Genomic DNA, 144,179 nt, shown 5'->3' with positions numbered 1-144,179 from the left:
GAGATCTTTGGTTCCAACCGCCGTGTCTGTGAGACGCAGAGTAGGTGGACGGATGATCTCCGCATGTATGGTTCCCACCATGAAGCATGGAGGAGGAGGTGTGGGGGTGCTTTGCTGGTTACACTGTCAGTGATTTATTTAGATTTCAAGGTACACTTAACCAGCATGGCTACCATAGCACTCTGCAGGGAATAGGCCATACCAACTGGCTTGCGCTTTGTGGGACTATCATTTGTTTTTCGACAGGACAATGATTCAACACACCTCCAGGCTGTGTAAGGGCTATTTGACCAAGAAGGAGAGTGATGAGGTGCTGCATCAGATGACCTGGCCTCCACAATCACCCGACCTCAACCCAATTGAGATGGTTTGGGATGTGCTCAGCATATGTAGGAACTCCTTCAAGACTGTTGGAAAAGCATTCCAGGTGAAACTGGTTGAAAGAATGCCAAGAGTGTGCAAAGCTGTCATCAAGGCAAAGGGTGGCTACTTTGAAGAATCTAAAATATATATTAGATTTGTTGAACACTTTTTTGGTTACTACATGATTCCATATGTGTTATTTCATTGTTTTGATGTCCTCACCAATATTCTACAATGTAGAAAATAGCAACAATAAAGAAAACCCCTTGAATGAGTAGGTGAGTCCAAACATTTGACGGGTACTGTATATTATATCTGTAATTTAAATGGACATTTATTTGGATTACATGTAATGGACATACACAAAATAGTCCAAATTGGTGAAGTGAAATGAAAAAAATGACTTGTTTCAAAATATTCTTAAAAATAAAAAACAGAAAAGTGGTGCGTGCACATGTATTCACCCCCTTTGCTATGAATCCCCTAAATAAGATCTGGTGCAACCAATTACCTTCAGAAGTCACATAATTAGTTAAATAAAGTCCACCTGTGTGCAATCTAAGTGTCACATGATCTGTCATATGATCTCAGTATATATACACATATTCTGAAAGGCCCCAGAGTCTGCAACACCACTAAGCAAGCGGCACCATGAAGACCAAGGAGCTCTCCAAACAGGTTGGGAACAAAGTTGTGGCGAAGTCCAGATCAGGGTTGGGTTATAAAAAATATCTGGAACTTTGAACATCCCACGGAGCACCATTAAACCCATTATTTAAAAAATGAAAGAATATGGCACCACAACGAACCTGCCAAGAGAGGGCCGCCCACCAAAATTCACGGACCAGGCAAAGATAACCCTGAAGGAGCTGCAAAGCTCCACAGCAGAAATTGGAGTAAATGTCCATAGGACCACTTTGCTGTACACTCCACAGAGTTGGGCTTTACGGAAGAGTGGTCAGAAAAAAAGCCAATGCTTAAAGAAAAAAGTCAAAGCCCAGACCTCAATCCAATTGAGAATCTGTGGCATGACTTAAAGATTGCTGTACACCAGCGGAACCCATCCGACTTCAAGGAGCTGAAACAGTTTTGCCTTGAAGAATGGGCAAAAATCCCAATGGCTAGATGTGCCAAGCTTATAGAGACATGCAGCTGTAATTCAAATCAAATCAAATGTATTTATATAGCCCTTCGTACATCAGCTGATATCTCAAAGTGCTGTACAGAAACCCAGCCTAAAACCCCAAACAGCAAGCAATGCAGGTGAAGAAGCACGTAATTGCTGCAAAAGGTGGCTGGCTCTATGAAGTATTGGCTTTGGGGGGTGCATAGTTATGCATGCTCAAGTTTAAAGTATTTTTTTGTCTTATTGTTTGTTAAACTAAAAATATTTTGCATCTTCAAAGTGGTAGGCATGTTGTGTAAATGAAATGATACAAACCCCCCCAAAATCTATTTTAATTCCAGGTTGTAAGGCCTCAAAATAGGAAAAATGTGAAGGGAGGTGAATACTTTCGCAAGCCACTGTAGATAACAAGCTAGCTTACAACACTATGTAGCTAACTAGCTAGCTCACATGCCTAGCCAAGTTAGCTGCATTGTTCGTTGCATGCGATAGGCAGTGGTCTTGGGGGCTGAATGACGTCTGGGAGACAGCGCTGACTGTCCGGCATCGTTCAGGGCTTAAATGCCCAGCATTTCGATCAAAGCAGTCACAGGACTCCTTGATGATGTGATCGTGCATCCGAACAAATTCATGGATTATACTTTGAATTTTTTTAAATCTCGTATCTCGACAAAACAACTTTTGTTATGTAGTGCTCATGAGAGAAATAAGTCATGATCTCGACATAACGTGGGATGTTTTTTTTTATTGTTCAACTCTTCAACTCTACAGATATATCAGCAACCTGTAGCTTAATCTATCCACATTAAGACTTCCGGTTTACTGATTTGGCCTTCAATATAAAAGTCTGCAGTAAAACGCTATGTGCATGATACAAAATCAATCTTTTTTGCAGCTTTGCATAGTACATAGTTAAAATTGTTACAAAATTATAACTACATTGGGGAAAAATCTAAACTAAAAAGAGTTTCTACTTTATAGAAGAAAAATATAAATTGCAGCTCATTAAGAAATGGTTGGCGCTTAAGTAATTAATGTAAGGAACATAAGTCTACTGGTTAAAAAACCTTATATAAAATAAAGATAAATCATTTTTATTATATAAATCCTGTTAATTTACTGGTGCTATTGTTCAAGGATGCCATTTTGAAATGTAGTGTTTAAGCAAAGTCTTACTGTATTTTTGTTGTATTGCACAAACAAATTGCACTGTACAGGGAAAAATTATTGAATGTGTGTCCATAAAACCAGGGTCCAGTCTACTCACTAGAGTCCCTAGAATACAAAAGGTGAGTGAACAAAAATATAGGTAAAGGGAAGTGTTGTTGGAATTTTACTGTGGTCAAAAGGCTTGAAATGGGATGCCTGGATACTATACGGTACAAATCAAATCAAATGTATTAGTCACATACACATGGTTAGCAGATGTTAATGCAAGTGTAGCGAAATGCTTGTGCTTCTAGTTCCGACAATGCAGTAATAACCAACGAGTAATCTAACTAACAATTCCAAAACTACTACCTTATACACACAAGTGTAAAGGGATAAAGAATATGTACATAAAGATATATGAATGAGTGATGGTACAGAGCGGCATAGGCAAGATGCAGTAGATGGTATCGAGTACAGTATATACATTTGAGATGAGTATGTAAACAAAGTGGCATAGTTTAAAGTGGCTAGTGATACAGGTATTACATAAAGATGCGGTAGATGATATAGAGTACAGTATATACGTAGACATATGAGATTAATAATGTAGGGTATGTAAACAATATATTAAGTAGCATTGTTTAAAGTGGCTAGTGATATATTTTACATCAATTCCCATTATTAAAGTGGCTGGAGTTGAGTCAGTGTGTTGGCAGCAGCCACTCAATGTTAGTGGTGGCTGTTTAACAGTCTGATGGCCTTGAGATAGAAGCTGTTTTTCAGTCTCTCGGTCCCAGCTTTGATGCACCTGTACTGACCTCGCCTTTTGGATGATAGGGAACGACATCTTCAACGCACATTCTAATGAAATCGTTCACCGAATCAGCGTATTCGCCAATGTTGTTGTTTGACGCAATACGAAACATATCCCAGTCCACGTGATGGAAGCAGTCTTGGAGTGTGGAATCAGATTGGTCGGACCAGCGTTGAACAGACCTCAGCGCGGGAGCTTCTTGTTTTAGCTTCTGTCTGTATGTAGGGAGCAACAAAATGGAGTCGTGGTCAGCTTTTCTGAAAGGAGAGCGGGGTAGGGCCTTATATGCGTCGCAGAAGTTAGAATAGCAATGATCCAAGATTTTGCCAGCCCTGGTTGCGCAATCGATATGCTGATAAAATTTAGGGAGTCTTGTTTTCAGATTAGCCTTGTTAAAATCCCCAGCTACAATGAATGCAGCCTCCGGATAAATGGTTTCCAGTTTGCAAAGAGTTAAATAAAGTTCGTTCAGAGCCATCGATGTGTCTGCTTGGGGGGGATATATACGGCTGTGATTATAATCGAAGAGAATTCTCTTGGTAGATAATGCGGTCGACATTTGATTGTGAGGAATTCTAAATCAGGTGAACAGAACGATTTGAGTTCCTGTATGTTGTTGTGACCACACCACGTCTCGTTAACCATAAAGCATACGCCCCCGCCCCTCTTCTTACCAGAAAGATGTTTGTTTCTGTCGGCACGATGTGTGGAGAAACCAGCTGGCTGCACCGACTCCGATAGCGTCTCTCCAGTGAGCCATGTTTCCGTGAAGCAAAGAACGTTACAGTCTCTGATGTCCCTCTGGAATGCTACCCTTGCTCGGATTTCATCAACCTTGTTGTCAAGAGACTGGACATTGGCGAGAAGTATGCTAGGGAGTGGTGCGCGATGTGCCTGTCTCCGGAGTCTGACCAGAAGCCCGCTTCGTTTCCCTCTTTTACGAAGTCGTTTTTTTGGGTCGCCGGCTGGGATCCATTCCGTTGTCCTGGGTGAAAGGCAGAACACAGGATCCGCTTCGCGAAAGTCATATTCTTGGTCGTACTGATGGTGAGTTGACGCTGCTCTTATATTCAGTAGTTCTTCTCGACTGTATGTAATGAAACCTAAGATGACCTGGGGTACCAATGTAAGAAATAACACGTAAAAAAACAAAAAACTGCATAGTTTCCTAGGAACGCGAAGCGAGGCGGCCATCTCTGTCGGCGCCGGAAGTCCAAATATTAGACTAGAACCAAAAAAATGTATCTTATTACTCCAGTGCTAGCCTCCCTACACTGTCTTCCTGTCAAGGCAAGGGCTGATTTCAAGGTTGTCACAAGACGCAGGCCTGTCACAAGACGCAGGCCTCCTAATTGTCCGTAGAATTTCTAAGCAAACAGCTGGAGGCAGGGCTTTCTCTATAGAGCTCCATTTTTATGGAATGGTCTGCCTACCCATGTCAGAGACGCAAACTTGGTCTCAACCTTTAAGTCTTTACTGAAGACTCTTCAGTGGGTCATGATTGAGTGTAGTCTGGCCCAGGAGTGTGAAGGTGAACGGAAAGGCCCTGGAGCAACGAACCGCCCTTGCTGTCTCTGCCTGGCCGGCTCCCCTCTTTCCACTGGGATTCTCTGCCTCTAACCCTATTACAGGGGCTGAGTCACTGGCTTACTAGGGCTCTTTCATACCGTCCCTGGGAGGGGTGCGTCACTTGAGTGGGTTGAGTCACTGATGTGATCTCCCTGTCTGGGTTGGCGCCCCCCCTTGGGTCGCGCCGTGGCAGAGATTTTTGTGGGCTATATTCGGCCTTTTCTCAGGATGTTAAGTTGGTGGTTGAAGATATCCCTCTAGTGGTGTGGGGGCTGTGCTTTGGCAAAGTGGGTGGGGTTATATCCTTCCTGTTTGGCCCTGTCCGGGGGTGTCATCGGATGGGGCCAGTACCTCCTGACCCCTCCTGTCTCAGCCTCCAGTATTTATGCTGCAGTAGTTTGTGTCGGGGGGCTAGGGTCAGTTTGTTATATCTGGAGTACCTCTCCTGTCCTATCCGGTGTCCTGTGTGAATTTAAGTATGCTCTCTCTAATTCTCTCTCGGAGGACCTGAGCCCTAGGACCATGCCTCAGGACTACCTGACATGATGACTCCTTGCTGTCCCCAGTCCACCTGGCCGTGCTGCTGCTCCAGTTTCAACTGTTCTGCCTGTGATTATTATTATTATTTGACCATGCTGGTCATTTATGAACATTTGAACATCTTGGTTCTGTTATAATCTCCACCCGGCACAGCCAGAAGAGGACTGGCCACCCCACATAGCCTGGTTCCTCTCTAGGTTTCGGCCTTTCTAGGGAGTTTTTCCTAGCCACCGTGCTTCTACACCTGCATTGCTTGCTGTTTGGGTTTTAGGCTGGGTTTCTGTACAGCACATTGAGATATCAGCTGATGTACGAAGGGCTATATAAATTTGATTTGATATTACACTGTACAGAGAACTATTGATTGTGTGTCCATGAAACCAGGGTCCAGTCTTCTCACTAGAGTCCCTAGAATACAAAACAAATGTGTTTGAACAAAAGCATAGCAAGTGTTGCTGGACTTTTACTGTGATCAAACAGCTTAATGTGGGGTGCCTGGACATTATACAGTACAAATGTATCAATGTGTGGGGAAAACAATCGATTGTGTGTCCATAAAATCAGGGTCCAGACTATCATATTTGGTTATCATATTTGGTTAACTCATCTATATTGTATTCTCGGGACTATTGAGTAGACTGGACCCTGGTTTCAACATTTTTTCCTGTACAGTGCAATATTTGTATGTGCTGTATGCAGAAATGTTATTCTTTATTTGACCTTAGAAAACAATTTAAAATCCACTTTAATGCAATGTTACTTAAATATTAACAAATATAAATCATTGTTAATGTTTAGAAAATTTATTTTCATATCCTGAATAAATACAGGTTATTGACACTTTCCACTTTTATATTGAAAATGTCAGAAATTCCAACCGCTTGGTGTGATTAACTGTTGCTGACGAGACACTGGTTCTGCATCCTATTGGATGAGAGCCTGGAAAGTCAGAAATGTGGTGGCATTTCTTAAATTGTTCAAAAATGTGATATGTGAGCCTTTGTGGGATATCATTTTACTCGAGTGATTGGCTTGGACGAGTGTTTTTCCTAAAGAGATGTAGTAATTTTTAAAAATATTACTAATAGTTGTAACAATCGCTTTTTGTATTGCACCTTTCATATATTGCTTACAGCACTTTTGAAATATGAATAATAAAAGGTGCAATCACTCTGTCATTTCCTGGTTGCAAAAACTAGAATATTTCGATTAATTTCAGATTGTGACAAAACAAGCAATGCATAGTGGAAAGAATTATTGTACCATCTAAACCGATGTGAAATATATTTTCAATAACAAAAAATATATTTTCAGCTGGTTGACGCTGGTGTATAAAACCGAAAGTAAAAAACTTAAGGACAGGAAGCATAGAAATGGCGGACATAGAACAGATCTACAATGTCTTACTTGCTTTCAATGAGAATGACAAATCGGTTTCTATGTGAATTTGGTTGTGTCGCTCAAAAAGTTACATATTGCTGCTTTAATGAAGGCACACACAATTTTTAAAATTATTATTTCCATTAATTTGGTTTACAAGACCAGTCATCAACTGTAAATGACAAATAGCCTAAAGACAAGTGTTAAGTCAAATTGTTAAGTTGAATTATTCCGGACTAATTGTGTCCATGGTATACTCAGTGACAATAGAATCTCCAGCATTTGAGCAACCTGAAGTGTGTCTCTCTCTGTGAATTATAAGGTTGTGCTTCGCAGCAAACCTCTCCCCAGACTGTATTCAGATGAAGGGTCTTTCTCCTGTATGAACACTCTTGTGTCTGATGAGATTACTTGCATCTGCAAACTGCTTCCCACACAGTGGGCAAACAAATGGTTTCTCTCCCGTGTGGACGTTCTGATGTTTCTTCAGATAAACAGCTTGGCCGAACCTCTTCCCACACTGAGAGCAGCTGAAGGGTTTTTCTCCCGTGTGAACCCGCTGGTGAGACTGAAGATACTTTGGACAAGTGAAACTTTTTCTGCAGAAGCCACAAACAAACCGTTTTTCTCGCTTGCCAACCCCATGTTGCATTTTATGTCCTGCCATATAGCGTTGAACTATGCCCACCTTGGGCCTAGCTGTGTTCCCTCTAATATTTCCTTGACTGTTAGAGAAACACCTCCCAGCAAGATTTCCAACGTTTTCACTAGTCTCATAAGAGATGCTGTTTTGCGGATGCAAATTATTACTGCTAGATTTATATTTTTCTTCATAGGGTTCAGAATCAAGCATTGCAGACACTGGTTTCACATTGTGAGATTCAACAGCGAACAGCTTGCTTTCCTCAGCTACGGAAGTCTGTTGTTGCTTTGTGTGAGCTTTGACATGAGTGGGGCTAATTTCCTCAGAATAAGAGCAAGTTGGATCCTCAGAATCTGTTTCAGTGCTTCTTGGTGTCCACAAGCCTGAGTATCCCTGCCTCCATACGCGGTGTGCAACGTTCGTATGCTGAAACCTCTGGATCGTGTTTTCCCTCTCTTGGTCTGCGTTGATGTGCGGATCATAGTCCTCAAAGAGACCGTCGGTCTGAGTGTGTCCAATCACACCCCTGTGGTCTTCATCAGCACCTGATTCAACACTGCCTATAGAGAGGAAATAATTGATGAAATACAATAAATTGTGGATAATTGCCTTTCCTTAACTTTTGGAGAAATCATTCTAAGATGGGGTGGTATTTTTTAGTATACATAAATCATCCATTCCATACGACTGGCATTTTACATTTTATTATAGGCCTGCATTGCACTTACTCTCCCTGAGCCGACAAAGTGAAAAATCTGTCGATCTGCCCTTGAGCAAGGCACTTAATCCTAATTACTCCACGGTCGACGTTGAATGGCAGACCATGGCCTTGACCCCACTTGCCGAGGGTGTTTCAGGGAGTGGAATATGCAAAAAAAACACATTTTCAATTCACACATGCGTAGTAACACACACATGTGCATGTGTGAAATAGGACAAATATAAGCACCCACCTTTAATCCTTGAGTCATTCTGTAGGCTTATGGTGTCCTCCTGTCTTTCCTCTTTGAAATCGATGCACTCAGGCTTACTCATCTCCTTCACCATATACTGTAAGGGAACCAGATTCATCCTTTCTTAAAAGCTTTCAATAATATGACGTCTCATAGATAATTATGTTAGTATGGTCTGTATTGTTATAGAGGACGGCCCGCAAGATACCTGACAAGACTACGTCGGTGAGTGGATGAACCGCCTCTACCCTCCGTTCTATTGTCGAACGTTCAAGCACTGGAGAATAAACTGGACGAGCTCAGTACGAGACTATCTTATCAACGTGATCTGAAGAACTGTTTCCCCGAGCCATAGCTGACCAAGGACAAAATATATACAGTGCATTCAGAAAATATTCAGACCCCTGGACTTTTTCCACATTGTTACATTACAGCCTTATTCTAAAAACGGATTAAATTGTTTATTTCCCCCCATCAATCTACACACAATACCCCATAATGACAAAGCAAACATTGTTTTTTAGGCATTTTTGCAAATGTATTAAAAATACAAAACTGAAATATCACATTTACATAAGTATTCAGACCCTTTACTCAGTACTTTTTTGAAGGACCTTTGGCAGTGATTACAGCCTCGAGTCTTCTTGGGTGTGACGCCACAAGCTTGGCACACCTGTATTTGGGGAGTTTCTCCCAATGCAAATCCTCTCAAGCTCGGTCAGGTTGGATGGGGAGCGTCACTGCACAGCTATTTTCAGGTCTCTCCAGAGATGTTTGATCGTGTTCAAGTCCGGGCACTGGCTGGGCCACTCAAGGACATTCAGACTTGTCCCGAAGTCACTGCTGCGTTGTGTTGGCTTTGTGCTTAGGGTCATTGTCCTGTTGGAATGTGAACCTTCACCCCTGTCTGAGGTCCTGAGCGCTCTGGAGCAGGTTTTCATCAAGGAGCTCTCTGTACTTTGCTCCATTCATCTTTCCCTTGATCCTGACTAGTCTCCTAGTCCCTGCCACTGAAAAACACCCCCACAGCATAATGCTGCCACCACCATGATTCACCATAGGGATGGTGCCAGGTTTCCTCCAGACGTGACACTTGACAGTCAGGCCAAAGAGTTCAATCTTGGTTTCATCAGACCAGAGAATCCTGTTTCTCATTGTCTGAGAGTCCTTCAGGTGCCTTTTGGCAAACTCCAAGCGGGCTGTCATGTGCCTTTTACTGAGGAGTGGTTCCGTCTGGCCACTCTACTATAAAGGCCTGGTTGGTGGAGTGCTGCAGAAATGGTTTAACTTCTGGAAGGTTCTCCCATCTCCACAGAGGAACTGTGGAGCTCTGTCAGAGTGACTATCAGGTTCTTGGTCACCTCCCTGACCACGGTCCTTCTCCGCCGATTGCTCAGTTTGGCCGGTCGGCCAGCTCTAGGAAGAGTCTTGGCGCTTCCAAACTTCATCCATTTAAGAATGATGGAGGCCACTGCGTTCTTGGGGACCTTCAATGCTTCAGACATTTTTTGGCACCCTTCCCCAAATCTGTGCCTCGACAGAATCCTGTCTCGGAGCTCTATGAACAATTCCTTCGACCCTCATGGCTTGGTTTATGCTCCGACATGCATTGTCAACTGTGGGACCTTATATAGACAGGTGTGTACCTTTCCAAGTAATGTCCAATCAATTGAATTTACCACAGGTGGACTCCAAACAAGACATCTCAAGGATGATCAATGGAAACAGGATGCACCTGAGCTCAATTTCGAGTCTGATAGCGAAGGATCTTGGTATTTTTATTTTATTAGGATCCCCCATTAGCTGTTGCAAAAGCAGCAACTACATTTCCCGAAGTCCACACAAAACATGACATAATACATAAAATTAATAGACAAGAACTACATCAATTTAAAAAATGTATTAAAAGGCACATGTTGCCTACATATCAATACATACAAACTATCTAGGTGAAATATGGGAGAGACTCTGAATACTTATGTAAATAAGATATCTGTTTCTTATTTTGAATAAATTAGCAAAAATGTCTAAGACCTGTTCTTGCTTTGTCATTATGGGGTATTGTGTGTAGGTTGAGAAAAAAAAATAATGAATCCATTTTAGAATAAGGTTGTAACGTACTGCATTTTAACTAGGGTGCCTGAAACCGTAGAAAACATTTCCCAGGTAAGAGATATTATACATTTGTCACATTTAGTCATCTACCTACATAACAGCACAATGCAGTTTTACAGAATCTTCATCTTCTATGCTTGAATGCTCCCCATCCCTGCAAAATTGTTCAACTCTTTGCCCACAGGACTTTCATTTTATCAGCTACATGTAGCTGCATCTATCCCACTGGCGGCAATGGTGGTGGAGTGAAAGCCAGCAACAATCTGTACGACAAAGTCCCCCTCCAAAACGGATTATGTTTGGTTAGTACTACTGAGTATTTTCCACCCCAGTTTATCTGAAACAGGCAGTAAAATTATTCTCTACAGTAAAACATACTCATATATAGTACAACCCTTATTTTACCAGGTAAGTTGACTGAGAACACATTCTTATTTAAAGCAACGACCTGGGAAATAGTTACACGGGAGAGGAGATGGAGGAAAGTAGGAAGGAATGCCTCCTACTGGCCCTCCAACACCACCTCCAGCAGCATCTGGTCACCCATCAGGGACCAACCCTGCTTAGCTTCTGTGGCAAGCCAGCAGTTGGATGCAGGGTGGTATGCTGCTGGCTGGCCATATACAGTGTGTTGCATTGTGGGCAATGGAAGGGGCAGACTAAAAAGACAGCAACACTTCCTATGACCTAGCTTTTTGTTCAAATTCATCTGTTTTGTATTCTAGGGGCTATAGTAGTTTTATGGACATACAATCAATATTTTTTCCTGAACAGTGCAATATTTGTATGTGCTATATATAGAAATGTGTTATTCTTTATTTGATCCTGGAACATGTTTTAAAAACCCAACTTTAATGCAAATGTCACTTAAATATGATTCATTGTTAATGTTTAGACAATTTTCATATATCATGAATAAATACAGGTTATTGACACTTCTATTACGTGGGAGCCTTTTGAAGATTTCAGAAATTGCATGATCCAGAAGTGCTTCTTTAGGGTTGCTGACGAGAAGCTGGTTCTGCATCCTACTGGATGAGAGTCAAGAAAATCAGGAATGTGGTGGCCTTTTTCTTAAAATAGTTTATTTCACAAAAACATCCATTTTCAAGGGTAATTCTAAAAAAAATCATGTGTGCAACAGAATACTTATAACAAAAATGTCATAAATGAGCCTTTGCGAGATAGCATTTGACTAGAGTGATTAGAGGAGTGTTTTTCCTAAAGAGGTAGCATTTCTTACATTAACAATAGTTGTAACTGTTTGTACTGCACATTTCATATATTGCTTGCAGCACTTGAAATATTAATATTAATGGACGTACACAAATTATTTTTTGATTCCATTGTTTTTGTTTCGTTATAAGACTACTCCTAAACTGTGAATGACAAATAGTGTACAGACAAAAATGTGTTCAGTCAAAATGTTAAAGTAGAATTATTCATGATCGTGTTCCTGGTACACTCAGTGACAATACATCACCAGCACTTGAGCAACCAGAATGGTTTCTCTATAGGTGAAGTGTAAGGTTGTGTTTCACAGTAAGCTCCTCACCCAGACTGTATGCAGATGGTGGGTCTTTCTCCTGTGTGAACAGTTTTGTCTGATGAGACACCTTGAGTCCGCAAACCGATTTTCACACAGTGGGCTGAGGATGAGTGATAAACAACTTCAATGATAAGAGTTACAAAAACACTCATTCAAAAGTGTATGGAATACTTTTTGGATGATCAACTCCTTCAGTCGAGCCCCCCAATTCATGTTTTTGTTCAAACTGGGCTGGAGCACGTTTGGGTATGCTTTCACTCACTGAAAAGTGGTTGGTAAAATACTTTCTTCTCCATCGTGGACACTGATGTGTCTCTTGAGGTGATTGGCCGATATGAAAGTCTTTTCACACTGTGGGCATCGGAACTGCTTGCATCCTGTGTGTACGCTAAGGTGCACTTTGAGGTGCCCCGACTGGGCGAAGCGCTTGCCGCAGTGGCTGCAGCCGTAGCGTCTCTCCCCCGTGTGTACGCTCTGGTGTCGCTTGAGGTTGCTGGAGTCGGAGAAGCGCTTCCCGCACTGCATGCAGCTGAACGGCTTCTCCCCGGTGTGAACCCTAAGGTGTGTCTTGAGGTTCTTCAGACACGCCAAAGTCTTACCACAGAAACTACAAATGAACCGGTTACCTGCTGTGCCGTCTTGGTTGTAATTCACAGCATCGTTATTATGACTGTCATGGGAGATCCAACCATCAGTCATTACCAAGGCATTGGATCCAGTCTCCATGCCTTTTCGCACAGTCATGTGAGGCTCATCTGAGGGCAACGGCACCCTCTGTCTATTGTCTCTGTAAGTTACAGGTTGTTTGTGCTCAGTTATGGAGCGACTCACCTTGTTCATCGAAAAGGGAAAACTATTCTCTGAATCAGAATTAAGAGGTACAACATCCACATGAGAGTAAGAGCACTCAGGAAGATCAGCCCCAGGACCCTGGGTGCTAAGGGTCCCAAGTTGTCTGGGGGGCTCAAACATCATACAATCAAAGCCTGCATGGTCAAGTATTCCATCACCATCTTCCAATGCTGGGGTTTGAGATCTTTTGTTCACACTCAGGTTTTCATTGTTGTCGGTTTCGCCACTCACCCATTTACAAGAGCTGGCATTCTCCTGTTTGCTGATTGGTTGTGTGGCCTCTGTGACGATGTTGGAATGCCTTTCTCCTCCATCAACACTGTGATTTAAAGCTCCTACAAAATCAACAACAGTATGTGAATCACTATGAACTGGATGCTCATGAAGGTTATCAAATATCACAAATTAGTCAAAGGATGAGCCATGTATAGTCAATATGAAAGCCCAAAATATTTGCATGAAATCAGTTGTACTTATAATTAAATCAATTTATGAATTGTATGCAGTCTAACATTATTGCAATCATTTTATGTGACAATATCCATTTATCATGTTTTTTCCCCAATATAACATTTAGATGTATTCATATTTATGAGAAAGGGATAAATGGTACAGTCCAGAACCTAAGTGGAGTGAGATGTGTGTAATACAACATTTTCCCCCCCAAAAGGCATAATGAAAACACTTGATTAAGCCCGTTTCCCATTTAATTACCGGTACTCAATTTCTCTCGTTGGTCATGATTGTCCCAGGCTTCTTCCCGCCTCTCCTCTTTGATGGTAGGTGATTTGGGCTTTATCTCATCCAACGCAGCAGGCTGTTGGACACAAGGTTGGGTAAAATCAATTGGGATACAAAATATAATTAAGCAATAAGGCACGAGGGTGTGGTATATGACCAATATACCACGGCTAAGTGCTGTTCTTACGCACAACGCAACGTGGAGTGTCTGGACACAACACTTAGCCGTGGTATATTAGCCATATATCACAACCCCCCTAAGTGCCTTATTTATATTATGAACTGGTTACCAACGTAAAACAAAAATAAATGTTTTGTCATACCCACGGTATATAGTCTGATATACCATGGCTGTCAGCCAATCAGCTTTCATTTACATTTAAGTCATTTAGCAGACGCTCTTATCCAGAGCGACTTACAAATTGGTGCTTTCACCTTATGACATCCAGTGGAACAGCCACTTTACAATAGCTTTCAGGGCTGGAACCACACAGTTTATAACTGGGAATAATCCACTAACGGTGAGAAAATTTACTCTGTACAGTCAGCTGGAAAAATATGTAACACAAGAACACTAACAGAACAGTAAACAGGTAAAACAGGATCACTTGATAGCAAAATTACCACTAGCATGGGTGGGCTATACGTCATATTTACATTCAGACCTAGGTTGTGTTGATAACCACTGAAGTATTAGGCTGCCCTTTCTGAAACAAGTGTGGACAAATGCTTACCTTTCTCTGTGTGGTAGTCTGTCCAGTGTCACCTGGGGACTTTCCGTCACTAAACAGGCTGGTGACCAACTGGGAATCAACTCCTCTCCGACAATGTACCTCGCCTAAAATTAGCAGACAAGGGAAATTGTTTACATACCATTTTATCAATGGTGTCTTGATAAGTTCATTTCTAAAATGATATAACCAATAAATGTAGCTACTATATGTTCTATAGCACTCGCCAGCTTGTAGTCCTAAAAAAACCAGAAATGAGTTCCCTCTGGTTCTTCAGCCTTTCCCATTGGGGAATGGGATTTTGGGATAAACAACTCAAATAAAGGTCTGAGGTTAACACAGGCTTAGGAGATCTTATATGTTTTGTTCTATGGGATAATAGACAGTTAATATGAACTTTAGGAATTGTGAAGCCTTTATATGTTGGTTTTGATTACAAAAGTGAGTTCGCTGATGAAGATTCTCAGAACAAAACGTATCAAATCTCCTAAGCCTGTTTCCCATATACCTAATTTTCTGTGTTTATCCCCCCAAAAATATATACACTAATTGCAACAAAATAAATCAAATTGATTACCCCGTAGGGTTTGGCCAATGAGCAGGGTTGCCATGTCTGCGGTTGTCTTGCAAAATTGGGCTACTTTGAAAACGATGTGGGTGAAAATGTATTGGTCGCGGGTTGCAGGTTTTTGGGCTACTTCTAAATTGCATTTCTCTTTAATTATTATTATTTTTTAAATTTCACTGTTACCTGCTACTGCTGACAATCAGGTAGTGAGGCAGGCTGTTGTTGAGTGCGTGAGTAGAGTGGTCGAGAGGGAAGGGTGAGCCGGAGTTGAGAGAGAGCTGCAGCAGGTAGTCATGACAAGTGATGTGAGAAAAACATACTTCTCCCTCATAATTCATATTTGCCTCGTTTGTTGTATCCTGACCACCCCAAGACCTACCAATCATTACTAGAGACAACACAGGAAAGGTGAGAAACTGAGATAAAATCATCCAACAGTTTCAGAGAGAGGATCGAACAATGTACTTTCTCTCTGGGTATGTAGCAAGGGCTCGAAATTTAGGTTGTCCCGTCGACGATAATAAAAAGAAAAATGTAGTTCTGAGGCGATAGATCCAAAACGCATACAACTACTGTACAATTTTAAAAGCAATGAGGCAAATGCGCAACATATCAGAAGGTTTAGTTTAAAATGTTGATAAACTATTATTTTGTTCACATACGCACAGAAATGCACACGCAGAAGTAGCCTTGAGTACATGTGAATGTTCCAAAATGCAATTAGCAGGAACGCAGTTCTACAAAAATAAAGATATAAAAAAGAAATGCACTGCACATGTGAGCAGATTTGATGTGACAAAGATGAAAAAAGCAGTTAGAAATTTAGAACGAGGTGAAATCTAAAGATGCAACAACTAGCTTGGGTTACTAATATGACTAGGATTTTGTCTTCTGGAAAATAGAGAAAGTTGATTTGAAAACCAATAGAACATAGAAATGCTGGTTTCTATGGCATAAGGGTGTTTTTATAAACAATTCCCTCAACATTTCTATGATCTGATTTTGGATATAGGGTACTTTGAAACAAGCTAAGATATGCCTAAAAAAGGACAACTTCCAGGTTTCAAACAATTACCTTCATGGTTAAATAGTTTCAAAATGCTGACTGCCTCCATTCAGATTTCAAGGTGTGTGCAGTGCGTAACAGGCACTGTCCTTCACTCTCCGCTCGTGACCATTTGATCTAAACTAACTGTGCCTCGAGAAAGCTATGTCAACAGAATCAAACATTTAAACGTTAATGTGTTAAATATCCTACTTGATAAATGTCAAACATGACTGGCGTTCAGCCTATATATAAGTCTCATTAAAGTTTGCCTACATTTTCTAGTGTCCCTCATGTCAGCGTCAGTGTGGACGTGAGACTGTAGCCAATATGCATATAACCTAGGCGACATTTTTACGAGGGCTAATTATGTATCTACATTTATGTAAAATAGATGGAAATACTATTCCAATTACCTTTTTAGAGGCCATTTTTGTTACGTGAATTTCTGGCTCAGTTGACAGCCCCATTGATCTATTTCGGGAGTAGTCTACTCTTATTAGCCTTTTAAATCACTGTGACCTAGGTGAATGACCTAGGTCCTAGAGTAGGCCCATGTTGGCATATCAATGTTTATTTTTTACAAGTATTTTATTATGAGACGATCATCTTCAGTTTGGGACAGTTTAAAATTGCACTTCCGGATGATTCTGGGACAGTGATGAAAAAGGTTAGTCGAGCCTAGCCGACTCAATTCGACAATTAACGATGGAGTTGAGCAGCAACTAGTGTGGGTGGACTAGAGCTCCGACGTCACATAAAATGAAGTTGTATGAAAAACGACTGATTTCAGCATCCAAAGAATAGCCCACCCGCAATTAACGGCGCTCCAGTCCCCTCCCACTAGTCGCCACTCAACTAATATAACGCATGCTCCACTCTCAAGTTGAACTTGTTGACTGATGCCAAGGCGGAGGCTGCAGTTGCAGACCAGAAGACTGCAGCCAAGGCAGCACTGATCCACACCTGCCCTGTCTGTTGGGTGAGTAGTGTTTGTTGGTACTGTATGTGCTTTTAGGTTCCTCTCCATGTGTAGGCTATTGGACTGGACTGTGTGGCAGTCTATTGTATGTGTAGTAGTTTGTTGAATCATATTGCTTAGTTTATCATTTGTGTAAACTTTCAAGTCAATCAAAGCCACAGATTAACTTCCTCCATGATGTACTTGACCTTTACAGACACAGACCCGAAGACATTCAAGCAGAACTTTGAGTAAGCATCCCAAGTCTCCAATGGTTCCAGTACTGGTTGATGTACAGGCCTAAGTGACCACACACTCAAATGGACCTACAGCTGGGGTAAGATTCTTCCATTATTCACACAGTAGACCATGTGAACCACCATGTTGTCAACAAAATTATGTCCTTAAGTTGTATTGTGTATGGCTCTTTTTGTGGAAATGCTGTGATCAGTCAACGTCTTTAATGTGATTCAGACACACAATGACCACAATTTGAAGGCTGTAACAGAGACGGAATGATGTCGAGGGACACGCGCTGAGACCCCGAGTATAACTGGACATGGGCCGGATATGTGACAACGACCTAAAAGGGGTGCAGAAGCAAACAATTTTATATTTATTCCATGGTCAACAATCCCTCTAGCTAACCCTTATTCCACATAGCTTTTTTTTGCCCCCTGGTCCCTCAACTTTGGACCTCTCCATCTTCTCTATAAACCCACCCCACTTTCACCCATTTTCCCTATGCTGCTTCTTTCACTTGTTGTTCTCCTGATTTGATAACATCTAGACTCAGTAACACATTTAAAAGTGTTGCTGTGTACTACTGTTTTTGCTACTTTTCACTTGAGTAATGCTGTCCTGCTGCTTATTCTGGGGTTTTGACAATGCAATGTCAAATGTGCTGCTCACAATTGACAGCAGAAAATTGGACCTGTTAAATTGACAAGGGTGTTGATATAGCTGCGTTTAGGCATGGCTACCTTGTTTTGAGTCTTAAGTGCTTTTCTCATTCTATTTGAGTTGACACAGTATTTTATATTTAACCTACCTTAGCCATTTTTTTCTCCATTTGTAACTCAGCCACCATAAATCACAATCTGCTGTTTTACATTGTGTTATTTGTGATGGTCTAATTCCCAAAATGGACAAGCAGAATAATCTGTGCGCACTCGGATAGTAATAATAGTTAATATGGTGCTCTTCGATGTCCCAGGTTTGTGGCATTGACTAATAAATAATTGTATCTTTACTTCAAGTTAGATGTTTATATGTTATGTATGAAAGACATATGTATGCATTGTTCACTATTTCGATTTCTTTAAAACAATATAATTGTTGGAGTTCAGGTGTTTGAGTGACTAGGTGCATTCTTGTCAAATAAATATGCTTATTCATTCATGATTATAGATACATTCAGCAATGAGTTAATCTTGCTTTGAATCTGCAACAGAACATGTCAAGTTAGTTTTGAATTACTTTATGCAGCAGTGCATTCTGACACTATAAATTGAAACAGATTTCACCTCAATCATACAATTGGCAGAAATGATAAGGGATTAAATTTAGGTCTCCACCGACTGAAGGATTTGTTAAAATAAGGATATGTTGCTAATATCATCTAGTTGGGTAGGTAGCTTGCTAGCTTCTTTTGAAAGTATTCTGAACAAGACCAAATGCATAAATACGCCTTAGTTGAATATTAGTTCAAATCTGTAACAGTAAATTACATTTCAAGATTTATTGTTTTGGATCAAGGTTGCTAGTAGTTACTAGCTGACAGCAAATGTGTCTGCTAAAGATGATGTAGCGGAACTTGCAGAAATTTGTAGTCTTGCATGTCTACTTTGATGCTAATTAACATTTTCGAATCTGAGAGTAAATAGAGCGGAACATAAGTCACCTTGTCCGAGAGATTTACAGTTTTCTAAACGTCACGCTGGGAAAGCCTACATGAAACAAACCTTGTTTGTAGTGGATCTAAAATCCCCTTTGATAATTAATCGTGAAAAAACAGACAAACTATTTCCGTGTTGACCGCTATATTGTATGGGTATTCTGACGTGTCCACTGTGGGGCACTATTCCGATGGGGGAAATTATTGGGTTTTGGGATAAACGTTGAGAATAAGGTCTGAGTTTAACACAGGTTTAGGAGATAATATACGGGTTGGTCTATAAGAAAATATCAGCCAGTTAACATTGCCTTTATGCTTTTTTATATTACATAAATGCTTAAATGTTTTAAAAAGTGACTAGCTGATGAAGATACTCATAGAACAAAACGTATAAAATTGTACGCCTGTAGACATTTTCGGCGTCAATCCAAAAAAACTTTACAAAAACGGTATTCATTTTCCATAGGCGGAGTTAGTGCCTACAAAAAGACGCCATTACTATTGCTCTCTATTAGAACGCCAATCTTACTGCTTGATGTCCTTCTCGATTCCATGCCAACGTGAGTTCGAAAGCGACTGTGCGCGAGGATTGAGCTTCCCATTCCCGCTCTCATGGCACTCGCACGAGACACTTTCAGCTCCATCATCCGTAGTTTTCTCGTCAAAGCTTCATTCTCCTTCTGCCCTTGAGATATCTCCAAATGCAGGACCGCATAGCCATTGTCAACAAGCTCGCAGATTTCAGCCACGGCCGCGTTAGCTAAAACCTCCATGATGGAGGCTAGCTGAGTGTGAAAGGCAACGGAATTTGCCATTATTGGATCGAAAATGCCCTCAAAATAAGTAATTGTTACTGGGTGAAGTGTAGAATAAATAGGCTGTTGAAGTATAGATGCCAACGCCTCGAAGTCAAATTTAGTGCAGCAAGACTAAAATGTCAAAAGAGTACCGGCAGTATTTCGTCAGCATCTGTCCGTCACTAATACAGACGGGAAGCGATTCAGCGTCTCGACCACAGATACAACGAGACAGATATTTCACCGGATGTATAAATGTGAAGCATCCGGTTCGCGTTTCCACTCACTACCAGAAGAAGCCCAGTGTGAGATAATGGCGCGAGATGGATTTTGGCCAACGTTCTGCAAATGTTCTCATCGATTAAACATTTGATCTCCATACAGTATTCAGTTTCTAAAACTAGAATTTGTAACAGAGTGCTCTGCATAACCCTTTGCGTTGTTTTTGTGTGCAAGGAGAATTGAGATATTGCACACGCCACTTCAGAGTAGGCGTTCCTTAACGCAAATGTGCAAATAAATGCTAGAACGCGCCAATAGAATCTCACTAGCTCGTGCTTGGCTCTGCCCACCTCCTTGCTTGTTCTTCTCACGATGATACATTTTTTCCCTATTGGAAACGACAAGGTCTGGTCTATCTTGGGGTAGTTGGTCTATCTTGACGGTCTCGTCAGCAACATTATAAATGTAACGTTACTTCCGGAATTTAGGACATTTTCAAAATAAACGTCCTCCACGTAATAGTATACAATTATAATTAACCTGTATTTATTCATGAAATGAAAACGTGTCTATACATTAACAATGATACATATTTGTTCATATTTAAGTGATATTTGCAACACATTTGGGTTTAAAAATATTTTCCAAGGTCAAATAAATTCCCCAAATGTAATACACTGTTCATGAAATACATTGCTTTAAACTAAACCATTTTGCTGAAGTAAACGTGGGTTGGTATTACTCATTATGGTCTGTAAAATCTATATATGGTGTTCTTTCATAGGAGTTGAGGTTTTTATGCCCAGCAACACTTTCTACTCCACCCTCTCCATTGGTCCCAATGCAATACACTGTAGACTGATAAATTATAGAGGGGAAAAAACGATTTTATGTGCAGAGGTAAAAATGTGGTCGGGAGTACTCAGTGCAGTCAGTAGAAATCACCTTCAAATGACCCAGTGCTGTCAATGGCCCTGACGTCAACACATAAGCAAACATTTAGTCAAAACGAAAATCTTGTTTATTTACAATTAATTCTCAATAAATATCAAACAGGCTATAGGTACACCATCACTAGTCACCAATTTTATCAAATGTGTCAGTTAAAATTTATGGTCAAACTACCTCTAGGATACATTCATTCATTACAGTCCCCCATTTCATAAAATGTTTTGGCAAAAAAATCATGATCTAACACACTTTGATGCATTCGTTCGTTTCAATCACCCATTTTAATAATTGTGTCAGTTAAAAATGTATGGTCTGACACAGTCTATGATACATTAAGTCATTACAATCACTCATTGAATAAATCCATTAAAGTAGTGATGGGCACCAGTATGGAAATACTATAACAATATCAGTTGTGATTCTTGGTACATACATTGCAACTGAAGTTTTCTGTGAAGCCCGGACAACTGCTTGCGGATTGGATTGCCCATGGGCCAAATGTGTTCTGGTGGCATAAATCTACTTAACCAGTTGTAATACGATGGGAAGCCCTTCTATAGTTGATGTCCCATCAGCAGAAAATGAAGTATGCTAAGCAGCCCGTTTTTGTTTTAGTGTTCATTTTTTTGTTAAGCAGCCTATGTCATGTATGCTTTTTAATTATTTTTTTTTTACAGTTAACAGGAATAATAAACCAATATCACGATATGCCTTGCTCTTATCGATATCAGGTATTGATATATCAAATTATCCATATCGGTGCCCACCACTACATTAAATAAAAAACATATTTATATTTAATTATTAAGGATGTAGCTTAATTTCATCAGTGTGCTGTATAATTCTAACTTAAAACCTTAACTTCCTACAACTAAGTAATTTCCTCTCTGATAACTCATGTAAAACATAGTCTCGCATGCCATTGTAAAAAAGTGTATCCACATTGCCCTCTTATAAGACTGCTTTAGAGAACAAGCACACAAACATCACAACTGCAATGTTTTTTTAAAAGGCAGAGGCTAAGGATCTGACTTTTCTGGACCCCGCTTCTCGGCGGTGCAAATAGGCCTACCCATGAGAACTTTTTAAAATGCCTACCACTTCTTTCTGAAAGGAACCACTCCCATTCGTCAGAAGCAGGTTCTTCATCCTCAAAAGTGTGTAAATGTAGCATATTAAGTTGACAGTCTGAGGGTTTTCTCTGAGCATGTGACATTCCCCATTTAAACTCTCAACAAGCAATATGTTTTGTACCTGAGCCTTATTTACATGATCTCTGTACCATTTTTAATTTTTACCTTGTCACAAACAATAGAATGTATAACTGTGTCACAGTCCCCTTTAAACTAAATCCATTTTGCAATGGCTCTACTTAACTTGTCATGATTCTGAGTTGCATAGAAAAGTAGAAGATTCAACATCCCTTTGACTATCTGGAGAGTCAACACAATCCTTGCTGTTATTTACAGAAACAAAACAGTTTGGGGTTTCTTGTGCTGTGTGACACATTCCTCACCATATGTACATTTCACTGCATTTCTCCCCCTCACTGTGTTTGATTGGTGTATACGTATCAATTATACTGAACAAAATTGTGTATGCAACATTTTCAAATATTTTACTGAGTTACAGTTCATAAGGAAATCTGTCAATTGAAATAAATTCATTAGGCCCCAATCTAAGAATTGCACTGGCAATTGCACGCTCCCTCAAAACTTGAGACATCTGTGGCATTTGTGGTGGTTAATTTCTGCATTACGAAATGAGGAGAGAGACAAACTTCACACACCAGTCAGAGTTATACTTAAACTCCATCTTTAATAATAAGAGTTTTGCAATAGCGCTGACTTTCAATGATGCACCATTTCTAATGAACCATTGAAAGTGACAGCACAAAAGTACAAAGATCTTTTATAGCCAAGATACACCCCTCTCAACCTACTTGATGAACCACAGATATTAGGAACACTTCAAAGGGACTTCAAATCAAATTTATTTGTCACATACACATGGTAAGCAGATGTTAATGCGAGTGTAGCGAAATGCTTGTGCTTCTAGTTCCGACAATGCAGTAATAACCAACGAGTAATCTAACCTAACAATTCCAAAACTAATACCTTATACACACAAGTGTAAAGGGATAAAGAATATGTACATAAAGATATGAATGAGTGATGGTACAGAATGGCATAGGCAAGATGCAGTAGATGGTATCGAGTACAGTATATACATATGAGATGAGTAATGTAGGGTATGTAAACAAAGTGGCATAGTTTAAAGTGGCTAGTGATACATGTATTACATAAAGATGCAGTAGATGATATAGAGTACAGTATATACATATACATATGAGATGAATAATGTAGGGTATGTAAACATTGTATTAAGTAGCATTGTTTAAAGTGGCTAGTGATATATTTTCCATCAATTTCCATCAATTCCCATTATTAAAGTGGCTGGAGTTGAGTCAGTGTGTTGGCAGCAGCCACTCAATGTTAGTGGTGGCTGTTTAACAGTCTGATGGCCTTGAGATAGAAGCTGTTTAACAGTCTCTCGGTCCCTGCTTTGATGCACCTGTGCTGACCTCTCCTTCTGGATGATAGCGGGGTGAACAGGCAGTGGCTCGGGTGGTTGTTGTCCTTGATGATCTTTATGGCCTTCCTGTGACATCGGGTGGTGTAGGTGTCCTGGAGGGCAGGTAGTTTGCCCCCGGTGATGCGTTGTGCAGACCTCACTACCCTCTGGAGAGCATTATGGTTGTGGACCGAGCAGTTGCCGTACCAGGCGGTGATACAGCCCGACAGGATGCTCTCGATTGTGCATCTGTAGAAGTTTGTGAGTGCTTTTGGTGACAAGCCGAAATTCTTCAGCCTCCTGAGGTTGAAGAGGCGCTGCTGCGCCTTCTTCACGATGCTGTCTGTGTGGGTGGACCAATTCAGTTTGTCCGTGATGTGTATGCCGAGGAACTTAAAACTTACTACCCTCTCCGCTACTGTCCCATCGATGTGGATAGGGGGGGTGCTCCCTCTGCTGTTTCCTGAAGTCCACAATCATCTCCTTAGTTTTGTTGACGTTGAGTGTGAGGATATTTTCCTGACACCACACTCCGAGGGCCCTCACCTCCTCCCTGTAGGCCGTCTCGTCAATGTTGGTAATCAAGCCTATCACTGTAGTGTCGTCCGCAAACTTGATGATTGAGTTGGAGGCGTGCATGGCCACGCAGTCGTGGGTGAACAGGGAGTACAGGAAAGGGCTCAGAACGCACCCTTGTGGGGCCCCAGTGTTGAGGATCAGCGGGGTGGAGATGTTGTTACCTACCCTCACCACCTGGGGGCGGCCCGTCAGGAAGTCCAGTACTCAGTTTCACAGGGCGGGGTCGAGACCCAGGGTCTCGAGCTTGATGACGAGTTTGGAGGGTACTATGGTGTTAAATGCTAAGCTCTAGTCGATGAACAGCATTCTCACATAGGTATTCCTCTTGTCCAAATGGGTTAGGGCAGTGTGCAGTGTGGTTGAGATTGCATCGTCTGTGGACCTATTTGGGCGGTAAGCAAATTGGAGTGGGTCTAGGGTGTCAGGTAGGGTGGAGGTGATATGGTCCTTGACTAGTCTCTCAAAGCACTTCATGATGACGGAAGTGAGTGCTACGGGGTAGTCGTTTAGCTCAGTTACATTAGCTTTCTTGGGAACAGGAACAATGGTGGCCCTCTTGAAGCATTTGGGAACAGCAGACTGGGATAAGGATCGATTGAATATGTCCGTAAACACACCAGCGAGCTGGTCTGTGCATGCTCTGAGGGCGCGTCTGGGGATGCCGTCTGGGCCTGCAGCCTTGCAAGGGTTAACACGTTTAAATGTTTTACTCACGTCGGCTGCAGTGAAGGAGAGTCCGCATGTTTTAGTTGCGGGCCGTGTCAGTGGCACTGTATTGTCCTCAAAGCGGGCATAAAAGTTATTTAGTCTGCCTGGGAGCAAGACATCCTAGTCCGTGACGGGGTTGGTTTGCTTTTTGTAATCCGTGATTGGACTGTAGACCCTGCCACATACCTCTTGTGTCTGAGCCATTGAATTGCGACTCTACTTTGTCTCTATACTGACGCTTAGCTTGTTTGATTGCCTTGCGGAGGGAATAGCTACACTGTTTGTATTCGGTCATGTTTCCGGTCACCATGTCCTGGTTAAAAGCAGTGGTTCGCGCTTTCAGTTTCACGTAAATGCTGCCATCAATCCACGGTTTCTGGTTTGGGAATGTTTTAATCGTTGCTATGGGAACGACATCTTCAATGCACTTCCTAATGAACTCGCTCACCGAATCAGCGTATTCGTCAATGTTGTTGTTGGACGCAGTGCGGAACATATCCCTGTCCACGTGATGGAAGCAGTCTTGGAGCGTGGAATCAGATTGGTCGGACCAGCGTTGGAACAGACCTGAGCGTGGGAGCTTCTTGTTTTAGCTTCTGTCTGTAGGCAGGGAGCAACAAAATGGAGTCGTGGTCAGCTTTTCCGAAAGGAGGGCGGGGGAGGGCCTTATATGCGTTGCGGAAGTTAGAATAGCAATGATCCAAGGTTTTACCAGCCCTGGTTGCGCAATCGATATGCTGATACAATTTAGGGAGTCTTGTTTTCAGATTAGCCTTGTTAAAATCCCCAGCTACAATGAATGCAGACTCAGGATATGTGGTTTCCAGTTTACATAGAGTCAAAGAAAGTTCGTTCAGAGCCATCGATGTGTCTGCTTGGGGGGGAATATATACGGCTGTGATTATAATCGAAGAGAATTCCCTTGGTAGATAATGCGGTCGACATTTGATTGTGAGGAATTCTAAATCAGGTGAACAGAAGGACTTGAGTTCCTGTATGTTGTTGTGACCACACCACGTCTCGTTAACCATAAGGCATATGCCCCCGCCCCTCTTCTTACCAGAAAGATGTTTGTTTCTGTCGGCGCGATGCGTGAAGAAACCAGCTGGCTGCACCGATTCCGTTACCGTCTCTCGAGTGAGCCATGTTTCCGTGAAGCAAAGAACGTTACAGTCTCTGATGTCCCTCTGGAATGCTACCCTTGCTTATAATTGAGAAATGAGTATGCCGTAGCCAGATAGCATTCGCTATAAATTATCGTTCAGTTTGGTTCCTAAAACAAGGTTCTAATCTCGTTCAAGGTACTTCATAGCACAGAAATATTACCTCATCCAATGGCATAACTCAATTGTCAACTCTAGATACTCCCATCTCAAGTAAAATCCCTTCTTGACCCATCTCCTGGACAAGCTCACTGAGGGGAGTGAGCCTCTAGGTCATACACACTCCCAGGATAAGTGCAACATCAGAGAGGACATACAATGGTTCCAGACACTGCCATACACCTCCCCCCAATGCCAAAGGAGGGAGTGACTTGCGCACAGACATTGTGGAGACAAGTAATTGGCTCCCCATTAATCACGTCATCCCTTCACATGGTTTAACTGATACATTCACATATGAAGACAATGTTCCATCCTGTCCTCTTCCCTTTCTGATATTCTGCATAGCACCAGAGACATGTGAAAGACAAGCCTGACCTCTCCCCTCTCTGGGCCCCAAGTGACTGAGCCCCAGTTGAGGGAAGAAGTACAACTCCCAACACCAGAGTCCAAAGGGATACATTCTAATAACAATTATCACACAAACATATTATGCAGATAAGACATCTTAAATTATCTATGTTACCCAACTAATTATGATTCATCCACCACACATTGCGCTGTGTGACAAAACTGCACATTTTAGTGGCCTTTTATTGTCCCCAGAACAAGGTGAACCTGTGTAATGATCATGCTCTTTAATCAGCATCTTGATATGCCACACCTATCAGGTGGATGGATTATGCTCATGACAGGTTGCCACAACGCCTTCTTTCCACCATAAGATTTGTCATACTGGAAGCAGAAGAGTTTATATTCGGCTTTGCTATGAACAAACAGCATGTGCAATCTCAGCTTTGTTTTGTCAGTGGTTTAGTGGTTAGAGCATTGGGCCAGTAACCGAAAGGTTGCTGGATCAAATCCCCAAGCTGACAAGGTAAAAATCTGTCGTTTTGCTCTTGAACAAGGGAGTTAACCTACTGTTCCCCGGTTTGCCGTCATTGTAAATAAGACATTGTTCTTAACTGACTTGCCGAGTTAAATTAGAAAATAAAATACCAGCTGATCCATTTCTATTTTTGGGGGGTCTGCGAACATCATTCTGCACAGAGCACAGAATAATGGGTTGAGGGTGAGTTCTTGTGCACTTAGTGTTATTAGGAACATTAATTTCTTCTCACAATGAAGACGTGTGAGGGTGCAGATCTGAGTGGGATCTCATGCTGCTAGATTTTGGCAAACATTTTTTGCAAATGCGGCATACTTTTTACTGTTTGTGTTTTTTTGGTCTGGCTAGGTTGCTAAATGGGTTGTAAGATGGGTCTTGTGGTGTACTGGTGGCCTCGAGGAGTTCCACTGGACAGCTCGGTGTCCTCTCTTTTAAGTTTCTGGACTGTTTCGCTGGACATCTGAGTCCATGTCATCACTAGCTGGCGATCTGCTATGCAATTGTTTGAAGACACATTTAAGACTGTGTTTCTCCAAACTTTGTGGGTCCTTGTATCTCTTATCACACATTAGACAATGACTGGGGCGCTCTTCTGAGGTTATGTGGTTTGGGGGAATCTTATTGTGAGTGACAGCTCCTGCTCAACGGGTGTTGATGGAGGAGGAACTCTGAGGTTTGCTGATGACGGGAGATTGTGAGATTTCTGCTTCTCTGGTTTGCCCTGGATGACTCGTCTTTTCCCCCTGCATATGGTTGTTGCTGTGTACTACCAGATAGCTCTGGGTCTTTCTGGCCCATAGCTGAAGGACTAATGCTCTCTCCAGAGGGAACCTCCCCTGGTTGCCCTTTCTCAATCAGTCAAGCCTCTTTGTGAACCATTATGGTGTTTAAGTACATTCTGTAAGTTCTTGTAAAATTACTAGAATGGTAGGGGTGATCCTGGGAATGGGTCTTCAAGTGCCTTGACATGTCTGAAGCACTTGTTCGAAATTTCAGGTCCTTCATCTTTGCCTTCAAGCTGCTTGGGTATTTCACCTTTAGGTTTTGACACAACTACTTAACACACATTTTGCTGATGTCTCGTCTGATCAAAATGGCACTGGGAGCGCTTCCTACACCGAAATGGACGCTCCCTTGTGTAGGTTTTCTGGTGCCATCTCATGTCTGCACCTCGACTAAAAGTCTTCCACAGATTGGGAATTTCATGAATGTATAATCTTCAGGAAATTGTGTTTTGGTTTGTTTCTGTTCTTGTGCAAGAAATGTCTCCATCTTCAGCCCTCTGTTTCTTCTTAATGGTCTTAGACAATAATATCAGGTTAGTAGTGACAACCATTTGTAGATCCACTGAGGGTTGGTAAAGCACAGAGGATATGATCACATTAGACATGATGTTGAATATGCTAAGAATTTGTTCTCCATGACTTCCACTGGCTTTATGTGTCTTTATTTGAGGCTTTCTGAAAGATCTCTTCCTTTTGACACTTAAATCTTCATAAGTCTGCGCCACCCCATCTGCCCCAATAACCATCACTGTTTCGTACCTGGAGTCCACCTCTTCAACAATATCTTCCGTCTCATCTTTTACTGGTCCAATCCCCACAACCTTCTCTTCTTCATTACCGGCATGAACCTCCATGTCCTCATGGTCCACAGGGTCAGCAAACTCTATAGATAGTTTGTTGTTTCTCTCACATTCCACCCTCTCCTCTCTTTCTACTACATTCATACTTGTCCCCGGTTCCATCTCTGTGTACTTAGTCAGTGTTGCGGTGTCCACATCCAACTCGTTGGTGAATGTATCCATGAAGACATTCAAGGATGATACTGGTGTTTCTGTTTGTTCTGTTGCAATCACCCTTTCTAAAGGAGGGAGACAGAGAGCAGAGAGCATGCCGTCCCCAACATTGGAAGACAGAGTATGTAGAAAAGGAAGATGATTAATGAAAGACAATGGTTAAATAGAGAATAAATGTCAATGTCCCCTACATCTACCCTGAACAAAAATATAAAGGCAACATGCAACAATTTCAAAGATTTTACTGAGTTACAGTTCATACAAGGAAAATCAGTCAATTGAAATTCGTTAGGCCCTAATCTATGTATATCACATGACTGGGAATACAGATATGCATCTGTTGGTCACATATACCTTTAAAAAAAGGTAGGTGTGTGGATCAGAAAACCAGTCCACTTCTGGTGTGACCACCATTTGCCTCATGCAGCGTGACACGTCTCCTTCGCATAGAGTTGGTCAGGCTGTTAATTGTGGCCTGTGAAATGTTGTCCCACTCCTCTTTAGTGACTGTGTGAAGTTGGTGGATATTGGCGGGAACTGGAACACACTGTCGTACCCGTCTATCCAAAGAATCCCAAACATGCTTAAATGGGTGACATGTCTGGTGAGTATGTAAGCCATGGAAGAACTGTGACATTTTCAGCTTCCAGGAATGTGTACAGATCCTTGCGACATGAAGCTGTACATTTGCCCACTGCAGTCGGTTACGATGCCAAACTACAGAAAGTGAGACTGTTTCTGACAATTTGTGCAGAAAATCTTCGATTGTGCAAGCCCACAGTTTCAACAGCTGTTCGAGTGTCTGGTCTCAGATGATCCCACAGGTGAAGTTGCCTGGGCTGGCGTTATTATTCGTGGTCTGCGGTTGTAATGTCGGTTGGATGTACTGCCAAATTCTCTAAAACGACGTTGGAGGTGGCTTATGGTAGAGAAATAAACATTCAATTCTTTGTTAAAAGTTCTGGTGGACATTCCATTCCGATTAATAGTACAGTCAACTCCTGCTTTAGCACGAGATCATTAGCTGTTCTCCTAGCAGCAGGATATTATGTTGTCAGCACGAGCCCAGATTTTCTTCTGCAAAATAAGAGTCCTCACATCTGCAGATCATGTGTTTGGCGTCTCGTGGGCGAGCGGTTTGCTGATGTCAACATTGTGAACAGAGTGCCCCGTGGTGGGGTTACGGTATGGGCAGGCATAAACTTCGGATGACGAAACACAATTACATTTTATCGATTGGCAGTTTGAATGCTCCAAAATACCGTGACGAGATTGTTTGTTTATTATTTGATCAATTTCCCCATTATATAGGTCACCAGTAGGTCTAGTTAATGTACCGTTAATCCCCACTCATTTGGTTACATTAATTTATGTTAAACGCATGTATTAAAATTTACTTAGCCCCCTTTTTTTCCAAATTTCGCCTAAAATCACATACCCAAATCTAACTGCTTGTAGCTCTGGCCCTGAAGCAAGGATATGCATATTCTTGGTACCATTTGAAAGGAAACACTTTGACGTTTGTTGAAATGTGAATTGAATGAAGAAGAATATAACACAATAGATCTGGTAGAAGAAAATGCAAAGGGGAAAAATAAGTCTTTTTTTTTCTACCACCATCTTTGAAATTTAACAGAAAGGTCCCAAATCTAGCCATCACTCTGGTTGTTGTTCCGATGGTGTACACCAGAGGGCAGCATTGTATATGCAACGTTAAATCTAAATTTAGATTTTGAAAAAGCTTTTGATCGGGTCTCACACCAGTACCTCTTCAAGGTACTGCAAAAAATGGGGTTCCCTGAAAGGTTTCTAGCTTGGCTGGGATTGCTGTATAGTGACATTACCACTAAAATCCTTGTAAATGGGCATTTGTCAAAAGCCGTGGAAGTACACTGTTTGTGGCCTGCATCGAACCACTGGCACAGGTCTTGTGAAAGGACCAACAGATCAGTGGGGTGAGTATCCCGGGGAGTGGGGGGATGACCGCCAAGTGCGTATTTTACATGGACGACGTCAACATTTTATGCACCAACCTTTTATCTGTCGACAGGACCCTGGACAAGACTGACTGGTACGGACGAGCCTCTGGGGCGAGACTGAACAGAGACAAGACAGAGGCCCAATTTTTCAGACCGTGGGCAGACCCAGACTTGACCAGACTACCACTGACAGTTAAAATGACTGACATAAGCATACTGGGGGTAAAGTTTGACCAGGAGGGATGAGGAAACGACAACTGGAATGGGATCCTGGGGACAGTAAGACAGAGACTGAGTTTTTGGGGACTTCGACAGCTGACTTTTGAGGGCAAGGTTTTAATCATTAAAGCTGTGATTTTACCTGTGCTTTAAATAATCAGTTCTTTTTTTACCCCCCCACAAACAACTCTTTTAGCTCTGGAACGGATTATCTTTCACTTCCTGTGGGGAAAGCAAGTGGGAGAGGCTGAAGAGGGAGGTGGTCAAGAGGTCCAGGTCCAAGGGGGGAAAGGCTTGCCTGACCTGTTCCTGGGCAGCCGCTACACAGCGTTACACCTCACTCTTGCCACCTCCCCGGTCAACAACAAGACCCAGGCCCTCGCACAGTTCTGGCTGGGATCTTACCTCAGGACCCTGAGGCTGACCCCAGTCTCCTTCCTGCTCCCCACACACTACGTCCAGCTCCAAAAGTTAAGACATTTTAAACTGGAAAAAGAGGCAGTCACGGTTTTAACTAAACACCGCTCTCTTCTCTCTCTTGTGCAGGAGCGGGAACCAGTGTCCAGTGCGCGGGCTTGCTACAAGCGAGGCCACAATGGTTTGGCGCAACGTGGCCTATCCTGCTCTGTTGAACCGGCACCGGGACCTGTCCTGGATGGTCGCCTATGTGATCCTCCCGGTCAGGGCCGTTATGCACACCCGGGGCATGGTGAGGACACCCGCGTGCCCCCGTCCAGGCTGCGGCCAAGATGAGTCGGTGAGGCACTTGCTCTGGGAGTGCAGAGCAGCTAGGGACCTGTGGAAGGAAGCAGGCCCCCTGATTTCCCAGTGTCTGCCAGCTTGTGCTGTATGGTGTGGGCCGAAGGCCTATTCCACCGAAGGCCTTCACTAAGCTCTGGCCCACCCTCATGTGTCTGAAGGATGCACTGTGGTCCTCCCGCAACCTGCTGGTAGCGAATGAGTAGAGACCACCCTCCCTGGAAGTGGCCATGGTAGCCGCGTAAGCCCTGGGGTGGTACAGAAGAAAGGGGGCCTCGACTCCAGGCGAAGGGTCCCCCACAACACCCAAGGTCCCGGCGGCCACGGCCTGACAGCGCTGCGGCACCTAAGGCGATGCACCTAGGGGAGGGATCTCCTCTGGGCCCCGAAGGACAGGACGGTAAATTGATTTTTAATTTTTAATTTATTTTACCTTTATTTAACTAGAAAAGTCCGTTAAGAACAAATTCTTATTTTCAATGACGGCCTAAGCTTGTAAAGCCATGACATCATTTTCTGAAATTTTCCAAGCTGTTTAAAGGCACAGTCAACTTAGTGTATGTAAATGTCTGACCCACTGGAATTGTGATACAGTGAATTACACGTGAAATAATCTGTCTGTAAACAATTGTTGGAAAAATTACTTGTGTCATGCAGAGTAGATGTCCTAACCGACTTGCCAAAACTATAGTTTGTTAACAAGAAATTTGTGGAGTCACTTTAATAACTCTACCTACATGTACATATTATCCCGGTACCCCCCTGTATATAGTATCGCTATTGTTGTTTTACTGCTGCTCTTTAATTATTTGTTACTTTTATTTCTTATTCTTATCCGTATTTTTTTAACAGCATTGTTGGTTAGGGGCTCTAAAGTAAGCATTTCACTGTTAAGGTCTACCTACACCTGTTGTATTCGGCGCATGCGACTGATAGAATTCGATTTGATTTGGCGGTGTTGCAAAATTTATTGGATTCCAACCGCCGTTTAAACCTCATCGAAGAAGAAAGGAACTACACATTTATCGGGACCTCATGTGTTACATCTTAATAGGTCCCCCACAGTCTTGTTCGAGAACGCACGCACAGTGGCACAAGTAGTTGTTATTTTCGATCACCTTATTGCATTTCCAGGTGTCTGGTGTGACTGCAGTGGAGAGATATGCAAAAACAAATGTCTGGGGGGAATGGTAACATGTTTATAATTACGATACTAGAGCTATATCGGACATACTTGCTAACGTTAGATATATATGCATGGCTAACTTCTTACTGTTTCGTACGGGAACTGGACTCGTTTCAGAACGTCTAAAATATGTATTTTTATAATATATTTTTGTTGTTGTTATTGCAGATGTGCAACATTTCATGCCCGTATTTTATTAAATACAGTAAGCAGTTTAAGAAATAAACGTCCTTGAAGTGTTGGCTTGCTAGCTAGCAAACATTCCTTTGCTACTTTGCGCAGTCGTTTCACCGCATCTCTAGGCCCGTCCAGAAACAACCCTTACTACCTGTCCTCTTTATTGTAGATCCACGCTTTGATCAACTCCCTTAAGTTAATCAAAAGGAAGACTCAATTATTCTCATAGGGGAAACACCTAGGGGTTGTTTCTGGATGAATGATGTTTCTCACACTCACAACATTCTTGACAACGAATCACATAGAATTGCAAAAATAGTTACACAAGCTAGAGTGTTTTGTGATGTGCAATAATAGGTGCATATACATTGATTTGTGAAAAATTAAGTCAACTTATCTTTTTCAGGTATTCCTCTCCACTCTCTGCGCCTTATGGTCCCACCACTGCGGCTGGTCTCAGCTGCCATCTGGCAGACGGTCCAGCAGAGACACGTGATGGATTATGGGATGCTGGATGAGTTTGTTACCATGGTCACAGAGATGGTTCCAGAGCTTCTGAACCTCAGACAGAGGGCCCAACTTATTCTGGGTCTTCGAGCACGGGTGAGGGATGGAACTAGTATTCATCATTATGTGGGAAACGATGGCATATGATCATATTTAGTCATGTTTATTGTCCCAAATAAGTATCCTAACTGGTTTGCCCTGATTTCAGCTGGTCCTAGAGTTGTGTCGCTCCAAGCCGATCACAGACCTCCAGACCATTCAGCCACACCTGGACAGGATACAGACCCTCACACCTCTCTGGGGGACACAGGTGAGCTCCTTAGGGCAGAGACTCTAAATCAGTCAGTAATACAAAATATATACAAAGGTATGTGGACACTCCTTCAAATGAGTGGATTCGGCTATTTCAGCCACACCCGTTGCTGACAGTTGTATAAAATTAAGCACACAAGCATGCAATCAATCTCCAAAGACAAACATTGGCAGTAGAATGGCCTTACTGAAGAGCTAAGTGACTTTCAATGTGGCACCGTCATAGGATGCCACCTTTCCAACAAGTCAGTGTGTCAAATTTCTGCCCTGCTAGAGCTGCCCCGGTCCACTGTACGTGCTGTTATTGTGAAGTGGAAACATCTAGGCGCAATAACAGCTCAGCTGCGAAGTGGTAGGCCACACAAGCTCACAGAACGGGACCATCGAGAGCTCAATCTGCCTCTGGAAGCAACGTCAGCACAACAATTGTTCGTCGGGAGTAGTGTAAAGCTCGCCGCCATTGGACTCTGGAGCAGTGGAAATGCGTTCTTTGGAGTGATGAATCACACTTCACAATCTGGCAGTCTGACAGACTAATCTGGGTTTGGCGGATACCAGAAGAAAGCTACCTGCCGAATGCATAGTGCCAACTGTAAAGTTGGTGGAGGAGGAATAATGGCCTGGGGCTGTTTTTCATGGTTCGGACTTGGCCCCTTAGTTCCAATGAAGGGAAATTTTAACGCTACAGCAAACAATGACATTCTAGACAATTCTGTGTTTCCAACTTTGTGGCAACAGTTTTGGGAAGGCCCTTTCCTGTTAAAGCATGACAATGCCCCGTGCACAAAGCAAGGTCCACACAGAAATGGTTTGTCGAGATTGGTGTGAAAGAACTTAACTGGCCTGCACAGAGCCCTGACCTCCACTCCATTGAACACCATTGGTATGAAATGAAATGCTGACTGTTAGCCAGGCTTAATAGCCCGACATCACTAATGCTCTTGTGGCTGAATGGAAGCAAGTCCCTGCAGCCAATGTTCCAACCTCTAGTGGAAAGCCACCCCAGAAGAGTGGCGGCTGTTATAGCAGCAAAGGGGGGGCCAACTCCATATTAATGCCCTAGATTTTGGAATGAGATGTTCAACAAGCAGGTGTCCACATACTTTTGGTCATGTAGTGTATTTCTGATAATACATTATGGGAAAAAAATATGCAGCCTAAATGACAAGCTATCATCTAGATGTCCTGATGAAGGCAACATGTTTATATTCTGTGTTTCAGGCGACAGATGCAGAGGTAGGATTATCTGAATCCAACTTCCTGGGGCTGGTTCAAACCCTTCTAAAAGACCCTGATGAGAGAGAACATTTCTTCCAGGTCAGTCAGTATGTGGATATGGAATAGCCATGGGTCATTTCCACATCACTGCTGTGTATTTCAACAATTTAAATATTAATCTCTTTTGAGAGGTTTTCATAGCTCATATTTCTTTACTCTGTTTTAGGATGTTTTTCCTGTAGAATTTGGTCCCAGTTATGATGCAGCCATTCAGAAACTCATGTGGCAATTTCTTTCGAGACTTGAGAAGCTACTTCCTGTATCAAACTTCCAACAGGTACTAGTAGAAATGAACTAAACTCGTATAGAGGGGTCTTCAACAGGTTGATCGCAACCCACCTATGAGTAGCTTGCCTAACAATTCTGAAAGTGCATGCATTTTTCACGTGTTCCACGGCAAACTGACAAACAAAACTCATGAGTAAACAGACACCACAAGCTCCTAGCAGCTATCTAATCAACGCAACATTAGCATTATCCCACCCCTTGTTAGCCACTATTGGCTTAAAAAGCCAAACCTAACACAATATCTTAATTTCCAGCAATATTGCTTGTGTGTGGTGCACGCGTTTGTCTATCACTCTGTGTGTAGCCAGTTGACGTGATAACTGTCTTGTGGGTTGATAGAAATACTTTCCCCAAAACCTTCTCAATAAAATGTTAACTGCAATGTAGGCTTACCTGGCAGAAGTATATCATTTGTATCTATTATTTGTTATTTGCACACTTTGCCATGAAATGAGCAGCAGCAGTACAGAACCTTCGCACATTCCTCACTTGCCAGATGCGCAATTAAAGGGGAATTACACTTGAAGAACCACATTTGTTAGTTTTCTTCCAGACCTAAAAATAAATGGTCTTCTGATGTGATTGAGCCATTGATATAGACTCAGAATATCACATTTAGTTGTTTTTCTATGAACAATTGTAATTTTGAGAGTGAAAAACTAGAACATCTAAAACCAGGTTTTTTATTTGAACTGAAAACATAATTTGGGGATAAAAATTGCAGGTGGACGTTGTTTATTAACCATTATTTTACCAGGTATATTGACAGAAAACATAGTGTACTACTTTCTCTTGTACACTAAGGACCTGGTGGAGAGTTGCGCGGGAGAAGAGAACAATGTTTCTATTCGAAAGCTAGAACAAAACAAGTAGCTTTCGACATGTTTCATTTTTTAAAGGTAGCTCTCGTGCTAGAAAAGGTTAGAGACCACTGATATAGAGGAACCATGGACTGACACTTAGGCATTGTGTGAATTATACCTATATTCCTTCTAACTCTGTATTCCTCGTTGTGTCAGGCTGCCTTGTTGCTCAGCGATGTTCCCTCTGTTCTGGAGGAATGTGTTGAGTCTGTGTCTCACCCTCAGCAGATGAATATCCTGCTTCAGTACCACAGAGACCTTGGCCCGCTGGACAACCATGGTAGGCATCTCACAGTACCCATTTTCATGCTTTATATGATAGATTCGTTTTGACACACCCAATGGCAAATTACGTCTATGGAGCATTACTGGGTTGAGTTTTGGTTCCCTTTTTCCTTCTTTCACAGACCCTCCATCTTCCACCGATGGGGACTGCATTCTCTCAGCTCTCTGTCTTCCTCCCGTGGAACGGGTGGTGATTGCAACAGAGGTGGAGAAAGAAGGGAAAAGTATGGATGTGAAAGAAAGCAAAGAGGGGATGGATAGCAGGTCAGGGGAATGTGAGAAAAACAAAAGATCCTCTGTTAGTGATGAGGATGATGCAGAGTTTGTGGACCCCGAGACAGGCAAGGTGGAACCAAAGTACGAAGCGGTGATGGTTATCGGGGAAGACGGGATGGTGCAGCCTTTTGAAGATTTAAGTGTCGGGAAAAATAGATCTTTCAAAAAGCCTAAAATAAAGACACACAAAGCCAGTGGAAGTCATGGAGAACAAATGCTTAGCATAATCAACAGCAAGTCTAATGTGATCATATCCTCTGTGCTTTACCAACCCTCAGTGGATCTACAAAGGGTTGACACTACAAACCGGATATTATTACCTTTTATACCAGTAAGAAGAAACAGAGGGCTGAAGATGAAGACATTTCTTACACAAGAACAGAAACAAACTGACACAGAATTTTCAGAAAAATATACATTCAAGCAGTGCCAGATTTGTGAGAAGACATTCAGTCGAAGTGCAGACATGAAGCGGCACCAGCAAATCCACACAGGGGAGCCTATCCAGAACCCAAAACAGAAAGAGTCAAAAGTGTGCTGCATTTGCGGAAGGATGTTCGCAGACATAGAAAAGCTAGACCGGCATAAGCTGGTGCACAACCCTTTGAAATGCATCATGTGTGAAAACAGCTTCAATGGTGTCAAGCCTCTCAAGAAACACTATCTGGATATCCATAAATTCAGCGGGCCATTCCTCTGCACCTACTGTGAGAAAAGCTACACTGAGTTATCAGATCTTGTCAGACACGAGAGGACTCACACTCTCCCTTACCAGTGTTCCCACTGTCCAAAGAAATTTAAATCGTCAACAACCCTTGCCGAACATGAAAGAATACACACAGGGGAGAAATGCCTTTGCTGGGAGTGTGGAAAAGGCTTTATCAACATAACAACGCTGAGAAACCACATGCTAAATGTTCACAGCAAACCTGAAGATAAACACTCCTGCTCCCAGTGTGACAAATCTTACGGGGAGAAGAGGGCATTGGTAAGTCATGTGAAAATCTGTCATGCTGGGGTGCGTTATCCATGCACATACTGCGGTAAGCTGTTTCTTAGTATGTCCTCATTGACAAGGCATGACCTGATTCACACTCAGGAGAGGCCTTTTAAATGCACAGAGTCTGAGTGCGGGAAAGGTTTCAGATCTCCAAAGGAACTTAGGGTACACATGAGATATCATACTGGAGAGCGGCCATATAAGTGCAAAATCTGTGGGAAGGGTTTTACGCAAAATTGTTATATCACTCGACACATGCGAACTCATACGGGGGAAAAGCCGTATCCTTGTTCTGTCTGTGGGAGAAACTTTTCTGACTTAAGGGTACGGAAAAGACACATGATGACTCACACCGGAGAGAAGCCCTACAAGTGTTTAAAATGCGAGAAAGCTTTCAGTCGGACAGAACTTTTGAAAGCACATGACAAGAAAGAACACTGAGCAAATTCAAATCAAGGGATTATTTTTTTTGTGTATAGATGTTCTAGTCTCTGAAGACAGATGGGTTACCTCCCACAATGTTCCATTGTCATGTGCTCCCAAGGTCTCGGATTTTCGAGACTATATAGATGTTAGTAATGAAAAATGTTGTTCCTGTGTTCTGAACTTATAACATAGTGAGGAACACTTATCCCTGCAATGCTTTTAGGGGCGAGAGTTGGAAATAATGCAAGCTATAAACACTGATGTAACACATCGAATGGTAGATTAGTCATTGTGTTTGTCAAATTAATATATATATAACTTAAAATCACACCCAATAATGTTTATTTTGAAGTTGGTCTGTACGAGACCCCTGGGCCATGTTCTCATGCATGAGTTTGATGTTTCAAGTGTAAATAAAAGCCTTGAATTAGTATGATTTAAATATTTTTTAACAATCATGCTTATAGTAGCTAGCTCATTTGTATATGTATTGTATGTATATTGTGACTAGTGTCGCTGATAGGCTTATTCAGATGTTGGCTGGAATAGACTCAATAAAATAATTGTGTGCTCTGGTTTCCCTACAATAAAGTAACACAATGCGCAGCTCCTGACCAAACTTCCCTGTACTGGCTCTTGCTTAGTGGCTACGCTGAGGAACTGGCTACATATGTTATTTTATAGTGCAATGGAATCTTCACTCTTAACAGAGGACAGGTAACTTTCGTCACAGACCGAACAATGAGACATATTTCACCAGAAGTATAAATGTGAAGCATCCGGTTGGCTTGTCCACTCACTACCAAATATGAGACACATATTTCCCTCAGATTACACAGACCCACAGAAAACAAATCCAATTTTGATAAACTCCCATATATATTGGGTGAAATACTACAGTGTGCAATCACAGCAGCAAGATTTGTGACCTGTTGAGAACAAGAAAAGGGACACCAGCGAAGAACAAACACCATTGTAAATACAACCCATATTTATGTTTATTTATTTTCCCTTTTTTAACTTGAACTATCGTTACAATACTGCACATTGTTACAATACTGTACAGTGGCAAGAAAAAGTATGTAAACCGATTGGAATTACCTGGATTTCTGCATAAATTGGTCACAACAATAGACAAACACAGTGTGCTTAAACTAATAACACACAAATTATTGTATTTTTCTTGTCTATATTGAATACATAATTTAAACATTCACAATGTAGGTTGGAAAACGTATGTGAACCCATAGGCTAATGACTTCTTCCAACGCTAATAGGAGTCAGGAGTCCGCTAACCTGGAGTCCAATCAATGAGACCAGATTGAATATGTTGGTTAGAGCTGCCCTGTCCTATAAAAACACTCACAAAATTTTAGTTTGCTATTCACATGCCTCAAACAAGAGATCCCGGAAGACCTAAGATTAAGGGTTACAAAAGTATCTCTAAAAGCCTTGATGTTCATCAGTCCACGGTAAGACAAATTGTTAATACATTTTTATTTCTCAACTAAATGGGGAAAGTTCAACACTGTTGCTATTCTCCCTAGGAGTGTTCATGGGAGGACACCACGGAAGAAGCCGCTGCTGTCCAAAAAAAACATTGCTGCACATCTGAAGTTCGCAAAAGAGTACCTGGATGCGCTACTGGCAAAATATTCTGTGGACAGATGAAACTACAGTTGAGTTGTTTGGAAGGAACACACAACACTGGAGAAAAGGCCCAGCACACCAACATCAACCTCATCCCAACTGTAAAGTCTGGTGAAGGGAGCATCATGGTTTGAGCTGCTTTGCTGCCTCAGGGCCTGGACAGCTTGCTATCATTGAAGGAGGTCTGATCTGCAACTACAGAAAACGTTTGGTTGAGGTTATTGCTGCCGAAGGAGGGTCAACCAGTTATTAAATCCAAGGGTTTGCATACTTGTTCCCACCCTGCACTGTGAATGTTTACACGGTGTGTTCAATAAAGACACGCATAATTGTGCGTTATTAGTTTAAACAGACTGTTTGTCAATTGTTGTGACTTCGGTGAAGATCAAATTGTATGACCAATTTATGCATAAATCCAGGTAATTACAAAAGCTTCACATACTTTTTCTTGACACATATAGACTTAATGACATTTGAAATGTCTTTATTCTTTTGGAACTTTTGTGAGCAATGTTTACAGTTAATTTTTTGTTTGTCTTTCACTTGCTTAGGCAATGTAAACCGATTGAATTGAAGCCCAGTGGCCAGCAGTGCTAGAAGATGGACGAAATGGATTTTGGTCGAGATTCTGCTAATTTACTAATCGATGAAACATTTGACCTCCATACAGTTTTCTGTTCCCACAACTATACGTCACCAACAGAGTGGACTACGTTTTCTAGACGTTAAGCTTTGTTTAGAAGGAGTGCAAAGGCGAATTGAGTTATTGTACATGCGCTCTTCGCAGTACAGGGATTCCTCTACGGAAATATGCAAATATATGCTATAAAGCGCCAATAGGATCTCGCTAGCTCGTGCTTGACTCTGCCCACCTCCTTACTTGTTCTGCCCACTATGGCAAATGTGTTCCCATTTGAAACGACAGGCTCTGATTTATCTTTAGTTATAAAGTTCTTAGCTCTCGCTCTGATATTAAATGTCTTGTTTCTTTTTTTGGGGGGGTATTATTTGTGTAAAAGTATTGCATACTTACTCCACTGCTGGAGCTAGAAATAAGCATTTCACTCCATCTGCTTTAACATCTGCTCACATGTATACGCGACAAACTTCGATTTGTGGTGTTACTTCTAAATGGGCCCCCCACAGTCATGTTCGACAACGTACACACACAGTGGCAAAAATAGTTGCCATTTTCGATCACCCGATCAAAGTTCCTGGTGACTGCAGTGGAGAGACATGCAAAAACACATGTCTGGGGGGAAAGGTAACATATTTATAGCTATGCATACGATACTAGAGCTAGATAGCCATACCTAGCTATGTCCTAACGTATTGTTTTGTGCGGCAACGGGACTCGTTCCAGAACGTCTAACATATTGTAATGACCTGACTAGATCATAAATGAACAATTGTCCAGACAGAGGCTTGAGTTTGCGAATTGACGGTTTATTAAACCAACTTTACACAGGCTACTGTTTGGGCCGTAGCACACGCCAAATAGATGACAGATAACCCACAAGCCAATCGTGACCTTCTCTTGTGAAGCCCAGACGTAAGAGAGAGAGAACAAAGGCTGAACCTGGTCTTAACTTCCAATGCTCCACCCCCCTGCCCAACCCCCCTCCACGCCACTCCGCCAACCACCAGCATACCCGGCATCAGAACATTCCAGGCATTCCCGTGATTGGCAGATAGCAGGTTGATTGACATGTCGGACCCCGCGAACACCGGGTACTGGTCAGTACAACACAACCACCTCCTAGCCTAGCACATAACACACAGCTGTCTGTGCGGGTCGCTACAATATGTTTTGCCGGTCTGTTTTTGTTAGTTATTACAGATGTGCAGCAGCATTTATGTTTCCCTCTGATTTCATTCCCGCTATTTTACTGAATATGGCAGTTGAAGAAACACACTTCCTAGAACTGTTCCGTTGCTATCGAACAAGCGAATTACATTGCCTTTGCAGTCGTTTCACTGCTTCTCTAAACCCGTCCAGAAACAACTCTTCAAATCAAATTTTATTGGTCACATACACGTGATTAGCAGATGTCATTGCGGGTGTAGCGAAATGCTTGTGCTTCTAGCTCCAACAGTGCAGTAATATCTAACAAATTACTCAACATATACACACAAATCTAAGTAGGAATGAATTAAGACGATATACATATGGACGAGCGATGTCAAAAGTTTTAGAACGCATACTCATTCAAGGGTTTTTCTTTATTTTTACTATTTTCTACATTGTAGAATAATAGTGAGGACAAACTATAAAATAACACATATGGAATCAGTGTAAAAAAACATTTTTTTCAACAAATCAAAATATATTTTACATTTCAGATTCTTCAAATAGCCACCCTTTGCCTTGATGACAGCTTTGCACACTTTTGGCATTCTCTCAACCAGCTTCATGAGGTAGTCCCATGGAATGCATTTAAATTAACAGGTGTGCCTTAAGTTAATTTGTGGAATTTCTTACCGTCTCAATGCGCTTGAGCCAATCAGTTGTGTTGTGACAAGGTAGGGGTGGTATACAGAAAATAGCCCTATTTGGTAAAAGACCAAGTCCATGTTATGCAAAGAACAGCTCAAATAAGCAAAGAGAAACTGCAATCCGTCATTACTTTAAGACATGAAGGTCAGTCAATGTGGAAAATTTCATGAACTTTGAAAGCTTCTTGAAGTGCAGTCACAAAAACCATCAAGCACTATGATGAAACTGGCTCTCATGAGGACCGCCACAGGAATGGAAGACCCAGAGTTACCTCTGCTGCAGAGGATAAGTTCATTAGTTACCAGTCTCAGAAATTGCAGCCCAAATAAATGCTTCACAGAGTTCAAGAAACAGACACATCTCAACATCAACTGTTCAGAGGAGACAGTGGGAATCAGGCCTTCATGGTCAAATTGTTGCATTGAAACCACTACTAAATGACACCAATAAGAAGAAGATACTTGCTTGGGCCAAGAAACACGAGCAATGGACATTAGACCAGTGGAAATTTGTCCTTTGGTCTGGAGTCCAAATTGGAGATTTTTTGTTCCAACCGCCTTGGTCTTTGTGAGACGCGGTGTGGGGGAACGGATGATCTCCACATGTGTATTTCCCACCATAAAGCATGGAGGAGGTGTTGTGGCGTGGGGGTGCTTTGCTGGTGACACTGATTTATTTAGAATTCAAGGCACACTTTACCAGCATGGCTACCACAGAATTCTGCAGGGATATGCCATCCCATCTGGTTTGGGCTTAGTGGGACTATCATTTGTTTTTCGACAGGACAATGACCCAACACACCTCCTCACTCTCCAGGCTCAGGAGAGTGAGGGAGTGCTGCATCAGATGACCTGGCCTCCACCATCCCCCGACCTCAACCAAATTGAGATGGTTTGGGATGTGTCAGACCGCAGAGTGAAGGAAAAGCAGCCAACAAGTACTCAGCATATGTGGGAACTCCTTCAAGACTGTTGGAATAGCATTCCAGGTGAAGCTGGTTGAGAGAATGCCAAGTGTGCAAAACTGTCATCAAGGCAAAGGGTGATTTTTGAAGAATCTCAAATACAAAATATATTTAGATTTGTTTAACACTTTTTTGGTTGCTACATGATTCCATATGTGTTATTTCATCGTTTTGATGTATTCACTATTATTCTACAATGTAGAAAATAGTAAAAAATAAAGGAAAAACCGTTGACGGAGGTGTTCTAAAACTTGATCGGTAGTGTATGAGATGAGTAATGCAAGTTATGTAAACATTATTATAAAGTGAATGAGATACTGTAGCACAGTATAGAAAACAGTATATACATATGAGATGAGTAATGCCAGATATGTAAACATTAAGTGATTAAGATACCATAGAATAGAATACAGTTAAAGTCGGAAGTTTACATACACTTAGGTTGGAGTCATTAAAACTTGTTTTTCAACCACTCCACAAATTTCTTGTTAACAAACTATAGTTTTGACAAGTTGGTTAGGACATCTACTTTGTGCATGACACAAGTAATTCTTCCAACAATTGTTACAGACAGATTATTTAACTTAGAATCACAGTATTATACATGGGCCAGAAGTTTACATACACTAAGTTGACTGTGCCTTTAAACAGCTTGCAAAATTCCAGAAAATTATGTCATGGCTTTACAAGTTTCTGTTAGGCTAATTGACACCATTTGAGTCAATTGGAGGTGTACCTGTGGATATATTTCAAAGCCTACCTTCAAACTCAGTGCCTTTTTGCTTGACATCATGGGGAAATCAAAAGAAATCAGCCAAGACCTCAGAAATCAATTGTAGACCTCCACAAGTCTGGTTCATCCTTGGGAGCAATTTCCAAACGCCTGAAGGTACCATGTTCATCTGTACAAACAATAGTACGCAAGTATAAACACCATGGGACCACGCAGCCATCATACCGCTCAGGAAGGAGACGTGTTCTGTCTCCTAGAGATGAACATACTTTAGTGTGAAAAGTACAAATCAATCCCAGAACAACAGCAAAGGACCTTGTGAAGATCCTGGAAGAAACCGGTACAAAAGTATCTATATCCACAGTAAAACGAGTTCTGTAACAACATAACCTGGAAGGCCACTCAGCAAGGAAGAAGCCACTGCTCAAAAACCACCATAAAAAAGCCAGACTACAGTTTACAACTGCACATGGGGACAAAGATCGTACCTTTTGGGGAAATGTCCTCTGGTCTGATGAAACAGAAGTAGAACTATTTGGTCATATTGACCATCGTTATGTTTGGAGGTAAACGGGGGAGGCTTGCAAGCCGAAGAACACCATCCCAACCGTGAAGCACGGGGGTGGCAGCATCATGTTGTGGGGGTGCTTTGCTGCAGGAGGGACTGGTGCACTTCACAAAATAGATGGCATCATGAGGCAGGAAAAGTATGTGGATATATTGAAGCAACATCTCAAGACATCAGTCAGGAAGTTAAAGCTTGGTCGCAAATGGGTTTTCCAAATGAACAATGACCCCAAGCATACTTCCAAAGTTGTGGAAAAATGGCTTAAGGACAACAACGTCAAGGTATTGGAGTGGCCATCACAATCCCATCAAAAATTTGTTGGCAGAACTGAAAAAGTGTGAGCGAGCAAGGAGGTCTACATACCTGACTCAGTTACACCAGCTCTGTCAGAGGAATGGGCCAAAATTCACCCAACTTATTGTAGGAAGCTTGTGGAAGGCTACCCAAAACATTTGACCCAAGTTCAACAATTTAAAGGCAATGCTACCAAATACTAATTGAGTGTATGTAAACTTCTGACCCACTGGGAATGTGATGAAATAAATAAAAGCTGAAATAAATCATTCTCTCTACTATTATTCTGACATTTCACATTCTTAAAGTATTTGGTGATCCTAACTGACCTAAAGGGAATTTTTACTAGGATTAAATGTCACGAATTGTGAAAAACTGAGTTTTAATATTTTTGGCTAAGGCGTATGTAAACTTCTGACTTCAACTGTACATATGAGATGAGTAATGCCAGATATGTAAACATTATTAAAGTGGCTAGTGTTCCATTCCTTAAAGTGGGCAGACTGCACCACCCTTTGTAGAGCCTTGCGGTTGTGGGTGGTGCAGTTGGCGTACCAGGCGGTGATGCAGCCCGACAGGATGCTTTCAATTGTGCATCTGTAAAAGTTTGAGGGTTTTAGGTGACAAGCCAAATTTCTTTAGCCTCCTAAGGTTGAATAAGCTCTATAGTGCTTTCTTCACCACACTGTCTGTGTGGGTGGTCCATTTCAGTTTGTCAGTGATGTGTACGCCAAGGAACTACCTGTCCTCTTTATTGTAGATCCATGATTTGATCAACTCCTCTAAGTTAATCAAAAGGAAGGCTCCATGATTCCAAGCAGGGAAAGGGCTAGGTGTTGTTTCTGGATGGATGGGGCATTTCTCTCTCTCACACTCACACCCCATTCTTGAAAATGAAACAAATAGTAACACAGTATTAATAGTAAACTGGTTAAAAAAAAGTTGTTCAACACGCTAGAGTTTGATGTGCATTAAGAGATGCTTTTTAATTGATTTGTGAACAACTAAGTCAATATCTCTGTTTCAGGTCCCTCTCTTCCTCTCCCCTCTCTGCGCCTCATGGTTCCACCATTGCGGCTGGTCTCAGCAGCCATTTGGCGAACGGTCCAGCAGAGACAAGTGATGGATTATGGGATGCTGGAGGAGTTTGTTACCATGGTCACAGAGATGGTTCCAGAGCTTCTGAACCTCAGAGGGCCCAACTTATTATGGGTCTTCGAGCACGGGTGAGGGATGGAGAGACGGAACTAGTGCTCATCATTATGTGGGGAACGATGGCATATGATCATATTTAGTCATGTTTGTGTCAAATAAGTCTCCTGGCTGGTTTGCTCTGCTTTCAGCTGGTCCTGGAGTTGTGTTGCTCCAAGCCCATCACAGACCTCCAGACCATTCAGCCACACCTGGACAGGATACATACCCTCACACCTTTCTGGGGGACACAGGTGAGGTTCAAAGGGCATATAGGCTCAGCTAACGTTTACGTAAGTCAATCAGTCAGTCAGTCCTAGACATAACTCTTTTATGATAATGATCATCATAACAAAAGTGTTTTCTTTCTTGCAGACTGATGATGGAGATTTATCAGACTCCAACTTTCTGGGTCTGATTCAAACCCTACTAAAAGACCCAGATGAGATGGAACACTTCTTTCAGGTCAGTGTGGCTGTGTGTGTGTACTAGTACAGAAGTGCAGTCTCACAGTCCATCTTATTCAGTGGTCACCAAACTTTCTGCGTTAAGATCACTTTCTGAGTCAAAATGCAAGCTGCGATCTACCGCTCAGATAAAAAAAATTTTTTAAACATGACTTAAAAAGCGTAAGCTGATGGACTCCCGGATGGCGCAGAGTCTCTGTGCCACCAGAGACTCTGGGTTCGAGCCCTGGCTCTGTCGCAACCGGCCGCGACCGGGTGGTCCATGGGGCGACGCACAATTGGCCTAGCTTCGTCCGGGTTAGGGAGGGTTTGGCCGGTAGGGATATCCTTGTCTCATCGTGCACTAGCGACTCCTGTGGCGGGCCGGGTGCAGTGCACGCTGACCAGGTCGCTAGGGGCACGGTGTTTCCTCCGACACATTGGTGTGGCTGGCTTCTGGGTTGGATGCGCGCTGTGTTAAGAAGCAGTGCGGCTTGGTTGGGTTGTGTTTCGGAGGACACATGACTCTCGACCTTCGTCTCTCCGGAGCCCGTACGGGAGTTGTAGCGATGAGACAAGATAGTAACTACTAAAAACAATTGGATACTTTGAAATTGGGGCGAAAAAAGGGGGTAAAATAAAAAACGTAAGCCTATGCAACAACCTCTTTGAGCTAGGGGGCAGTATTTTCACGTCCGGATGAAAAGCGTGCCCAAAGTAAACTGCCTGCTACTCAGGCCCAGAAGCTAGGATATGCATATTAATAGTAGATTTGGATTGAAAACACTCTGAAGTTTCTAAAACTGTTTGAACGATATCTGTGAGTATAACAGAACTGATTTGGCAGGCGAAACCCCGAGCACAATCCATCCTGGGAAAACATTGTTTGAGGTCAATGTGTTTTCCATTAGATTTCTATGGGAAACCCTTTTTTTGGTTTTTAATAATAGTAGTAATAGTAATAGTATTTTTATTGGAATTTCACCATTTTCACCCATATTAAGAGATACAACAACAGAGACAAAAAAAAAAAAACAGCACCCACTTACACATACCTGCGTATATATACACACACACACACACACACACACACACACACACACACACACACACACACACACACACACACATATATATATGTATACATTTTTGGGTCTGCCTCTCGTCCCAGCCGCGCTGCCGTGCTGCCTCCTCATACCACCGCCGCTCAGCTTTCGCTGCCTCCAGCTCTGCCTTGGGGCGGCGATATTCCCCAGCCCGTGCCCAGGGTCCTTCTCCGTCCAGAATCTCCTCCCATGTCCATGAGTCCAGAGATTTCTGCTGCTGCCCGATACCACGCTGCTTGGTCCTTGGTTGGTGGGTGATTCTGTAATGATCGTTGTCCCCCTCGTCTGAGGAGGAGTAGGAAATATCGGACCAATGCGCAGCGTGGTACGTGTTCATTATGTTTTTTTGCCTGCACACTGAAATACAAAATAACAACGTGAATAAACGAAACGAACTAAACAGTCCCGTGTGGAACAAACACTGACACGGAAAAATAATCACCCACAAAGCACAGGTGGGAAAAGGCTACCTAAGTATGATTCTCAATCAGAGACAGCGAACGACACCGGCCTCTGATTGAGAACCATACCAGGCCAAACACATAACCACAACATAGAAAAAGGAACATAGACTACCCACCCCAACTCACGCCCTGACCACACTAAAACAAAGACATAACAAAAGAACTAAGGTCAGAACGTGACAGAGAGAGTCCAACGTTGATCTAAGGACTGATATTTCCTTTAATAGGGCAGAAGTGGGAGTTTTAATGTAGTCCTTCTCTTTAGTTCCTAATTCACCCTCTAACGTCTTTTGCTTTTCCCGCCTCTTAGTGGCTGTGTATGACATAATCAGACCTCTGGCATACGCTTTACAGGTTTCCCAAAGGAGCGAGGGGTTATCTGTTGATTGAGAGTTAATAGAGAAAAATGCTTTAAACTCTGTAATAAAATATGATGTGAATGTATGGTCTTTAGGAATGGTTGTATTCAACCTCCAATGTCTTGACAGATTGAATGCCCCGTTGAGTTTTATGTCCAGGATCACCTCAGCATGATCAGATATGACTATGTTTCCTATCCTAGCGAATAAAACAGACTGCAAAGACGTCCTGGGCATAAAAAAAAAATATATTCTAGTCTGACATCCATGAGGTGCAGAGAAAAAAGTGAACTCTCTGTTGGAGGGATGAAAAGCTCTCCAGACATCCGCATTCCCCAGATCATCACAGATAGCTTTAAGTGACTTAGCTTGAGGAGAGAGTGAAGCTATACCGCTGGGAAACTTATCAATAAGGGGGTTCAACAAACAATTAATTCTCCTCCAAACACTGCAGTGTCTGAGTTTTAATTCTGAAAAGTCTAGAAATACCTTAGTGAGGAATTCAGGGGGGTGGGCAGGGGGGAGTACATATTCATTATGGAAATGTTCTGCCCTTGTAAAGTACCATTAATTATAACAAAGGGACCAAATTTATCTTTCACACAATTCAAGACCTTAAGTGGTAAGTTCTTTTTCACAAGAATTGCTACACCTCTACTTCTGGATGTGAATGATGAGAAAAACACTTGACCAAACCCCCTTGTTGTAATTTCAGATGCTCCTTATCATCCAAATGAGTTTTGCAAGAGGGCAATGACAATATTTTATTTTTTCAGAAAAGACATTACCTTCTTCCTTTTAATGGGGTTATGACTCCCTCTAATGTTCCATGTACATACACACAGTCTGTTACCTGCCATTGCACTTTGACCATTCAATATCCAGACTGAATCCTACTGTAAAAGTGGGGTGGTACCTTTTTCCATGTGTTGAACTCTCTTCTATCTCACCGAGCATAAACAAACGATATGAACCCTGAACTTGAACTATACTTAACCCAAAAATTAAACATGTAAAGATCCAAAAGGGGGTTTTCCCACTAGCTAACATGCAGGGGATTTAGCGTCCTCGATTATCCAAGTCGTCAATATGCTCCGCCACCTGTTTCTCAAGTGCTTTTATCTTAGTGTCCATAGATGTAGTTGAAGTTTCCACTGTGGCAATTCTTCCTTCCGCCTCATCAACACGTTTGACAACCCTCTGTAGTTCAGCTGAATGGCCTGCTATTGCTTCCAAGACCGTTCTTATCTTAACATCGATCACTTTAGTAATGTTATCCGTCATCTTTTGTATCACCAGGTCCATTGTGCCTGGATCCGCAACGGTGTTAGCTTCGCTAACGTTAGCTAGCTCCTCCTGCACATCTACAGGGATGGTGGTTTTAGTCGAGTTCTTAGTAGTTCTGTTGGGCATGTTGTCAGAGATTTTTGAGAAATAGCCGTCAAGACTCATTGTAGGATAACTTATTTAGCCAATTCTACCACTTTTTCAAGCTCTGAGATTAATGTAAAAATATAAATTTACGAATGCCACGGGAGCTCGCTGAAACACAGTGTTCTCTCTACGGCGCCATTTTGTCCCCCGGAAACCCTTTTTGATAGGAATCTGGTTGCAGTTCCTATGGCTTCTACTAGATGTCAACAGTCTTTTAGAATTTGGTTGATGTTCTTCTTTTGAGAAATGAAACTTTACATGGCTCTAGCAACTCCTTGTGTCGGGTCGGGTGCCTGCAGGCTGACTTGGGCGTCAGTTGAAAGGTGTTCCCTCCAACACATTGGTGCAGCTTTCCGGGTTAAGCGAGCTGGTGTTAAGAAGCGTGGCTTTAGCGGGTCATGTTTCGGAGGATGTATGACTTTACCTTCACCTCTCCCGAGCCCGTTGGGGAGTGATAATAAATAAAAGTCATGTAGCAATGAGGTATGTGCAGTAGGCTATAGGCCCAATACATTATTTATGCATATTGGCTATGTTTGAATTGCCCTCCCAATGTTGTTCTTCTCAGACCATTTTGAAATTATATGTAAAAATTGAAGGTATATGATCACAATTGTAATAGATCATTTGTTGTATTACTTGTGAGGCACAGCTGAGTGAGCATAATCATTATTATATATGTATTTTGTACTGGACTGAGGCCTGCATCTGATGGTCAGTCTGAGGGGAGGGAGCAGCGGTTAGGCTGCCTCTCACCCGACTCACCATCCCTCGGCTCGCCCTCCCTCCACTGAGAATAAGGGACACAGGTGTGCAGCTGATGGAGAAACTCAAGTCACACTGCATTATTTCTGCCTCATGCACCAATTCATGTTGTTACTCCTATGACCAGAGAAAGTTAAATATTCCTTGATATTAAAAAAGACATAAACCGCTAATAATAACAACGCAAGCTTATCGGATAACCTTGCTGTAGTCATTCATTGCAGCTGAAGTGGTGGTTGTAGCGTGAGCGGAAGTAGGGAGAACATGCATTTTCTGTCTTATAAAAGTGTTGAACAAAGTGTTGACACAGTGCTGAATAATAACTGAAACTTGAACTTACTCATAAAAACAGCAGATCTTTGTTGTATTCGTTGAGTATTTCTCAAGTCATGGTTTTAAACGTTTTTAAATCTCACTGTCACGAATATCACCGAAGGTGGCTCCCCTTCCCGTTCGGGTGGCGCTCGGCGGTCGTCGTCGCCGGTCTACTAGCTGCCACCGATCCCCTTTTCCCCTTTTCGTTTGGTTTTGTCTAATTGGTTTCACCTGTTCCTTGTTGGGGTTTTTGGGTTGGGGTTATTTAAGTTCTATTAGCCCGCCTGTGTTTGTGCGGGCTTGTTTGCTGTTATGTCAAGAGGTGGTCCTGTTTATTGTTGGGATTGTCGCTGTCCAGCGTATGTACCAGTTTGTACTCGGGTAGAGTGTTTTACGCCTGTGTTCGGCGTCACCCGTTTGTGCGCTATTCCTGTACGTATGTTAAAGCGTTTTCCCTCCCGAACCCATCACTCTTCGAGCGTTACACTCACAGTATTAACTTGCTGATCCACCTCTACACAGACGACACCATTCTGTATACTTCTGGCCCTTCTTTGGACACTGTGTTAACTAACCTCCAGATTAGAGGTCGACCGATTATGATTTTTCAACGCTGATGCCGATTATTGGAGGACCAAAAAAAGCGCATGAAAGTGCTGTTTGAATTAATGCTTACGAGCCTGCTGCTGCCTACCATCGCTCAGTCAGACTGCTTTTCAAATATCAAATCAAAGACTTAATTATAACATAATAACACACAGAAATATGAGCCTTTGGTCATTAATATGGTTGAATTCGAAAACAAGACGTTTATTATTTCAGTGAAATACGGAACAGTTCCGTATTTTTTCTAACAGGTGGCATCCCTAAGTTTAAATATTCCTGTTGCATTGTACAACCTTCAATTCTAATTACATAGAATTCTGGCAAATTTGTTCGCAACGAGCCAGGCGGCCCAAATTGTTGCATATACACTGCCTCTGAGTGCAATGAAGGCAAGACAAGTGACACAATTTCACCTGGTTAATATTGCCTGCTAACCTGGATTTCTTTTAGCTAAATATGCAGGTTTAAAAATACATACTTCTGTGTATTGATTTTAAGAAAGGCATTGATGTTTATGGTTAGGTACATGTTGGAGCAACGACAGTCATTTTTCACGAAATCGCACCGCATCGATTATATGCAATGCAGGACACGTAGATAAACTAGTAATATCATCAACCATGTGTAGTTAACTAGTGATTATGATTGATTAATTGTTTTTTTATAAGATACGTTTAATGCTAGCTAGCAACTTACCTTGGCTTACTGCATTCGCGTAACAGGTAGGCTCCTCGTGGAGTGCAATGAGAGGCAGGTGGTTAGAGCGTTGGACTAGTTAACCGTAAGGTTGCAAGATTGAATCCCCCGAGCTGACAAGGTAAAAAAAATCTGTAGTTCTGCCCCTGAACAAGGCAGTTAAACCACCGTTCCTAGGCCGTCATTGAAAATAAGAATTTGTTCTTAACTAACTTGCCTAGTTAAATAAAGTTTTATTTTTTTAAATAGGCCAAATTTCCGATTGTTATGAAAACTTGAAATCATTCAGATTAATCGGTCGACCTCTACTCCAGATGAGCTTCAATGCCATACAACTCTCCTTCCGTGGCCTCCAACTGCTCTTAAATGCAAGTAAAACTAAATGCATGCTCTTCAACCGATCCCTGCCCGCACCTGCCCGCCCGTCCAGCAGTTCTGACTTAGAATATGTGGACAACTACAAATACCTAGGTGTCTGGTTAGACTGTAAACTCTCCTTCCAGACTCACATTAAGCATCTTCAATCCAAAATTAAATCTAGAATCGGCTTCCTATTTCACAACAAAGCATCTTTCACTCATGCTGCCAAACATACCCTCGTAAAACTCTCCACCCTACCGATCCTCGACTTCGGCGATGTCATTTACAAAATAGCCTCCAACACTCTACTCAACAAATTGAATGCAGTCTATCACAGTGCCATCCGTTTTGTCACCAAAGCCCCATATACTACCCACCACTGCGACCTGTATGCTCTCGTTGGCTGGCCCTCGCTTCATACTCATCGCCAAACCCACTGGCTCCAGGTCATCTACAAGTCTCTGCTAGGTAAAGCCCCACCTTATCTCAGCTCACTGGTCACCATAGCAGCACCCACCCAGAGCACGCGCTCCAGCAGGTATATCTCACTGGTCACCCCCAAAGCCAATTCCTCCTCTGGCCGCTTTCCTTCCAGCGTCTATGGTGTGAATAACCTGTGGAGACACGTTGATCTGAGCTATCTGATTGGCCAGCGGTAGGCCTATAGGTGCACCAGATTTGCTGTAGTATGCATAGTTCTACCTTCAGACTAATGAAATGGTTCAAAAAGGGAACACTTTACCTTCCCGGCGCTAGGGCTGCTGTATCAAGTGCACCTACCGTCAACAACTCAAGGCTTTATCGTTGTTGTTTTTTTACAGAAATGTTTGGTGATCGACTAAGAATGCCTTTGAGATTGACCAGTCGCTATCGACCGGTTGGTGAACATTGATCTTATTTATAAACAATGCTGACCAATGTTGACCTTTTTCCAAGGTCTCCTTTTATTCTGTTTACGGCTGTATGCTTCCATGTGAGTTGCAGATTACACTTTTTCTTATACCAAATGTGTTTTTATTTTATACTAATTTCTTATTCTCTATTAGGATGTTTTTCCTGTGGAATTTGGTCCCAAGTATGATGATTTCAAGACTTGAGAAGCTACTTCCAGTATCAAATTTTCAACAGGTACTGAAATTAGAATAATACCTTAATCAATTCAGGGAAGGATCACTATTCACAAAGTTTCGTATTGTATCTTTTGAATCATCCCTAAACCCTATCTATTTTCCTTCTGTGACAGGCTGCATTCCTGCTCAGTGATGTCCCCTCTGTTCTGGAGGAATGTGTTGAGTCCATGTCTCACCCTCAGCAGCTGAAAACCCTGCTTCAGTACCACAGAGATCTCGGCCAGCTGGACAACCATGGTAAGCATCTCTCACAGGACCCATGTAGATGCTAGCTTTTCTTCAGTAGAGGACATTAAAATGTATTCTTTATTTAACCATTGTCTTTAATTTATCCTCATCCTTTTCTAGATACTCTGTCTTCCACTGTTGGGGACTGCATTCTCTCAGCTCTCTGTCTCCCTCCTTTAGAAAGGGTGATTGCAACAGAACAAACAGAATCAGGACTGGACTCTGCAACACTGACAGAGTACACAGAGATGGAACCGGGGACAAGTATGAATGTAGTAGAAAGAGAGGAGAGGGTGGAATGTGAGAGAAACAACAAACTATCTATAGAGTTTGCTGACCCTGTGGACATGGAGGTTCATGCCGGTAATGAAGAAGAGAAGGTTGTGGGGATTGGACCAGTAAAAGATGAGACGGAAGATATTGTTGAAGAGGTGGACTCCAGGTACGAAACAGTGATGGTTATTGGGGCAGATGGGGTGGCGCAGACTTATGAAGATTTAAGTGTCAAAAGGAAGAGATCTTTCAGAAAGCCTCAAATAAAGACACATAAAGCCAGTGGAAGTCATGGAGAACAAATTACAAGCATAGACGTGTCTGATGCGATCATATCCTCCATGCTTCACAAGCCTTTAGTGAAGCTACAAAGGATTGACACTACTAACCTGATGTTGCCCTGTAGACCAGTTAGACAAAGTAAGATGAAAACATTGCTAGCACGAGAATGTAAACAAACCGAGACAGAATTGACTAAAGAAAAAACATTAAAGTGCGGTGCAGACATGAAGCGACACCAGAAAATCCACACAGGGAAGCGCCCATTTCAGTGTCTCCAGTGTAGGAAGCGCTTCCAGTGCCATTTTGATCTGACGAGACATCAGCAAAATATGTGTAAAGTAGTTGTGTCAAAACCTAAAGGTAAAAGACCAAAGCAGCTCAATGGAAATGACGAAAGACCTGAAATGTTGAACAAGTGTCATAAGAGTTACAAGGACCCGCAGAGCTTGGAGAAACCGAGACTAAAATGTGAAAAAAACTCAAAGAAAAGGCGTAGCAGATCTCCAGCTAGTAATGAGAAGGACTCTGAGATGTCCAGTGAAACAGTCCAAAAACCTGAAGGAGGGGACACAGAGTTGGCCAGTGGAACTCCTCTTGAGGCAACACCTGAGGACAGTGACTCATCCTCCACCAGTACACCCCAAGACCCATCTTACGAATCTAACCAGACTGAAAAACGCAAACAGTCAAAAGTGTGCTGCATTTGTAAAAAACTTTTGCCAAAATCTTACAGCATGCAAGTTCACATGAGATCCCACTCAGATCTGCGCCCTCACAAATGTCCTCATTGTGGGCAGATGTTCAAGAACATCAATGATATGAGAAAGCACATTGTAAAGATAGTGTGCAAGGTGCTGCGAGCTGAGTCTGAAGAGGCCCAAGTACATGCACTCACCCACAGCCCTCTCCACTGCACTGAGTGCAGTAGGATGTTTGCAGACCCAGAAAAGCTAGACAGGCATAAATTGGTGCACAAGCCCTTGAAATGCACCATGTGTGAAAACAGCTTCAATGGTGTCAAGCCACTCAAGAAACACTATCTGGATGTCCATAAATTCAGCGGGCCATTCCTCTGCACCTACTGTGAGAAAAGCTACACTGATTTAGCAGCTCTCCTCAGACACGAGAGGACTCACACCGGAGACCTCCCATACCAGTGCTCCTACTGTCCAAGGAAGTTCAACTTATCAGCGGTTGTTGTCGAACACGAGAGAATACACACAGGAGAGAAACCATGCCTTTGCTGGGAGTGTGGAAAGGGCTTTATCAACAATGCAAAACTGAAAATGCACATGCTATGTGCTCACAGAAAACCTGAAGATAAACACTTCTCCTGCTCCCAGTGTGACAAATCTTACACGTTACAAAGGACGTTACAAGGCTATGTGGCGAGACATCATGCTGGGGTGCGTTATCCATGCACATACTGCGGTAAGCTGTTTTTTAGCATGTCCTCATTGACAAGGCATGACCTGATTCACACTCAGGAGAGGCCTTTTAAATGCACAGAGTCTGAGTGCGGCAAAAGTTTCAAATCGAAATCTGAAGTGAAGGTACACATGAGATACCATACTGGAGAGCGGCCTTTTCAGTGTAAAGTCTGTGGGAAGGGTTTTACTCAAAATTGTTATATCACTCGACACATGCGAACTCATACGGGGGAGAAGCCGTATCCGTGTTCTGTCTGTGGGAGAAACTTTTCTGACTTAAGGGTACGGAAAAGACACATGATGACTCACACCGGAGAGAAGCCCTACAAATGTTTAAAATGCGAGAAAGCTTTCAGTCGGACAGAACTTTTGAAAGCACATGACAAGAAAGAACACTGAGCAAATTCAAGTCAAGATTAATATTTTAGCTTTTAAGTTTTTGCCTATAGATGTTAGTTAAATATTTTGTCCCACACACGTCTCCAACTCAATCATTGTGTTTGCAGACAAGCCCTGGAGATGAGAGCCCTGATGGAGTGGTGCCAGGAAAATAACCTCTCCCTCAACGTGAACAAAACAAAGGAGCTGATCGTGGACTTCAGGAGACAGCAGAGAGACCACGCCCCCATCCACATCGACGGGGCCGCAGTGGAAAGGGTGAAAAGCTTCACGTTCCTCTGTTTGCACATCACTGAAAACCTGAAATGGTCCATCCACACAGACAGTGTAGGGAACAAGGCGCAACAGCGCCTCTTTAACCTCAGGAGGCTGAAGAAGTTTGGCCTGGCCCCTTAGACCCTCACAATCTTCTACAGATGCACCATTGAGAGCATCCCGATGGGCTGTAGATAGGCTGACTGAACCACAATCTGGAGAGCCAAACACATCACTGGGGGCACACTGCCTGCTCTCCAGGATATCTACAGCACCCGGTGTCACAGGAAGGTCAAGAAGATCATCAAGGACCTCAGCCACCCGAGCCACGGCCTGTTCACCCCCCTACCATCTACAACAGGATTTCCCAAACTCTGTCCTCGGGACCTCAAGTGGTGCATGTTTTGGTTTTTGCCCTAGCACTACACAACTGATTCAAATAATCAGCCAATCATCAAGCTTTGATAATTTGAATCAGCTGTGTAGTGTTAAGGCAAAAACCAAAACATGCACCCCTTAGGGTCCCGAGGACCGAGTTTGGGAAATGCTGAGACAATACAGGTGCATCAAAGCTGGGACCGAGAGACTGAAATACACCTATCTTCAGGCCATCAGACTGTTAAACAGTCACCATCAGCCCGCCTCTGCCCAGTACCCTGCCCTAAACCTTAGTCACTGTTACTAGCCGGCTACCACCCGATACTCTACCCTGCACCTCAGAGACTGCTGCCCTATGTACAGTTCATAGTCATTGAACACTGGTCACTTTAATGTTTAAGTACTGTTGTACCCACTTCATATATACTATATATATATATATACTTTATATATATATATATATATATACTTTATACTAAATGTTGTGCACAAATTTGTTTACATCCCTGTTAGTGAGCATTTCTCCTTTGCCAATATAATCCATCCACCTGACCGGTGTCGCATATCAAGAATATGATTAAACAGCATGATCATAATGCAGAAGCACCTTGTGCTGGGGACAGTAAAAGGCTACTCTAAAATGTGCAGTTTTGTCACAACACAATGGCACAGATGTCTCAAGTTTTGAGGGAGTGTGTAATTGACATGCTGATTGCAGGAATGTCCACCAGAGCTGTGTCCACCAAACCATCTCCAACATCATTTGAGGGAATTTGGCGGTACGTCCAATCGGCCTCACAACCACAGACCACATGTATGTGGGCGAGCGGTTTGCTGATGTCACGTTTTGAACAGAGTGCCCCATGGTGGCGGTTGGGTTATGGTATGGGCAGGCATAAGCAATGAACACAATTGCATTTTATTGATAGAATCTCTGTGCATTCAAATTGCTGTGACGAGATCCTGAGGCCCATTGTCGTGCCATTCATCTGCCGCCATCACCTCGTTTCAGCAAGATAATGCACGGCGCAATGTCGCCAGAATTGAACAAAATTTCTGGAAGCTGAAAATGTCCCAGTTCTTCCATGGCTAGCATACACACCAGACATGTCACCCATTGAGCATGTTTGGGATGCTTTGGTTTGGCGGCTACGACAGCATGTTCCAGTTCCCGCCAATGTCCAGCAACTTCACACAGTTATTGGAGAGGGGTGGGACATTTCACAGACCACAATCAACTGCCGGATCAACTCTATGAGAAGGAGATGTGTTGCGCTGCATAAGGGGAGTGGTAGTCACAACAGATAGACTGGTTTTCTGATCCACGCCCATATCAGTATTCCCAGTCATGTGATATCCATAGATTAGGGCCCAAAATATTCATTTCAATTGACTGATGTCCTTATATGAACTGTAATGCATTCACCCACACTTCACTGAATGAAGTGGATGGGAACATGATTTTGGAACATACTGTAGCTTGTTTTTGTCAGTCAGAATAAATTGTGCATTCTGAAACGTATGATGAAAACGATATTTTCATGTCATTATTTTGGGGGGTTTGTATGTTAGATAATTGGAGAGAAAATGAGGGCAGCGTCTGTTATTGAACAGTGATTGTCAGCATCACATCACAAATGTGGCGTTCAAAGTTCAATATGTTCAGGGGTTTCTAAGATAAGGCTCTAGCGCTGTATTATATATAGGCTACTGTTAGATAGATACTAGGTAGGTATGCTGTAGTGTAGTATATTCTACAATGGAATGGGGTTTTCCGCCAGTCAGACCCAAGACATTTTGTGCTTTAATTGGTCCCTATGAGAGCCTGTTCTCATGCATATGGCCCACTTGTTTCAAATGTAAATAAAAACGATTGAATGAGAGTGAATTAAACGTCTTTAACAATAATAATGCTTACAGTAGTTAATTTGTCTATTTAGTTTGTGTAAGATCTGCGATAACTGTCTTTAATAGGTAGGCTATATTCAGAGGATAGGCCATAAAGGTTGGCTGGAGTAGACATCAATAATCATGTGCACTTGTTTTCACAGACCCTACAAAATGTGCATAGTCCAGTAGTCTGCAAGGATGACTATTCATACTCGATAGTCATCTTATAAATCATCCAATAGCGAAAAGGTATTTATATTGGCTACCTATGCCACATCAAATTATTAGCAAGTGTAAAAGGGAGTGTGCAGTGTGAGTACACTGACGGTACAGGTAAAACAGTGCCACCGACGCGGCCAGCTACCAAGGACTGTTGGCTCTCCTCCGTGGCCGACGTGAGTAAGACATGTTAACCCTCGCAAGGCTGCCAGCCCAGACAGCATCCATAGCCGCGTCCTTAGAGCATGCGCAGACCAGACCAGTGTTTACGGACATATTCAATCTCTTCCTATCCAGTCTGCTGACCCCAACGTGCTTCAAGATATCCACCGTCGTTCCTGTAACCAAGAAAGGAATGGTAACTTAACTAAATGACTATCGCCCCGTAGCACTCCTGTCATCATCAAGTGCTTTGAGTGATTCGTCAAGGATCATATCACATCTACCTTACCTGACACCCTAGAGACCCACTTTTATTTGCTTACCGCCCCAATAGATCCACAGATGATGCAATCGCCATCGCACTGCACATTGCCCTATCCCATCTGGGCAAGAGGAATATCTATGTAAAAATGCTGTTCATTGACTATAGCTCAGCATTCAACAACATAGTACTCTCCAAACTCATCATTAAGCTCGGGGGCCCTGGGTCTGAACTCCGCCCTGTGCAACTGAGTCCTGGACTTCCTGACGGGCCGCCTCCAGGTGGTGAATGTAGGAAACGACACCTCCACTTCGCTGACCCTCCAACTCAATCATCAAGTTTGCAGATGACACAACAGTAGTAGGCCTGATTACCAACAATGATAAGACAGCCTATAGTAAGGAGGTGAGGGCCCTGGGAGTGTGGTCCCAAGAAAATAACCTCTCACTCAACATCAACAAAACAAAGGAGCTGATCGTGGACTTCAGGAAACAGCAGAGGGAGAACCCCCCTATCCACATCGAAGGGACCGCAGTGGAGAATATGGAAAGCTTCAAGTTCCTTGGCATACACATCACTGACAAACTGAAATGGTCCACCCACACAGACAGTGTGGTGAAGAAGGAGCAACCTCAGGAGGCTGAAAAAATTTGGCTTGACATCTAAAACCCAAACTTTTACAGCTGCACAATTGAGAGCATCCTGTTGGGCTGTATCACTGCCTGGTATGGCAACTGCACTGCCTGCAACCTCAGGGCTCTCCAGAGGGTGGTGCAGTCTGCCCAACGCATCACCGGGGGCAAACTACCAGCCCTCCAGGACACCTGCACCACCCGATGCACAGGAAGGCCAAAAAGATCATCAAGGACAACAATCCCCAGAGCCACTGCCTTTTCACCCATGTTATCATCCAGAAGGCGAGGTCAGTACAGGTGCATCAAAGCTAGGACCGAGAAACTGAAAAACAGCTTCTATCTTTTTATTTTTTATTTTATTTCACCTTTATTTAACCAGGTAGGCTAGTTGAGAACAAGTTCTCATTTACAACTGCGACCTGGCCAAGATAAAGCACAGCAGTTCGACACATACAACAACACAGAGTTACACATGGAATAAACAAACATACAGTCAAATATACAGTAGAAAAAAAGAAAAGTCTATATACAGTGAGTGCAAATTAGGTAAGATAAGGGAGGTAAGGCAATAAATAGGCTATGGTGGTGAAGTAATTACAATATAGCAATTAAACACTGGAATGGTAGATGTGCAGAATATTAATGTGCAAGTAGAGATACTGGGGTGCAAAGGAGCAAGATAAATAAATACAGTATGGGGATGAGGTAGTTAGATGGGCTGTTTACAGATGGGCTATGTACAGGTGCAGTGATCTGTGAGCTGCTCTGACAGCTGGTGCTTAATGCTAGTAAGGGAGATATGAGTCGCCAGCTTAAGTGATTTTTGCAGTTCGTTCCAGTCATTGGCAGCAGAGAACTGGAAGGAAAGGCAGCCAAATGAGGAATTGGCTTTGGGGGTGGCAGTGAGATATACCTGCTGGAGCGCGTGCTACGGGTGGGTGCTGCTATGGTGACCAGTGAGCTGAGATAAGACGGGGCTTTACCTAGCAGAGACTTGTAGATGATCTGGAGCCAGTGGGTTTGGCGACGAGTATGAAGCGAGGGCCAACCAACGAGAGCATACAGGTCGCAGTGGTGGGTAATATATGGGGCTTTGGTGACAAAACGGATGGCACTGTGATAGACTGCATCCAATTTGTTGAGTAGAGTGTTGGAGGCTATTTTGTAAATGACATCGCCGAAGTCGAGGATCGGTAGGATGGTCAGTTTTATGATGGTATGTTTGGCAGCATTAGTGAAGGATGCTTTGTTGCGGAATAGGAAGTTGATTCTAGATTCAACTTTGAATTGGAGATGCTTAATGTGAGTCTGGAAGGACTACCTAGGATAGGATAAAGTAATCCTTCTCACCCCCCCTCTTAAAAGATTTAGATGCACTATTGTAAAGTGGCTGCTCCACTGGATGTCATAAGGTGAATGCACCAATTTGTAAGTCGCTCTGGATAAGAGCGTCTGCTAAATGACTTAAATGTAATGTAAATGAGAGTTTACAGTCTAGCCAGACATGTAGGTATTTGTAGTTGTCCACATATTCTAAGTCAGATCCGTCCAGAGTAGTGATGCTGGACGGGCAAGTGCGGGCAATGATCGGTTGAAGAGCATGCATTTAGTTTTACTTGCATTTAAGAGCAGTTGGAGGCCACGGAAGGAGAGTTGTAATGTAATGGAATCTCAAGGCCATCAGACTGTTAAATAGCTATCACTAGGACGTCAGAGGCTGCTGCCCTATATACATAGACTTGAAATCACTGGCCACTTTAATAATTGGAACACTTGTCACTTTAATAATGTTTACATTATTCCTTAATAATGTTTACAACATTCCTCATCTCATATATGTATATATATATGTACTGTATTCTATTCAACTGTATTTTAGTCTATGCCGCTCCAAAATTGCTCGTCCAAATATTTATATATTCTTAATTCCATGTCATTACTTAAAATGTGTGTGTATTGTTGTGAAATTGTTAGATATTACTTGTTAGATTATTACTGCACTGTTGGAGCTAGAAACACAAGCATTTCGCTACACCCGCAATAACATCTGCTAAACATGTGTATGTGACCAATGAAATTAGATTTGATTTGGTGAGATAATGCTGCGTTCAAGTGCTAGTCGGAACTTGGAAATTTGATACTTGCTAATTGGTTGTAGTTACACACGTGCCACGTTCAACCAGTTAGCAAGTCGACATTTCTAAGTTATCTAGTTCCGACTAGCATGTGAATGTGGCATAACTCGATCCGATGGAATACGACGATACGAACGCTTATTTCAAAGAGCGCTCAGTAAGCCACGCCCCTGTGGGCAGAGCTAGGCATGTTGCACTGGAACACGTTTTAATACAAATAAAGCTGGAGGAAGCAAGGCTCTCGCCCTTCGCCTTTACCGAGTCCGTTCGTGAGTTGCAGCGATGGGACAACGCTATAACTACCAATTGGATATCACAAAATTGGGGAGAAAAAGGGGTGAAAAATAAAAAAAATATTAAATGCTTCATGTTACTATGCGTCTGTCCATAGCTACTCCTGCCTCCATGTAGTTTAATAGATATTTGGATACTGTATATCATGATTTTGTGGCCATTTACACAGATGGGCCAAAACTACTTACAGATCACCTGGGCTGTATATACGGTGCAGCTGATGGCAGTACTGTTGGCCTTGCAATGGGTGGAGGAAGTCAAGCTAAACAGAGTAGTTACACCACATAACCAAAAGTATGTGGACACCTGCTCGTTGAACATCTCCTTCCAAAATCATGGGTATTAACATGGAGTTGGTCCCCCCCCTGGCTGTAATAACAGCCTCCACTCTTCTGGGAAGGCTTTCCGCTAGATGTTGGAACATTGCTGCGATGACTTGCTTCCATTAAGCCACAAGAGCATGAGTGAGGTCGAGCACTGATGTTGGGTGATTCGGCCTGGCTCGCAGTCGGCGTTCCAATTCATCCCAAAGGTGTTCAATGGGGTTAAGGTCAAGGCTCTGTGCAGGTCGGTCAAGTTCTTCCACACCGATATTGACAAACCATTTCTGTATGGACCTTGCTTTGTGCACGGGGGCCTTGTCATGCTGAAACAGGAAAGGGCCTTCCCCAAACTGTTGCCACAAAGTTGGAAGCACAGAATCATCTACACTCTAAAAAGGAAACGTTCCTGAAGGCTTTAGGGGCTCCTCAGATTGCAAAACCGGCAGAACCCCTAAAGGTGCCTCCAGGAGCCTTTAGCCTGAAGAACCTTAACAATAAAAACAATATTATATATATATATATATATATATATATATTGCGAACTGTCTGGGACTCTTCCTTTCCCTGTTTACTAATCAAATATATTTTACTTATTGAGTCAAAGACGAAAATTAACTGTAATACACTGGTCTCAAATATATTCTCATAACTAGGCAAAACAGAACCACCGTGGACATGTTTTAAAATGAGAGTCTTTTCTCCCTATTTAAACGTTTAACATGCCTAGCTCTGCCCACTAAGGCGTGGCTTACGGAGCGTTCTTTGAAACAAACGCTCGTATGGTCATGTTTCAAAAGATAGAGGTGTTTCACCACACCGGGTGGTAATATGTGTTGTGGGACGGTTAGGCAGTTTCATAATACTGTAGTTGTAGCCGGTGAGTAGACATCGGCTTTGGACAGCTGATGAGGGGAAACGCACTTGGTGTATTCTTTGTTTCAAATTGAACACCTCAAAGGCAGATTAATGCATTTTCCACGAAAATAGCCCCCTATTCCAGTGAAAGCTATTGATGTCGGTGAGTCATTGTGACTGAAGATGCTTACAGATATGATTGAGGTTGAAGAATTCGAAATCAAGGAGGAAGAACCTTGGTATGACAACCAGGACCTTGAGCATGGTAAATACTTGTATTATATCCATGATGACCGAGACTGTGAAAGCGCGGGCTCATATGTGCTGTGCGTATCAAATGACAGCAACAACCTGGCAGTGACCACAATTTGACACTCCGGCAGCGTTAGGCTAATGAATTATTTTCTAGCAGGTGTGGAATCAATGAGCGCCTGGTGCACCCCTGTTTTTTATAGGGCAGGTGCAGGTGTCACTAATGAATGTATTTTAAAGGACACATTGGTAGGTTTAACTCTAGCCTACTGTACTGCGACAGAAAACATTGTGGGACTTCTGGGTTATCTCAAGCAGAATTGGAACACCCGAGGCTACCATTCCACTGCCACGGATGAAACCAACCATTTTAAACAATGCATCCATTGTTTTCTACAGATTTTTTCAATGTTCTTCTCTGCATGTAATCTCCCGTGGGCAGATTCTGCATGTAGACCAAGGGTACCTGCTATCCCGAACCCTTGGGACGTCCCTACCCTATTGCAGTTGAAATGTTAAATGGTTTAGAGTAGGGACATCCCAATGATTCCGATAGTACTGACCGTATACCAAGGGAGTTAATTACGCAGTTGACCAAATTATGCGATATTTTACTTCTAGGTTACCGCCATAGAGAACGATAAAGGCATTTAGTGGCCAAATTGCCATATTTGCATGGGCAGCACCATTGAGGGCTTCCACCATTTTAACCTAGTCAACTGGTTGGGACTTCCATCTTTATTGACTGATCCCTCCTGGTGACCCTGTTGGAGATGGACCACCACAGGAGGGATCAGCCAATCGTGAAGAAAATTGACTACTTCAAAATGAAGATTGCCTCAATGGCGCTGTCACAGGCAGTATAATGGCATAGATCCAAAGATGAGTCCTCTATCGTCTATGGTTAACACACCCTTAGTGGAGTTGCCAGCAATCTGATGCATCTGGTTTTCATGGCAGCTAGATTCAACCTACAGTAGCTTTCTTTTCCTGCTGAAAAACTGATGTGGGCATCTTTTACCCATGCTGCAGAGGTTACTCTGCATATAATAAGGTTTTGTTACACTAATTTGTGTAGTTCAAGATATTTTATTGACCATTTATTAATGAATTCTGGAATAGAAATCTAAGGAAAGGAAATTGGGAAATATATAGTGGTGCTCTCTATATTAGAAGATATTCAGTTTATATTTCATGCTTAGAGAAACTCCCCAGCACACATCCTGTAAATGAGACCATTTCACAACGCATGATTTAGGCCACAGTGATTTAAGGAAGATTTATTTTTTGCCTTTCTGATTGTAAATGTCCTGACTTGTGTCAAATAGCTTACATATCACAAATATATTTGAGGTGTACTTGATATATCCCTTTTGGGATCATGTTCCATTGTAAGCAAACTACTGTAAATCAAGGCAGCACAAGTAACATGTATTTGACCCACAAATGCAGGTAGGATGTCTGCCAGATTGATTTACCCACCTGACATTGAGAATTGAGACACAGCCATAGATGCACTAGATGTCTCTGCCAGGTCTTGTCACACTAATGGCTTCATCTTTGCCCAACCTTTCATTTGATAAGTTATTTATAGAGCCTCCTGTGATCTCTCTTTCCTCCCATGCAGACCTCCACCTGGCTGCTGAGCTGGGGAAGACCCTGCTGGACAGGAACAGAGAGCTGGAGCAGGGTCATCAGCAGATGTACTCCACCAATCAGGAACAGCTACAGGAGATAGAGGTAAGGGTTTTAACCAATCAAGGTGTAACTACCAGGGTAGCGATTACTCTCTTTGATCAATCAGAGGGACTGTGTGTCCACATGCTTAACTGCAGCTGCGGCACTTTCGGAGAGCTATTGTAGCAGCATTAGCACACAGTGTCCAGGTAATCAAGCACTCGTTGGCAAACCTGAGGCCTTTCCGTTAGGCATTGGTGTGTTCCTTGCGTGTTGAAAACAAGAGAAACTCACCTCAGATTTGTGCTCCTTTAATTCCTAAATAAAATCAAGTGTTCCAGATTTACAAAAGGCAGGCTTCCATTTTTTTGTTTTATTTTACCTTTATTGAACTAGGTTAAGAACAAATTCTTATTTTTAATGACGGCCTAGGAACAGTGGGTTAACTGCCTTGTTTAGGGGTAGAACGACAGATTTGTACCTTGTCAGCTCAGGGATTCAATCTTGCAACCTTTCGGTTACTAGTCCAACGCTTTAACCACTAGGCTACCTGCCACCCCATTAACTTCCTTTTGAAGAAGAGATTAGTGGGTCGGATCCTGATTAATTACTTAATCTCTCTGCTGGATCTGTTCATGTAGGGTATGACCCTAGAAGCACAAATGTAATGGAATAGAATGTGAAATGTATAATGCAGACGTTTTGACTGAAATGGTTTTGTCAAGACTGCAAAGTCTATATACGAGTCCTTGTCTTTCGATACTGTAAAGCTCCAGGGAATAACAGTGGGGTTCTCACTCCTTTGAAAACAACAATGCTTTTCACCTTGTCCAGTGAACTTTCAGAGGGCCAGGAAAGATGAAGTTGGCCCATATCAGTGGTGGTGGTGGTGGGGGGGGGATATATACCTTTGAACCTTTGACAATTCACATTGAATTGTTGTGATTTATAGTAACTAGAGATTAAATAGCCTCACTCAATGCTAGGGAATCTAAATATTTAACCAGTTAAGTTGTATTTAAATATCACATTCACCGTATTTGTGGTTTCTCTCTTATATCACCAGTGAAAACATCTTGTATGCTCAGCAACAGCCACTCACTTCCATATGAGCTCTGGATTTAATTTCCTTGAGTAGGGTCAACTGACTGATCATGATCTTAATGAGTTTAAGGTTCACAGCGTTCTCCATAGATATAGCTGTTATATTGTCTATGGCATTCTCCCTGTTTTACCCTGATAAGATTGCCCTTTTCCATTGAGAACAGGTTGAGCGAGAGTAGAGCGGGCTAGATGGAAAGAAGAGTATAGGGAGAATGATAGTTATGTTATCCCAGCACCACTGTGCTTGTGTCTTTAGCACCTCAGTCTGAATCAACTTGTCTTAATAAGAAGAGCCTGACCTTTACTATGTGTTGGTGCCGTTCTATATTCCTCACCAGAGGTGTTACTAATACTCATTTGGCCCAGCAGAGACTAGTACAGACATGTTGCTATCAAAGCAATAATAGTCGCCCAGACAGGAGGTAGTTGTCATTGATTCTTGCAAGTTTGATCTCGTTCATGGTTTGATAAGCAACCAAAATAAATCATGTGTATGCTTTGGCTTAAAACCAATCGTATTGACTTGAACAAGTACAATGGTGTAATCTTGATTCAATGTAAAATTGTGAAGTTTAAGGTGGGTTATGTGATGATATTGAGTCCTGGTTTTCTACTCCATCTTCCTTCTCCAGTACCTGACTAAGCAGATGGACCTCCTGAGGCATGTGAATGACCAGCATGCTAAGGTCTACGAGCAGCTTGACCAGTCTTCCAGAGAGCTGGAGCAGAGCAACACCCGCCTTGTACAGGACAACAGGGCCGCCCAGCACAAGATCCAGGGGTAAGCCTGTTGTTGGGTTTAAAGCCTGAGGCTGTGTCCCAGTTCTTCACCCTTCTCGCACACTTTTCTCACATGGATCTAACAATGGTGGAAACTCCCTCTAGCCAATGCTTATGCTAATCCTATTCCTCTAAATCCATGGTGGTTTGGAGAATCGGGACGCAGTCTTTCTCCAGATAATTAGAGATGGAATAGAAGACAACATGTGTTGGTGAGAGGAGAGCTAAATGTGTGAGGATTATTTTCTCTCTCTTCAGGCTGACCGAGATGATTGAAGCTCTACAGACTCAGATGGAGGATCTTCAATGTCAGGTAGAGGATCTGAAGACCGCCCCTGCCAATCCCAATAGGAAACCCCTTACAGAGGCATGTCGGCCCTACGGGGCGCAGAGTGTGTACTGCCTGAATGACCTGCAACACACACAGAGGTGAGATCACTGCACTCATGAAATACAAACATAACCTACTCAACACACCGATTTTTAGATCTGGACAATCTGTACTGTTCCTTGAGCTGGAATAGACCCATACTTTAACAAGTGGGCCAGCACTGGTCTGTCGACAGTAGAATCTGTGCTATCCTCTTACTGGAGCTGGTGTCTGGATACTCTCTGTTACTTCCTGACTTCCTTTCTGAACTCTCCTCTACACCCTCTCCTTCACCTAATCTTCTGACGTAATATAAAGCTATATAGATCAGTCAGGTCTGCATGGGGTTAAATAGACATGGCACAATAAGGTCAGATTCATCAAATGGAAAATGACGCTAAATTGATTAACATTTTATGCATTTAGAACTCAATAGCTTGTGCATTATTCATTGTTTTTAAGCTGAAGGTAAGCACTTTTTTTTGTTGAAAATACGTAGAGAAGACTAACCCACCCGAAGGCCATCTAGAACAGAACTAATGGCAACTAAGGTCCTAAAACCTACTCTAGATGGCATTCATTCAATTCCACTTTGACTTCCAAAAGTCCCTCTTGGCCCTGCTCTAGTGGTGTGATTTGTCTCTGTGTTACCTCTTGCCGTTCACACTGGTTAAGGAGACAAGTACTACTGCTAGTTCAGACTGTGTAATCCAGTTAGGGTTTGGCCCCTCCTTTAATCCAGGCCGAAGCTCGTAGGTCACTGATCAAAACACATGCCAAGCAGACTATAGTACTCTCTCCCTACTGACTTAACTGAAACGTGGTCACAGTTGTCACCCAAAGGTCATAGTCCACTTGTAAGGACACTAATCTCTGCCCTGCACGAAAGATCACTTCTGATTAGTCTGTTTGATACAGGATATCTTGCTACCAATTCATCAAACGGATGCTTGAATAACTTGTTGGCAGTTTATCAGTAACTTAAGACTAATTAGGGTGTGTAACTGCTGGTCTGGACTGAAACAAAAGTTGTTTCCCAATACTTAAAAAAAAGAAAGTTAGATTTTCCTCTGACCCCTCTCAGATACTCAAGTTATAACTCTGGTGACCAATCTGATGACCGCTGGTCTCCCTCTGACCTCTCGTGGCTAGAGGAGGAGCAGGAGTCGCTACGGCAATCGCTCCGCTCTCTACAGACCCAGCTGGCCAATGAACGTGCTCGGAGGGAGGGGGCGGAGCGAGATGCAGACCTGCTAGCCAATGAGAATGTGGTGCTGGAACAGCGCTTGGGAATGATGGCGGGGTGCCAGGTGAGGAAGAGAAGCAACTCACACAGAGCATAATTTTAAGCCAATGCAATCTGTTTGCTCCTACTGTATGTAGTGAAATGGTAGTTAAGAGTTACATTACTGAATCCTCTCTGTCTCTCTCTCTCTCTCTAGGCCAGACTAGCGGAGCTGGAGTGTGAGGCTGAGGAGCTTCGTCAGCTGTGGAGAGCCAACCATGCCACCAAAGCTTGGAGGTCAAGGGTCAGCCTGACAATGCTACCCAATACCCTCTTCTTCCCCCTGAACCAGGAGAGGGGGATAGGGGAGGATGGAGAGAGCGAGGAAGACGTGATGGACGTTAGCTACCTTTCCAACCCGAAAGGTTGTGACATCTTGAAGAGATGCAACAGCGAGAAGCAGCTGAGGTCACCACGGGGTGATGGGTCAGAGGTAGACAAGAGCCATGAGCGTTCGTGCGTCCGCCATTCAGAGGTGGTGAAGCAGCGTGGGATCTCCCTCCTCAACGAGGTTGACGCTCAGTACAGCGCCCTGCAGGTCAAATATGATGCGCTGCTGCGGCTCTGCCACCAGGGGGAGCCGTACCCAAACCAGCAGCACAACCACAAAGAGCTCCAGACACCCAGCGTAGCCCCCTCGGACTGCCCACAAAGCCCAGCCCCAGCCTCCCTTCGCAAGGCTACAGGCATAGACACAAAGGGCCAGGAGGATGAACTTCACCAGCCTGAGTACAAGGCTCTGTTCAAGGAGATATTTACCTGCATCCAGAAAACAAAAGAGGACCTGAGTGAGAGCAGAGGAAAGCCCTGGCAGTTGGCGTAGTATGGCTTTCGTAGTAAACACGCAAAAATGGCTCTGCTTTTGCGCTGCACATGCAGTTGTTTCTTGTTGGAGGTGAGCTATTAAGCAAGCACCTTATAGATTGTTTGTAAGGCCTGGTAACTGATGTACTGTGTCTGTATCTGGTGGAACTGCAGCTGAATCGATTACCAACTCTAAGGTCTCATCTCTATCTATGGATGCTGGAGCAGCCAGAGAAAGGCAACAAACATCAGCTGATATACCAGCTCTTTTGCATGGAACAAACAGTGCCTAACATTCAGTCTACATCATTCTGCCTCAATCAACCTGCCCTACCTGAGCCATGTTGCCCTTAGATTAGCGTCTAGGGGCAATGTTCTTCTACTCTCAGGAACCTCTGGAAACTTTCTGTGGACTAGTGCTTTTCCATGGTACCTCTATGCACTGTTCAATCAAAAGCTACATATCCTTTTAAAGTGACGATGTCTGAGTCTGATGGTCAAAACGGTAACTTTATCATCGTTGTGCCTCAAACGCCACTGTTTCTTACTCTTGGTGATGAGTAAAGACAAATGATGTGAATTTACATCTCAGATTTGTACTGTATGTCTTCAAAAAAGTTAGCATGATCCTAAAATGTAAAAACCCAAGTATTTGGGTATGAAGACTGAGTTGTATGTACATGATTGATGTAGTAGTTAGCAATATAATCTAATGAGGCTATACCAGAACTCAGATATGTGCTATGATATTACTGTGCTTTCCAAATACAATGTTGACATTTCATGAACTAAGTATTTTTCCGATGGTTTGTCAGATGGTCCGGTTAATTGTTTTTGCTGCCTAACTCATGCTATCCTAATGTATCATGATAAACACCCCCTTCGTTGACATCACTGTAAAATCACATTGTAATGAGATGCACTTTAGACTAGCACAGGGATGTTATTTGCTGACACTTTATGTAGTTAGCCACTGTATAAGAAGTGCTGTTAGTAACTCCTGTTCAATGTATTAGATACAGTACCACTTAAGTTTGGACACACCTACTCATTCAAGGGTTTTTCTTTATTTGCATTTGTTTTTTTGTTTTTTTACAGTATAGCATAATAGTGAAGACATCAAAACTACGAAATAACACAGAATAATGTAGTAACCAAAAGTGTTAAACAAATCAACTTATATTTGAGATTCTTCACCCTTTGCCTTGATGACGGCTTTGCACTCTCTTGGTATTCTCTCAACCAGCTTCATGAGGCAGTCACCTGGAATGCGTTCCAATTAACAGGTATGCCTTGTTCATTTGTGGAATTTCTTTCCTTCTTAATGCGTTTGAGCCAATCAGTTGTCTTGTGATAAGGGAGGGGTGGTATACAGAAGATAGCCCTATTTGGTAAAAGATCAAGTCCATATTATGACAAGAACAACTCAAATAAGCAAAGAGAAATGAGTCCATCATTACATTAAGTCAGTCAATGCGTAAAACTACAAGAACTTAAGTTCAAGTGCAGTCGCAAAAACCATCGAGCGCTATGATGAAACTGGCTCTCATGAGGACCGCCACAGGAAAGGAAGACCCAGGGGATAAATTCATAACAGTTAACTGCACCTCTGATTGCAGCCCAAATATATGCTTTACCGAATTCAAGTAACAGACACATCTCAACATGAACTGTTCAGAGGAGACTGTGTGAATCAGGCCATGGTCAAATTGCTGCAAAGAAACAACTAAAGGACACCAATAAGAAGATACTTGCTTGGGCCAAGAAACATGGGCAATGGACATTAAACCAGTGTAAATCTGTCTTTTGGTCTGATGAGGCCAAATTTGAGATTTTTGGTTCCAACCTACATGTCTTTGTGAGACACAGACTACCGAAAGTGAAAGGATGATCTCTGCATGTGTGGTTCGCACCATGAAGCATGGAGGAGGAGGAGGAGGAGGTGTGATGTTGTGGGGGTGCTTTGCTGGTGACACTGTCAGTGATTTATTTAGAATTCAAGGCACACTTAACCAGCATGGCCAACACAGCATTCTGCAGCGATTCACCTTCCCATCTGGTTTGTGTTTTGTGGGATGATCATTTTGTTTTTCAACTGGACAATGACCCAACACACCTCCAGGCTGTGTAAGGGCTATTTGACCAAGGAGAGTGATGGAGTGCTACATCAGATGACCTGGCCTCCACAATCACCCAACCTCAACCCAATTGAGATGGTTTGGGATGAGTTGGACTGCAGAGTGAAGGAAAAACAGCCAGCAAGTGCTCAGCATGTGGGAACTTCCTGTTGGAAAAGCATTCCTCATGAAGCTGGTTGAGAGAATGCCAAGAGTGTGTGAAGCTGTCATCAAGGCAAAGGATGGCTACTTTGAAGAATCCAAAACATATTTCGATTTATTGAACACTTTTTGGTTACCACATGATTCCATATGTGTTATTTCATAGTTTTGATGTCTTCACTATTATTCTACAATGTAGAAAATAGTACAAATAAAGAAAAACACTTGAATGAGTAGGTGTGTCCAAACTTTTGAGTGGTACTGTAAATACATACAGTACATGTATAATCTTTGTGATAAATGCAAACTCAGAGGATTCCGTGTCTCTATTGGTCCATTATTATAACTGCAATGTCATGTGGTTTGTCAAGGTGGTAGCTATTATTATCTATGTAATCTGAACAAAGCGGTTCATACAGGATGGAGCATCATCATCACAAGACCGGACATAATTCTCACTTTGTGACAGGGACATAATGGAGAACACAGCAGGGTGGGAGACGTTTTTGTTTGTATGTGTGTTTTTGTCTATATATTAGTGACTGATTCACAGGTTAGGCACCTTATACAAGGGTTAAAGGTCAGGCTAGTCTTAATGTAAATCTTAATGTAAGTCTTAATGTAAATGCCAAGTAAGACAAGAATCTGGAGATTTAGTACATTGTTTGATAGCATAGGCCTACAAACAACCACACAAAGCAATCACCCTCTGTCTAAAAATGCTATTATGAATTTGTACTTAGATTTCTACCAGTACATCAATATGGTAATATGTCTTCTTGAGAGTGGGGGATGGGGTTCAAAGTCAATTCAAGGAAACTAGACTTACAGTAATACAAAGGCATTTCCTCATGGTGTCCTCTGTTTTTTTTTAATGCTTACTAATGATGGCACTGAATGGAATGTTGACAAACAAGATACGGTCTCTCACTGAGAAATCAACTGCTTGAATTTATTATTATTTTCCCTTTATTTAACTAGGCAAGTCTGTTAAGAACAAATTCTTATTTACAATGACAGCCTAGGAACAGTGGGTTAACTGCCTTGTTCAGGTGCAGAACGACATATTTTTACATTGTCAGCTCAGGGATTCGATCTAGCAACCTTTCAGTTACTGGCCCAACGCTCTAACCAATAGGCTACCTGCCACCCCATTTGCACCATATTTGATAAGCAAATATGGTGCAAAGAAACAAATGGCAAACTTCAGTGTCACTTTTTGCTGAAGGAGTGAAATGTCTGCAGGTTAACTTTCTGGTAAACTATTCATTCACTTTTAAGTCTTCATGTTTGTACTCATGTGCTTACTGTAGGCTGGTAATAGCAGGAGTCTCTCTGGGGGAGGAGAGGAGAGAAACCCTGCCTCCAAAATGAGTATTTCTGGGGAGAACAACTCTGATGAACACATGGGGTGAGAGGAGTGTTTTTTGATTGTGCTGGATTCAATTGAGTTTATAGCATGTTTTCTATGTATTGATAACATCCCCAAGTACCATATCCTTCACTATTTATCATCATGGGAAATACATTTGTGATCAATAGTGTTTCTATATTGTATCAAAGCAAAATCTAACCAGAGAGACCAGACTCACCTGTACCCAGCTGTGTGTCCATGAAGAGGGAACCTATAGAGAGAACCTATAGAGATTAGACAGGGACCATTCACTCCTAAAAATAGGTAACTAGTTTGGTTTGGAAACATTTGAATAGCCTGTATTTTCTCGTTTTTATTTAATTTATATTTTGTAGCTTGATTGCTGAACAGATGTCAATATTATGCTTTTGACAGGGATCAATCCAACTCCCCTGTACCTAGCTGTGTGTCCATGAAGAGTAACCAGTCCATTAGAGAACCTATAGAATTCAGAGAAGGACCTTTTCAAACTAACCAAAGGTAAGTGCTTCAGGACCAGGTTGTCTCTCAAAATGTTGACATACTAACACAGACCCATTTAAAAAGTAAGTCTACTGTCTCCTGATTGAAAATGTATTTTCTGGTGGTTAACAGGGTCCAGCAGGAGAGACCAGACTCCCCTGTACCCAGTGGTATATCCATGAAGAGTGACCAGTCAAAGAGAGAGCCTGTAGAATTCCGGACTGGAGACTTTCCTCCAAAACAAGAGTAAAAAGTATTGTTGTCATTTTAAGAAATCTGAGTGCGATTTCCAGATATAAAAAAGCTTAGCGACGGTACTTGCCTTGTTCCTACACAGAGTACCCAGAGACCAATATGAGAAGTCAGTCATAAATTCCAAATGGTCAGTCTGCCCCAAGTCATGACATGGACCTGTTCTCAATATTTAAGGTGGGTTGTCTTAATTTGCTCGTGCTGGAAAATGGCTTCGAAACCTTGATTCTTACCTCCAAGACTGTTTTGACTTAGTACTCTTATGTCATTTTGAATTGTTTGTTGCAATTGCTTGAATGCAATGTCATCTCTTTTGTGAAGAATGAATTGAAGAGGTTCCAGAGGATTCTTTGTAAAGATTACACAGATAAACATACTGAGAATGAGAAGCAGGAGAGCAGTGCCAGAGAAGGGGCTCTGAAGACCACACTGCACGTTCTGAGGAACATGAACCAGAAGGAGCTGGCTGATTCGCTGGAGAAACATAACAATTCAAGTCTTTGTTGGTCGGAGGCTAGATCCTCTCAAAAAATCTGATGCATCTGCCATTCTTCCCTTGAGTAGGGCAGTTAACCCCCAACAACGGCTCCTATGGCGCCGATGACGTGAACGTAGATTAAGGCAGCACCTCTGATTCAGAGGGGTTGTATTTGTATTTATTATGGATTCCCAACTACTCTTCCTGGGGTCCAATAAAACTAAGGCAGTTACACAATTTAAAAACATTACAATACATTCACAACCGATTTCACAACACATTAAGTGTGTTCCCTCAGGCCACTAATGTTACTCTACCACCACATATTTACAACACAAAATCCATGTGTACATGTGTGTATAGTGCATATGTTTTCATGTGTTTATATGCATGTGTCTGTGCCTATGTTTGTGTTGTTTCAGTCCCACTCTTCCATAATTTTAAAAATATATTTTTTAATGATTTTACTGCTTGCATTAGTTACTTATGTGGAATAGAGTTCCGTGTAGTCATGGCTCTATGTAGCACTGTGCACCTCCCATAGTCTGTTCTGGACTTGGACAGTGAAGAGACCTCTGGTGGAATGTCTTGTGGGGTATGCCTGGGTGTCTGAGCTGTGATTTAGCAGTTTAAACAGACAGCTCGGTGCATTCAACATATCAAAACCTCTCACAAATACAAGTAGTGATGAAGTCAGTCTCTCCTCTACTTTGAGCCAGGAGAGATTGATAATTTTAGCTCTCCCTGTACATTTTAGAGCCAGCCGTGCTGCCCTGTTCTGGGCCAATTGGAATTTTCCTAAATCCCTCTTTGTGGTACCTGACCCCACGATTGGACAGTAGTCCAGGTACGACCAAACTAAGGGCTTTAGGACCTGCCTTGTTGCTAGCGTTATTAAGAAGGCAGAGTAGCGCTTTATTATGGACAAACCTTTCCCCATCTTCGCTACTGTTGCATCTGACCAATTAGGACCAACTATGCTGAACAAAAATATAAACTTAATATGTAACAATTTAAAAGATTTTACTGAGTGACAGTTCATATAAGGAAATCAGTCAAATCAATTCATTGGGCCCTAATCTATGGATTTCACATGACTGGGAATATAGATATGCATCTATATATATATATGCAAAATTTGAGAGAAATAAGCTTTTTGTGCATATGGAACATTTCTGGAATATTTTATTTCAGCTCATGAAACATGGGACCAACACTTTACATGCTGCATTTATATTTTTCTTCAGTGTAAATCTTGCCACCCATTCTGAAACTGACTGCAGCTCTTTGTTAGGTGTTGCAGTGATTTCACTTGCTGTGGTAGCTGACATGTATAGTGTTGAGTCATCAGCATACATAGACACACAGGCTTTACTCAAAGCCAGTGGCAGGTCATTAGTAAAAAATTGAAAAAAGTAAGGGGCTTAGACATCTGCCCTGGGGAATGCCTGACTCTACCTGGATTATGTTGGAGAGTCTTCCATTAAAGAATACCCTCTGTAACTCTCAATCCACAATATCGCAGGGGATGTAAAGCCATAACACATACATTTTTCCAGCAGCAGATTATGATCAATAATCCCAAAATCTACACTGAAGTCAAACACAATAGCTTCCACAATCTTTTTATTATACATTTTTCTCAGGCAATCAGTCATTTGTGTAAGTGCTGTACATGTTGATGTACATGTTGAATGCCCTTCCCTATAAGCATGCTGAAAATCTGTTAATTTGTTTACTGTGAAAAAACATTGCATTTGGTCAAACACATTTTTTTCCACAGTTTACTAAGGGTTGGTAACAGGCTGATTGGTCAGCTGTTCAAGACAGTAAAGGGTGCTTTGCTATTCTTGGGTAGAAGAATGACTTTTGCTTCCTTTTAGGCCTGAGGGCACAAACTTTCCTGTAAACTTAGATTAAAGAGATGGCAAATAGGAGTGACAATATCATCTGCTATCATCCTCAGTCATTTTCCATCCAAGTTGTCAAACCCAGGTGGCTTGTTATTGTTGATAGACAACAATAAATGTTTCACCTCTTCCACACTCACTTTCCTGAATTCTAAATGACAATACTTGTCTTTCATAATGTGGTCAGTTTTGCATGGTTGTGTGGGTTCAGAATGTGTTTTTGGCATGTTATGCCTAAGTGAGCTAACCTTGCCAATCATTAAAGTAGTTGGCATCAGTGGGTTCATCAATCTATACACAATACCCCATAATGACAAAGCAAAAACAGGTTTTTAGAAATGTTTGCAAATGTATTACACATAAAAAAACTGAAATATCACATTTCCATAGTTATTCAGACCCTTTACTCAGTACTTTGTTGAAGCACATTTGGCAGCGATTACAGTCGTGAGTCTTATTGGGTATGCCGTTACAAGCTTGACACACCTGTATTTGGGGAGATTCTCCCATTCTTCTCTGCAGATCCTCTAAAGCTCTGTCAGGTCTGATGACAAGCATCGCTGCTCAGCTATTTTCAGGTCTTTCCAGAGATGTTCGATCGAGTTCAATCTCTGGCTGGGCCACTCAAGGACACGCAGAGATTTGCCCCGAAGCCACTCCTGCGTTGTCTTGGCTGTGTGCTTAGGGTTGTTGTCTTGTTGGAAGGTGAACCTTCTTCCCAGTCTGAGGTCCTGAGCACTCTGGAGCAGGTTTTCATAAAGGATCTCTCTGCACTTTGCTCCATTCATCTTTCCCTCGATCCTGACTAGTCTCCCAGTCCCTGCCGCTGAAAAACATCCCAGTGCCAGGTTTCTTCCAGAAGTGACGCTTAGCATTCAGGCCAAAGAGTTCAATCTTGGTTTCATCAGACCAGAGAATCTGTTTCTCATGGTCTGAGAGTCCTTTATAGGTGCCTTTTGGGAAACTCCAAGCTGCTGTCATGTGTCTTTTACTGAGGAGTGGCTTCCGTCTGGCCACTCTACCATAAATGCCTGATTGGTGGAGTGCTGCAGAGATGGTTGTCCTTTTGGAAGGTTCTACCATCTCAATAGAGGAACTCTGGAGCTCTGTCAGAGTGACCATCAGGTTCTTGGCTACCTCCCTGACCAAGGCCCTTCTCCCCCGATTGCTCAGTTTTGCCGGGCCGCGAGGTCTAGGAAGAGTTTTGGGGGTTCTAAACTTCTTCCATTTAACAATGATGGAGGCCACTATGTTCTTGGGGACCTTCAATGCTGCAGACATGTTTTGCTACCCTTCCCCAGATCTTTGCCTCAACACAATCCTGTCCCGGAGCTCTACGGACAATTCCTTCGACCTCATGGCATTGTTTTTGGCCTGACATGCACTGTCCACTGTGGGACCTTATATAGACAGGTGTGTGCTTTTCCAAATCATATCCAATCAATTGAATTTACCACACCAATCAAGTTGTAGAAACATCTCAAGGATGATCAATGGAAACAGGATGCACCTGAGGTCAATTTCGAGTTTAATAGCAAAGGGTCTGAGTATTTATATAATTAAAATATTAGTGTTTTTCATTTGTAATAAATTAGCAAACATTTCTAAAATAAAACAACCTTTTTTCGCTTTTTCATAATGGGGTAATATGTGTAATTAATCCATTTTAGAATAAGGCTGTAACATAACAAAATGTTTAAAAAGTCAAGGGGTCTGAATATATTCCAAAGCAGTGTACATGCACAACATAAGCCTGGCTCATGGGATAATGATATCCACAGTACTCCATACACAACACTTTTCTTGTAATCACACAAAAGGTTATTTTGAACAATTATTTTTTTCTGCCCCATGTCAAAATGTTTAGAATTACAAGAAATTAGGTTTAAAACTGCAAAATGTTCTCTTCCCCAAGGCAAATGAATACAATTTCAGGAAATTGGCTTTAAAACGGCAACATTTGACAAGACTTGATATGTCCGGACGTGCACCGCAGAAGTCATAGTAAAACTGCTTTTTATCTCACGCTAAAGTAGGAGTTGTGTTCGGATATTATGAGGGTGTCCCTGGTACAAACCAGTTTGGGAACACCTGACCTTGTCCATATGGTTCCACAGATGAGAAGAGTTACTAACAGTCGCTATACATCTGTGATTGGGGCAGCCTTAACCACCATATAAAATATATTTTGACATGTAGCCTAAATGTTTTATGACTTGTTTGGTTATTCAGATGAGCTTGCTATGGTCTGGCGAGAAACTCAAATCTACCTCGAAGAAGAAGTTTGAACATGTATTTGAGCGAATTGGGGACCAAGGAAATCCAACAAGACGTCTCAACCAGATCTACAGACCTCTAATTCACAGAGGGTGAAAGTGGAGAGGTCAACAGTGAACATGAAGTGAGACAGATCGAGACAACATCCAGCAACACAAGAAGAGTCACCAATCAAATACAACAACATCTTTAAATCGTTACCCGGACAAGACACACCAATCATAAGTGTGATGACCAAGGGAGTAGCTGGCATTGGAAAAACAGTCTCTGTGCAGAAGTTCATTCTGGACTGGGCTGAAGGAAAATCAAATAAAGACATCCAGTTAGTATTCCTGTTCCCTTTTCGGGAGCTGAATTTGATGAAAGGAAACAAGCACAGTTTGAATGAGCTTCTTGGTCATTTTATCATGGGGATGAAAAACGTTGATTCCTCTGACTATGACAAGTGCAACGTTTTGTTTGTCTTTGATGGTCTGAATGAGTGCAGACTTCTTCTAGACTTCTAGAACAATAAGAGGTGTTGTGACGTCACAGAGTCCACTTCGGTAGACGTGCTGCTTACAAAACCTCATCAAGGGGAATCTGCTTCCTTTTGCTCTTATCTGGATAACCTCCCGACCTGTAGCAGCCAATCAGATCCATTCTCAGTATATTGACCTGCTGACAGAGGTATGAGGATTCAACAACCCTCAGAAGGAGGAGTACTTCCAGAAGAGAATCAATGATGAGAACCTGGCCAATAGAGTCATCACACACATGAAGTCATCAAGGAACCTTTTTATCATGTGCCACATACCAGTGTTATGTTGGATCTCTGCCACAGTTATAGAGAGAATTTTGGATGAAGCAGTGAGTGCCGACATCCCCAAAACTCTGACTCAAATGTGCACGCACTTCCTGATTTTTCAGACCAAACAGTGGAATCAGAAGTACGTTGGAGAGCGAAGTGGAGATCCTCTGTGGATGAGGGAGAGCATTCTGTCGCTGGGAAAACTGGCATTCCAGCAACTAGAGAAATGTAATCTAATATTCTACGAGGAAGATCTAAATGAGTGTGGAATTGATAACAGAGAAGCATCAATCTACTCAGGATTGTGCACACAGATCTTCAGAGAGGAGTTTGGACTGTACCAGGGGAAGGTGTACTGCTTTCTGCATTTGAGCATCCAGGAGTTGCTTGCTGCTTTGTATGTGTTTCTCACTTTCAAGAATGGCGACAAAAGTCCACTGGTCCAACAGAGATCCTAATCCAGTAAACTCAGAAAATCATCATTTGGACACAAAACTTTGACCGACTTACACCGGAGTGCAATTGATCAGGCCTTACAGAGTGAGAATGGAGATATGGACCTATTCCTCCGCTTCCTTCTTGGCCTCTCGCTGGAGTCTAATCAGACTATCCTACACGGTCTACTGACAGAATCAGGAAGCAGCTCAACCAGCATGGAGGGAACAGTCAAGTACATCAAAGAGAAGATCAGAAAGAATCTCTCTCCAGATAGGTGCATCAATCTGTTCCACTGTCTAAATGAGCTGAATGACTATTCTCTAGAGGAAGAGATCCAATGCTACCTGAGATCAGGAAGTCTCTCAGAAGGCAAACTCTCACCTGCACAGTGGTCAGCTCTGTTGTTTGTGTTGCTGTCTTCAGAAGGGGAGCTAGATGTGTTTGACCTGAGGAAATACTCCACATCAGAGGAGGGTCTTCTAAGGCTGCTGCCAGTACTCCAAGCATCCAGAAAAAGCTCTGTAATACCAGATCAAAATCACAGAATATGAAATGATACTTGCTCAGATTGAGTAACCCAATGTGTTTGTTGTTCTACACTATTTTGTATTTTAGGCTGAATCAGTGTAAGAGATGCTGTGAAGAGTTGACCTCAACTCAAACTCCTCACCTGAGAGAGCTGGACCTGAGTCACAATAACCTGCTGGATTCAGGAGTGAAGCTGCTTTGTGTCGGACTTGGGAATCCACACTGTAAACTACAGATACTACAGTCAATATTCATTCAGTTCTGGGATAGATCATTATTTTTACAATATCATGGTCAGTTTAACAGTGAAAAACATTCCATCAACTATTTTGTATTTTAGGCTGAATCAATGCTACATCACAGAGAGATGCTGTGAAGCGTTGGCCTCAGCTCTCAGCTCAAACTCCTCACACCTGAGAGAGCTGGACCTGAGTCACAATGACCTGCAGGACTCAGGAGTTAAGCTGCTCTCTGCTGGACTGGAAAATATACACTGTCAACTGAAGACTCTGAGGTCAGTACACATGGGATGTAAGATACGCTCTAACTGACGTCTTGCAACTAAGAGAGCTGGACCTGAGCTTCAATTACCCAGGAGACTCAGGAGTAAATCTGTTCTCAGCTTTACTGGATGATCCATGCTGTAAACTGGAAAAACTAAAGTAAAAATGAATGTGGTTGGGTGAATGAATTCAATTTTTGTAACATAATATATTTCCCCTACCGGTTGCATGTGCCAATAAATCATTGTCTATTTTTCAACAGAATGGACATTGCTGAAGAGAGCATGCTCAACTTCGATGTGGACATTATGGCTGTGAAGTCAGCAAAACAATAGTACAAACTGAGAACCAATTTGGTTGAATATCAGAAAAATAACATATTTTACAAGTTTTTTTTTCTCTTGTGGAAAACGATACATATTAGAGTTAACATTCAGTGCAGGTTTGAGTGGAAAAACTGATAGACGTTCTCTGAATGGTGTTTTTTTTTCTAAACCAATTTCATATTTTCAATCAGATCACTGTGAGCTCACACTGGAGCCGAACACAGCACACAGACTGCTCTTGCTGTCTGAAGGGAACAGAAAGTTGACACGGGTGAGGGAGGAGAAGCCATATCCTAACCATCCTGAAAGATTTGACCACTCAAAACAAGTGCTGTGTAGAGAGGGTTTGTTTGGGAGATGCTACTGGGAGGCAGACTGGAGTGGGGAATGGGTCAGTATAGGAGTGGCATACAAAGGAATCAATAGAAAAGACAAGTTTGATGACAACTGGCATGGATGCAATGCCAAGTCCTGGAGACTGAACTGCTCTCATTACAACTACATTGACTGCCATGGCGATGAGAACACTGGCATACATGTCCCCTCCTCTCTCTCTAAAAGAGTAGGGGTGTATCTTGACTGGCTAGCTGGCACTCTGTCCTTCTACAGAGTTGTCTCTGCTGGATTGACCCACCTGTACATCTTCCGTACCACATTCGCTGAGCCTCTCTACCCAGTATTTACTCTTTGGGATGGCTCCTCTGTGTCCCTGTGCTCCAGGCGAAACAACCTTTAGTGTCTTGGAACACCCTTAAGTCTTCACAGGTTTCACATGCTTTCCTGTTGTTAATACGTCCTTGTGTGGAACATGGCTTCTCACATAGCTAGACACTTTGGTGTATATAAAGTGCTATTGAAGCAGTTATTATTCCCTGTAACTTAAATCTAAATAATGTGCAATGTTTATGATTAATGCTATTCTGTAGATGATTAACTTCTGTTTTATATTGCCTTTGCTGTAGTTTGCCATATCTTGAATTAATATTAAAACTGGGTTTGTCAGAACAACAACCATCATTGAGTTGGACTCTCAATCCTTATGGTGTAAAACTCCATCACACATTTGATCTTTGAGTGAAGATTAGAAACTGTATTTAAAAATACTTTGGCTGGCACAGGTTGTTGATAAGGCTTGTGCACATTGGTTTACATTACATAATGCTTTTTATCCATCAGAGTATTTATTTCTTATTTGACCTTTATTTAACCAGGCAAGTCAGTTGAGAACACATTCTTATTTTCAATGACAGCCTGGGAACAGTGGGTTAACTGCCTGTTCAGGGGCAGAATGACAGATTTGTACCTTGTCAGCTCGGGGGTTTGAACTCGCAACCTTCCGGTTACTAGTCCAACGCTCTAACCACTAGGCTACCCTGCAGCCCCCAGTATAAACTGGGGGCTGCCACGGCACCTCTCCTGTCCCGCGGACTCACCTCTGAACCCCCCAAAAAATGATCTTAGACCAGTGTCAACTTTATTTAGGTCAAAGGTCTTTAATCGTGTAGGTCTAAAAATGGAACTGACCACAGAAAGACAGAATGGTAGATGAGAGGTGCTGTGGTCTCTCCATTTGTAACACGGGTGGTTCAGTGAATAACTGATCACCCGTGTAAGATCCTGTTTCCCTCTGATGTCCTGTTTGTCTATGCCGTTTCTCATTAAAACACGTGTCTCAGGTCACATCAATATCTGTACATCAACGGGCATGTAATCCTGACATAAGTTCACCCACTTGTGTGTTTGTGACAAATCAGCCAGAACAGGTTTTCCATGATTGTAATCTTCATTGAGCAATACAAAATAACCACCAAAAATAACTGATGTCCAAATAAAGTCCTCTTGAGATCATTGATAAAATATATTCACCTGAAAATCCTGGACATTGTATGGCCAGAAAGTTGTGGAATGCTTCAGAGATGGTTGCACTGATTGTCTTCATGAAATACCAAATGGCTCTTTTCAACAAAAGCATCTGTCAGAAAAAGGTTTTTGGGTCTAATTCGGCCTGTTATACAACACAGCTATAAGCTATAAAAACAGAGTAGCACACTCCATATATATTCCCTCAACAGTAATTTATTGGGTAAAAAAAACCCACCAACGTCATTGACGTTTCGGTGAACCTGAAGGCAGTGATGCCGAAACATTGTTTTTATTTTACCCAATAAATTACTGGGAGGTTATATATGGAGTGTGCAACTTTTTATAGCTTACAGTTTATTCACAGTTAAGAGAAAATTATTTTGTGTAGAGGTGCTGACTATGTATGCGCCAGCTCATACTTTATACTACACTGAACAAAAATATAAACGGAACATGTAAATGGTTGGTCCCATGATTCATGAGCTGAAATAAAAGATTCCATAGGCACAAAAAGTTTCTCTCATTTTGTGCACACATTTGTATACATTCCTGTTAATGAGCATTTCTCCTTTGCCAAGATAATCTATTCCCCTGACCGGTGTGTGATGTCAAGAAGCGGATTAAACAGCATGATCATTACACAGGTGCACCTTGCGCTGGGGACAATGAAAGGGCACACTAAAATGTGCAGTTGTCACAACACCACAGATGTAAAGTGTGTAATTGGCACCCTGACTGTAGGAATGTCTGCCAGAGCTGTTGCCATAGAATTTAATGTTAATTTTTTACCAGAGCTGTTGCCATAGAATTTAATGTTAATTTTGTACCATAAGCCGCTTCCAATTTCGTTGTAGAGAATTTGGCAGTACGTACAACTGGCCTCACAACAGCACACTACGTGTAACCACGCCAGCCCAGGACCTCCACTTCCAGATTCTTCACCTGCGAGATCGTCTGAGACCAGCCACATAGACAAATGATGAAACTGTGGGTTTGCACAACCAAAACATTTCTGCAGAAACTGTCAAAAAACATCAGGGAAGCTCATCTGCGTGCTTGTCATCCTCACCAGGGGCGTGACCTGACTGCAGTTCAGCGTCGTAACCTACTTCAGTGGGCATATACTCACCTTCGATGGCACGCTGGAGAAGTGTGCTCTTCACGGATGAATCTCGGTTTTAACTGTACTGGGCAGATGGCTTCATGTGGGGGAACAGTTTGCTGATGTCAACATTGTGAACAGAGTGCCCCATGGTGGCGGTGGGGTTATGGTATGGGCAGGCATTAGCTACGGACAATGAACACAATTTTAATTCAGAGATACCGTCACGAGATCCTGAGGACCATTGTCGTGCCATTCATCCGCCACCATCACCTCATGTTTCAGCATGATAATGCATGCTGAAACAGGCCCCATGTCACAAGGATCTGTTCACAATTCCTGGAACATCCAGCAACTTCACTCCATTGAAGAGTGGGACAACATTCCACAGCCTGAAACTATGTCCAACAATATTTGAACTTTTATTGTATTAGCATCCTTTGAATTCAACAAAACTTTAAATTAATTCATCTCCCAGACATTCAATAACCGCAAACCAATCATTCAATAGTTTTTATTCACATTTTCCATGAGGTTCCACTTCCAAGTGCTTCTCTGCAACTCGAAACAGGCCTTACCCGCGCTGACTGTCTAGTTTAACTGTATCAAATATAAAATGAACATGTGAAAGTAAAATTCACCTCCAACTTGTGGTAAAACTTTGGGTTAACAGTTAAGGATTTGCACAAAAAACCTCAGGTTTTAAATGATTGTGATCACTTCAACATCAATTCACTCCTGTATTGTGATTCACCTCAGCAAACCCCTGCTTTTAGTTCACTCACAACAGTAGTTTAAAGTGCCTGTAGCTATATAGGTTGATCCAGCTATTGATTGATAGCTGTGTAACACAAGCTGTTAAATAACCTTCAACACGATGCGGTGTTGTCCTGCTCTGTATGGCCTTTATCAGTGACAGAGGGTGGAGTGAATATCAAACCAAAGTTATCATTCCTCCCTTCAAGAAAAGAGGAACAAAAGTAGAAAAAGCTCAACTCAAACTAGCAATGTGATACCCTAGTTAAGGCCTTAAACTGAATGGTAAAAGGACTCAAATGTGTTTCTTTTCCCCCCCCAAAGGCCACCGTCAGGATAAAACTACAGGACTAAACTGAACTCCTTAGACGAACACCAACCTCAGTCTGGTAAAATAAATTTAATTCAAAAACAAAAATAAAGCGTCACTTTATGAATTCAAAATATAGTCTAGTTCTCAATGGCATAGTACAGTGTTCCCTAATCAATTCTTCGAGTACCTCCAGGACTGCACATTTGTGCTCAGCCCTTAACCAGCCCACCCACATTAGTTGAATCAAGTTGACCTGTTCTGGACTAGAGCACAATGAGCTGTTCTTAGGGTACTAAAGTACAGATTGGGAAATAATAGCATAGTAAATCTAGTTTTTCAGTATTGTCTCACTCGAATACACACATCTGTGCTCCTGCCCTTGTGAATATGGAAGGTCTTCTGTCCACCAGGCCGCCTCCATTTGGACCATGCTCAAGTGACTTATTCAGCTGCAATAACAACAAGCATTATGTTCTGACAGGAGCAGATGATGGACGTCTCAGTCCTCCAATCCAGGTCCTGAGAGCTGGGGGCAGGAGGGCTGCGATTGGTTCGTGCGTCTGCCTGCCCTGCCTCCCCGTACAGAGCCCTCCCACTAGGCTCTGGGGGAGTGGGTTTGGTTGGGTGATGGTGGCCACAGGGGCGTGTCCTCAATGTTGTCAGGACTGTAGGGTACCCTTGAGGTACCACATCCCTCCTAAGCTCACACAGCACTCCTAACAAGCCAGGACCAAACAGACAGGTTAACATTACCACATCTGATTCTTCAGACAGTTTTAAATGGTGTTCCTACAGCCCACTCAGCTACTCAATGCCAGCTCTAGAGCAGATTCCAGAACCCGTTCTGAAGATGGTTCCAGAACCTATTCTAAAGCCAGTTCTAGATACTGTTCAGCAGTCTGTTCTACACTTTGTTCTGAGGCCAGTCGTACCTTGAGCAGGCGGTCCATGTCGGCCTTGGTAGTCTGGTCTCCCAGCTCCTGCGTCAGCCTGGTCTGGATCACGTTCCTCCTTACCCGGTAGTTTTTCATGAAGATCTCATACAGGACCTGACGGTGCTGGGGGGGGGACAACAATATGAAGATCTTTTAAAATGTAGGGGCAGAAAAATTAAAAGGGAGCTCAAACACATCCACATTTCTGAAACTAAATAAGGGAGGGCACACAGTGCCCTGCAAAAGTATTCATCCCCTTGGCGTTTTCCTATTTATTATTATTATTTTTTAAGTTACTTTATTTTTATTTTTAAATGAACCTTTAACTAGGCAAGTCAGTTAAGAACAAATTCTTATTTACAATGACCGCGTACCCCGGCCAAACCCTAACCCGGACATACACAAAATAGTCCCAATTGGTGAAGTGAAAAGGGTTATTTGTTAAAAAAAAAATGTAATAATTAAAAACAAAAGTGGTGTGTGCACATGTATTCACCCCCTTTGCTATGAAGCCCATAATAAGATCTGGTGCAAACAATTACCTTCAGAAGTCACATTATTAGTTAAATAAAGTCCACCTGTGTGCAATCTAAGTGTCACATGATCTCTAAATATACACACCTGTTCTGACAGGGCCCCAGAGTCTGCAACACAACTAAGCAAGCGACACCATGAAGACCAAGGAGCTCTCCAAACAGGTCAGGGACAAAGTTGTAGAGTACAGATCAGGGTTCGGTTATAAAAAAATATCAGAAACTTTTAAACATCCCACGGAGCACCATTAAATCCATTATTAAAACATGGAAAGAATATGGCACCACAACAAACCTGCCAAGAGATGGCCGCCCACCAAAACTCACGGACCAGACAAGGAGGGCATTAATCAGAGACACCAAAGATATGATGCAATGTCTCATTATTTGTTTAATAAAAAATAAAAAATATGACTTATAGTTTTGTATATATATATATATATATATATATATATTTTAAAAAAAAATACAAATATTATGTTCATCTGTTACTGTCACCATCTTTTCATTTTTGTTTTGAATGTTCTTAATTGGAAAATGCAAAAAAATAAAAAAATAAAATAAGAGACCAAAGACAACCCCGAAGGAGCTGCAAAGCTCCAAAGTGGAGATTGGAGTATCTGTCCATAGAACCACTAAGTCGTACACTCCACAGAGCTGGGCTTTACGGAAGAGAGAGAGTGGCCAGAAAAAAGCCATTGCTTAAAGAAAGAAATAAGCAAACAAGTATGGTGTTCGCCAAAAGGCATGTGGGAGACTCCCCAAACATATGGAAGCAGGTACTCTAGTCAGATGAGACTACAATTGAGCTTATTGGACATAAAGGAAAATGCTGTCTGTCGCAAACCCAACACCTCTCGTCACCCAGAGAACACCATCCCCACAATGAAGCATGGTGGTGGCAGCATCATGCTGTGGGGCTGTTTTTCCATCGGCAAGGACTGGGAAACTGGTCAGAATTGAAGGAATGATGGATGGTGCTAAATACAGGGACATTCTTGAGGGAAACCTGTTTCAGTCTTCCAGAGATTTGAGACTAGGACGGAGGTTCACCTTCCAGCAGGACAATGACCCTAAGCTTACTGCTAAACCAACACTCGAGTGGTTTAACCTCTTCAACCTATGGGGGCGCTAATGTCATTATTGGATAAAAAAAACGTTCCCATTTTAAGCGCAATATTTTGTCACGAAAAGATGCTCGACTATGCATATAATTGGCAGCTTTGGAAAGAAAACACTCTGACGTTTTCAAAACTGCAAAGATATTATCTGTGAGTGCCCCAGAAATGATGCTACAGGCGAAACCAAGATATAACCTCAAACAGGAAATGAGCTGAATTTCTGAAGCTCTGTTTTACTATTGTCTCCTTATATGGCTGTGAATGTGCTGTGAACGAGCTTATGCTCTCTGCCGTTCGTCCAAGATGTCTGCAGCATTGTGACGTATTTGTAGGCATATCATTGGAAGATTGGCCATAAGAGACTACATTTGCCAGGGGTCCGTCCGGTGTCCTTTGTCTAAGTTGGTGCGTAATTCCCAGTGGCAATCATTTTACCACGCGATACAGAGGGAGAAGCACACTTCCAGGAACGATACATCATTGAAGAGATATGTGAAAAACACCTTGAGGATTGGTTCTAAACAACGTTTGCCATGTTTCAGTCGATATTATGGAGTTAATTTGGAAAAAAGTTTGGCGTTTGGATAACTGAATTTTCGTTTTCTTTTGGTAGCCAAACGTGTCGCACCAAACGGACCGATTTCTCCTGTAAAAAAAATATTTCGGGAAAAATTGAACATTTGCTATCTAACTGAGTCTCCTCATTGAAAACATCCAAAGTTCTTCAAAGGTAAATGATTTATTTGAATGTTTTTGCTGGTTTTTGTGAAAATGTTTCCTGCTGATGCTAACGCTAAATGCTACGCTAGCTATCAGTACTGTTACACAAATGCTAGTTTGCTATGCTTGATAAGCATATTTTTGAAAATCTGAGATGACAGTGTTGTTAACAAAAGGCTAAGCTTGAGAGCAAATAGATTAATTTCATTTCATTTGCAATTTTCATGAATAGTTAACGTTGTGTTATGCTAATGAGCTTGCGGATAGACTTACACAATCCTGGATACAGGTTTTTTTCGTAGCTAAACGTGACGCAGAAAACGGAGCGATTTGTCCTAAACAAATAATCTTTCAGGAAAAACTGAACATTTGCTATCTGAGAGTCTCCTCATTGAAAACATCCGAAGTTCTTCAAAGGTAAATGATTTTATTTGAATGCTTTTCTGGTTTTTGTGAAAATGTTGCCTGCTGAATGCTAACGCTAAATGCTACGCTAAATGCTACGCTAGCTATCAATACTGTTACACAAATGCTTGTTTTGCAATGGTTGAGAAGCATATTTTGAAAATCTGAGATGACAGTGTTGTTAACAAAAGGCTAAGCTTGAGAGCAAATAGATTCATTTCATTTCATTTGCGATTTTCATGAATAGTTAACGTTGCGTTATGGTAATGAGCTTGAGGCTGTAGTCACGATACCGGATCCGGGATGGCTCGACGCAAGAAGTTAAGGGGAAATATTTGAATGTCTTGGAATGGCCTAGACAAAGCCCATACCTCAATCCAGTTGAGAATCTGTGGTATGATTTAAAGATGGATGGATTCCGCTGGTATACAGCAAACTTGAAGGAGTTGGAACAGTTTTGCCTTGAAGAAGGGGCAAAAATCCCAGTGGCTAGATGTGCCAAGCTTAGAGACATACCCCAAGAGACTTACAGCTGTAACTGCTGCAAAAGGTGGCCCTACAAAGTATTGATTTTGGGGGGGGTAAATAGTTATGCGAACAAGTTCAGTTGGTCTTATTTCTTGTTTGTTTCACAATAAAAAAATATTTTCCATCTTCAAAGTGGTAGGCATGTTGTGTAAATCAAATGATACAAACACCCCAAAAAATACATTTTAATTCCAGGTTGTAGGGCAACAAAATAGGAAAAATGCCAAGGGGTTGAATACTTTCGCAAGCCACTTTAAAGGCAGACTTGTGATCAGAGTATTTCTGCATGATTTCAAAACACAGGTTACACACACACTCCAAGTGATCCAATGGGTGCAGTGGGCATGTGGAATGATGAGTGAAAATGAAAACTAAATTATTACACACTTGACTATAAGAAGAACCCTGACCCCAGGTGTTGTTACCTTGTCGAAGGTCTCTCCTGTCTCCCACACAACAAACACCTTCTGCTCATCCGCAGCTGCCGTGCTCTGGGCTGGAAACTACAGGGAAAAAGAGAGACCAAACCGATGAAAATACATGAGAAAATACATGAAAATACATGAAAATACAGGAGTGAAATCCCTGCAGTGACCCCGAGTCTTATAGCACTGGGCTCTACAGACACGGGATACCTTATATTACAAGAAGCTACACTTTGGATTAAGTTATTCCCAATCTCAACAAAACAAAACAGGCGTGCTGTGTTGCCAACCTGACTAAGTTACTCTTGATAAGAGCACCTGCTAAATGACCAACATGTAAATGTAACAGGATCTCTAATCCCAAGACCATTAAGCAAATCCCTGATTCAACCCTCTCCACTCCCAGAAAGCATTAACCTCTGCTGGGATAGGATAAAGTTGCCCCTCGAAGCTGATCCAAAGTCAGTTTTGCATTCATCTGACTGACTATTGTTTAGTCCGTATTTGGGAAGTGGGATCTGATCCTAGATGTGTGTGTACAGGCAAATTCTACACAGGGCTTAATGGTTAACTCCTCCTGGAACGGTAATAGGCTTTGTGCTCTCAGCCAATAATAGAAGCTATTTAACAGTGGACAGTTTCCTCCGTCCAACCCCTCCCCATACCTCCCTACCTCATTCCTCCTTCCAGGATCTAAATCCCACAACATCCCGAGGAGCGCAAGGGGGATAAGAACCTAAGCCAGGTTGAAAAAGGGGATTTGATACTCAGAGGGAGACTTGCTCCTTATCCACACAATAGGTAGCAGTGTCTCAGACCTGAATACAATAGGTAGCAGTGTCTCAGACCTGTATACAATAGGTAGCAGTGTCTCAGACCTGTATACAATAGGTAGCAGTGTCTCAGACCTGAATACAATAGGTAGCAGTGTCTCAGACCTGTATACAATAGGTAGCAGTGTCTCAGACCTGTATACAATAGGTAGCAGTGTCTCAGACCTGTATACAATAGGTAGCAGTGTCTCAGACCTGTATACAATAGGTAGCAGTGTCTCAGACCTGTATACAATAGGTAGCAGTGTCTCAGACCTGAATACAATAGGTAGCAGTGTCTCAGACCTGAATACAATAGGTAGCAGTGTCTCAGACCTGTATACAATAGGTAGCAGTGTCTCAGACCTGTATACAATAGGTAGCAGTGTCTCAGACCTGTATACAATAGGTAGCAGTGTCTCAGACCTGTATACAATAGGTAGCAGTGTCTCAGACCTGTATACAATAGGTAGCAGTGTCTCAGACCTGTATACAATAGGTAGCAGTGTCTCAGACCTGTATACAATAGGTAGCAGTGTCTCAGACCTGTATACAATAGGTAGCAGTGTCTCAGACCTGTATACAATAGGTAGCAGTGTCATGGTATTAATGCTAACCATGTTCATTCAACTACTTCTTTGATGAGTACTATGGCATTAAGACAACCATGAGAGCAAAGTTTAAAGAACCACGCCTCATTAGGAAAATGTAGGCTTCACCTAAGGTACAGTGCAGTCTGGTGGGGTGTAATATAATTGAACAGTTAGATTCTACAATCACACAGCCATCAGGCTCTAATCAGAGAGCTGAACCTGATAAGGCCAACCCTCCATCGCCTCACTGCTCTCTCTCTACTTCCTACCAGCTACCCTCAGGAGTAAAGCCGGTGTGCTGCTACAGGGATAGATCACATACCAAAACCACAGTTTGTTGTTCTGTTTAGGAAAGGTGATGGCTGTACTCCTGAGGCAAGCAAGAGACCATCATTGCAGCAGAGAAGAGAACCCGGGCAGGCTGAGTTTAATCTGGCCGGGAGCCAAAAGCTGATCTCTTTAGTCCAAGGAGAGGCTCTTTATCTGTGGATATCTAGTGGAAGAATGGGCCGATCTTTAATTGAAATTCTCCAGTACCACAGGGGGTTGTCTGTTTTCCAGAGGAACTGACCCCAAACCCCCTATCATGCTAGTTTCAAAACCGAAAACCCAAGGGAGCCCTGGTGGGATGGTAGTCATGCAGCAGGGACAGGGTCTAATACTCACAGGCACCAGTATCTGTTTGCATTGGCTCATCAGTATAGTATCCTGTAGCAGGCGGTCTGAGATGGAGTGGAACAGGCTGTGTCCAGGAGGCAGGGAGGCCAGGTGGAGGTTGAACAGCCTCTTGACTTCACTCAGCGTCAGCACGTGCTGCTTCCTGAACGTGTTCCACACAAAGTCCCTCAGCTCAGGGGACGGTGATGGAGTGGGGGTCCCGCCGTGCCCGTTATGAGGGTTCAAGGCGGGGCAGGTAGCAGAGGATGAGGGGTAACCGTTAACCAAACCATTAGGGTGCACGGATGAGCACGAGTCCATGGGTTCGTCTTCACTGACAGGTTCTTCTTTGACCCGAACCCCAGTTCCGCCACTCGCATCGGCTCCACCCTGTCGACGAGCGCTCAGGTCCTTCTCTAGAGAGGCCTGGTTATGCCGTGCACGTTCATGGGCAGCCTTCAGCCGCTGCTCGCCACTCACGTGCACAGTTTCTGTTAAGGACAGAGAAACAGTTTTTAGCTAGAGACAATTATAAAACACATTATGCCAGAAAGACGCTGCTATAAGCACACACACCTGTTTCTAGGTCCTTTTTGGATACCAGGTCCTCCTTAGAGAAGGTGAAGACCTTCTCCAATCTGCAAACAAAACATGAAACATAAAATCAACCGTCTCTGTCCATGTTACCTTACCAAGGCAAACAGTGAGTGATAATGTGTGTGTGTTTGCGTATGTCATGTCTTACTTGCTCTGTATCCCCATCCACAGCATGTGCTGCCGCTGGGCCACGTCAGGGTGCTTCTTGATGAAGGAACCGTCGCTTGGCAACAGGAACTCCCAGCCACGGTTGATACGAGGCACCGCCATATGTTCCAGGAAGTCCTTCACGTCCTCCGGGGGGAGCTGGAAATAACAGGGAGGACAAAAAGCTAGCAACAACCTCTGGAGCAGAGGAGGCTGGTGGGAGGAGCTATAGGAAGACAGTCTCATTGTAATGGTGGAGTGGAATAAATTGAACAAAGTCAAACACGTGGTTTCCATTTGTTTGATACCGTTCCATATTTCCATTCCAGCCATTACAATGAGCCCATCCCCCTATAGCTCCTCCCACCAGCTTCAACTGCTCTGGAGGTAACTTATTGGGGGGGGGGGGGGGGGAGACAGGACAAATTTAAACTTGAGTGGGTTGAGTCACTGACGGGATCTTCCTGTCTGGGTGGCGGAGATCTTTGTGGGCTATACTCGGCCTTGTCTCAGTTGGTGGTTGAAAATACCCCTCTAGTGGTGTGGGGGCTGTGCTTTGGCAAAGCGGGTGGAGTTATATCCTGCCTGTTTGGCCCTGTCCGGGGGTTTCGTCGGAAGGGACCACAGTGTCTCCCGACCCCTACTGTCTCACCCTCCAGTATTTATGCTGCAGTAGTTTATGTCTTGGGGGGCTAGGGTCAGTCTGTTATATCTGGAGTATTTCTCCTGTCTTATCCGGTGTCCTGTGTGAATTTAAGTATGCTCTCCAATTCTTTCTTTCTCTCTCTCTCTCTCTCTCTCTGAGGACCTGAGCCCTAGGACGATGCCTCAGGACTACCTAGCATGAGGACTCCTTGCCGTCCCCAGTCCACTTGGCCGTGCTGCTGCTCCAGTTTCAACTGTTCTGCCTGTGGCTATGGAACCCTGACCTGTTCACCGGACGTGCTACCTGTCCCAGACCTGCTGTTTTCAACTCTCTAGAGACAGCAGGAGCGGTAGAGATACTCTCAATGGTCGGCTATGAAAAGCCAACTGACAATTACTCCTGAGGTGCTGACCTGTTGCACCCTCGACAACCACTATGATTATTATTATCTGACCCTGCTGGTCATTTATGAACATTTGAACATCTTGGCCATGTTCTGTTATAATCTCCACCCGGCACAGCCAGAAGAGGACTGGCCACTCCTCATAGCCTGGTTCCTCTCCAGGTTTCTTCCTAGGTTCTGGCCTTTCTAGGGAGTTTTTCCTAGCCACAGTGCTTCTACACCGGCATTGCTTGCTGTTTGGGGTTTTAGGCTGGGTTTCTGTACAGCACTTTGAGATATTAGCTGATGTACGAAGGGCTTTATAAATACATTTGATTGATTGACTTATAGGAACACTTGTGAAGTGTGTTACACCATATACTTTAAATAGAGCGGTATTTGAATTGGGTATCTTTGGCCAGGTGTGAGACACGGCAGGTGGCTTTAGTAGCACCCCCTGGTGCAGTGAACTGTTTAAAACAGTTGATGATTACCTTGATGATGGCTGCAATCTCCTTCCTCATCACCGAGCGATCCTGAGTGAATCTCCACATCTAAGAGAAACAAGAACATAAAACACACACACACATATATATACATATATATATATATATACACACAAAACATATTTTTATTCCTGTTTAAATTTCACCATGAAGTCTTGAAATTTGAACCTCTTGTCAATGAACATGCACAATTGTACTGTGGACCTGTGCAGGAAGATCTGCTCGGAGATATGGTAAGGGTATAAACAGTGTGACTCACCACAAAGTCTCTTCCTCGACACAGCACCTCAGCAGGCACACCACTGTGGGGACTACAGCTGTTCTTAGGATACAGCACGTCACTGAAGGAACAAAAGAGTGTTCAACTGCTGTCAGGGACATGACCTGAAATATTTCTGGGACAATAGTTCATCTTTTTCTTTCTTTTTTTAAGTATCCAAGCATAATCTTTGTTCATGAAATCACACATTTAGATCTTGAATAATTAATCCAGAAGGAAGACTTTTTTGGATCTATTTAATCTGGATCTGTGAACCTGGTCCGCCACAATCCTGCTCTGCTCGTCTCACCTTTTGACCACCCAGTTGCCCTGCACCAGTAGCGCCACCTGCTGGATGCAGCGCAGCACTGCAGTGGAGTCTGTCCCAGGGGTCAGCAAACCCATCAGGTTGGCAAACGGCATCACCTTAACTAGAGGGGAAGAGAGAAATTATGGAAAGAATAAGATGGAGGACATGGGCTCGTAAGCAACAAATTCACAGTTAAGTCTACACCAGTTGCATTCGGCACATGTAACAAATACATTTGATTTGAAAACATTTCCCTTGGGGAAAATAAAGATTTATTGGAGCAAAAGTAACAAGGTTAGTGTACCGTTCTTCATCAGGGTCTTGATCTGGTCACCGAGTGGCAGCGTCCGGAGCTGGGCCATGGACAGCATGTTACTGGGACCTACGGGCCTCACACTGACACACACACACACACACCAAGGACTCATCAGTTTCATACCTGAAATGTTACAACATGGCTTAATACATTACACACCATGCAAGTTTGACTTACATCTTCTCCTCTGCGACAGGAGGCATGAGCATTGCCAGGTACTCCCTGAGGGAGAAAAGAGGGAGAGGGATGAATAAAGGGATCAGGAGAAAAGAGAGAGGGATGAATAAAGGGATCAGGAGAAAAGAGGGAGAGGGATGAATAAAGGGATCAGGAGAAAAGAGGGAGAGGGATGAATAAAGGGATGAATAAAGGGATCAGGAGAAAAGAGAGAGGGATGAATAAAGGGATCAGGAGAAAAGAGAGAGGGATGAATAAAGGGATCAGGAGAAAAGAGGGAGAGGGATGAATAAAGGGATCAGGAGAAAAGAGGGAGAGGGATGAATAAAGGGATGAATAAAGGGATCAGGAGAAAAGAGAGAGGGATGAATAAAGGGATCAGGAGAAAAGAGAGAGGGATGAATAAAGGGATCAGGAGAAAAGAGAGAGGGATGAATAAAGGGATCAGGAGAAAAGAGAGAGGGATGAATAAAGGGATCAGGAGAAAAGAGAGAGGGATGAATAAAGGGAGCGGGAGGGAAGAGAAAGAAGGAATGACACACAAAAGCAACTTTCAAATAGGGACACTACGTGTTAGTACCCACTTTGGAGTTTTCACCAGTTCTGTGTTCTCGGAACCTCCCATAGCCTGGCAGTACAGGTATAGCCTCTCGTGGTCCGAACGCCCGTCCTAAACACACACACACACACACACAAAGTAGGTGTTAAATTGAAATTGGCTGTGACTTGGATTAACAGAGGTCACATAAAACAGTGTGTGAGAGCGCCCCCTTACATTGAGGCCGTGGTAGTGCAGGTGGACCCAGGATTCCTCTGCCTGTTTCTTCTGAAGGAAGTCATACGACTGGATACGCCTCTGACGAGCCTGCTCCGACTCAGGGCGGGAAAACCTCACCTAGAGGAAAGAGACAGGTTTAATTTGACTATCCCAATACTGACAAAGAAAACAGAGGTCAACAATTGATTTAAGAGGGCCATTTTGTGTGAATTGTTATTGTGCGTGTTTCCTTACAGTGACGGCCTTGACATCTTCATCTGCCTCATCCTGAGAGGAGTCTCCCCCCTCGTTAGCGGCCTCCCGCTCTCTGTGTTTGCAGTCAGCCTTGTCCAGATAGGAGAAGCTGGGTCGCATCTGGAGGATGCCCTGCAGCGGCGTGATGTGGAGCTCACCTGATGACATCATCAACACCCATCAGTGACATCACACCGAGTCAGACAAACATTTAGATATCAAGACTAATATGAACACACGCAGGAGAGCAATGTCAGTGCTTATGGATATGAATGTACAGAAACACAGCTACCTTTCCTGAAGATGGCAGCAGCGTATCTGGAGGTGTTGGTCGTGGACTGGATGGATGTGAACGTCTGCTTGTCCATCATCTTCCTGCAAGGAGATTGATGAATGACCAGCATGTCACGGACACAGCATATGACAGATGACATACACAAATGAAACTAACACAGAGTACTAAGAAATGAACCAACACAAAGTGTACAAAGTCATGGGTGGGCAGCATATGAGCCAATTCAATCTGGCCTGCGGGAGATTTACATTTATATACATAGTATATGGGACTGATTTTAAGAAATTTTGCTTAATTCATTTGATTAATATTATGGTGTTTTTACTCCAAGAAAAATGAAAAACCCGCTGGGTTTCTGTTAGGATGGGAACATAAAATATGGTGATGTACATCGTGACGGTCGGGAGTAGGCTACAGTGCTGGGCTATTGAGCTAAATGATCCCCGTGTCATGCGGGCACGCGGTAGAGCGTGGTTCAATTCCCTGATGTTGAAGAGGGAGTAGGCTGTCCTTGTAAATAAGAATTTGTTCTTAACCGACTTGCCTAGTTAAATAAAGGTTACACTAACATTTATACACCATCATTTTAGTCTAACCAACACCCAAACGGAGATTCAGTCAAAATAAAAATCTCATTGATTTATCAAGACCCGTCCCCATGCTTGTCTCAGAGCAGCGCGAAACTGTGATAAAATAGTTGTAGGCTTTTGCTTCTAACTTCAATATGCTCTTTAAATAAATACGACCGACACCACATTACACAACACTAGCGAGACTCATGTCGCCTACGGTAGGCCTACAGCATATTGAAAAATATGACGCGACTCTACACCAATAATTACATATAGAGGATTGGAGGATTCTAACAAAGCATCAAAATACAGAGATGTGTTGGTAAAGGTATATTGTCCTGCTAATAGCCCATAACGGGCTATTATAATACTGTACATGGTGTCCAGGTCAGGATAACCAAAACATGCATTTCTTAAAGACTATCCGAAAGAATCTACATCTACATCATCATCATCTACAACTACTATTACTACTACTACTACATAGAACCTAACTTAGAAAAACATCTAGGCCAGTCTATTGTCCAGCTACCTGCTAGAACAGCAGGAACGTTTCTTTAGTCAGCACCATTATTAGTGCAACGCCCCTTATAGTGTTGCTCTGTGCTACCCAGTGTGGCGGGGTGGAGGTCCACCTCTCCTCCTCCATGGGCTAAGTCTGTCTTCTGTGCCCGGCTCTGCAGCTCATCCTGTGCCCCCTGCCCTCATCCCTTGAACCTCGCGCACTTTCCATGGATACAGCTGGAGAACTGCAAGGCAATCCCATTGTGCACCACTCAGGAGCCATGACCAATATATATTGTCCTGCTAATAACAGGGTCAATAATATATCTGTGAGAATATCCAAGGGGCTTTTGTATAATTATAAATTAATAATAATGAATCGCTTTGTAAAAAAAAAAAAAACATTTTGGAGGTGATTTTGTTTTCAAATAATGTAAAATGAGGGAGAAAAAGGCCAATCTTGAACATGAGGTGAGACATTGTTACTAATTTGTAAATAAAGCCAGTTTGTTATTTAGAATGATTCATTTCTGTTTTTAAAGGGAGAGAAACCAAAAACCTACAGTCATCTCATGGGTCTCCCAGTCGAGGCCGGAACGGGTATTTAACCAGCATCTGTAGCAACACAGCTTGCACTGCTATGCAGTGTCTTAGACCGTTGCACCACTCAGGTGCTGTATAACGTGACCGGTCGGGAGTGGTCTACAGTACCACAGTAAAAGCAAAATAATCCTAACAAAATCAAATAAAAACCTTAGTGTAACAAGTTTTAGTAAGTAATACTGAAGTCGTGCACAATTATCAGTTACTATTTAGGTTTATGTCGCCCATTCATTGTCAGTTAGAGACACAGTAGGACCCAAAAGCATATACAGTGCTCTAACTCCCCCATGTGCTGGTCTGGAGCAAAGAAGTGGTGACGCAGGGTACCATACTAAACCAAAAATTACCCCTAAGTACCACAGCATAATCGCAGAACTTTCAGTGGAGCAACCACTGTATGTAGTGCACTCACACAGAGTAGGTGTTGGAGTCCTCTGAGGTGGTTCCGTCCACATTGAGGGCGATCTGCTCGCCTTTACTTCGACAGTAGTTAGGACTCAGAGTGTTGATGGCTATCTCCAACTCCACCTACACAAAGACACAAATGATAAACTGAGGATATTGTTTAATAATAGAACAGGCTAGGGAAGATGGATAATGTGGTTTGTCCTTCATACAGTACCAGTCAAAAGTTTGGACACACCTACTAATTCAAGGGTTTTTCTTTATTTAAAAAAAAACTATTTTCTACATTGTACAATAATAGTGAAGACATCAAAAACTATGAAACAACACATGGCATCATATAGTAACCAAAAAAGTGTTAAATCAAAATACATTTTTGATTTTAGATTCTTCAAACTAGCCACCCTTTGCCTTGATGACAGCTTTGCACACTCTTGGCATTCTCTCAACCAGCTTCACCTGCTTTTCCAACAGTCTTGAAGGAGTTCCCACATATGCTGAGCAATTGTTGGCTGCCTTTCCTTCACTCTGCGGTCGAACACATCTCAAACCATTTCAATTGGGTTGAGGTCAGGTGATTGTGGAGGCCATGTCATCTGATGCAGCACTCCATCACTCTCATTCTTGGTCAAATAGCCTTACACAGCCTGGAGGTGTGTTGGGTCATTGTCCTGTTGAAAAACAAATTATAGTTCCACTAAGCGGAAACCAGATGGGATGGCATATCGCTGCAGAATGCTGTGGTAGCCATGCTGGTTAAGTGTGCATTGAATACTAAATCAATCAATGACAGTGTCACCAGCAAAGCACCATTACACCACCTCCGCCATGCTTCCTGGTGGGAACCACACATGCGGAAATCATACGTTCACCTACTCTGCTTCTCACAAAGACACGGTGGTTGGAACCAAAAACCTCACATTTGGACTCATCAGACCAAAGGACAGATTTCCACCAGTCCAATGTCCATTGCTCATGTTTCTTGGCCCAAGAAAGTCTTCTTATCTGTGTCTTTTAGTTGTTTCTTTGCAGCAATTCGACCATGAAGGCTTGGTTCCCGCAGTCTCTGAACAGTTCATGTTGAGATGTGTCTGTTACTTGACCTCTGAAGCATTTATTTGGGCTGCAATTTCTGAGGCTGGTAACTCTAATGAACATATCCTTTGCAGCAGAGGTAACTCTGGGTCTTCCTTTCCTGTGGCGGTCCTCATGAGAGCCAGTTTCATCATAGCACTTGATGGTTTTTGAGATTGAACTTCAAGGAACTTTCAAAGTTCTTAAATTTTACGCATTGACTGACCTTCATGTCTTAAAGTAATGATGAACTGTCGTTTCTCTTTGCTTATTTGGGGCGGCAGTTAGTCTAGTGGTTAGAGCGTTGGGAGTAACCGAAAGGTTGCTGGATCGAATCCCCGAGCTGACAAGGTAAAATTCTGTCGTTCTGGCCCTGAACAAGGCCCACTGTTCCCCGGTAGGCTGTCATTGTAAATAAGAATTTGTTCTTAACTGACTTGCCTAGTTAAATAAAAAGGATAAAAAATTATAATAATTTGAGCTGTTCTTGCCATAATATGGACTTGGGTCTTTTACCAACAACTGATTGGCTCAAACGCATTGGAAATGAACTTTTAACAAGGCACACCTGCTAATTGAAATGACTACCTCATGAAGAAGGGTGGCTACTTTGAAGAATCTCATATAGAAAATACAATTAGATTTGTTTAACACTTTTTTGGTAACTACATGACTCCATGTGCTATTTCATAATGTTGATGTCTTCACTATTATTCTACAATGTAGAAAATAGTAAAAAATAAGAAAAACAACTGGAATGTCCAAATGAGATGGATATCCATATGAGATGAAAATCTCTTAAACAAGGGAGCCCAGTCACACCTTCTGCTGCTTGGGCTTGATCTTGGCAGACAGATGAGTGATATCATCATAGGTCATAGAGGAAGGGCGTACTGGATACTATGAAGGAGGGAAAAAAAACAAGAGAAATTAAGATAAGATAGCTGTACAATATCTTAACCAGGAACATATCAAATCCATACAGCTTGTTGCAGAGTAGATGCAGAACCTACCTGGAACAGATAGAGCTTGTCCGCAAGGCTTTTGGCCAGGTATACATCAATCTAAAAGAAACAGAAAGAGAGGAATCTCGGGTTCATATTCTCTCCATCACTCATCTTTCTCGCCAAGATGATAAAACCTAGGTTTGGGAAGAAATAGACTGGTAAACAGGAGTGCTGGGGAACTAGTCACTCACCTCTTGTATGACGGGGTCATCGTCCTCCCCGCTGGCCATGGTGAGGGGAGGGGGAGATGTCATAGAAGAGCAGCAGGAGACCTCCGGAGAGCCAACCTAGAATAACAGTGATGCTTAGTGACCGACAAACTAACAGGGGTAGATAAGTAGCAACGTAAATACAGTGTCACTACTCATTACTATGGCTGTGTTGAGCCAGGTTGTCCAATTCTGAGCAATTATTCACTATTTGGTCTTTTGACCAATCACATCAGCCTACGTACCGCACACACAGCTCATTTTTATAACTATGCTTGTGACCATTGTCTGATGTGAGTGTGTGACCGAGTGATGCTGCCAAAATATGGTGACGTAATAGGACAGTAGTAAATTTAACGTTAAAGGAATTGTTAATAGCTAACTTTGCATGAGCCAGAAACAGTGACACTGGCTATCTAGCTAGCAGTCAATACATCATTCAAAACTCTGACATTCCAGTACCATCGAGCTCGTTAGACAGACACATCACATCAGCAACATGGCTATTTTAGCCATTTAGCTTGCTAGCTAACACTTGTGCAATGATGTAACGTGTATAAGTTGTGGGCCGAAGCTGTAAAACTTGAAGTTGATCGAACCCCGTCAAGGGAGGAGCACATTTTTTGGTATATGACAGTAAAACATTCTTATGATGACTATACAATTTGTTTGCACCTTAAATTCTTGCACATTAAGTATATTTCAACACTGTCAGCTCTAGCAAATTTGCCGAACAGCTAAACATGGAACCAATCAGAAATCCTGAACATACACCCCGGGATGAAGGCAGCCAATGGCCTGCTTCAATCTAAAACGTAAACAGTTTCTTCTGAAAACACAAGCTGCTGTCTGATGAAGAGGAACAGATATAGCTAGCTCCCAGACTGAAATAAGATAAATATCTGTTTGAGTGCACTTGAAATACGCAGCATGCAATACGAATTGTCTTGACCACTTAGCCAATTTATTGAAAGCTAGCAAAAGTCAGTTTGACTAGCCTAGCTGGCTACTGTAAATGTCAATGTGTTTCATTAGCCATCTCTGTCAATAAATTACATTTTTGAATCATGGTTGTGTTGAGACAAAGATCTGGGGAAGGGTACCAAAACAATGTCTGCAGCATTGAAGGCCCAGAAGAACACAGTGGCCTCCATTATTCTTATATGGAAGAAGTCTGGAACCACCAAGACTCCTAGAGCAATCGGGGGAGAAGGGTCTTGGTCAGGCTGGTGACCAAGAACCCGAAGGCCACTGACAAGAGCTCCTGCGTTCCTCTGTGGACATTGGAGAACCTTCTAGAAACCTCAGCAGCACTCAACCAAATCAGGCTTTTGAATACTTTTGAAAAAAAAAAAAAATTGTGTGTAGATTGGCGAAGATTTTTTTTTTTTTTAATCCATTTAGAACAGAATTTGGAAAAAGGGGTCTGAATACTTTCCGAATGCACTGTACCGGCAGGCTTGAAGAAACATTCAATCATACAGTACCTTCTGAAAGTATTCCAGGCTCTGCAAGTCCAGGCTCTGGCTGGCCCACTCAAGGACATGCATGGACTGGTCCTGAAGCCACTCCTGCATTGTCTTGGCTGTATGCTTAGGGTCGTTGTCCTGTTGAAAGGTGAACCTTCACCCCAGTCTGCGGTCCTGAACGCTCTGGGGCATGTTTTCATCAAGGATCTCTCTGTACTTTGCTCGGTTCTTCTTTGTCTCAATCCTGACTTGTCTCCAAGTCCCTGCCGCTGAAAAACATCTCCACAGATGATGATGCCACCAACATGCTTCACCGTAGGGATGGTGCCAGGTTTCCTCCAGACGTGACGCTTGGCATTCAGGCCAAAGAGTTCAATCTTGGTTTCATCAGGCCAGAGAATCTTTAGGTGCCCTTTGGCAAACTCCATGCGAGCTGTCATGTGCCTATTACTGAGGAGTGGCTTCAGTCTGGCCACTCTACCATAAAGGCCTGCTGCAGAGATGGTTGTCCTCCTAGAGGGTTCTCCTATCTCCAGAGGAACTCTGGAGCTCTGTCAGAGTGACCATCAGGTTCTTGTTCACCTCCCTGACCAAGGCCCATCTCCCCTGATTGCTCAGTTTGGCCTAACAGCCAGCTCTAGGAAGAGTCTTGGTGGTTCCAATCTTCTTCCATTTAAGAATGATGGAGGCAAATGTGTTCTTGGGCACCTTCAATGCTGCAAAAATGTTTTGCTACCCTTCCCCAGATCTGTGCCTCGACACAATCATGTCTCGCTGCTCTACGGACAAATCATTCGACCTCATGGCTTGTTTTTACTCTAAACCTGTACTGTCAAGTGTGGGACCTTATATAGACAGGTGTGGTCCTTTCCAAATCATGTCCATTCAATTGAATTTATCACACATGGACTCCAATCAAGTTATAGAAACATCAATGATGATCAATGGAAACAGGATCCACCTGAGCTCAATTTTCATAGCAAAGGATCTGAATACTTATGTAAATAAGGTATGTTAATTTTTAATACATTTGCAAAAAATAAACAAACAACTTTTGGCTTTGTGATTATGGGGTATTGTGTGTAGATTGCTGAGGATTTGTATTTACTTAATCCATTTTAGAATAAGGCTGTAAACGTAACAAAATGTGGAAAAAAGTCAAGGGGCCTGATTACTTTCTGAAGACACTGTACTTTGCATAGAAACCCAAATAAATGCATGTAGATGGAAAGGGGTGTGTGTCATGTGCATATTAGCCAATACAGATGGCATAGCCTACACACATAGCATACCTTGCAATATAATCTTCTCTAAAAACAGTTGTACAAAGTGCTCTGTAATAAGATGAGTGTTCTCCAATACCATGGTGGACACGCATAATGATGGATGCATTAGAATATAAGATACGGAGAATAATATAGAGCCTGTAGGATTATAGAAAAAACAATTGGGAAATGAACATGAAATACTAAATGTGAGTATATTTAAGTGTTTAAATGATTAACTTTCCTACTAACCTAAACTTTCCTACTAACCTAAAAGTTGTCAGTGCCAAAGTCTTGCCAATCCATTAATTATTCTACTAATCATGACAGTGCGAGACAGGTTTTCCATAATGTACGTTTCATATGAATTCAAACAAATAACACCATCAGAAAGTGTTTCACCATTTATTGAGTACGGAGACAAATAGCAAAGATGTCTCAGGCAGTATTTGAAATATCTAAATATAGTGAACCTAATATTGAGTTGTACCCCTTTTGCCCTCAGAACAGCCTCAATTTGTCGCGGCATGGACTCTACAAGGTGACGAAAGCTGGCCCATGTTGACACCGTTGCTTCCCACAGTTTTGTCAAGTTGGCTGGATGTCCTTTAGGTGGTGGAATATTCTTGATATACACAGGAAACTGTTGAGCATGATAACCCAGCAGTGTTGCTTGTCACCTAGTACAATATCCCATTCAAAGGCACTTAAATCTGTTGTTTTGCCCATTCACCCTCTGAATGGCACACATACACAATCCATGTCTCAATTGTCTCAAGGCTTTAAAATCCTTCTTTAAACTGTCCCCTCTCCTTCATCTACACTGATTGAAGTGTATTTAACAAGTGACATCAATAAGCTTTCAACTGGATTCACCTGGTCAGTCTATGTCATGGAGAGAGCAGGTGTTCATGTTTGTACACTCAGTGTATATCAAGTGCCGTGGGGGGCACAATCTTAAAATACTGCAATCCAGAAATGAGCACTTTACAATCTACGCCAAAAGCCTGGACTTCTGATGGAGACCATCAAACTGTCATCAACTCATGCAGTATTACCCTTTCTCTCCAGGAGCATGCATGTGCCCAGGCCCCATAGGCGTATCGAAAGGACCTCCCCTGGTCACCAATGTAACTGACCGATGTAGAGAGCGACAAGTGCCTTAGCAGAATGCAATCTAAGCCGTGTGTGGTCCAGAGACGAGAACTCTCATCTATAGCACATGTCAAACTCATTCCATGGAGGGCTGAGTGTCTTTGGGTTTTCGCTCCTCCCATGATGAATTATGGTCACTAAATAGTAAAGAACTTCCCCCTCCTGGTTGTCTAGGTCTTAATTGAAAACAAAAACACACAGATACTAGGCTCTCCATGGAATGAGTTTTACACCCCTGATCTATTTCAAAAGCCTGGGCTCCTGACAGGAACAATAGAATTCTCTCCACTGCATGTTACAATAGTAAAATAATCTGTCACCCGCTAAACTGATTCAATAATACATTTAGTTTTTGAGATGCTCAAACAAGCATGTGTATCTGTAGTTGGAGTGTTTCAACTCTAAAATGCATTAGACTGTCTAAAACTAAACCCACAAACAAAAGACAACAGGCAAATGCATATATGGTCTCAATGTCTATATAGTGACGGAAAGGCTAGTTCAAACTGCAGTAGGATGGTTCTCACATGCAAGTGAACCAGCCCAAACTTGGTGAAGAGCACTTGGTTGATCTCTGGGAGCAGGACATAGGGGAGCTGAATAGATCATGTGAGACAAAAGTGCGAGACAAGAATGAATAAAAAAAGTCACAGAAAATAAATGTAAATTGTGAGCTAGAAATTGAACCTCCTGACAGTCTGAGGCAGGGTGCTCCGCAATCATCCTACTCCAACTATTGACAGTGATAATGTGGCATTTCTTATTTGTCAGTCTGAATTAAATGATTGGGTCCTGCCTTGATGACTATGAGATTTACACTATTTTTGTAGTCTTAAATTATTACTTAGAATACACTAATAGCTAAAACGCTCCTTGCCCCAGAATGACATTAGCTAGTGATACAGCCATCTGCTCCTGCTTGCAAGCAACAGATATGCTTGTTGGAACTAGCTAGTTAAGTAGCAAGCTAGCTAAATTACTACGGTTGCTGTGTTCTAAATTGGGAGTAATTTTACATCTTACATTGACAGTATCAATATCATAACAGTCATCGACAAGAGACAATACTGTGAAGCAGTCTTCATCGACAACTACAAATACCTAGCTGTCTGGCTAGACTGTAAACTCTCCTTCCAGACTCACATTAAGCATCTCCAATCCAAAATTAAATCTAGAATCGGCTTTCTATTTCGCAACAAAGCCTCCTTCACTCATGCCTGCAAACATACCTTCGTAAAACTGACCATCCTACCGATCCTCGACTTCGGCGATGTCATTTACAAAATAGCCTCCAACACTCTACTCAACCAATTGGATGCAGTCTCTCACAATGCCATCCGTTTTGTCACCAAAGCCCCATATATTACCCAACACTGCGACCTGTATGCTCTCATTGGCTGGCCCTCGCTTCATACTCTTCGCCAAACCCACTGGCTACAGGTCATCTTTAAGTCTTTGCTAGGTAAAGCTCCGCCTTATCTCAGCTCACTGGTCACCATAGCAACACCCACCCATAGCAGGAGCTCCAGCAGGTATATTTCACTGGTTATCCCCAAAGCCAACACCTACTTTGGCCGCCTTTCCTTCCAGTTTTCTGCTGCCAATGACTGGAACGAATTGCAAAAAACGCTGAAGTTGGAGACATATCTCCCTCACTAACTTTAAGCATCAGCTATCTGAGCAGCTTACCGATCGCTGCAGCTGTACACAACCCATCTGTAAATAGCCCATCCAACCAAATACCTACCCCATCCCCATATGAGTTTTTCTGCTATTTTGCACACCAAAAGAGTGTGTACTAGGCTACGCTTTGGGGCGAAAGCGTAGCCTAGTGGCTAGAGTAGCCAAGCTGACAAGGTACAAATCTGTCGTTCTGCCCTTGAACAAGGCTTACCTGTTCCAAGGCCGTCATTGAAAATAAGAATTTGTTCTTAACTGACTTGTGTAGTTAAATAAAGGTAAAATAAATCTGCACTTCTATCACTCCAGTGTTAATTGCAAAATTGTAATTACTTCACCACTATTGTCCTATTTATTGCCTTACCTCATTTACACACACTGTATACAGATTTTTCAATTGTTAATGTCTGTATGTTTGTTTATCTGTTGTTTCTGAGGCACTGCTTTGCTTTATCTTGGCCAGGTCGCAGTTGTAAATGAGAACTTGCTCTCAACTGGCTTACCTGGTTAAATAAAGGTGAAAATTATATACGTTTCTATAACTAAATAGTTTGATTACAACAAGAAAAAGACACACTGATAACAGTTCGTCTGACGTAGATCTGTCTACTATCTTAAATACGGATAACGTGATTGGCAGATGTGATCAGCAGAGCTACTACCAAAGATTTGTTATACCGAAGCCAAGAGATCCCAGCCTGTTGTTTCAAATGGGTCATTTGAGTAATAGTTGGCAGACCAAGCAAGGTGGGCAGAGCCAAGCACGAGCTAGCAAGATCCTATTTGCGCGTTCTACCACTATTAGCATATTTATGTTAAGGAACGCCTACTCTGAAGTGAGCGTGTGCAATAACTCAATTCGCCTTGGTACTCCTAAACAATTTTTAAAAACTTTGGCAAAGGGTAAAGTCCACTCTGTTCGTAACATATTATAGTTTTGGGAACAGAAAACTGTATAGATCAAATGCTTCATCGATGAGAAAATTAGCAGAGTGTTAACCAAAATCCATTTTGTTCCATCTTCTCCCATATTTGGTAACGAATGGAACGCCAAGCGGATGCTTCACAATTATACATCCGGTGAAATCTGTCTCTTTGTTTGTTCTATCTGTGATAGTAACGTATATGATATTACGAGTTGCTCGGTAGTACTCTGCGGCGTTTGCCTGTCCAGCTAGCGAACATAAAAGTAAGTATTTTGAAAAAATGTGTAAGAATTGACATTGCCAACAAACTGATGTTTATAAGAAATACATATGCACAAAATGTTAAACAAAAAAACAGCACCTCCCTCAGATCGATCGTCTTGAAGAAATCTAACCACTCATCTAACAGCCCACCACCAAGTAATACATTTTATCGTGAGTAGTCCTCGCAGTTCATTGTAAGTTTAAGGTCGCTAAATTAACTAGCTACCGTACATTAGTTAGCTAATTTACATTGACAACGTGACAAGTAGCATAGCGGCTGTGTTGGTGAGCTACTTATTCGATCAAACCGTTTCAGCCAAACCAATGCTAAAAACAAAACGAATCCGTAAAATAACGAGTAACACGTAAAAAAATCTATAACGTAATGTAATTATGGCTAACTAGCTATATCTCATGATAGGGTTAACCAGCTAAATATTTAGATATGTCTGTTTACTTTAGTACTGGCTAGCAATTTACCCGGTTGTGTTGGCTAACGTTTGCTCGAAACTAGCTTGCAAGCTATCAAATATAATTAGAAGTCATTTGCCAGGCCTCGATTTTGTGAGTTTTCCCTGTATTTCAATAAAAGTTAAGGGCTAGATCTCACCTGCACACTTCACCGTTCTCCTCAGTTTATTTCATTGACGTATGTTAATGGGTTTGCTATGTTGAAATACTTCAGTTGAACGAGCTTTAAAGAAGTGAGTATAACGGTGGCTATCTGAGCGCTGCCATGTCGTTGCTTGGCTCCACAGAGACACGTGGGGAGGAGCTGCTGTTTGGATTCCCACAATGCAAAGCGATAAAAGGTTTACGTTTTAGCCTACAGATGTCGCAAAGGCGTTTAACATGAGATTGTGTTAAAATGTTTCATATAATCCATAAGGAGTAGTGATATCCAACTCACTGGACTGGACTGCCGAAGTAGAGCCCGCGATCCGAAAAATGTTCCTGACAGCGGTGGGATTCGAACCCACGCCCCCGAAGAGACTGGAGCCTTAATCCAGCGCCTTAGACCGCTCGGCCACGCTATCATGTATCATTACTTCTGTATATAACAAGATCAATAGATTCATAAATGTTGTAAAATTACTTCCAGACAGCAGCTCCAAATGCGATGTGACATGACATCGCATCAGTCCGCTAAGTATGGTTATGTATTTATGAAGTGATAATGCCGGAAAAACAGGTGTTTGGGGGGTATATTGGCACTTGTCGATGGCCGGGCTGTGCTGATAAACTCCCACTACCAGACACGTGAACGCGCACGCACTCAATTCTCCATTGCTGCAACTTGTTGCTCGTTGAGATTTCTGAACACGTTAGGCTGCGTTTAATTTAATTATTTATCTCGGTTTTATCGCGGGCGAGGCACCGGTAATGTCTGCAGCTTTCGGTTTGGCTATTTGTTTCAAGTGTATTAGTCTAAATAAATCTCTTTGCTAAAATGCATTATCTCTCTCATGTCTTATTCGACTAGTAGTTGTTCTGAAATGTTTATTGCTTGCCTACATTTGACTCCTTCCTGTTTAATATAACACACATACATCAACTATTCATTTCAGTTGCCTACATAAAGTTTTTCTATAGAAAGTATTTTACTTTGATGTGTGCCACAGAAGGTATTTGACTCTAGCCACAAAATTAAGGAAATTAGTAGGGGGGATTTTGGCAAGGCTATTTTCTTGCCAGCCGAAATTCTCTCCCCCCTTCTATCTTGGGACTGCAAGGCCTGACACACTTCAGAATCCTTTTGGTAGCTCATGTTGACCAGTAGTGTGTGCCACAGGAACTATTTGACTTTAGCCACAAAATTAAGGAAATTAGAAGGGCGGGAGGATTTTGGCAAGGCCATTTTCTTGTCTGCCGAAATTCTCTCCCCCCTTCTATCTTGGGACTGCAAGGCCTGACACACTTCAGAATCATTTGGTGACCTATCATGCCCCCTGATGTGTGCCACAGGAAGTATTAGACTCTGGTCACAAAAGGAAGTGGTTATTTCAGCAATAATAGTTTTCAGAGCCCTCTACTGTTCTCTCTACCCATTCCTCAATCCCCCATCCCATCGTGCTATTCCCTCTAAAGGCTTTTCCTACATTTTTTTTTTACACTTTTTCTGTTTTTGTTTTTAAGAATGTAGGTACAGTAGTAGTAATAATAATAAAAAATCTAACATTTGTACTCTGAGCAAAAAAATTAAGTTCAAATATATAAGTCAACATGAGTGTATATCCATAATCACAGTAAACTGTTATAATAACAGAAAAAAGAAGGGGGAAAAAGTATAATATAATAAACAAAACTATGACTGAATGTGCCTCCAAGAAGAATCCCCTCCCCAATAGGTCCCTTTGCCCTCAATAGGACATCCCTAGCACTTCCACCATCCCCATCAACCTCCCCCACCCCTCAACCACAAAACACAATAATGATAATAATAATATAAAAATATATATACCAAGATATATATACACATACACAGATGTACAGTACATATACATATCCACAGGACACTCAATTTATATATTTTCCTGCATCAGATATTCAGGTGACATTTCCACCTGGATGACAGCACATAATCAGCAAGATGTAGATGCTCTTCATACGAGGGAATGCCTGCCCATTCTCAGATGTTAGATAATCCAAGATGATCACGTCATTTACATTTTAGCCCTAACATGAACGTTCTGCTTCTTCCACACCATCTAGCGATTTCCCCAAGATGCTCAGTCAGAGCCATGTCAGCTCCAGATTTGACTACTTCAACTCACACCCTGCTGGAATCCCTGCATTCTCAGATTCCCCTCCACTGATTTGCACCCTGGATGGCCTCCCTATTGCAGCTCACATTATGTTCAGGATTCTAATTCTAGCCTACAGGCCCAGAAAATGACCAGCTCCTTAATACCTCTTGGTCTGTATAAAGTGATGTACTGTTTTTCTTTTTCTGTGATCTACAATTGTGTCAATCTTGAAGTTGTCTTCTCCTTAATGATTCAGTGGACAATCACCAAGACTTTGCTGTGTACGGTTGCCTAATTGGTTGAATGAGTTGAGCTGCAGGCATCATAACTGCTAAGTCCCTTGCTGTTTGTAAATGCTGATTCAATAACCACCTAACCACTTTGATTCTGATTTACTTTTGGTCTTGGAATACACTTCTACCTGTTGCTGTATGTTTATAATAAAAACATATGTTTGTTGTGCTTTTACTCTAGCAGTGAACAGGTTAGGTAGCAGTTTTCTACATATTGCATATAATTGACTGTATATGTTACATTTTAGAACATGGTAGATTATCATGTAATACGACATCTACCATAACATGTATTTATGGTTTCAGCATATACTGTACAAATTGATAACTTCAGATATATTTGATGTGCTAAAGGTACATTGATTCTCCCCTGATCCTTTTCAAATACAGTCAAAGATGTTAACATCATGAGAGAAGAAATAGCAGTCACTCTCCAACACTGGTATGTTCAATTTATAATTCAATATAATTGTAGATAAAATAAACATAAGGATCTTTCAAGGTTATCATTGATCCAACTTCTGACTAGATGGCCACTAAAACACATGTATTTAAATAATTATGTTACAAGAAACCTATACTATTCCCCTGTTCCCTGTTTGCTCAGAAAAATACATGTAGAGATGTATAGACTACTTGACATGTTTTTCTACATGACCTGAGCCAACTGTGCCGCTTCTGTGGGGAGGTGGACAATAATGAGGAAGACACTAACTGGGTAATTGCTTGTTCACCTCTAAAGGCACATTTTTAGGAGTACGAATTTGTATAAGCAGTAATATTTATAGGCGGTAGTATCATCCACTTTGTCTGAAAATGAAATCATTGTAATTCAAGAAAATATATTTCATGTTTTAAATATATTAACATTTTTCAACATAAATTACAGATTGTTATGAAAACTTGAAATCGGCCCTAATTAATTGGCCATTCTGATTAATCGGTCGACCTCTAGCACAAACCCACCGTCGGTGGACCAGACAGGAATGGCAAAAGGTGCTCTTCACTGACGAGTCGCGGTTTTGTCTCACCAGGGGTGATGGTCGGATTCACGTTTATCGTCGAAGGAATGAGCATTGAAACGAGGCCTGTACTCTGGAGCGGGATCGATTTGTAGGCTGGCAGGTGTATTTAGGGACATATTCAACCAATCCCTATCCAGTGTGTTGTCCCCACATGCTTCAAGGTGACCACCATTGTTCTTGTTCCCAAGAAAGCAAAGGTAATTGAACTAAATTACTATCGCCCCATTGCACTCACTTCTGTCATCATGAAGTGCTTTGAGAAACTAGTCAAGGATCATATCACCTCCACCCTACCTGATACCCTAGACCCACTCCAATTTGCTTACCGCCCCAATAGGTCCACTGACAATGCAATCGCCATCACACTGCACACTGCCCTATTCCACCTGGAGAAGAGGAATACCTATGTCAGAATTCTGTTCATTGACTTCCGCTCAGCATTTAACACCATAGTACCCTCCAATCTCGTCATTAAGCTCGAGACTCTGGGTCTCGACCCCGCCCTGTGCAACTGGGTCCTGGACCTTCTGCCGGGCCGCCCCCAGGTGGTGAAGGAGAGGTAAACCAGGTGAGGTCACCGCATGTGTGGGAGGTGGAACTAAAGGGTTAGCTAAGGCATATTGAGCAGAGCTAGAGGCTCTACAGTGAAATAAGACAATCACTAACCAAAACAGCAATGGACAAGGCATATTGACATTAGGGAGAGGCATGCGTAGCTGAGTGATCATAGGGGTTCAGTTAGTAACTAGGCGGGCTGGAGACACGGCGATTCAGACAGCTTGCGGGCTGGGGATAGCAAGCTAGCAGAGGGGCCTTAGAGGAACGTCGCAACTGAAGTTACGTCGGCAGACCAGTCGTGATGGATCAGCAGGGCTCCGTGTAGTAAAAGGGGTCCAGGCCAATTGGCAAAATAGGTATAGTGGCCAAAGAAATTGGCTGATGGCATCTTAAACTAACAGTCCGATATGCTCTAGACAGCTAGCAGGCGGGCATTCAGGGGACGTCGTGACGGAGGAGCCTGTTGAAAAAACCCCTCGGTCAGATTACGTCGGTAGTCCAGTCGTGATGGATCGGCGGGGCTCCGTATTGGCAGTAAAAGGGGTCCAGGCCAACTGGCAATTTGGTTTGATGACAGCTTCACACTCTTGGCATTCTCTCAACCAGCTTCTTGAGGTAGTCACCTGGAATGCATTTCAATTAACAGGTGTGCCTTATTAAAAGTTCATTTGTGGAATTTCTTTCCTTCTTTATGCGTTTGAGACAATCAATTGTGTTGTGATAAGGTAGGGGTGGTATACAGAAGATAGACTTTTACCAAATAGGGCTATGTCCATATTCTTGCAAGAACAACTCAAATAAGCTAAGAGAAATGACAGTCCCCCATTACTTTGAAGACATGAAGGTCAGTCAATCCAGAAAATGTCAAGAACTTTGAAAGTTTCTTCAAGTGCAGTTGCAAAAACCATCAAGCGCGATGAGGAAACTGGCTCTCATGAGGACCGCCACATGAAAGGAAGACCCAGTTACCTCTCCTGCAGAGGATAAGTTCATTAGAGTTAACTGCCCCTCAGATTGCAGCCCAAATAAATGCTTCAGAGTTCAAGAAACACATCAACAAACGTAAGCATTTCGCTACACTCGCAATAACATCTGCTAACCATGTGTATGTGACCAATAAAATGTGATTTGATCAACTGTTCAGAGACTGCGTGAATCAGGCCATCATGGTCAAATTGCTGCAAAGATACCACTACTAAAGGACACCAATAAGAAGAGACCTGCTTGGGCCAAGAAACAAGCAATGGACAATTGACCAGTGGAAATCTGTCCTTTGGTCTGATGAGTCCAAATTAGATTTTTTTGGTTCCAACGCCGTGTCTTTGTGAGACGCAGAGTAGGTGAACGTATGATATCTGCATGTGTGATTCCCACCGTGAAGCATGGAGGTGTGGGGGTGCTTTGCTGATGACACCTACAGTGATTTATTTAGAATACAAGACACACTTAACCAACATGGCTACCACAACGATACGCCATCCCATCTGGTTTGCGCTTAGTGGGACTATCATTTGTTTTTCAACAGGACAATGACCCAAAACACACCTCCAGGCTGTGTAAGGGCTATTTGACCAAGGAGAGTGATGGATTGCTGCATCAGATGACCTGGCCTCCACAATCCCCCGACTGCAACCCAATTGAGATGGTTTGGACTGTAGAGTGAAGGAAAAGCAACCAACAAGTGCTCAGCATATGTGGGAACTCCTTCAAGACTGTTGGAAAAGCAGGTGAAGCTGGTTGAGAGAATCCTAAGAGTGTGCAAAGCTGTCATCAAGGCAAAGGGTGGCTACTTTGAAGAATCAAAAATATATTTGCACTTTTTTTGGTTACTACATGATTCCATATGTGTTATTTCATAGTTTTGATGTCTTCACTATTATTCTACAATGTAGAAAATAGTAAAAAATAAAGAAAAACCCTTGAATGGGGAGGTGTGTCCAAACCTTTGACTGGTACTGTATACTCAAATTTACAATGCAATAGACGTTTATTTATTCCAAAGAGACATTTACATATAGCTACTTCCATGCATTAATTTATACACAAGCATGCAAACAATGCAACAAGTGCACTCGATAAGTCTATTACTAACATACAGAAGTGATAGGCAAAACCAACAAAGTCAACAAAAGCTATTTGTTCATGAAATGTTCATTTTACGAAATCAAACTTCTTTTCAGTTTAGTAATTTGCTTCTAAATTGCAACCACATTCATACAGTGCATTCAGAAAGTACTCAAGACCCCTTGACTTAACACATTTGTTACAACCTTATTCTAAAATGGATCGTTTTTTCTCATCCATCTCCACACAATACCCCATAATGACAAAGTGAAAAAAGGTTTTCAGAATTGTTTGTAAATGTGTATATATATATATATATATATATAAAAACTTATTTACATAAGTATTCAGACCCTTTGCATTGAGACTCAGAATTGCGCTCAGGTGCATCCTGTTTACATTGATCATCCTTGATGTTTCTACAACTTGATTGGAGTCCACCTGTGGTAAATTCAATTGATTTGACATGATTTGGAAAGGCACATACCTGTCTACATAAGGTCCCACAGTTGACAGTACATGTCAGAGCAAGCCATGAGGTCGAAGGAATTGTCCTTAGAGCTCCGGGACAGGATTGTGTCGAGGCACAGATCTGGGGAAGGGTACCTTGGTCAGGTAGGTGACCAAGAACCTGATGGTCGCTCTAGCGTTCCTCTGTGGAGACAATCTCTACAGCACTCCACCAATCAGGCCTTTATGGTAGAGTGGGCAGACGGAAGCCACTCCTCAGTTAAAGGCACATGACAGCCAGCTTGGAGTTTGCCAAAAGGCACCTCCAAGACTCTGACCATGAGAAACAAGATTCTCTGCTCTGATGAAACCAAGATTGAACTCTTTGGCCTGAATGCCAAACATCACGTCTGGAGGATACCTGGCACCATCCCTACGGTGAAGCATGGTGGTGGCAGCATCATGCTGTGGGGATGTTTTTCAGAGGAAGGGACTGGGAGATCAGTCAGCAGAGGGAAAAATGAACAGAGCGAAGTACAAAGTGATCCTTGATGAAAACCTGTTCTAGAGCGCTCAGGATCTCAGACAGGAGCCAAGGTTCACCTTCCACCAGGACAACGACCCTAAGCACACAGCCAAGACAACACAGGAGTGGCTTCAGGGTAAGTCTCTGAATGTCCTTGAGTGGCCAAGCCAGAGCCCGGACCTGAACTCGATCAAACATCTTTGGAGACCTGAAAATAGCTGTGCAGTGATGCTCTCCATCCAACCTGACAGAGCTTGAGGATCTGCAGAGAAGAATGGGAGAAACTCCCCAAATACAGGTGTGCCAAGCTTGTAGCGTCATACCCAAGAAGACTCAGGTGCTTCAACAAAGTCCTCACTACTTATGTTAATGTGATAATTCCATTTTCTTTTTTAAAATATATAAATTTGCAAAAAAAAATCTAAAAACCTGTTTATGCTTTGTTATTATGGGGTTTTGTGTGTAGATTAATGAGAAGAAACAAACAAAATAATACATTTTAGAATAAGGCTGTAATGTAACAAAATGTGGAAAAAGTCAAGAGGTCTGAATACACTGTATATCCAAAAGGGCAATGGGGACAGGAATAGAAAAGGGGAAAATAGATGAAAAGACAAACAGAAAGTGTAAAATAAAGACAATTCCTTCGGTTATCACCAAGAAACACAGTTAGGCCAGAGGACAGCTGCATAAATGGTCACACACAGATCATACACTCACACTGCATTTAGGAAATCACAGTAAAAGTGTCTGTAAACTTTAAAATATTAGGGAGAAGTATCCATCACTACATTAGCCGATTCCTTTGGCCTTGCAGAGTGACGTCCCCTCTGTCTCCTACTCCTCTTCCTCCATCATGCCCCAGGCCTCCTCTGCTTTCATATAGTACTGGTTGGCCAGTCGGCCTTTCATTGCTTCCATGGCTGCGTCTGCTGCCTGTGTGAACAGATCACCTGGGCCAGAGAAAGAGAGTCTGTGGTTACTCACTGTAAGTACAACAGAGGTTATCACACCGAGGGCTCAAGTTAGGGTTTAGTTCTAGTTTAAGTTCAGCTGTGTTTCTCTCTGCTTACTTACCTGCTCTCTGTGGGTCCCGGTCCAGGCCATGGCCCCCCTCCTGGTACATCTCAGCCTCTCTGGCCAGCAGCAGGTAGAGAGGCTCGTCCTGCATGCCGTCAAACTCGCCCCCCTCGTCGTAGTCCGTCATGTTCAGGGCACAGTTGTACCAGCTCACCGCTTCCTTCCAGTCCTGGGACCTGAGAACCACAGAGGTTTTTATAGGTTTGTTATGAAGAAGCGCTTTTCATTTAACATCCATTTCACAGTCCTGATATAGTCTGTGTCTTGGGGACTGCTCTCCATTAGTTGTATTTGTGTAATCTGTATTGTTCTGAGTTGATGGCTTCTCATCATAGATGGTCCCATCATTAGTTGATATCTGATATGTCCCCCCAGTCTCTGACCTGTCTGGTGAGAGGATGATGCCGGTGTCGAAGGCCCTGGCCACCAGGATCATACAGTGTCTGTCTCCTGCCTCAGCAGCCTGCAGCAGGAAATTGAAACCCTTCATACGGCTCCCTGAGTTGTCCTGATCGCAAGAAAACAACATACAGCATGGAATTACAACAGAGAAGGAGTCAAAAGACACATTGTGAATTAGAGAGAGAGGTAGAGAGAAAGAGATACCTCTAGCTCAATCTCTGACAGTATATGGTGTGGCAGCTGTAGGTAACACTGTCCCAGGGCAATGATAGCCTCTAGTTCCCCACACATGGCTGCCGTCTCCAGGTGGTACATGGCTGAGTCCTGGTCCCACTGCTCCTCCTTTTCACAGAACCGACCACCCTCGTGGTAATTCGCCATCGCCAGGTGGACCTGGGGAAGAGGCAAAAGGAGATTTATTGTGTGTTTTTAGTGTGTGTACGTACATGTGTGTGTGTGTTCCAGCCACTCACTTTCCCCAGGATAGACTTCCCGGTCTTCCTCTCCAGGATCATGGAGTCGAGTCTCTCCACCTCCACAGCAACACAGGATGGCCGGTGGACGTGAGAATGAGAAGTGTGGTAGACACTCCATTTCTCATCTGTCAGCTAGATAGACAGAGAGCATAGAAAAGGTCAATGAAGCACTGTATATGTATGCATGTTCATAGTACTCAAGCCTCAACTTGTACATATCTGATTTAACACTAATGCTAATCATACCACAGGTATGCAGTGAGAGATGGAACAGGCAGTTACAGACCTATTGATTGGTTAGGTGATTTGATCAGGGAGGGGGCAGGTGAACATGTTGACATGGAGAGGCCAAACAAGGACGCACATAGAATAAGACCAAAACACAGGGCGGCTGCTGAGTTTGAATTCCTTTTCTTGGGTGCAATAAAACCTTGGCCCCTACTAAGCATACATCCTTAGAAAACAAGCATGTGTCAAATCATCAACTGACACAGTGCAACGTCAGCGCTCCACCCTGCAAAGGCCTGGGTTAGTCCCCTTCATGCAGAGGACAGGGCTGTTGGAGACGTTTACAGCAAGATCATTTAGGTTTGGGTTAAGGGAGGATCTGCTAGGAACCTTTCTCTAGCAAGGAGACAGACACAGCAGCAAAAACCCAGTTAGCTGTCAGTTATCCCATGGAATGGAGCCATAGATTAGACAGCAGGAACACTACACTAGTGAACAAAGGATAGGGGGCGACAAAGATGAGCAAGGGGTTATTTGATTATAGCGAAGGTGGCTTTGATAATGGTCATTTATTTTGTTTACCCATCCGACTCAGACTGCTGTAGAGGTGGGGCGGACCTACATGGTGACATAAACGGAGCTAAAGAGAAGATCAGATTCAGATTCACATGGCTATACAGAGTAATAGGTTAACAGCTTTTGATGTTGGGGCGTCAGAGAATCCATGTCATGGTGGTCCAGTGTGGCTCAGTTGGTAGAGCATGGCACTTCCAATACCAGGGTTATGGGTTCGATTCCCACGGGGGACCAGTATGAAAATGTATGCACTCACTACGGTAAGTCACTCTGGATAATAGCGTCTGCTCAATTACTCAAATGTAAATGGTGAGCAAACATGACCAATAACTTTGGTGTCAGCTAGAAACAATACAAGACTAAAGAGGAAGTAGTTGACTGTTTCCATAAAGTATTTATGACTGACAAGCTCACCAAGACTGAGTGTTGGTGTAGAGAAGAGTAATGTCCCCCGTCGTTGGGGTCTCCTTCACTCCTCCTCTCACTTGGACACCCACTGTCTCCTCCATTCTCTGAGTCCTACAGAAAACAAGCACAGGCCTCAGTTTATGTCAACCACAACTAATGTCATTCTTGTGATCAGGATCGTAAGAGCCATTTCCACAAAGCCTTCACTGACCTTGTGTTCTGGGCTGTGGCTGCGGTTGTTGTGTTTCTCCCGTTCATCCATCTCATTTACAAAAGACCAATCTGAGGGTGGGAAACCAGATGTTAGATTAGAAGAATGGCAGATTTTTTTTAAAGAGTTCAACTATATCTCAAACTGAGTCCTTGTTCATTCAACCTCTAGTCTAGGGTATCAAATAACAACACCGTTTAGTTAGTTTTTAATGGGGCTTTAGGCATGCTATTTGGAACGTCATGCTAATGCTGGGCTGCAGCTGGGCTGCAGCTAATAAAACAAACCCAGATGTTGGGTCACTGACATCACAGGTCCACAGATAACCTTCTAGATTAACATAAAATTAGATAAGTGTTATTTGGGTGTACTATAACCTCTAAGCCCTGTTCCTACCCAGAGGAGACTTTCCCATGGAGCCCATAGAGAAGTGCTGTCCTAGGGGGGAGCCAGGGAAGGCGAGGGGCGAGCAGGGGATGGAGTCACTTATAGTGTTGTCCCCAGTCTCTGACAGACGGGAGAGAAGTGGGGGCGCACGGCCCACTGAGATGGTACGAACACGAGCTGAACCACACTGTTCCTCACTACCCCTCAGTACCGTCTGGGCCGACCTCTGATTGGAGGGGAGGGTTGAAAATATTGTTAAATATGAGGACTAAAAGACAATTCTAAATAGCTGCATAAAAGTTGCATGATGTCTCGGGCCTGTGTTCAAATAATTTCCGAGGTTGTATCCTGTCTGTGATGTGCTAATATAATTTCTGTGGTAATACGATGCCTGTGGCTACAACTAGGATGATATGTGATGCTGTGTGTCATCGGTCTCACACACTTTGATTCTACTTCAATATATTTCTATGGTCTCACCAGCAGTCTGTTGGTGCAGTCCAGCTGGCTTTTCTCTGCAGTGGAGAGGTCAAAGGGTGTGAGGCCCATACTCTTACAGATCTTATTACACAGGTGGGAGTGGAAGAACAGCGCCATGCCCCGCACACCTGTAATACACATACAAGTATGTTGCAATCTAATTGAAAGTCTTTCGCTAGGTGGGTCACAACTGAAAATGTCAGTCTACCTTTGTGTTGCTAACAGTGACTGTGTGAGAGAAAGCCGTACCCAGGTTTCCATTTCCAAAGCCTTTGCCCTTCTCTGTGTGGATCTGTGGGTCCGTGTAGAGGTCCCCCACCCCCTGGATGTCCACCACGATCAGCTGGTGGGCCGAACGCTCAAATGAGAAGTGACTAAATGCCTGCAGGCAGACAGAAAATCACTAGTTACCAGCAAACAACAAAAATATGGTGGTTTACAGGCATTTTGATAGGTTGGAAGTTCACACACAGAACAAAGAAAAATTATACCATTTCAAAGCTAGCATTTTCAATTGATAACAAAGATGAAGATGCATTGTTGGGTTCTGCAGCTCAGGAGTAATCCATGAAGTTGGCCAACACATTTACAGCAGTAACAGCCTGATGTTGTCGTCCTTGACGAAGAAGTACCTGTGGAGTGAGCCTGATGTTGTCATCCTTGACGAAGCCGGAGTTGGAGTTGTATTTTGTGTACTTCCCCTCGATGTAGTGTTCCAGGTGGTACAGAGGTTTACCTGGACGCTGCATCATCTCAATCACACACATCTGCATGATGTCCACCTGGGAGGGGGAGAGAGTGAGAATGGTTAGTTTCATTGTTAGAAAATCGTGGAAAATCCACAATCAATCATCTGATCCAGGGGTTCTTAAACTTTTTCAGCCTGGGACCCAAATGAGAAATTCTGTGTTTTCCTGGGACCCTCTTTTGACACCTTCAACTATACATAAATATCGGTACGTTTCATTGCCCTTATGCCTCAAACAAATGCAATATAGACAAATAACAATGAAATATAATAATATAAATAGCTATTCATGTTTATTTTACCTCATTAAAAACACTCTTATAGTGCATTTGTAAAGTATTCAGACACCTTGACTTTTTCCACATTGTTACGTTACAGCCTTATTCTAAAATGGATTCAATTGTTTTTCCCCCCTCATCAATCTGCACACAATACCCCATAATGACAAAACACTAATAGGTTTTTAGAAATGTCAAAAATGAACAAACATTCAGAACCTTTATGCAGTACTTTGTTGGAGCACCTTTGGCAGTGATTACAGCCTTGAGTCGTCTTGGGTATGACGCTACAAGCTTGGCACACCTGTATTTGGAGAGTTTCTCCCATTCTTCTTTGCAGATCTTCTCAAGCTCTGTCAGGTTGACCAAAGCCCTTCTAACCCCGCTTGGTCAGTTTGGCCGGGTGGCCAGCTCTAGGAAGAGTCTTGGTGGTTCCAAGCTTCTTCCATTTAAGAATGGAGGTCAATGTGTTCTTGGGGACCTTCAATGCTGCAAAAATGTTTTGCTACCCTTCTCCAGATCTGTGCCTCGACACAATCATGTCTCGGGATTTACAGACAATTCCTTTGACCTCATGGCTTGGATTTTGCTCTGACATGCACTGTAGGACCTTATATGGACAGGTGTGTGCCTTTCAAAATCATGTCCAATCAATTTAATTTAAAGGAGAGCCACACACTCTTAGGAGTTTGTCTGTCGAAACGTTGGATATTAGGTTATTACATTAAATTATTGCATCTGTGCTCCTAGAGTGTGCAGCTCTCCTTTAATTTTTCAAGATTTCTACTTCGCTAGCCAGCACCTAAACCTAAATAGGTGTGCGTTTCTTTCACCTCTGGATCAATCAATTGAATTTACCACAGGTGGACTGCAATCAAGTTGTAGAAACATCCTAAGGATGATCAATGGAAACAGGATGCACCTGAGCTTAATTTCACGTCTCATAGAAAAGAGTCTGACTACTTACGTAACTAATGTATTTCCATTTTTTTTAAATAAAATTTGCAAACATTTCTAAAAACCTGTTTTTGCTTTGTCATTATGGGGTATTGTGTATAGATTGAGGATTTATTTTTATCCAGGCTCCCAAGTGGCGCAGCTGTCTATGGCACTGCATCTCACTGTAGAAACTATTGTTGAAAAATAAAATCTAGGTTGGAACGGTTGTTAAAATACAATAAATAATTTGCATTCTGAATTGGAATACACTGATTGAGCACATCACACAGATGTAGACCAGAAAAAATGAGGTGTGTGGCTGGTTGAAGCTTTCAACAAGCATTTATATTCTGGGCTCAGTTTTTAAACCTGAGCCCAGAATATAAATGCTTGAAAATGTAAACCTGAGGTCATGCTTCCTGCTGAAGATGAACAACCCAGAACTATGTGTGGGTTTGCCTCAAAAAGCATCTTGCTTCAATCAGTTTATTCCAGTTCAGAATAAAAATTATTACTTGTATTTTAACAGCAACAGTTCCAACCTAGATTTGTTTTCAACAATCCTTTCTACAGTAAGATAGGCCTGATCATTTTATCTTCATATGTACTGTAACTTAGTGTTGCATTATCAGTAGCTAGCTAGCTTGCTTGCTTTGGCTAATATTAGCAATCTAACTAACGTTAATAGCTGTGTACAAGGGAATTGTTTGAAAGAGAAACTCACATCTACATTGAGAGATAATATTCCCTTATTTCTGCTTATTATCGCCTGTTATAAAATGAAAACAATGCCTTGCTAGTTGACTTACTCACTGTCGAAGCACTGTTTCCTGAAGCATTCTGCCCTGTTCTGCTGTGGATGTTTGGTCAGAATGTGTTGTTTTAATTTGTTCATTTTGAGAGAATCATTACTAAGAACTTCCCCGCACCAAACACATTGTGGACGCCCCTCGTTGTTTCTCAAAGTTTGTATTAAACCAAGAGAGAGAAACTCATCGCTGTATTTGCATTTCATGACAATTGAGCTGTCAGAACTTGTGGCAAACGTGACGTCATTTGATGACATTGGTGAGTGAAGGCGAGTGAGAATGGCAAGTCATTGTCTGACAGCGTATCATCTGTTGCTGAACAACAGCGCTGCGTTGTGTGGGTCGCAGAGTGATCTTCAAGAAAACTGCAGAAAAAAGATCTGGTAAAATGCGAAGCACACGGGCATCGCTCCCCCACTCACGCAGCTGCCAAGTTGACACGGCTGCTAAGCAGATAGCGCAATGAATAGAGTCCATTTACACTTGGCCAAATAAATTCCAGTAATTAATGAAATCATACTTTTACTCTAACACGTTAAGACCCACCATGAACAGGTCCGCGACCCACCCATACTTTAAGAAAGGCTGATCTAATCAATCAATCAATTGACCAATCAACTGAATGACTCATTGGTTAATTAAATGTTCCATCCATACCTGTTTGGGTGGCCTGTGGCGGTTGTACTCTTCTCCCCAGAGTTTGGCCTCCATCTGCAGCCTGACATCCTCAAAGTACACATCCCTGTCCACAGGCTCCATGTAGCGCTTCGTCACATAGTTACACGCACTCTTCCAGTTACTACTGTGGGAGAAGTTAGACAGCTTCTTCCTGCAGAAAGATGGAAAGGAAATATGGAAAAATGACAAAGATTAGAAGAATGGCACTGTATTAAAATGACAGGAACATTTAAATGAGTAAATCCAACTAAGGTGAAATACTCCTAAGGGTTTGAGTGGCGTATCTCTTGGGAATTGTGTATTTTTGCTGATAAACCATAAAGATGTTTTTTATGGTGAGAACCTGTGTGTGAGCTTGTTAGTGGGTGAGGGTTTATTTGTTGGACTGCCAGTGGTCTGATATAGACAGGATGGTTGCCTCATTGCCTCCGCTACACTGTTCCCACAGAAAGAGATCGCATCATAATAAGGTCACAAACTTTGAGATCGAGAACTCCACTGGGTGCCATGTCATGAAAAGTTTGAGAATTGAGAATGTGAATTAGAATGTTGTAGTCATGGAATGTTTGTTTCTGTCTAGGGATCTATCTAGGGCTCTAAACTGGACTAAATGGGTCAGATAGATATTTGTGGAATGTGGATTGCTCGTACCTTCTTGTCATTTTGTTTACACTGCATGAAGAGGAAAGATCACACGGCTCTGAAACTAGCAGGAACAAACGGCCAATAAGAGACCAGGCCATATGGAGAACATTATTAAAGATAAAGTGTGTGACACTTACGTTCTGAAGCATTCCCTCATGGCACCGCGTCCAAAAGGCTGTGAGAAACCAAAAAGACAAATCAATAATTGCTGAGAAACTCAACTCACCAAGCTTTGGAAGACCTTCACATTCATGTAAACTTTGTTACTACATTCCACATACATATCCACAAGTCCAACAATGTTCTGATGAATAATAACATATATTACTGCTGATTTAGGAGTGGAGGCATACCTGGCCAGACATCTTGATGTGCACTGTGTCTTGAGACCACTCTGCTGTGATAGCCTTGTACCTGTGGAGAGATCAAGCAAATAAACATCCATTGATCAAACATTATTATTCAGTTCTATATGGGCCAGAATTCTGGACTTGTTTTAGCAATATGGTGATGACTAGAAAGTAGAAAATGTAACTTTGGCCACAATGCTCCATATACTGAAGGGGTCGGGGTTAGAACAAGGGGACTGAAAACAGAAACTGACAAACAGAGTACTTGAATTTGTTCTAACCAGGACCTGCTCTGCTTATCCTCAAATAGTCCAAATATAGTCATCCATAACCTGAAAATAGTCTAATCTATGATGTCACGTCCCCCAGGATTAAAAGGGGTTGTGAGATATTCCCTTGGTTTGGTGATGTTCAATGTCAGAGCCCAGACCCAAAGACCATGTGGGAATGCATTTATCACCCATGTGAACTTGACGTTACATGTCACAATCAATTCTCACCATTGGGACCATTAACAGTTTGTAGGGTTCCTTCTCTAGACTGGATCCGATCCTAGGGGGAGAATTTCAAACACACTGTATGTACAGATTATGAATGCTTGGCTTGTCTGAGACTGGGTCAGCCATACACACCGATAAGACACATAGCAGACCCAGAGGCAAAATATTAACACATTCTGTCCTGCCAAGCATATGTCTCTGCCTAGAACTCTGTGTACCAGGGTTATTATTCCAGTCAGGAGTCAGCCACTGCTACTGGGGGCATGGGACAAGAAGATGGCACCATGCCATTGGCTAAGAGACCAGAGAGGCTTAGGTAGAGTGAGGTTACGACTAGAGTTGTCCGGCAGCCACGAGTCATGACCGCAACCAAATTACACATGACCGTTGAGTCACGGTAACTAGGCTTCTCCAAAACTGTGCTCTGATGGTCATTAATAGCATACCAAACGTTCTAATGGCCTGGTACTCAGTGTCCTACTGTCCCTCTAATCCCTCTACCAAATCAAACACTTCATGAGAGCCCTGGAGTTTGAGCAGAATAGGATCACCTTTGGCACAATGACTTCAGCGATGTCATTTACAAAATAGCCTCCAACACTCTACTCAGCAAATTGGATGCAGTCTATCACCGTGTCAACAGTTTCGTCACCAAAGCCCCATATACTACCCACCACTGCGACCTGTATGCTCTCGTTGGCTGGCCGTCGCTTCATATTCGTCGCCAAACCCACTGGCTCCAGGTCATCTATGAGTCTTTGCTAGGTAAAGCTCCGCCTTATCTCAGTTCACTGGTCACCGTAGCAGCACCCACCCGTAGCACGTGCTCCAGCAGGTATATTTCACTGGTCACCCCCAAAGCCTATTCCTCCTTTGGCCGCCTTTCCTTCCAGTTCTCTGCTGCCAATGACTGGAAGAATTGCACAAATCACTGAAGCTGGAGACGCATCTCCCTCACTAACTTTAAGCATCAGCTGTCAGAGCAGCTCACAGATCACTGTATCTGTACATAGCCCATCTGTAAATATTATTATTGTTATTTATTTATGTTTTGCTCCTTTGCACCCCAGTATCTTTATTTGCACATTCATCTTCTGCACATCTACCACTCCAGTGTTTAATTGCTAAATTGTAATTCTCTCCACTGGGATTCTCTGCCTGTAACCCTATTACATGGGCTGAGTCACTGGCTTACTGGTGCTCTTCCATGCCGTCTCTAGGAGGGGTGCGTCACTTGAGTGGGTTGAGTCACTGACGCGATCTTCCTGTCTGGGTTGGCGCACCCCCCTGGGTTATGCCGTGGAGGAGATCTTTGTGGGCTATACTCGGCCTTGTCTTAGGATGATAAGTTGGTGGTTGAAGATATCCCTCTAGTGGTGTGGGGGCTGTGCTTTGGCAAAGTGAGTGGGGTTATATCCTGCCCTTTTGACCCTGTCCGGGGGTATCGTCGGACAGAGCCACAGTGTCTCCCAACCCCTACTGTCTCAGCCTCCAGTATTTATGCTGCAGTCGTTTATGTTCGGGGGGCTAGGGTCAGTCTGTTATATCTGGAGTATTTCTCCTGTCTTATCCGGTGTCCTGTGTGAATTTAAGTATGCTCTCTCTAATTCTTTCTCTCGGAGGACCTGAGCCCTAGGACCATGCCTCAGGACTACCTGGCCTGATGACTCCTTGCTGTCCCCAGTCCACTTGGCCGTGCTGCTGCTCCAGTTTCAACTGTTCTGCCTGTGGCTATGGAACCCTGACCTGTTCACCGGACGTGCTACCTGTCCCAGACCTGCTGTTTTCAACTCTCTAGAGACAGCAGGAGCGGTAGAGATACTCTCAATGATCGGCTATGAAAAGCCAACTGACATTTAGTCTTGAGGTGCTGACCTGTTGCACCCTCGACAACTACTGTGATTATTATTATTTGATCCTACTGGTCATCTATGAACATTTGAACATCTTGGCCATGTTCTGTTATAATCTCCACCCGGCACAGACAGAAGAGGACTGGCCACCCCTCATAGCCTGGTTCCTCTATGTTTCTTCCTAGGTTCTGGCCTTTCTAGGGAGTTTTTCCTAGCCACCGTGCTTCTACATCTGCATTGCTTGCTGTTTGGGGTTTTAGGCTGGGTTTCTGTACAGCACTTTGAGATATCAGCTGATGTAAGAAGGGCTTTATAAATACATTTGATTTAATTACTTTGCCACTACGGCCTATTTATTGCCTTACCTCATTTGCACACACGGTATATAGATTTTTCCCCTATTGTGTTATTGATTGTACGTTTGTTTATTCCATGTGTAACTCTGTTGTTTTTGTCGCACTGCTTTGCTTTATCTTGGCCAGGCTGCAGTTGTAAATGAGAACTTGTTCTCAACTGGCCTACCTGGTTAAATAAAGGTGAAATAAATTAAATATGAATTGAAATAAGTGTTTTGATAGCCTCTAAAAATGAGGAGGATCCCATCAGCTTTCTATAGGCTAGGCCTACTATATTTATTTCTCAACTTCCCTAATATTAAGCACATTTACAACAGGAGTTGCCTACCTGCTTGGCATGAAAATTAACCACGGGAAAATAGTCCCTTCATTCGCTATTCAAGTGCATACGGATGACATATCTTTTCCCCCCTGACCATGGTCTATTCTAAATCAAAACTATTTTCACACATACAGTGGGGCAAAAAGGTATTTAGTCAGGCACCAATTGTGCAAGTTCTCCCACTTAAAAAGATGAGAGAGGCTTGTCATTTTCATCATAGGTACACTTCAACTATGACAGACAAAATGAGAAAAGAAATCCAGAAATTCATATTGTAGGATTTTTAATGAATTTATTTGCAAATAATGGTGGAAAATAAGTATTTGGTCAATAACAAAAGTTTCTCAATACTTTGATATATACCCTTTGTTGGCAATGACAGAGGTCAAACGTTTTCTGTAAGTCTTCACAAGATTTTCACACACTGTTGCTGGTATTTTGGCCCATTCCTCCATGCAGATCTCCTCTAGAGCAGTGATGTTTTGGGGCTGTTGCTGGGCAACACGGACTTTCAACTCCCTCCAAAGATTTTCTATGGGGTTGAGATCTGGAGACGGGCTAGGCCACTCCAGGACCTTGAAATGCTTCTTACGAAGCCACTCCTTCGTTGCCCGGGCGGTGTGTTTGGGATCATTGTCATGCTGAAAGACCCAGCCACGTTTCATCTTCAATGCCCTTGCTGATGGAAGGAGGTTTTCACTCAACATCTCACGATACATGGCCCCATTCATTCTTTCCTTTACACGGATCAGTCGTCCTGGTCCCTTTGCAGAAAAACAGCCCCAAAGCATGATGTTTCCACCCCCATGCTTCACAGTAGGTATGGTGTTCTTTGGATGCAACTCAGCATTCTTTGTCCTCCAAACACGACAAGTTGAGTTTTTACCAAAAAGTTATATTTTGGTTTCATCTGACCATATGACATTCTCCCAATCTTCTTCTGGATCATCCAAATGCTCTCTAGAAAACTTCAGACGGGCCTGGACATGTACTGGCTTAAGCAGGGGGACACGTCTGGCACTGCATGATTTGAGTCCCTGGCGACGTAGTGTGTTACTGATGGTAGGCCTTGTTACTTTGGTCCCAGCTCTCTGCAGGTCATTCAATAGGTCCCCCCGTGTGGTTCTGGGATTTTTGCTCACCGTTCTTGTGATCATTTTGACCCCACGGGGTGTGATCTTGCGTGGAGCCCCAGATCGAGGGAGATTATCAGTGGTCTTGTATGTCTTCCATTTCCTAATAATTGCTCCCACAGTTGATTTCTTCAAACCAAGCTGCTTACCTATTGCAGATTCAGTCTTCCCAGCCTGGTTCAGGTCTACAATTTTGTTTCTGGTGTCCTTTGACAGCTCATTGGTCTTGGCCATAGTGGAGTTTGGAGTGTGACTGTTTGAGGTTGTGGACAGGTGTCTTTTATACTGATAACAAGTTCAAACAGGTGCCATTAATGCAGGTAATGAGTGGAGGACAGAGTAGCCTCTTAAAGAAGAAGTTACAGGTCTGTGAGAGACAGAAATCTGGCTTGTTTGTAGGTGACCAAATACTTATTTTCCACCATAATTTGCAAATAAATTCATGAAAAATCCTACAATGTGATTTTCTGGATTTTTTTCCCTCATTTTGTCTGACATAGTTGAAGTGTACCTATGATGAAAATTCCAGGCCTCTCATCTTTTTAAGTGGGAGAACTTGCACAATTGGTGCCTGACTAAATACTTTTTTGCCCCACTGTATATGATTTAGAATATGTAAAGACAAGATTAAATTGAGAATAGTCTGATGGGTGAGATAATATTCTAAGGCAAGAAACAGCACATGCATTTTTTTTGCAACTATTTCAAATCTTAGTCGCATTCATGTCTTGCCCATAGGCCTATATTCCTTGATAAGGTTTGTATCACAACTAATGTGGCCAAATAACTCTAAGTGTAGCCTTTGGCCTAGGACCCCTGGAACAGGGTTGGAGAGCCCATAGCCTATAGGCCTAGGACCCCTGGAACAGGGTTGGAGAGCCCATAGCCTATAGGTCTTGGACCCCTGGAACAGGGTTGGAGAGCCCATAGCCTATAGGCCTAGGACCCCTGGAACAGGGTTGGAGAGCCCATAGCCTATAGGTCTTGGACCCCTGGAACAGGGTTGGAGAGCCCATAGCCTATAGGTCTAGGACCCCTGGAACAGGGTTGGAGAGCCCATAGCCTATAGGCCTAGGACCCCTGGAACAGGGTTGGAGAGCCCATAGCCTATAGGTCTTGGACCCCTGGAACAGGGTTGGAGAGCCCATAGCCTATAGGTCTAGGACCCCTGGAACAGGGTTAGAGAGCCCATAGCCTATAGGTCTAGGACCCCTGGAACAGGGTTGGATAGCCCATAGCCTACAGAAAGCCTAGTGAAACATGCGTTCCTTATAAACCCAGTCACTGCGCAAACGCAGAGTTTTGGCTGGCCAGCGGACACTATTTAAAAGAGGTTCCCATCTTTCTGGAGCGACTATATTTATTGCTCAATTTTTACAATTAAACACATGATCCGCTTTACAACCGGTATAGACTAACTGGCATATTACAAACGTAACCACTGCTAAGATTGCATAAATAACTAAATTAACCATATAGGAGGACCTGTTTCAAATTATCACCTTGTTAACCGCTCAATACAGAATAGCCACAAGTGTACAATCCCTCAGAAATCATTTGGGGAAAAATATCCTATCTATTTTATTGAGCCATGTTTAATTTTATTTTTCTAACTTTAAAATAATGTAACAGGAATGATGAGCAAATCTTTGTCTGCTAAATGAACTAGTGTAGCTCACAGCCAGCCAGATCAGGGCCTAACATAAGGACGACTCAGAATATGCTATTCTGTTCTTCTGAAATAGGCTACATTTTCTTCATATCATGCTTCCGTAGACCAGGCTAAAATAAATAGTAATGTTCATGAGCTGAAATAAAAAATTCCAGAAATGTTACAAATGTACAAAAAAGCTTATTTCTCTCAAATTCTGTGCAAAATGTGGTTACATCCCTTTTGGCTTCAGACTAAGTGTTTTGGCGTGGGCAGGCAGACAGCCCAGATATCTGCCACAAGGGAAATTTGTGCACAGGCCAAGAAAAACCTGTAAGGGCCATAGGAAATGCAGTGATGTTTATATAATGTACTGTACCTACAGAAAGGGCAGGGGTGTGGGGATGATGTGTATTTGTCAACTACTGACACACACACAAATCTGTACCTGTATCGTATGCATGGCTCCGTCTTGACTTCCTCCAGGTGAAACTCAGCCCAGAGATCAGGCATGGCCTTGGCCTTCTCTAAGGCTCTATTCCACGCTGCCTGGAACAATGGGAAACAAGACTCATCTTTTAGATAACTATCACATTGTATCACAGCTTATGCTAAGGGAAGCGACAGACACTGGGGAAACATAAATGAAACACACAGATTGGGGATGTGACAGTCATGGAATTCTGGTTGATTTTTTTGTCAGCCCAAAAAACAAAAACAAATCGTAAGTATTTTTTTTAAGACGCACATTTCCTCCTCTCCTCCAGACTGCATGTGCTGCAGGGAGTCGGACACTCATGTGGTTTTCCGACAGCAAGGCTCAGATCAACATGGCAGTGGTGTCATTGTTTATACTTTTTTTCTTTATAATTTATACATCATTTCCAGAAAAGTTGGTTCCTGTTTCAGTCATGTCTTTGGTCACGTTCGCATGGGTCAAACAAAAACACCCTAATTATTGGTTGACCATAGATCTTTTTACAATGCAGGCGATGGCTGCAGAATGAAGTTGGTGAAGAGCAGTCGACTGGTCAACTTCCTGTTTGCTAAAATTATAATAGTTTGTCTAATTTCAGTTTGTAATTACAGAGAGATCTTTGATGAAAACCTGCTCCAGAGTGCTCAGGACCTCAGACTGGGGCAAAGGTTCATCTTACAACAGATCAACATCCCTAAGCACACAGCCAAGAAAACGCAGGAGCGGCTTAGGGACAAGTCTCTGAATGTCCTTCTGTGGCCCAGCCAGAATCTGGACTTGAACATCTCTGGAGAGACCTGAAAATAGCTGTGCAGCGACGCTTCCCATCTAACCTGAGCTTGAGAGGATCTGCAGAGAAGAATTGGAGAAACTCACCAAATACAGGTGTACCAAGCATGTAGCGTCATACCCAAGAATTCTCATGTTTGTAATTGCTGCCAAAGGTGCTTCAATCATTACTGAGTAAAGGGTCTGAATACTTATGTAAATGTAATATTTCATTTAAAAAAAATGTATTATTATACATTTGCAAAATTTATATAACCTGTTTTTGCCTTGTCATTATGGGGTATTGTGTGTAGATTGATGAGGGAAAAAAACAATTTAAATGATTTTACAAGAAGGCTGTAATGTAGCAAAATGTAGAAAAAGTGAACGAGTCTGATTACGTTCCGAATGTACTGTACATGCTAGAACGCGCCAATAAGATCTCGCTAGCTCATGCTTGGCTCTGCCCCTTCCTTGCTTTTTCTGCCCCTTCCTTGCTTGTTCTGCCCACAACGACTCATTTGTTCCCATTGGAAACCACAGGCTGTGGTCTATCTTGGGTTAGTTATGAAAATCTTTGGCACCATAGCCAAGCACAGTATGAGTCATAATACCCATAAAACCTGTCGGTCAAACACGGAAATGGTTCAAATAGTTTATCCATCATTAATTTGATCCATTGTGGATTTTAGAAACACTTCAAATAAGCGCTGTGTATTGTATAGACTTACCCTGGCGTGACGTTTTCATAAACGTGTAAATCGCTCTCAGACAAGGTGACTTTTAACAATATATTAGCCTATATTTACCCCCCTCCAAAAATGAAATGCTAAATTAGCTGCTTAATGTGGCTATCATAAATGTGGCTATCATAAATTCCTGTCTCAAGATTCACATCACTCACCAAATCCAAGATGATCTGGACGGGACAGGCATGTTAATGTTAGCCACATGTAATGTTAATATTAGCTACATTTAGTAATTAATAAATTGGCTAAAGTTTTTTTTAAATGGACAATTCTGTGTACTGTCATGGGCAAGTTTTAAATTGAAAATGCATGTTATCTAGCTAGCTAGCTCATGGCTAGCTAGTTAACAACATTAGCCTGGCTAGATGGCTACATTTGCGGTTTATTTTTCTAGCCATTTAAATGCACGAAAAATTCATAAAAACAAGTTTAGCTTTCTTTGGCTTTTATAAACCAACAGTCTAGCTTGCTAACTTAGATGGTGAAGCTAGGACTAGGCATTCTTGATAAAGTTTGTTTGTGTCCGTGGGTGAGTAGCCTACTTCACTTGTATTATTTTAGTCTGGCTTTTTGAGAGGTTTCAAAGATGGACTGATGAGTATCCTCACGATTCAGTGTGCTTACTTTACTGCGGGAAAACATTGATATGTTTGCTGTCACTCTCTGGACAGCAGATCCTTAGTATAGCTAGTAGGCCAGGTTACAGTGTGTAAACTTAAGTCCTACCTGCTATGGTGGGTCTTTAAATTAATTGGTATTCACACATTTGTTTTGTTTTTTTAGGTAGAATTACCATCATGTTATTGATGCCAAATTGCAAACCTTATTTTCACCTTCTGTTTTCCAGAACCATTGGGAGTGCCCGAGTCTTATCACCTCTCAACTAGGTACACTGTTTCAACCTGGAACACTATTCTCCTGCTTTGGTCTGTTTCAGTCATTGCAGGAAGTCATGAAGAGCAGGAGTGTGTAAAGGGTTTTGTCCCAGCCCAGCTCTAACACCTGACTTAAATAATCAACATATCGAATTACAGTGATAGGCTATGATTTGTAATGCTCCACTCTCAAGTTGAAGTTGAACTTGTTGACTGATGCCAAGGAGGCAGCGGCTGCTAAGGAGGCAGCGGCTGCTAAGGAGGCAGCGGCTGCTAAGGAGGCAGCGGCTGCTAAGGAGGCAGCGGCTGCTAAGGAGGCAGCGGCTGCTAAGGAGGCAGCGGCTGCTAAGGAGGCAGCGGCTGCTAAGAAGGCAGCGGCTGCTAAGAAGGAGTTCATCTCAGCCTATGCCTCCCTCCAGTCCCTCGACTTCTTGGCACTGACGGAAACATGGATCACCACAGATAACACTGCTACTCCTACTGCTCTCTCTTCGTCCGCCCACGTGTTCTCGCACACCCCGAGAGCTTCTGGTCAGCGGGGTAGTGGCACCGGGATCCTCATCTCTCCCAAGTGGTCATTCTCTCTTTCTCCCCTTACCCATCTGTCTATCGCCTCCTTTGAATTCCATGCTGTCACAGTTACCAGCCCTTTCAAGCTTAACATCCTTATCATTTATCGCCCTCCAAGCTCCCTCGGAGAGTTCATCAATGAGCTTGATGCCTTGATAAGCTCCTTTCCTGAGGACGGCTCACCTCTCACAGTTCTGGGCGACTTTAACCTCCCCACGTCTACCTTTGACTCATTCCTCTCTGCCTCCTTCTTTCCACTCCTCTCCTCTTTTGACCTCACCCTCTCACCTTCCCCCCCCTACTCACAAGGCAGGCAATACGCTCGACCTCATCTTTACTAGATGCTGTTCTTCCACTAACCTCACTGCAACTCCCCTCCAAGTCTCCGACCACTACCTTGTATCCTTTTCCCTCTCGCTCTCATCCAACACTTCCCCTACTCGGATGGTATCGCGCCGTCCCAACCTTCGCTCTCTCTCCCCCGCTACTCTCTCCTCTTCCATCCTATCATCTCTTCCCTCTGCTCAAACCTTCTCCAACCTATCTCCTGATTCTGCCTCCTCAACCCTCCTCTCCTCCCTTTCTGCATCCTTTGACTCTCTATGTCCCCTATCCTCCAGGCCGGCTCGGTCCTCCCCTCCCGCTCCGTGGCTCGACGACTCATTGCGAGCTCACAGAACAGGGCTCCGGGCAGCCGAGCGGAAATGGAGGAAAACTCGCCTCCCTGCGGACCTGGCATCCTTTCACTCCCTCCTCTCTACATTTTCCTCTTCTGTCTCTGCTGCTAAAGCCACTTTCTACCACTCTAAATTCCAAGCATCTGCCTCTAACCCTAGGAAGCTCTTTGCCACCTTCTCCTCCCTCCTGAATCCTCCTCCCCCCCCTCCTCCCTCTCTGCAGATGACTTCGTCAACCATTTTGAAAAGAAGGTCGACGACATCCGATCCTCGTTTGCTAAGTCAAACGACACCGCTGGTTCTGCTCACACTGCCCTACCCTGTGCTCTGACCTCTTTCTCCCTCTCTCTCCAGATGAAATCTCGCGTCTTGTGACGGCCGGCCGCCCAACAACCTGCCCGCTTGACCCTATCCCCTCCTCTCTTCTCCAGACCATTTCCAGAGACCTTCTCCCTTACCTCACCTCGCTCATCAACTCATCCCTGACCGCTGGCTACGTCCCTTCAGTCTTCAAGAGAGCGAGAGTTGCACCCCTTCTGAAAAAACCTACACTCGATCCCTCCGATGTCAACAACTACAGACCAGTATCCCTTCTTTCTTTTCTCTCCAAAACTCTTGAACGTGCCGTCCTTGGCCAGCTCTCCCGCTATCTCTCTCAGAATGACCTTCTTGATCCAAATCAGTCAGGTTTCAAGACTAGTCATTCAACTGAGACTGCTCTTCTCTGTATCACGGAGGCGCTCCGCACTGCTAAAGCTAACTCTCTCTCCTCTGCTCTCATCCTTCTAGACCTATCGGCTGCCTTCGATACTGTGAACCATCAGATCCTCCTCTCCACCCTCTCCGAGTTGGGCATCTCCGGCGCGGCCCACGCTTGGATTGCGTCCTACCTGACAGGTCGCTCCTACCAGGTGGCGTGGCGAGAATCTGTCTCCTCACCACGCGCTCTCACCACTGGCGTCCCCCAGGGCTCTGTTCTAGGCCCTCTCCTATTCTCGCTATACACCAAGTCACTTGGCTCTGTCATAACCTCACATGGTCTCTCCTATCATTGCTATGCAGACGACACACAATTAATCTTCTCCTTTCCCCCTTCTGATGACCAGGTGGCGAATCGCAGACATATCAGTGTGGATGACGGATCACCACCTCAAGCTGAACCTCGGCAAGACGGAGCTGCTCTTCCTCCCGGGGAAGGACTGCCCGTTCCATGATCTCGCCATCACGGTTGACAACTCCATTGTGTCCTCCTCCCAGAGCGCTAAGAACCTTGGCGTGATCCTGGACAACACCCTGTCGTTCTCAACTAACATCAAGGCGGTGGCCCGTTCCTGTAGGTTCATGCTCTACAACATCCGCAGAGTACGACCCTGCCTCACACAGGAAGCGGCGCAGGTCCTAATCCAGGCACTTGTCATCTCCCGTCTGGATTACTGCAACTCGCCGTTGGCTGGGCTCCCTGCCTGTGCCATTAAACCCCTACAACTCATCCAGAACGCCGCAGCCCGTCTGGTGTTCAACCTTCCCAAGTTCTCTCACGTCACCCCGCTCCTCCGCTCTCTCCACTGGCTTCCAGTTGAAGCTCGCATCCGCTACAAGACCATGGTGCTTGCCTACGGAGCTGTGAGGGGAACGGCACCTCAGTACCTCCAGGCTCTGATCAGGCCCTACACCCAAACAAGGGCACGGCCACCTCTGGCCTGCTCGCCTCCCTACCACTGAGGAAGTACAGTTCCCGCGCAGCCCAGTCAAAACTGTTCGCTGCTCTGGCCCCTCAATGGTGGAACAAACTCCCTCACGACGCCAGGACAGCGGAGTCAATCACCACCTTCCGGAGACACCTGAAACCCCACCTCTTTCAGGAATACCTAGGATAGGATAAAGTAATCCTTCTCACCCCCCCCCCCCCCCTTACTAGATTTAGATGCACTATTGTAAAGTGGCTGTTCCACTGGATGCCTTAAGGTGAACACACCAATTTGTAAGTCGCTCTGGATAAGAGCGTCTGCTAAATGACTTAAATGTAAAAATGTAAATGTCTAAGAAGGCAGCGGCTGCTAAGAAGGCAGCGGCTGCTAAGAAGGCAGCGGCTGCTAAGAAGGCAGCGGCTGCTAACGAGAAGACTGCAGCACTGATGCACACCTGCCCTATCTGTCAGGTGAGTATGTCTGGTTAACTGTATGTGCTCAAAATCCCTCTTTTGAATTGATAGAGGAAAACAATACAGGGAGAGATATGATAATCAGACAAATCAACAGAGGATCATGAGAAGTTTGCTTCAGGAACTTTCAGCAAAAGATAATCATAATGAATCATGAGATATGATACAGGGCCAAGAGTTTTTCCTGACTACATAACCTGACCATGGAAAACTCTTGGCCCTATGATATATAAGTATCAATGTAGAAATAGGAGTCTTTCTATTGACCTACTAGGAGGATAAAACGTCTCACATTAGCTGTCCTATCTGAAAGTCACCCAAGAGCCTTACATTGCACAATAGCATAGATCATTAACGTGCGGTCACCAGATTCATTTTACAACCACAGCCAGCACAGGAGCTTTTCTTGTCTGAGGCCTAACCAGGAAAAACTCCTGACTACACATGAATGTCAGGACTGTTGTACTCAGCTTTCTCAGAACTAACAGGCTGACGACACCGCTCACATCGCGTGCTCAAGCATTGCAAAATACATTTTGAAGTCTATATTATTAAATTATTGCGCGCGCCAATGAGCGTCTGCGTTGCCAAGGGCTAAAATTAAAGTCAGTTCAATTTGTGACGCAGATCGCGCTTCAAGTCCTGCCTCTCCCATCTCCTCATTGGTTTATAGAAGCAGGTACCCACGTGCCATTTCCTCATTGGTTATACCCACATGCCATCTCATTGGTTATACCCACGTGGGTGACAGAAAGACGAACAAGGTCAGCGGTAATGCACCTAATTTATGAAAGTTGGCAGTCTTAATATAAAGTCAAGAGAAGAAAAAGCCTGGAAGGATGAGAGATGACTAGAAACAATTCGGTTGACCGTTGTTTATTTTAACCTGCATGTCGTGATCGCATTTGGTGTGGGGGGACAAAATTAATTAATGCACGATGGCGCACGTGCGCAGCTGGGTTGGGTTCCGTGTAACAGTGATACTAGCGGCATTTGCTAGCAATGTAAACCTGTTTGCTAGCAATGTAACCTGACCCTCCCATACAGTAGCATCCTCCAGCCTCACACGGAACCCAAACCGGCTGCGCGTGTGCGCCATCGTGCATAAATCTATTTTGTCCCCACCCACACCAAACGCGATCAAAACACGCAGGTTAAAATATCAAAACAAACTCTGAACCAATTCTAATAATTTGGGGACAGGTCGAAAAGCATTAAACATTTATGGCAATTTAGCTAGCTAGCTTGTACTTGCTAGCTAATTTGTCCTATTTAGCTAGCTTGCACTTGCTAGCTAATTTGTCCTATTTAGCTAGCTTGCTGTTGCTAGCTAATTTGTCCTGGGATATAAACATTGAGTTGTTATTTTACCTGAAATGCACAAGGTCCTCTACTCCACCAATTAATCCACACAAACAACGGTCAACCGAATTGTTTCTAGTCATCTCTCATCCTTCCAGGCTTTTTCTTCTCTTGACTTTATATTACGATTGCCAACTTTCATAAATTAGGTGCATTACCGCCACTGACCTCGTTCGTCTTCTGTCACCCACGTGGGTATAGCCAATGAAGAGATGGCACGTGGGTACCTGCTTCTATAAACCAATGAGGAGATGGGAGAGGCAGGACTTGCAGAGCGATCTGCATCACAAATAGAACTGACTTCTATTTTAGCCCTTGGAAACGCAGACGCTCGTTGGCGCGCGCGAGCAGTGTGGGTGCAATAATTGAATAATATAGATTTCTAAATTAATTTTGCAACACTCTTGCACGTCTCATGAGCGGTGTAGTCAGCCTGTCATGTCCACCAGTTCCCTCCGAACGCCAAGAGTTTGACGCAAGTCATTCATTGTCAATGGAGCAGTCCGCACCGCTGCGTTGAGGATGTCGCACTAGGCTGCAGTCCGTTCTGTGTATCACGTGTTTTCAACTCGTGTGTTGCTTTACGGTGTGGTGGTAAATTACAAAGATAAGTTATTAACATTTAGGCTACTTAGCTAGCTATTAAACTACAAAGCAATCACTTTGCTAGATAGCTTAGCTAAGAAATTGCCAGCACCTAGCTTCCACTTTCCAGCAAATAATTTCACCTTCAACTGACCAGGTAATCCAATCGTATTGGCAATGTGTCTACATGCAGATTTTTTGCATGGAGGTCCCGGTAACAACCAGCGCTTTGGTCGAACACAGCAGGGAACCAAGAGACAACAAAAATTACCTCCATGCTGAAACCTTTCTGCAGCCTTGCAAAGCACATGTGTGTCAAGTACAGCAAATCCGAACTAGACATCTGCTAAAACAACATATGGAAAAACGAAAGAGCATTTAGTGGATTTACGGCGTGACCTACTCACTATGCCACACACACACTCTGCAATTTAGATAAGATATAACGTTACTCTAAGAGATGGAAATGTGTCTTCTGCTTTTAATCCAACCCCCCACCCCAGATACACACACACATTAGGTTTTAGAAGCTGGAGCTGAGTGCAACCACAGTGCAGCCAGCACCTAATAAGCAGTAGGTGGCAACTGACATCCATCTAGCCTAGTGTATATTTAGCCTGAACTATTTACATTGATAGACGAAGGTCATGTTTTTAACAGGCAGAAAGCCACGTCTGGTTGGTGAGAAACACACACTGGGCATTGCACGTCAGTCCCTGGTCACCTGCAGTTTGAGTGTCCCTTCACACGTCCCCAATGATACTATATACAGCATAGCTGTGGTTGTACCCTCAATGATATCATATATAGTACATATGTGGTTGTAGCCTTGTGCTCAGACACTACCTCCTCACAAAACTGCATCACCAGATATAAGACACAGTAGTGGTAAGCTATGGTACAGTATAAACAGCCTGTCTGCCTGTTGCTTTTCTGATACAGTTTGCACCACAGTAGTGCTGAAAATTACATTTAGAATAAGAAACAATACCCTGTTTCACCCATTATCATCATGTGCTTATTAGATTTGCATTAGCCTAACTGTTGATATATTCCTGAGGACTCCTGCATGGGTTAGGGAAGATAAGATTACAACTAAGGAACTAATGGTTAGATAAAACAGGTCATGCAAATACAATGGAAGGAAGGAAGAAATGATTTAAAGACTGAATTAATGACAGGAAGGTGAGGAAAAAGGAGGCAGTCACTGATGCAAAAGGAGGGGGGAATGAAACAACGTGGTGAGTAACGTACCCGTCCATTGTCAGATAACGCCCCAAACTCGACTGACCGTTGTTGTGGAGTTTCCTTCTCTGTTTCATTCTATGTGGAGAGGCAGAGAAATTAACTGCTTCATAGAATGTGTTGTGGAACTTGCTTCCAACATGGCAACCCATAAATTCTACATCTCAAACAGTCTGCCGAACTCTGAGGGAGGGCTATTTATTATTCCCCACTCTACAGGCTGGCCTACTGGATCAAAAGGCCAAGAGTTGCGACCCATGTTGTGAAAGGGTTGTTTACATATGACATCATCATGTGAGGTGAGAGCTGCTCTCTGGGTACTTCCTGTTCTGAGAGTAGAGACGAGAGGGAGCTGACCTGCTGTCAGCCACAGCAATGCAATCACACAAATGCACACACACACACAGATGGCATTCTCCTCTCTAGCAGTGTGAGCAAGAGCTCAGCATTTTGCATACTGACATTAGAGCAATACAGTACATGGCAACATGTTGCCAGTCAGCTGGTACTTAAAGAATCTTCTGAACCCTGGTAATATTGCACCTACACTACTGCTGCTCACCTTGTACATGAAGGAGTTTTGGGGAGAGTTGGACAGCTGATTGCTGTGGACCAGGTTCTTCAGATAGCCACAGATGTCTTTGGCCTGGCTGACAGGGTCGTCTGTGATGGGACAGATGTAGTAGTCGTCCTCACCGCTATCATTAGCTTCGCTAAGGGATGGAGCATGTTGACCTGGGGTTCTCTGTTTCCTTGGGTTATGCTGAGCACTGCCCACCTCCTCCATACTAAACATCAGGTCATCCTCCATGGTGGCTTGTAGGGGTGTGTGTGATGAGTATTGGGCTGGGGAAATTGCAACAGAAACACAAAGATGTGAATATGCATGTACCCACAGAGATGGCTATATTGCCTAGTTAAATAAAGGTTCAATAAAACACAAAAAATACAAATATTGATGCAATGACAATCTAACTAACTGGGTTTAATTGTGGCCTATTCAATCATCACAAATGCAACAAACTGTCACATGTGGATGGTAAGTATTTGGTTTAGTCTTACATTGCATACAGGAACACTTGTTTAGACATCCAACTAGTACAACTATTTTATAAAGTAATAATTATTACTACACGTATTACCATTGAACAAAAACTGCAGCTGAACAGTAGTGAGATCAATCACACCTTTTCAATGTTTCGTAAAGAGTTGAGGGCTTATAAAAAACATTTGCTGCAGTGCATTTACAGTACATGAGTGTAGACAAAGACAGTACTGCGGCGATTTACCTAAATATGCGTACCTTGATAATCCTCCAACAACTTCCTCTGTCTGGCGGTATTTGCAACGTTTTCAATTAGTTGGGTTGCCTTGCTAGCTAGCTGTTATTCCAAGTCAGAGGGCCGCTGCTGAACTGTGGTGGATTCTGACTCCGAGGTGGCCAGAGGGTCCAGGGCGAGTCCCTCTTCTCTGTAGTTTTGTATGTTCCCTGGTTCACCCGTCCAGGTTGGCGGCGTACACGTATTGTTTACAGTCTCGGACAGCCGCACCCCTTTAGGCAGCGAGACAAAAAAATAATGTACATAAGTATATGTATGGCCACTGCGAGTGGTCACAAACACTAAAATGAAATTAGTAGAGTTTGTCACATTTACATGAAAAATACAGACGATGCCACGTGGTGAAAGTTCAAATCCAACATCTAGCAAACGGTTGAATGTCACTCTCAAGCATCTAACGTTAGCAGTGCGACAGATGAAATGGTTAGTGCTAGTCGGGCTCTTTGGGACGTCCCTAACCTAACCAACAACCCAATATAGACTGGGTTGCAAACCACAGATGCTTCAGCGTCCGCATGCTTCCCATCCAAAACAGTTCGGAAGACTTCGTGCAAATATCATGACGACATTTTGTGAAGTTTTTGTTCGTTTTGAAAATCTGTGAGGTGTTTTTCGGCAGTTCGGGCACACGGGATTTTTCCGAGAGGCAAGGCGAAGTTCGGAGCCGAAGTCTACGCCCCTTTTGTCGCTGATTGGTCAAGAGTAGGGATTGTTCTGTAAAGTATTTGTTGTCGTTCAACGAGAGAAGCCTCGTTTCAAGCAAATATTTTAATTTTGATGTAAAATTGCGGGACTAAGATATCCTAGGCAAAAACGTCAAAATGAATGACATATTTCTTGAGTTATGTTTAGATTAATTCTGACTGGAGGAAGTTTATACTAACTATGGACAAAGAGTACTATTAACGCTTTTTTCTCCTTTTTTCTTTTTCTTCTTCTATGATATAATGGCTGTCCGCAAACCAACTTTAAAGGCGCATGCCGCCACCTACTGTTCTGCAGTGTATAGTCAATTACAATTTAAAACATTTTTAAATCCTCAGATTTAACTCAGTACTTCTGAGAATATGAAAGAGCCCTACTAACTTCTATAACTTCTAATAGACCCTCCCCCATCCCCAAAATTCCTTCCAACCCCCCCCACCCCCAACTCGTCCAACCTCAATGACCCTACACTTCAATCTTTCCCTCTCTTCAACATACTTACAACAATATAACAACATATGCTCCACCGTTTCATCGACCACACACTCCAGACACAAACCATTCACATGCTTGCCAACCAGATGTAATGACAAGTTAAATGTACAATGTATAATTTAGGGGCTGCAGGTAGCCTAATGGTTAGAGCTTTGGGCTAGTAACTGAAAGGTTGCTGGATTGATCACGTTGAGGAGAAGTTGTTGTCCTAGCACCACACGGCCAGATCTCTGACCTCCTCCCTATAGGCTGTCTCATCGTTGTTGGTGATCAGGCCTACCACAGTTGTGTCATCGGCAAACTTGATGGTGTTGGAGTCGTGTTTGGCCATGCAGTCATGGGTGAACAGGGAGTACAGGAGGAGACTGAGCACTCACTCCTGAGGGCCCCCATGTTGAGGATCATCAGCGTGGCAGATGTGTTGTTACCTACACTTACCACCTGGGGGCGGCCCATCAGGAGGTCTAGGATCCAGTTGCAGAGGGAGGTGTTTAGTCCCAGAGTCCTTAGCTTAGTGAGGAGCTTTGAGGGCACTGTGGTGTTGAACGCTGATCTGTAGTCAATGAACAACATTCTCACATAGGTGTTCCTTTTGTCTTGGTGGGAAAGGGCAGTGTTGAGTGCAATAGAGATTGCATCCTCTGTGGATCTGTTGGGGTGGTATGCAAATTAGGTGGGTCTAAGGTTTCTGGGATAATGGTGTTGATGTGAGCCATGACCAGCCTTTCAAAGCACTTCATGGCTACAGATGTGAGTGATACAGGTCTGTAGTAATTTAGGCAGGTTACCTTAGTGTTCTTGGGCACAGGGACTATGGTGGTCTGCTTGACACATGTTGGTATTACAGACAGTCAGGGAGAGGTTGAAAATGTCAGTGAAGACACTTGCCAGTTGGTCAGCGCATGCTCGGAATACATGTCCTGGTAATCCATCTGGCCCTGCTGCCTTGTGAATGTTGACCTGTCAAAAAATACAGTAGCCATTACTTCTTTTATGACCAAAGTTTTTCAACTGCAATGCTCATCTTTGCTAATGCATCTAAAGTAGATCTACATTTACGGAATCCACTTTGACATTGACTTAATAAACTTGTTCCAGGAAATACAACAATCTATTTACTGTCATCTTTTCCATCAGTTTACAAAAGTTAGAGGTCAGTGCTATTGGTCTATAACTCTCAGCACATGAAGAGTCCTTACCAGGCTTTATAAAATATAATATTACTGCACGTTTACAATCAGAAGGTATAACCCCCTCACTCCAAATCTTTTAAAACAATCCCAGGAGAACATGTATGACCTCATCAGGTAGATGCTTAAACATTACATAGCACAACTGATCATGACCTGGGGCTGTATATCCACAGCCTATTAAGACTGAACACATCTCATGTATGGTAAAATCAGCATCCAATGAAGAGTCAACACTATCCATTTTCTTATACACATTAACATGAGCATTTAAAATCTCACATATATGTTGCTTATATACTTCATCCAAGGTAACCCCACTATGTACCCTAGCAAATGTCT

General features: G+C 42.8%; 7 protein-coding genes, 1 non-coding gene and 1 pseudogene across 15 annotated transcripts; 5 read left to right on the top strand and 4 right to left on the bottom strand.

Moving 5' to 3' along the window:
• Nucleotides 1-11,718: 11,718 nt before the first annotated feature.
• On the bottom strand, nt 11,719-20,011 carry LOC115112937 (zinc finger and SCAN domain-containing protein 2-like). The gene is made up of 4 exons (XM_029640018.2): nt 19,529-20,011; nt 14,532-14,635; nt 13,771-13,873; nt 11,719-13,391 (listed from the first exon to the last, which is right to left on the bottom strand). Exons 1-4 carry the CDS (start codon nt 19,812-19,814, stop codon nt 12,463-12,465), a joined length of 1,422 nt encoding a protein of 473 aa, XP_029495878.2. The 5' UTR covers nt 19,815-20,011; the 3' UTR covers nt 11,719-12,462.
• A 12,836-nt stretch (nt 20,012-32,847) lies between these two features.
• LOC115112935 (zinc finger protein 569-like) lies at nt 32,848-39,013 on the top strand. 3 transcript variants are annotated; one of them, XM_029640014.2, is made up of 7 exons: nt 32,848-32,986; nt 33,566-33,762; nt 33,875-33,976; nt 35,200-35,295; nt 35,423-35,533; nt 36,633-36,687; nt 36,815-39,013. In XM_029640014.2, exons 1-7 carry the CDS (start codon nt 32,959-32,961, stop codon nt 38,407-38,409), a joined length of 2,184 nt encoding a protein of 727 aa, XP_029495874.1. In that variant the 5' UTR covers nt 32,848-32,958; the 3' UTR covers nt 38,410-39,013. The 3 variants fall into 3 exon arrangements, with proteins under 3 accessions (XP_029495874.1, XP_029495873.1, XP_029495876.1); XM_029640013.2 differs by having other exon boundaries at nt 36,564-36,687; XM_029640016.2 differs by having other exon boundaries at nt 36,633-36,902.
• A 14,879-nt stretch (nt 39,014-53,892) lies between these two features.
• LOC115112648 (zinc finger protein 431-like) lies at nt 53,893-57,314 on the top strand. Its single transcript, XM_029639676.2, has 3 exons — nt 53,893-53,970; nt 54,086-54,209; nt 54,321-57,314. Exons 1-3 carry the CDS (start codon nt 53,920-53,922, stop codon nt 56,582-56,584), a joined length of 2,439 nt encoding a protein of 812 aa, XP_029495536.1. The 5' UTR covers nt 53,893-53,919; the 3' UTR covers nt 56,585-57,314.
• A 6,580-nt stretch (nt 57,315-63,894) lies between these two features.
• On the top strand, nt 63,895-73,395 carry LOC115112647 (cerebellar degeneration-related protein 2-like). Its single transcript, XM_029639675.2, has 6 exons — nt 63,895-64,257; nt 65,872-65,984; nt 67,658-67,806; nt 68,064-68,234; nt 69,260-69,485; nt 69,618-73,395. Exons 1-6 carry the CDS (start codon nt 64,176-64,178, stop codon nt 70,281-70,283), a joined length of 1,407 nt encoding a protein of 468 aa, XP_029495535.1. The 5' UTR covers nt 63,895-64,175; the 3' UTR covers nt 70,284-73,395.
• Nucleotides 72,970-82,040, top strand: LOC115112934 (protein NLRC3-like; annotated as a pseudogene).
• Nucleotides 81,953-82,932, top strand: LOC115113831 (stonustoxin subunit beta-like; the record flags this gene model as incomplete). Its single annotated transcript, XM_029641815.2, has 1 exon — nt 81,953-82,932. A coding segment is annotated over one exon (705 nt), but the record flags the coding sequence as incomplete, so codon positions are not given.
• A 2,454-nt stretch (nt 82,933-85,386) lies between these two features.
• Nucleotides 85,387-109,261, bottom strand: LOC115112932 (DNA-directed RNA polymerase III subunit RPC5-like). Its single transcript, XM_029640011.2, has 20 exons — nt 109,075-109,261; nt 101,688-101,783; nt 101,503-101,553; nt 101,312-101,389; nt 99,423-99,538; nt 97,329-97,411; nt 97,037-97,194; nt 96,800-96,919; nt 96,609-96,694; nt 96,025-96,069; nt 95,836-95,927; nt 95,532-95,652; nt 95,222-95,303; nt 94,951-95,010; nt 93,430-93,587; nt 93,261-93,322; nt 92,694-93,175; nt 90,623-90,700; nt 86,888-87,013; nt 85,387-86,671 (listed from the first exon to the last, which is right to left on the bottom strand). The coding sequence occupies exons 2-20, from the start codon at nt 101,748-101,750 to the stop codon at nt 86,615-86,617; spliced, it is 2,118 nt and encodes a 705-aa protein (XP_029495871.2). The 5' UTR covers nt 101,751-101,783; nt 109,075-109,261; the 3' UTR covers nt 85,387-86,614.
• Nucleotides 109,262-109,419: 158 nt separating this feature from the next.
• trnal-aag (transfer RNA leucine (anticodon AAG)) lies at nt 109,420-109,501 on the bottom strand. Its single transcript has one exon. It is a non-coding gene; the product is annotated as a tRNA-Leu (tRNA).
• A 5,554-nt stretch (nt 109,502-115,055) lies between these two features.
• On the bottom strand, nt 115,056-143,604 carry LOC115112931 (eukaryotic elongation factor 2 kinase). 6 transcript variants are annotated; one of them, XM_065012661.1, is made up of 21 exons: nt 143,436-143,604; nt 143,086-143,296; nt 141,411-141,659; nt 140,670-140,953; nt 140,117-140,185; nt 131,086-131,186; nt 124,826-124,886; nt 124,610-124,647; nt 124,479-124,499; nt 123,807-123,978; nt 121,008-121,157; nt 120,625-120,757; nt 120,376-120,503; nt 119,905-120,121; nt 119,509-119,579; nt 119,304-119,408; nt 118,083-118,217; nt 117,814-118,002; nt 117,591-117,715; nt 117,205-117,383; nt 115,056-117,080 (listed from the first exon to the last, which is right to left on the bottom strand). In XM_065012661.1, exons 4-21 carry the CDS (start codon nt 140,916-140,918, stop codon nt 116,965-116,967), a joined length of 2,259 nt encoding a protein of 752 aa, XP_064868733.1. In that variant the 5' UTR covers nt 140,919-140,953; nt 141,411-141,659; nt 143,086-143,296; nt 143,436-143,604; the 3' UTR covers nt 115,056-116,964. The 6 variants fall into 6 exon arrangements, with proteins under 6 accessions (XP_064868733.1, XP_029495864.1, XP_029495865.1 ...); XM_029640004.2 differs by lacking the exons at nt 143,086-143,296; nt 143,436-143,604 and adding an exon at nt 141,763-142,296; XM_029640005.2 differs by lacking the exons at nt 143,086-143,296; nt 143,436-143,604 and having other exon boundaries at nt 141,397-142,296.
• Nucleotides 143,605-144,179: the final 575 nt, after the last annotated feature.

Source organism: Oncorhynchus nerka, linkage group LG28, assembly GCF_034236695.1.
Source record: "Oncorhynchus nerka isolate Pitt River linkage group LG28, Oner_Uvic_2.0, whole genome shotgun sequence".
NCBI lineage: Eukaryota > Metazoa > Chordata > Actinopteri > Salmoniformes > Salmonidae > Oncorhynchus > Oncorhynchus nerka.
The sequence above is the reverse complement of the archived record's forward strand: the minus strand, read 5'-3'. Positions and strand labels throughout refer to the sequence as shown.

Excerpts from the sequence above, each read along its gene's own strand:
- LOC115112937 (XM_029640018.2), bottom strand. The coding sequence starts at position 19,814 with ATGGCAAATTCCGTTGCCTTTCACACTCAGCTAGCCTCCATCATGGAG. Across the intron at positions 14,636-19,528 it reads ATCGAGAAGGACATCAAGCA|GCGAGGTACATTGTCGGAGA; the intron begins GTAAGATTGGCG and ends TGCTAATTTTAG. Across the intron at positions 13,392-13,770 it reads ACGAGAGAAATTGAGTACCG|GAGCTTTAAATCACAGTGTT; the intron begins GTAATTAAATGG and ends TTGATTTTGTAG.
- LOC115112935 (XM_029640013.2), top strand. The coding sequence starts at position 32,959 with ATGCAAAAACAAATGTCTGGGGGGAATG. Across the intron at positions 32,987-33,565 it reads ACAAATGTCTGGGGGGAATG|GTATTCCTCTCCACTCTCTG; the intron begins GTAACATGTTTA and ends TATCTTTTTCAG. Across the intron at positions 33,977-35,199 it reads CACCTCTCTGGGGGACACAG|GCGACAGATGCAGAGGTAGG; the intron begins GTGAGCTCCTTA and ends TCTGTGTTTCAG.
- LOC115112648 (XM_029639676.2), top strand. The coding sequence starts at position 53,920 with ATGATGATTTCAAGACTTGAGAAGCTACTTCCAGTATCAAATTTTCAA. Across the intron at positions 53,971-54,085 it reads CAGTATCAAATTTTCAACAG|GCTGCATTCCTGCTCAGTGA; the intron begins GTACTGAAATTA and ends CTTCTGTGACAG. Across the intron at positions 54,210-54,320 it reads CGGCCAGCTGGACAACCATG|ATACTCTGTCTTCCACTGTT; the intron begins GTAAGCATCTCT and ends ATCCTTTTCTAG.
- LOC115112647 (XM_029639675.2), top strand. The coding sequence starts at position 64,176 with ATGCTTACAGATATGATTGAGGTTGAAGAATTCGAAATCAAGGAGGAA. Across the intron at positions 67,807-68,063 it reads GCCCAGCACAAGATCCAGGG|GCTGACCGAGATGATTGAAG; the intron begins GTAAGCCTGTTG and ends CTCTCTCTTCAG. Across the intron at positions 69,486-69,617 it reads GAATGATGGCGGGGTGCCAG|GCCAGACTAGCGGAGCTGGA; the intron begins GTGAGGAAGAGA and ends CTCTCTCTCTAG.
- LOC115112932 (XM_029640011.2), bottom strand. The coding sequence starts at position 101,750 with ATGACATCTCCCCCTCCCCTCACCATGGCCAGCGGGGAGGACGATGAC. Across the intron at positions 96,695-96,799 it reads TGCACTACCACGGCCTCAAT|GACGGGCGTTCGGACCACGA; the intron begins GTAAGGGGGCGC and ends GTGTGTGTTTAG. Across the intron at positions 86,672-86,887 it reads ACATGGACCGCCTGCTCAAG|GAGTGCTGTGTGAGCTTAGG; the intron begins GTACGACTGGCC and ends CTGGCTTGTTAG.
- LOC115112931 (XM_065012661.1), bottom strand. The coding sequence starts at position 140,918 with ATGGAGGATGACCTGATGTTTAGTATGGAGGAGGTGGGCAGTGCTCAG. Across the intron at positions 124,500-124,609 it reads ATGAGGGAATGCTTCAGAAC|TGTAAACAAAATGACAAGAA; the intron begins GTAAGTGTCACA and ends CTCTTCATGCAG. Across the intron at positions 118,218-119,303 it reads TACACCAACACTCAGTCTTG|CTGACAGATGAGAAATGGAG; the intron begins GTGAGCTTGTCA and ends CTGTCTATCTAG.